The sequence below is a fragment of the Odocoileus virginianus genome, chromosome 15, assembly GCF_023699985.2.
Source record: "Odocoileus virginianus isolate 20LAN1187 ecotype Illinois chromosome 15, Ovbor_1.2, whole genome shotgun sequence".
Lineage (NCBI taxonomy): Eukaryota > Metazoa > Chordata > Mammalia > Artiodactyla > Cervidae > Odocoileus > Odocoileus virginianus.
In genome coordinates, this window is record NC_069688.1 from 20,829,290 (window position 1) to 20,973,468 (window position 144,179).

Here is a 144,179-nt window from a genome sequence, read left to right on the forward strand (position 1 = left end):
CAGCTGGTCATACTAGAATCATCCCAGGCACCTCTGACAATTCCAAAGTTAAACCCACACACATGTTCAAAAATCCCAATATTCATCAACAGCAAGATCTCATGTGGCAGTTAACACAATTCTGTTCTCAAATGCTGTCATGTGTAAACTAGCTTATTGGCGCCTGGAAAACAAAGGAAACAGGGTCAACCACCACAGGCTATCCATGGAATTCTGATTATTCTACTTAAAAAGTGGAATCAATTCCATAACACAACTCTATTCCTAAGACTTGTCAGTATTATGAATAAAAGTCAACAAGATTTAACAACTGATTATCCATTTATTAAAAAGATTGATTTAGGCATCGGCAATGGTGACTTCCACCTCGACTCCTGGCTCAATACTGATGGAAGTGATCTGCTTGACAATTTCAGAAGGGCTGTGCAGGTCAATGAGTCGCTTGTGGATCCTCATTTGGAATCGATCCCAAGTCTTAGAACCTTCACCACAAGGAGTTTTCCTTGTAGTTATTCTCAGAGTCTGCAACAAGAAAAAATGAAAACCAAGCATTTATGGTCTGTTGTGCTTCCCTAGGACACTTATACAATCATTACAGATTCCATTTGAAAACTTACCAGGGCCTCAGCCCACTTTATATAAATACTTTCCAGATACAATTTTTAATAGCAATTCTATTTTCCCTCGGTCACAAGAGGACCCTTGATACTGTGACAAAGGCACACCAAACACCAGCAGCAAAAACCTTCAACCGTTTTACTTCCAGAAAATACATATTTAACACGAACCAGATTTTATCAGCATTTGACCCTGGATGTTTATTGTTAGCATCGGTACATAAAAGTCTTTTAGCAGCTAAATCCCTCACCCTAAAAAGCAAAAATGCATTCTGATACCCAAATGCACATCAGAATTATCTTCGAATTTTTTGAAAAATACAAATGCCCAGGTATCGCTATTTTTCTCCAATCTCCAGATGTTTTTAACGAGCAGCCATGTTTAAAAGCAACTGGACTGTAACAGAACCGCTTACTTTTACTAAGTTTGTCTCAGTTTCCTATTTCATATTCAGTGCTCCCATTTCACTTAGTTAATGTTTTCTAATTTCTCCATCTTCTCTCCAACTACCATTTTCCACCTCCTGCCCCGGACACTCTCTCACCTTGGTAGGCATCCGAACTGGTCCTTTCACTTTGAGATTCTTTTCCTTCGCGCCTCTGATCAAGTCAGCACACACTGCAGGGAAGTAAAAGCATCCTTCAGTTGGTTCCCTTATGGCACAAGAGCCGGCTCAAAGTCGAACCGCCGCGGGCTCAGAATAGCGTATAAAACGATCACCGTAAGTCAACACAGCAATTCTCTCCTCACCGCCAACACGGCACACACCGAGTGTGGACCATTCTTAACTGTTTTGAAAGAGGACGGTGGCCCCCGAGAGCCGACTCTGCGCCCAGGAACAAGCCCCGAGACCCCCAAATTCGCCGCACTGACCCTTCTCCAGAGACTTCACGTTGCGGCTGGTGAGGGTGATCCTAATCCGGTGAATGGCCACCTCTGGCTCCACAGGAGTCTTGCCGGTGTCTTTAAAGGCCTGTTATCACACAGGTGGGAATAAAGAACCCTTAGGAAGCCTGTCAAGTCCGGGGACCAGCGCGCTCGGTGCCTTCAGTTCCTGGCGGCATCTACAAGCCCATTCCCTGGACCAGCGAGTCCCGTTCCCTCCCTCTAACCCAGCGTTGCTCCAGGACGCGACCCGGACGCCCCATACTCACCATGGCTGCGGCGCTGCTTCCTGACCGACTTGTTCCTCGGCGAGAGCGAACAGCGGTGAGTCAGGAACAGGAGCAGGCAGCACTAAGCTCCGCTGCAGCCGGGACCGCGTCTTCCTCAAAAAGGAAGGGGTGAGGCCTGCGGGGTGCATATATAGCCGCGCTCGCGTTTGCATCCGGGTCCCGCACGCCTCTCCGCGCTGCCCCGGAAGGGGAATCGTCCGGCGGGCTCTAAGGCGGCTGCGCGAGCCGGGGCTGGGGCTCCCCTGAAGGGGTAGGCTAGGCGTGGCTGCGCGCGCCCCCTGTCGGCCAGGCGGAGTCTAAGCTCCGGGAAGTGCAGTCCCGGCGGCGCGGTCCTCGAGGGCACCTGGCGGAGGTGATGGGGAGATTACGACCTGACCTAAAACCCCACAAACTCCCCCGCTTGGTGCGCCGACCGCCGGCCTCCGTGCTTGTGGCTTCTACCCTGCAAAGTCCACTGCCCGTGGAAGCCGAATCACTCGTGCTCTGTGAAGCGGTAGCTTTTCTGAGCACAGCTCACGTGGATATCAGGGGAAATGGCTGATCATGTTATTTTTTTTAATTAGCAGTTATTTTTCATAACATCCTTTCGTGGTATTTCATCCTCTGGCTTCCCAGGCCAGCAGAAGCATCTGCAGAATGTTTCTAGAAAGTATGTGAGCGAAGTTCTTCCCTCCGGACCTAAGGGCAAACGCTCCCCGCGCTGCCCGCTTATCTGGGGGCGTGTGGTGCATCCGAGGCCCCCGCCTGGACACCCAGGCCCTCCACCCGATTCAATTCAAAGGCGTGTTATCTCCTCTGTCGGGATAAAGTGAGGCTGGCCGAGATCCCTGAGGATCTCCCCGATACTGAGCGTCTGTCTGTTCATAGTCAGAATGGGACAGAGTAGAGTGGACACCCCGAGAGTAGTCGGCTGACCTGGTAGTCAGGACACACATGCTTACAGATGACGGAGTGGTTACGTAGGACGAAATGGGTGAGTTGGGTTTTGATACAGGGCAGAAGTGAGGGTCAATAACCTCCTATTATTTTGCAGGTGAACCTGAGTGCATAAGAGTGATTCGCTCTGACTCAAATCTGATCCTTTCAGTTAGGGGCCTTTCTTGAGCCTTTCTCTTCTGTTCCTTGGAGGGAAATTATACTTGAAACAGATCGAATAATATCATTGACTTTTTCCATCAGGCACAGCTAATACCTGGCTATCTTTGGCTCACAAAGAATATGTTCTAGATTTTGCTTCCATTTAACAAGCAATTTAAGTGTTAAAATTTGGACATTTTTCAGTTCAGTTATTTTAAAATGTCATCCGTTAGCTGTAAATACTTTATTAGTAGAATTTGCAGCAGAAAATCCAAAAACCTGCTTTCTTGTTTTACTAGTTGTGACCTAAATGAGACTTCGTAACTTTGGGCTTTCATGTCTTGGCATGGCTCGTGCTCAGTCACTCAGTTATGTCTGACTCTTTGTGACCTTGTGAACTGTAGCCCACCAAGTTCCTCTGTCCCTGGGATTCTCCAGGCAAGCATACTGGAATTCTCCAGGATTGCCATTTCCTTCTCCAGGGGATCTTCCCAACCCAGGGATTGAACCAAAGTCTCCTGTGTCTCCTGCATTGGCAGGTGGGTTCTTTATCATTAGCACCATCTGGGCATGGCTAACAGCCATAAATAGACAAAAATACAATTGCCTAAACTCCCCCGGTAGTGATCAACCACAACTGCATTAGTACTGAGTATGCATCTTCAAAGAAAGCTTACAGCAGCATTCAGGTTTTACTGGTGCTCAAAAGGGACATGAGTTTGCACAAACTCTGGGAGATGGTGAAGGACAGGGAGGCCTGGCGTGCTGAAGTCCATGGGGTTGCAAAGAGTTGGACATGACAAGAGAGATTGAACAAACACATGCTCAAAAGACGGCTAGAAATTCAATGGTGGAGTGCTTGAGAAGTACATTTGTGATTGTGGTACATCTATTCTTAGACTTCCTGACTATAGAAAAAGAATTTAAGTATAGGAAAAGGCAAAATATGGCCCAGCATTTATGGGGAAAATTATTTGATGTGACTGGTACTAAGGAAATAGCTGGTTGAGATATTAGATGAATGCAGTGAAAAATATCAGTGTTTTGAAGTATAAGGTTTAGTTTCAAACATTTTGTTGTATTTTTCTCTCAAAAGTTATCAACTGCTGCGGTACCCAAATTTGTATTAAAATTGTAATATTCTAATATTAGTTAGATGTTCATTGAAGAAAAAGTAAAGATTAATGATAAGCACAAAGAAGAATAAAATACAGAATGCTACGTTCAGAGACAGACCACCTATTTACACCCTCAGCTGTGTGTATAGCCCTTTAAAATGTGGGCTCGAAGTGACAACCCACTCCAGTACTCTTGCCTGAAATATTCCATGGACTGAGGAGCCTGGTAGACTATAGTCCATGGGGTCGCAAAGAGTTGGACACGACTGAGCTGAGCGAATTCACTTCACTTCACTGCATATACAGTTCAGTAAGCTTTATACACAGAATATTTTGTCACAATAATTATACTTCTGCAACATTCCTTTTAACAACTGTCTTGTATGGGTGAGTCATTCGTCATTTATATAGCTAGTCCTCTGTTTTGGACACTTAAGTTGTTTTCACTGCTTCACTCTTACAAAAACAGTACACGAGGCACATGCTTCTAGTCCAGGTGTCTCAATCCCAGCACAGTTGACATTTGGGGCCACCTGAATCTCTGTTGAGGGGGGCTGTCCTGTGTGTTGTAGGATGTCTAGGGTTATCCTAGCCTCTGCCCACTGGATGCCTGTCCCAGCCTCTCCCCTCCAATTGTGACAAACACGTCCCTAGATATCGTCAAATGTCCCCCATGGGACAAAACCACCCCAAAATGAGAACCACTGCTATAGACAGATTTGTTAGCTCAGGCTTAATATCTTAAATCAATGACTAGGTATATTTATTTTTTGATGGCTTCATCAAAGAAAAACATATTTTAAATACTTTGGCATTAAGTAAATGGCCCTCTGGGAAGGTTATATCCCAGTAGATACTTCTTCTGGCAGTGTGACAAAGATTTTTGTGTGAAGAATAGAATTAACTTTTTGTCTCAAGTGTAAAAATATTCTTTAAAAATTTTTATTGCAGTATAGTTGATTTAGAATGTGGTGTTAATTTCTGCTGTATAGCAAAGTGATTCAGTTGTATACATATATATTCTTTTTCATATTCTTTTCCATTATGGTTTATCACAGGATATTGATTGAAATTCCTTGTGCTATATAACGAGACCTCATTGTTTATTCATCTACATATCATAGTTTGCTAATCCCAAACTCCCAGTCCATCCCTCCCCACCCCCTTCTCCCTTGGCAACCAAGTCTGTTAAAAAGTATTCATAAGGCCGTTTCAAAGTCTGTGTTTTCAATGTGACATCCATAGCTTTCTTGCACTAATTTTTGCAGTTCTTTGGAAACTATCTTGTAAAGCCTTTTCCTGCAGGTATTTGTGTGTTTTTGTGGACAGCCATCTGCTGGTCTTTCGCTGCAATGACAGTGTCATCAAACTACCTCCAAAAGGAAGTTAACAACAGTTCAAAAGAACTCAGTTCATGGTGCCCATGTGTACGTGTGGAAAGAAAACAATAAAAATAGGTTGTCGAATGTGGATGACTCTGCTTAGACACTATTTTATTTAATTTTTGATCTAAATTGCAGTGAAAACTCCTCACTCTGAAATTTCAGAATAGAAACCAGAAAGAGAAAGAATAAAAACTTGGTCTCGTGTCCACCTATGTTGTGTGGAAAGGAGGCTCCTGCTTTACTAGGATTACAGGTGGGGATCAGAGCACCTAATGTGTGCTGTCACCTACATGATAGTAGCCAACCTGTTGGAAATGGACTACCTGTGTGAATATCTATTTGTTTGATCCTCATGTCAACCTTGGATTCATATTCTATATATATGAGAAAGCTGAGCTTAGGTGACCTGCCCAAGGTCACAGGAAAAGCCATTGCCTGAACCCACGCTGTCTAGTTTGAACTCAGAGGCTGCATCTTGGCCACTACCCTGTACTATTTCTCTTTGTGCGTGTGTGCCAAATAGCTTCAGTTGTGTTCAACTCTGTGCGACCGCATGGACTGTAGCCCACCAGGCTCCTCTGTCCATGGGATTTCCCAGGCAGGAATACTGGAGTGGGTTGCCTTGCTCTCCTCCAGCGGATCTTCCTGACCCAGGGATCAAACCTGCGTTGTTACGTGTAACCTGCATTGGCAGGCACCTGGGAAGCCCTGTTTCTCAGTGTACATTAGTCTAATCTTCATCACTAGTAGCATTAGAGTGTCTGAGAGGTTAAAATCCTCTTATGTTAAAGAAAATGACATAGAAGGGCTTTATAGATTTCACTCTAGTTGAGGTCAGAAATTTCACTGAGCTACTCATATGTGTCCATTTTAAGATCAGTTCAGTTCAGTCACTCAGTCGTGACCGACTCTTTGCGACCCCAAGGACTGCAGCACGCCAGGCTTCCCTGTCTATCACCAACTCCTGGAGCTTGCTCAAACTCATGTCCATCGAGTTGGTGATCCTTGGTGATGCCATCCAACCATCTCATCCTTTGTTGTCCCTTTCTTCTCCTGCCTTCAATCTTTCCCAGCATCAGGGTCTTTTCCAGTGAGTCAGTTCTTCACATCAGGTGGCCTGGTATTGCAGCTTCAGCTTCAGCATCAGTCCTTCCCATGAATATTCAGGACTGATTTCCTTGAGGATTGACTGGTTTGATCTTGTAGAGATCCATTTTATGGTAGACTCAACATTTAAAACATTTTTGTATTGGAGTAGAATTAATTTACAATGTTAGCTTCCACTGCATAGCAAAGTGAATAAATTATACATTTACGTATATCTACTCTCTCAGTTCCTTTCCCCATGTAGGTCGTTACAGACTATTGGGTGGAGTTCTCTGTCCTCTACACTAGGTCCTCATTAGTTCTGTAGTTTACACATAGTAGTGTGTCTGTGTCACAATCTACTCTCATAATCACAATCTCCCCCCTATTTTGTTTTCTACATCTGTGAGTCTATTGCTCTTTTGTAAATAGATTCATTTGTACCTTTTTTAAGATTACAATATAAGAAATATGATAAGTGTCTTTGTCTGACTGACTTCACTCAGTATGACACTCTCTAGGTCTGTCCACGTTGCTGCAAATGGCATTATTTCATTCCTTTTTATGGCCGAGTGATAATCCATTGTATGATGTACCACATCTTCTTTACCCAAGAATCTTCATTTTTTTTTTTTTAACTCTTTCAAGTTTTAGTTTTAAATTCCATAGAAGTCACAGTCAGTTAGCTCTACTTGCTCATTAACATGGTCCGCAGAGTGAGCAGTAGGAAAGAACCAAGGACCCAGGAAGGTCTTCTCACTGACAAAGATACATGTGCAGCCTGCTTCGGGGTTGGTAATTTTCAATCTTATTAAACTGCTGAGCTCAGGGAATTCTCTGTAGGGGTGGGGCTGAATGCCAGGCCCTCTGGGCCTCAGTACGCCCCTCCTTCCTTTAATCCTCCTGTTCGTAGGCCTGCAGGCCTAGAGATGCTACTGTCTCTTGTTTCAACCTGAAGAATTACTCAGCGCAGAGTCGTAACCACTGAACTGCCAGGGAAGTCCCAGTAGTACTTTCGTAAAGATTAGTTACTTGTTTTAACCTGAAGAATTTCTAGCTTCCACAGGTAGCCTGCAGAGGATTCCCATAGCCACACCTTGTGATTCCGATGTCCTGATCTAATCTGGGCCCCCCTCCATTGGGCCTGCAGAGTCTCTGCCACTGGAAGAGAAGGGAAGTCCCCACAATTTTTACAAAAGATTTCTACAGCTTGCCTTCCTTTGTGAGAAGATTGGAGCCCCCGGCTCTCACCATGGTTGAATTCTGCCCCATCGCTCCTGTATGGGGACGCCCTCTGATGAGACCCTCATGCTCGCCCTCCCACCTGCAATTCCTGTCCTTGTGATCATGCCCTCCACTTCAGGGAAAGTGCTGGGCTCTCACTTCCACGAATAGATTAACTAAGATGCTGATCCCTGGCCTGCTGGCCCCCAGTCGTTAGCTTTGGTGGCGCAGCTATCCCCACGGGAGACACTGGATGGAGAGGCACGTGTGCAGGAATGAAGGCATCTATGGCCAGCAAGGAACTGAGGCTCCCGGTGCAATAGCCCTGAAGCATTGAGATGCTGCCAGTCACTCTGGGTGTTGGGAGCCATCTTCCCCCTGCAGGAGCCTACAGCTTGAGTGCAGCCTTCACAAGGGACCCTGAGCGTGGTCTCCCCTGAGCCTGCCTGGATTCCCGATCCGCAGGAAGTGAGATTGTAACCGTGTGCTATTTTCATCTGCCCACTGTGTGGCAGCTTTTCTGTTCAGTGACAGATAACTGCAACATTGCGAATATACAGATTTATTCATTGCTATATTTTTAAATCTGTTACCATTTTTAAATAAGTAAATGTTTTTAAATTTCCCAATTTTTAGTCTCTATTATAACAAATACTGGCCTTCCCTGATAGCTCAGTTGGTGAAGAATCCACCTGCGATGCAGGAGTCCCCGGGTTGATTCCTGGGTCGGGAAGATCTGCTGGAGAAGGGATATGGTACCCATTCCAATATTCTTGGGCTTCCCTTGTGGCTCAGCTGGTAAAGAATCTGCCTGCAATGCAGGAGACCTGGGTTTGATCCCTGGGTTGGGAAGATTCCTGGAGAAGGGAAAGGCTACCCACTCCAGTATTCTGGCCTGGAGAATTCTATGGACTGTATAGTTCATGGGGTCGCAAAGAGTTTTACACGACTGAGCGACTTTCACTTTCACTTTTCATAGCCAATATCTGTAGATATAAGCCACATTAACAAAAGCTCTTGGGGATCCGCAATAATTTTTAAACATATAAAGAGTTCCTAAGACCAAAAAGTTTGAGAGTCACTGTTCTAGAACATTAAAATTGCCAAAACTGACTCCAGAAAAGAGAGACTGAGACAAATAAACTACCATAGAAAAAAAGTATATAGTTAAAAAGTTAAAGTTTATAGTTACCTCTCAAAAAAGCATGCATTCTACCAAATCTTTAGGGCACCCATTACCACACAACTCTGTAAATTTTTCTAGGGCATGCAAGAAAAACTTCAGAGTTGCTTCTTTGGCACCACATATTTTATGAAAAATAAGGATATTTTCCATAACAAAAAAAGTTTAGTGAGAAGAGTGGCACTGTTTTACATTTTTTGCAAATCTCTTTAATGTCTGGTGTAATGGAGGAAGAAATATCATATCTGTTTTCTGCATCCAGTCTGTCATAATACTCTGTTTTTGTAGAGGCACAGATACGTAGCTGGTAAAAGGAGGATAACTTTAATTATCTTTTCAGATATTCATGGATAGTCTTTGATATACCAAAGCTGGTTGAGTGGTAGTTTCTTCCTTTTTTTTAAGTTTTATTTTAGTCTTTTGATTCATTGATTTCTGCTTTTATCTCAATTTTTATTGCAGTCCCTCAGTTTGTTTTTTTTTAATTTTTATTTTTTCATCACACCTTGTGCATGTAGGACCTTCGTTCCCTGACCAGGGATTGATCCCGCACCCCCTGCATTGGAAGAGCAGAGTCCTAACCACTGGACTGCCAGGGAGGTCCCAGTAATATTTTTTTAAAGATTAGTTACAGTCGGAATCTGAAACCGTATCCCTGACCTTTTTGTACTCTCTTACATTAAAAAAACATCAGTCTCTAGTACTTTGCTGGAGAAGGAAATGGCAACCCACTCCAGTATTCTTGCCTGGAGAATTCCATGGACCGAGGAGCCTGGCGGGCTACGGTCCATGGGGTGGCCAAGAGCTGGACACAACTGAGCAACTAACACACACACACACTAGTACCTTGAATGGATCTTTTACGTTTACTCGTGCATAATTTTGCAACATTGTGCATTGGTCCTTTGGAAAATATTGATTCACTGGCTTATGCAGCTCTTCTAAACGTTTGATTATATAATATTAAAATGTCACATCTGTTAACATCACTACAGTAAAGTCGTTATGTATTGGATGCTGTGATTCAAGTTCATGGTTTTCCATAGTTCTACAAGTTTTCCATAGTTCGAATTTTTACCTGAAGCCCAGATTTTTATTATTGATAACTGACTACTGATTGTTTTCCTTGTTGATGGGCTCACTTCATTCATTCCCCAGGAAATGTCTGCCAAATACTCCAGTCTGAATAACCACAGTTTGTCTTTCAGTTCTTTTTATATATATTAGAAGTGGGACTGCTGGATCACATGGTAGTTCCTTTTTACATTTCTTTTAGGAACCTCAATACTGTTTCAATACTCAATAGAGGGGACTTCTCTGGTGGTCCAGTAGTTAAGAATCTGCCTTGCAGGGGATGCAAGTTTGATACCTGGTCGGGGAACTAAGATCCCACATGCTGTGGGGCAGTAAGCCCATGCATAACAGCTAAAGAGTCTGCACCTCAGTGAAGATCCTGAGTGTCCTGAGTGCTGCAACTAAGACCTGAAGCAGACAAAAAAATAAATAAATATTAAAAAGAATACTCAGTAGAGACTGCTGCACAGTTTTGCAGTGCATAAGCATTTCAATTTCTCCACATCCTCAACACTTGATATTTTGGGATATTTTGCCAGTAGTCATCCAAATGGATGTTAGGCGATACCTTGTTTTGGTTTTGATTTGCATTTCTGTGATGATTAGTGATAATGAGCATCTTTTCATATGCTTTGTATATCTCCTCTGGGGGTGTCTGAATTCCTTTGCCCATTTGAAATTCAAGTTATTTGATTTTAGTTGTTGAATTGTAGGAGTTTGTCATATATCCTGAATGTAACCCGTTATCAGATACACAACTTGCAAATACTTCCTTCCATTCCCTAGGTTGCCTTTTCACTTTGTTTCCTTTCATGTGCACGTTTTGAAGTTTGGTGTAGTCCCATTTGTTCATTTTTGCTTTTGTTGCCTATGCCTTTAGTGTCATATCCAAGAAATTATTGCCAAGTCCAATATCGTGAAGGTTTCCTCCTAGGTTTTCTTCTAGGAATTTTATAGTTTTAGGGTTTATGTTTAGATTTTAATCCACTTTGACTTAATTTTTGCATATAGTATAAGGGTCCCATGTCATTTTTTTGCATGAGGATATTCAGTTCCCAGAACCATTTGGTCAAGAGACAGTCCTTTCCCAACTAAGTGGTCTCAGCACCCTTATCAAAAATTATTTGACAGTGTAAGTGAGGGCTTATTTCTGGGCTATTTTGTTGTATTCCATTGGTCGATTTCTCTGTCTTTATGCTAGTACGATGCTCTTTCGCTTACTGGGTCTTTGTAATGTTTTGAAACAGAAAGTGTGAGGCTTTCAAATTTGTTCTTCTTCAAAATTGTTTTGGTTATCAGAGGTCCCTTGAAATGCCCTATGAATTTAAGGATGAATTTTTCTATTTCTGAAAATTTTCCATCGAGGTTTTGGTTTTGATGTAGATTGTGTTGAATATGTAGATACAGTAGTATAGGCATTTTAAACAATATTAAAGTCTTTCAATCCATGAACGTGAGATGTCTTTCTATTTATCTGTATCGTCTTTAATTTCTTTCAGCAACGTTTTGTAGTTATCAGGGTATAAGTCTTCTATGTCGTTGGTTAGATTTATTCCTAAGTATTTTATTCTTTTTGGTGTATTACAAAATGGAGTTATTCTCTTGATTTTCTTTTCATTGTTCATTGTTAATGTATAGAAATGCAAGTGATTTTTGTGACTTTTCATTTTTAAATGTTTATGTTATAAAGAATTTTTAGAAATTTGAAAAAAGAGAAGAGTTTTAAAAAAGGAAGAAAATAAACATTCATAGTTCCCCAGACAACCAGCCCCAAACAAACAAAACTTCTTTCAGTCTTTTTGTCTGTATATTTTATGAAAAATGTGTTGATTTTTAAAAGGTAATAAACTAATACAAAGTTTTAGACTCTTTCTCATTCCCTTAATGATGTAGTACAAGTATTTTCATATTATCACCACCATCATAACATTTTGAATCAATTGTGTATTGTAATTTATTTAATCACTTTGGATATTTACCTTGTTTTGAATTTTTCTCCAGAATAAATGGCCCTGAGTGAACATTCTGTTCATCAAGATGCTTATTTTATGTTTTAATTAACATTTGGTAAGATGGATTTCCAGAGACATAATTATTGAATCAGTGAATATAAATGTTTTGGAGAATCTTGATATACATTGCCAAACTGCAAGTACTTTCCAAATTATTGTATCCTATCCTGTCACCAGCAGTGCATGGAAGATCCTGGTTTGCCACAACATCATTAGCAGTAAGAATTTTGTGCAGGTATGTATTTTTAAGACACTGTATTTTTAATTTGCAGTTCTTCAGTACTTGTGAGATATTTTCCTTTTTCTAATATTTGTGTCCTAAATGTATTTTCTTTATTATGAGTTGACTTGTCAAGATTTTTTTCTGTTTCCCTATTAGGGCATGATAATTTTTTAGTTTTATTTTTATGTGTTCTTTATAGAAAAAAAAATTAACCTTTTTTCCCAGTCACATTTTGGCTAAATATTTTTCTTAGTCCCTTGTTCATATTTTATTTATTCACATTTTAATATACAGAAGTTATAATTTTTATATAATTAAACCTGACAATCTCCTTTATACATTTTTTCACTGTTTTTATAAAAACTTGGAAATCTCCTCCTGCAAATTCGTATTAACTATTCTATTCTATTTTCCTCCAGTTTTACAGATGCTCTCTAATCCATCTGGAAATGATTTTGGTATGTGGTATGTAAAGTATTTATTAAAAAAAATACATATATAGTTTTAGTAAAACTGTTGGTGGTAGGCTAAAAGCTCCTTGAAAACAAGAAGCATGACTGATTCCCTCTTTGGTTTCCTCGACTTTCCCAGACGGCACAATCACCAAACATGGCTACAGTCAGGAGAGACGGGTACCCCCTTCCCTCTGCTGGGGACACGGCCTGCCTGTCCTGTGAGTGTCCTGACACCTCCCCAGGCTGCTGCCCTCTATCCGTTGAGGACTTTCCTCTTTGCAGGCACGGGGAAGCGCACCCCAGCAGTGAGCCAGCAGCGCCCCCTGGCGCCTCCTTCCTTCCAATGTACTCCTTTCAACTCCACATAAAGCCTCCACTCGCTCCAGGGGCAAATTCCTGAAAGGAGCCTCAAAACAGCTTTCTCCTTCCTTCTCTGGGGCAACCCTGATATCCTCTTCAGGGTAAATTTATTTTCCATTTGAACAGTTCCTCCCAATTAAGGAGAAGTCATTTTGTTCCTGGTTGCGGTTGTGTCCTTTTGATGGGGAGAGGCAGAGGGATTGTGGGTGGGGGGTAACTGTTGATAACAGCCCCAGCTTCTTAGTGATCTCTTCCATGAGGTCTTTGAGCCTCTGTACTGGTCTCCCTGATGGCTCAGCTGGTAAAGAATCCGCCTGCAATGCAGGAGACTTGGATTCGATCCTGGGTTGGAAACAGCTACCCACTCCAGTATTCTGGCCTGGAGAATTCCGTGGACTGTATAGTCCGCGGGGTCGCAAAGAGTCTGACACAACTGAGTGACTTTCATTTTCAGTTTCACAAATAAAACACCTATCATGGGGTTCCCTCTACTCTCATCAGGTGCCTGCCAGGTTGTGAGTTCCAAGTAAAGATCTGACTCTGGGACCCTCTTCAGAGAATTAGGAAAAAAAAAACCAAACTTCTTTAAAATTAGATTTGTGTTGCCTAAGGAGAAATCTGTAAAATATGGACAGTGGGGAGAATGCTGATAAATGGAATCTAAAAGTTGTCCTCAAATCTAAATTAAATCTAAATCTAAATTAAAACCAATACTGGATAGTGGACCTGTTGTTGTTGTTTGGATGCTAAGCCATGTCCGACTGTCTGTGACCCCATGGACTATAGCCTGCCAGGCTCTTCTGTCCATGGGATCACCCAGGTAAAAATGCAGGAGTGGGTTGCCATTGCCTTCTCCAGGGGATCTTTCCGACCCAGGGATGGAACCGCATCTCCTGCATTGACAAGCAGATTCTTTACCACTGAGCCACCAGGGAAATTCACGATAGCAGGAAATTCAGAAATAATTGTGGAAAGACACATTCCAGGAGACAATGAGTGATGGTCACGTGATCTACCCAGAGTAGACCAGTGTGACCCTTGTCATGACATTCACTTGAGAAATAGGGGAGAAAACAGGTTATTTTTTCTGTCTTTAAAAAAGATCCTTACTCTTCATCTTGTGGCAGAATTGAAATTTCTTAAGGACATCACAATTACTGAGTGTTTGACAAATATTTGGTCAGACGGACAGTATAGTGTGTTCTAATATGATTTACCATTCCTAAAAGGGGCAAGGTCTACTTACAGTTCTGAAGCCAGGGAGATTCTGTAACTCGACTCCTCTGAAAGAGGACTGGCTTCTGGCATTGGCTGCCATTATTCTGTCAAGGTTTTTTTTTTCTCCTTTCCCTTTAAATTTCTTCTGGCTGCACTCTATTATTCCATAGACCTTTAGGTTTTCCCTTTTTGTAATCTGATGCCCTATCCAGCAGTGTTCAGGAAGCTGTCTTGCTTTAGTTCAGTCCTTCTCAGCTGCTTCTGCTTTCCTTAGCTGAATGGGTGGCTTGTGTTTTTCTTTTAGTCTTTTGGGGGAGACTGTAGTGTTTTATTACTCTATTATAAAGAAAGTATGGATTACTCATAGTGAGTTGATGCATGTGTATCAGCATAATCAAAAAATATTTAGTTCAGTCACTTTGATATTGTTTATTAAAATTCTTTTCATAGAAAAACCACATTAAAATATGTCACTATCATACTTACCTGGGAGGAGAGATACCATGATCAGGAAGGTGGTTTTCCCAGGGTGAGGCTCATCCATTGCACTCCTGATGTGCTGACCTCTGTGACTTCCCCAAATGTAGGAATCTCAACCACATAATTTGTGGTAGTAGGGGACTGTGTTCACACTATCCCTTAAAAAAAAATATATATCCCTATCATTCATCTTCTCCTAAGACCTAGCCACACATTCAATTTCTTTTTATTTTTGAATTTAGTCTTGATTTTCATCAGTTATAAAGAGTCAAATAGTTGCACTAGAATTATTTCCACCACCCACCGCCCCCCAAATCCCTCTAGAATGTCACACAAACTCTTAGAGTCTCCCAACCACTTTCAACTTTTTGCTATCAATTTTGTTGTCTAACTCTGCACCTCTAAATAGTGTGCTTACGTAGACTCTTCTTGATTTGTTTAGTTTCAGTTTTTGTTTAGTGACTTCTCTCTTTGGGAAATTAGGATCACTCCTATTCCTGTTCTCTATAGTCATAATTCCTCTCCATTCTTCCTTTCATCATTTTTATGTTATAGCTCCGATTAGATCAACATACTGTATTACATCATTAGAACTCTACAAGGCTATTTTGAACTGAATCATTTCTTATGAAAAATGGCTTTTCTTGTGTTGCCCAATATTTCATGCCCCACTAAAGGCTAATAAACTTTCTGTTTTATTTGCTTTGTTTTCTCTGTACTCATCATTAAGTTAAATCCAGACACTCTTCAAATTATGGAAGTATTATTTCAGTCCATTCAAACACAGATATTCACTTACTTTATTGTCTTTGAGTCTTCAGACCTGTTCCAGTCTGCTTGTGATCTTTACTCACCATCAGCTTTGCCCTTTGTCTCTGTATTATACTAATGTCCTGGATCCTATGTTTTCTTTTTCTTCTTCTTTGGTTTATATACTTGCTTTTTGTGGAGTAAACCCTGAAGTAGTTTCCTGAGAAAAGGTGCACAGAAGTAAAATTTTGACACCTTGCTTGTGTGGAGAGGTCTTTAGTCAGCTTGTCCATTCAGTTGATAGTTTGGCTGGGTATAGAATTCTAAGTTGGAAATGATTTTCCCTCAGAATTTTGTAAGTAGTAGCCTCTATTATCTTCCAGGATTGTTATCTTTGATATGTGGTTTGGATTTTTAATAAAATTCCTGGAGGTTTTCAGGACTTTCTCATTGCCCCTACTGTTCCAAAATCTTATGGTGATATGCCTTCTTGTAGTGTTTTCATTCATTGTCTGGGAAATCAATACTAAATCTTTTCAATCTGGAAAGTTTTGTTTCCTAAATTGTTGATACTTTTATCCTATTTTCCATGTTTTTCTCTTCCTAGACTTCCCAGACTGAGCCTCCCATTGCCTTGTCTTGTTATTTTCAATGTATTTTGCTTTTCTCCTGGTTTCTGGGAAATTCATTTATGTATCAATTTTCCTAATGAATTTTAATTTATATTATTACCATAGCTTTAACTTCAAAGCTCTCTATATTGTTTTCTAGGTTAAAAAAAATAGAACCAAAAAAAAAAAATAGAACCTTGTTTTTTTCAAGTAGCCAATAGTTCCTTTTATAGATCTCTAAGGGTAACATTTTCTTTTTATTTTCCTCTTTATATTAAAGGATTTTTTATAAAAGGAATAAACTGAGCTGTCTGCTCCCATTTAATGCATGCATGCTTAGTTGCTAAGTTGTGTTCAACTCTTTGCAACCCCATGAACTATAGCCCACCAGGCTCCTCTAACTGTGGAATTTTCCAGGCAAGAATACTGGAGTGGGTTGCCATTTCCTTCTGCAGGGTATCTTCCCAACTCAGGGAGTGAACCTGTATCTCCTGCACTGGGAGGTGGATTCTTCACCACTGAGCCACCAGGTAAGGCCCAAGTACACTCTGTATCTACCTCCTTCTGTCAGCATTGGGTACCATACTATTTTTGTCAGATACCTTTCTGTTTCCCTTTAAAAACCATCCCTAATGACACTATCCTAATGTTGTACCAAGTAATGCCTCCAACAGCAATTTTCTTGGTTGACTTTTGTGAATTAGATAAAATGCATTTAAACATTTGAATCATGAAGCTAAGTGTAGGGTATTCCCAGACATCACCACCATTCTAGGTGGTGAAGTAGAATGGTTAAGGGCTTGGGTTCTGGCCCAGTCACTTAGCTGTGTGACCCTAGGCAAGTTCTTCATTTCTCTGTGCTTATCAGGGAGCTTCTGTGCCTGTCCTGTGTTTCCTGACCCCTTACCCGGTGACCCTCTCATTTAACTGCTTTCCGAGCTCAGCAGTGGATAGACCCTCCTCAACACTCTCTGTTCTCTTTTGCTTTCTCATAACTCTTGTAAGCTTAGCTCTGTATGATCTCAGCCCTGTTCTCAGGAGTTTCATCCTCAACTTGTGCCCTGTGCGTGGCCACCTGCTCTTCAGAGCGTGTATTTTTGCAAGTCCTTCTGGTATCTACCATGACAAGGTCCTCCCCTGGGCCACCCGCCATGGCTCCCTGCTTTCTCTCCCGGCAAGCTCTTCCAGTCGTTAGGCATCACTGCTGACATGTGGAGTCTGTACATTTTCTCTGTCTGTTAGTGTCTCTGACCACAGGGTTTACAAGGTCCCTATCCCCTTTTCTCTGTGTCACTCTCTGTGGTCCCCAGGAGCAGGGAAGATGTTTGGATATGAGCTGTGACCATGTTCATTTGGGGAATTGAATTCCAGAATTTATTTAAGAATGCTTTTAATAGGTATCTGTCCATGGCTTGTCTGTCTGAAATAAGGCATTTCAGCATAGTTCAAATCTTGTTTTAACACCTCTGGTATAACAAACTGATCCTCTGTAATTTCTTCAATCTATTGTATTTTAAACATGCCTACCATGAACTCCTGTTGCTACCATGCACAGAGGGAAGCTTTTGTTGGTATGGGTCTGTGGCTGGTTTGTCCCCAGCTTTGTAGACAGAGCCCACAGCACTGGACCAATACCATGCAGTCGTAGACAGCTCCCTTTTGCTTCCCTGGAGAATGGTTCTAACCTCTCACCTCACTCTGTAGACCCCCTACTCTCAATCTCTCTTAATAGAAGAAAGTGGAAGTCCACAGATGTGAACCTCCCCAGTCCCTCTTCCTCCTACTTAAAGTCTCATCTGTGGTGGCAGTTATCCTACACTCTGCCCACATCCAGAAAGAGATGTTCTTCCTCTCCAAGGCCACAGTCTCTTTCCTTGGCATTCCTTTTCATTTCTTTCACAAGTTCTTAAAACTTCACCAGTCATCATTGTCCCCTCTTGCTTCTTTCACAGATAAATTCACTTCTTTTATCCTAAAATAAACTCAACCAAACGAGCAATCTCAAAACACTTCTGTGCATCTCCCCTCCTCTGAAGGTTTCTGCTTCTCCCTTCTGCCTTAACAATCCAAGCACAGCTTCTATATCAAGCTGTTGCTGAAAGTGCTATTGCTAAAGGCATGTCCACTTTGACCTAATGACCTGGTCCAGTGACTTCATTCTTTAAAGTCCAAGCACAGCTCCTACATCATAGAGACATCACTTTGCCAACAAAGGTCCAGATAGTCAAAGCTGTGGTTTTCCCAGTAGCCATGTATGGATGTAAGTGTTGGACCATAAAGAAGACTGAGTGCCAATGAATTGATGCTTTTGAACTGTGGTGTTGGAGAAGACTCTTGAGAGTCCCTTGGACTGCAGGGAGATCAAACCAGGCAATCCTAAAGGAAATCAATTCTGAATATTCATTAGAAGGACTGATGTTGAAGCTCTAATATGTTGGCCATCTGATGCAAAGAGCTGACTCATTGGGAAAGAGCCTGATGCTGGGAAAGACTGAGGGCAAAAGAAGGGGTGGCAGAGGATGAGGTGGTTGGATAGCATCACTGACTCAATGGACATGAGTTTGAGTGAACTCCCAGAGATAGTGAAGGACAGGGAAGCCTGGCGTGCTGCAGTCCATGGAATCGCAAAGTGTTGGACCCAACTTAGCTACTGAACAGCAACAGCTCCTATGTCAAGCCCTTGCTGAAAGTGCTGTTGCTGAACAGAAGTCAACTTTGTCCTAAAAACCAGGTTCAGTCACCTCGTTCTTCTAAATCCACCTACCAGCAACCATGGCTTTGATTTCTAGGATGGGAATCTGGTTCTCCTTGTCTGCTTTCCTCCATCCCAATGTTAAATTTTAATATTCCTCAAGGTTATTATTTCTTCTCACATCATGTAATCTTTCCTTGTTGTCTTATGCAGATAACTGGAAAAGGAACCCAGTTCAGAAGTATTTTAGCAAAATTATACAAGTTCAAAATATCACAAGAAATCATTTAATATATTATTCCTACAAAACTAAATTTATCTCAATTCGAGAGTTGTATGTGTGAAGGTCATTACAAACAAGTAGGTTTTTGGAAGAGGAAGGAAAAATTAATCTTTTTTAAAAAAAGTTTTTACTTATTTAGTATGGGAACAAAAATTAACTGTTAGTACTTTAAATTTACGTGGTGGGTATGGAGCATGTTATTTTGAGTTTATCAAAAAATTTGGCATTTTCTAATTCAGTTCTGTTTTGGAAAACCTGGTTTTACAAATAGCAAATTTGAAAAAGTGCAGTACCATGGAGCTGTTAAAGTAAGCACAGTAGCTGTGAAAGCAAAACATAACCCTGTAAGGAGATAAGGTAGGTCCTAAAACCACTACGGGCCTTCTCTGGTGGCTCAGCGGTAAAGAATATGACTGCCAGGGAAGGAGACCCTGATTCCATCCCTGGGTCAGGAAGATCAGGAAGATCCCCTGGAGGAGGAAATGACTACCCACTCCAGTATTCTTGCCTGGGAAATCCCAGGGATGGGGAGCGTGGTGGCCTACAGTCCATGGGGTCAGCAAAGAGTCAGATACCAGTTAGCGACTCAACAACAATCACAAAGAATAGCCATTTTAATGAAAACAAGAGATATGAGCTGATGTCCTCTTTGTTTGGGTTGCAGACAACCATTTGTTACAATTTATTCAGGGATACCTGTTACTGCCTGGAGGAGGGCATGGCAACCCACTCCAGTATTCTTGCCTGGAGAAGCCCATGGACAGAGGAGCCTGGCCCGCTGTAGTCCATGAGGTGGCAAAAGAGTCGGACACGACTTAGCGACTAAAGAACGACAAAGAGCACCACGACTGCTCTGCGGTTTGTCTTAGAAAAAGCGTTTGAGATGGAAGGAGTTTTTTAGGAACTTTATTTTCTAAGAATCCATCCTACCTATATGATTTTTTCCCCCACTAAATCTTCACTTCGTTAAAAATGATCAGAAACAAAGATGCTTATCTGGATCCAGTCTCAAGTCCTCCCAGCTCCTCTTTCAAAGCGTGGAGGTCCCCCAAGAGAAGCTCTGCGCTCGGCCTCTCGGGAGCAAGGGCCGCCCAGCAGCGCTGGATGACGCCCGCCAACGTCTTCCCCGGGACCGAGTCGGTGAAGATGGGCGCCCGGAGGGCAGGCCGGAGGTGGTAGGCCACCATGGCGTAGAGCACATGCTGTCGCTCCCCAGAGAAGGGCGCCTCCCGCGTGCTCATCTGCCAGAGGGTGATGGCGAAGGAGTAGATGTCGGCCTTGGGAGTAACAGGCTCTCCTTTGAGGAGCTCTGGGGCTCGGTGAGTGTAGGTGCCGCCCAGGTGGTGAGGTGTCCGCGGGCTCCGCAGGTCTTCCAGCCTCGCGGAGCAGCCGAAGTCCCCGATCTTGCAGACGTCCTGCTCACTGATGAGGATGTTGGCCGGCTTGAGGTCCAAGTGAACGATGCTTTGCGCGTGGAGGAACAGCAGGCCGTTGACCACATCTAGGGAGTACTTTAGACACCTCTCCAAGCCCAGGTGCGCGCCAGCGTCCCCAGGGCAGCTGGTGGGGCCGTAGATGACCTGGTGCAAGGTGATGTTGCCCCCGAACTCCATGATGACGGTCCCCAGGCTGTTGAAACCCGGGGGCGGGCGCGTGCTGGCAGCCAGCACGCGCACGATGTTGGCATGGCGCAGCCGGGCCGCGTTGAGCTCGGCCCAGAAGCTGCGCCTCGACGCCCGCGGGTTCTTGGCGCACCGGCTCACCTGCTTGACGGCCACGCGCACGCCGTAGTAGGTCGCCTCGTACACTGAGCCGAAGCCCCCCGCGCCCAGCCTCCGTAGCAGACACACCTGCTCCCAGTCGATGGAGCACCAGGCCAGCCGGCGCCGGAGGCGCGGGGCCCGTGGCGGGATGCCCCCCAAGAGCTCGCAGGGGCTGCTGCAGGGCCGCGAGTCCCCCGACGACGGCGAGAGGTCGCCGGGCAGGTGAGGGCGCCGCGGGAGGGGCGAGGGCATCTCTCCTGCAGCGCGGACCCCGCGGGGGCGCAGGTGAGCCGGCCTGGAAGAGGGGACCCCGCCGGCCTGCAGGCATCACTGGCTGCTACCCCTCCGCTCCTCCCCGTCGTTTGTCTCCTCTGCCTTCATCTTCCCCAAAGGAGCCACATCTGTGCGGCTCCTCAGCGAGGACTTTCATCAGCTGGGGAAACCATCTGAGCGCAGGCAGCACCACAGCCCCATTCAGATGAAGGCATTTCCCTTGGGCACTTACAGTGAATTCTTATAAAACAAGCCCCGGAAGAGGGTTCACCGGCCAAACAGTTGAACTTGCCCCAGGACTCACCCCTCTTCTACAAGTTCTTTAATTATTATGAAGCAGGCTTCCCGCCCCCACCCCCCAATCCCCACACCCTCCAAGTCTCATCCACTGGGCGTCATCGGTCCTCAGATCACAACAGTGCAATGAAATTTTTTTCACACTTTGCAGGCTATAATGATAGTCAGTTTATTCTCCAGCTGCATTAAATCACTTCCAGCAGTTATTGGCAGAAAGAGTTGAAACATGAACAGCTGACACTTGTTGAACCGATTACAGGGAAAATTAGGTGCAACGTTCACAGAGGGATGAAAAATGGTAAGCTGAAAGTGATCGATCCAAACAGAATCGCTGATACAGGTCACAGCACAAACACTCTGAGTTTATAAGGGAAAGAAAAATTCTCTACACCCCATTCAGCTGATAGAGCAAATTAGCAAGACTTCTTAGCAACATATGGAGTCCTTAGCAGTCCTTGGGGGTCCTTGGCTGTCAGGCGCACCCAGTAATCTCACTTGCAGAAGAGATTCTAGACTTCACAGCAAATAAGTTACAGAAGTTTTGAAGCAGAGTTAGAGGAGGGAAAAGAATGAAAATTATTCAGAGCCACAGCCAGATCATCAAATAATAATGAATATGAGAGAATCCTAGGAGAGGAAAAAATCTGAAGAAATAAAAAGAGTCACAGTCATATACTGTTCCTCCATATACTGTGGAAAATCAAATGTTGAAATTAAATCCAGGGTCTTGCTATTCAGCCATGAGTTCTTCTGTTCTAATTTTTATTAAAAAAAAAAAAAAGACAGTTTTCATTTCATACCTTTGGGGGAAAAACTGACAATAACACCCTGTTCATGAAAAAACACAGGAAGAAAAAAAAACAAAAAAAACAAAAAAAAAGAAAAAACACAGGAAGATGTTAGGATGTACCTTTTGAAAAGTCAAATGGTAAAGTTCTATCTTGACTTTATTTCTGCATTTAGAACACATAGGTGACGTGTAAACATATTTCTCTGATGATGGGTCTATGCTTCTGAAGTATATTTGTTCCAAGAAGATATGTTAATAAACAGTCCATTTACATAACCCATTGGAAGTCTTCTGAACCCTAGAATAAGATTTCTATTCTATATTACCCCTGTGACTTACCATGTGATATCATGTATAATATTTAACCTGTTTGAGCCTCAGTCTGTTTATTTAAGAAATCAGGATAATCATTAAAACAAACTTCTAAATTTTGGAACAAAATTTGGGGAGCCCTGTCTGGAGTAATGGAGCTTCCGTGGTGGCTCAGACAATAAAGAATCTACCTACAAAGCCAGAGACCTGGATTTGATCCTTGGGTAGGGAAGATCCCTGGAGAAGGCAATGGCACCCCACTCCAGTACTCTTGTCTGGAAAATACCATGGACGAACGAGCCTGGTCGGCTGCAGTCCATGGAGTCGCTCAGAGTCGGATACGACTGAGCGACTTCACTTTCACTGTTCACTTTCATGCATTGGAGAAGGAAATGGCAACCCACTCCAGTGTTCTTGCCTGGAGAATCCCAGGGACAGCGGAGCCTGGTGGGCTGCTGTCTATGTGGTCGCACAGAGTTGGACATGACTGGAGCGACTTAGCAGCAGCATCAGCAGCAGGGAAGATCCCCTGGAGAAGGCATTGGTAATCCACTCTAGTATTCTTGCCTGGAGAATTTATGGACAGAGGAGCCTGGTGGGCTATAGTCTATGGGGTCACAAAGAGTCAGAAACGACTGAGCAACTAACACTATCTGTAGTAATAACAACAAACATCTAAAAAATGTAAACTATTAAATATTATAGTAAAAATACATATATGTCAAACCTGAAATGTGAAAAAGATAACAGTGAATAGAGTAAGAAAATACAATTATATTCTATAATAAGTCTATATTGCAGAATCTATTTCATGGCTGTCACATAGTTGGAATTACACTCTAGGGCTCTGAAAATGTTATATGATATCAGAAATGCTGTGAAGATTGGCCAAATGAGAGCAGTAGAGTGCCTTAACTTGAGCGTTACACATAATGCAAAATGATGTGACTTTCTATAGTGTAATTTTTATTATTTTAAAGATAATAAATAGCATAAAATACTTATTCTTCACAATTTGACTTTATTATTTACATAAAATATAAGGGAATAATGAAAATGTGGTACTCTACCCATTCACAAACCCTAAGTTCATTAGATCCATCATCTGCCGATCTGCCCAAGAGTATTTAACTGGATATTCAGTCTCTCAGGCCAGATTTCTTGGGTTTCTTGCCCCTACGTTTCCTCATCTGCAAAGTGAAGAACATATGCCTATCTCAGGATCATATACCTATCTCTTATGTGAAGATTAAGGGAGTTCCAATTACTTAGATCAGGGCCGGCTAATTATTATTTATGCCGCTGCTGCTGCTGCTAAGTCGCTTCAGTCGTGTCTGACTCTGTGTGACCCCATAGCCGGCAGCCCACCAGGCTCCCCCGTCCCTGGGATTCTCCAGGCAAGAACACTGGAGTGGGTTGCCATTTCCTTCTCCAATGCAGGAAAGTGAAAAGTGAAAGGGAAGTCACTCAGTCATGTCCGACTCTTAGTGACCCCATGGACTGCAGCCCACCAGGCTCCTCCATCCATGGGGTTTTCCAGGCAAGAGTACCGGAGTGGGGTGCCATTATGAAACTCATAAAAATGTATTATGGGATTATACCAATAAGATCTATTAGACAGTATTGGTTTGGGGGGTTTTGTGTTTGTTTTTTAAAAAATGATACCATAGTGTGGATTTTATTTGATTGTTTTTTCTTTATTTTTTTTTTTTTTAGTATTTATTTACTTGGGCTCTCATGATCTTTTGCTGTGGCACACAGACTCTCTACTTGCCCCACGTGGGCTTAGTTGCCACACAGCATGTGGGATCTTAGTTCCCAAACTAGGGATCGAACTCATGCCCCCTGCCCCCCGCCCCAATCCTCCAATCTGGAGGAGGAGCCCAATTATTAGACGGTCTTTAGGGCTTGTTGAGATGGGGAAGCTGGGGTACAGTCTCAATGGGCCATGTTTAGGCAGGAAATGGAGAAAGAACCTTCTGGAGGGTTTCCTCTCAATATTTCCCTCCCTGTGTTTACTGAGGGTTGGGCCACTTTCTCAGTACCTTATATCAGAGCTTTCTCTCCCCTTTCCCAGCATCAGGATCTTTTCCAGTGAGTTGGCTCTTCCCATCAGGTAGCCAAAGTATTGGATCTTCAGCTTCAGTATCAGTCCTTCCAATGAGTATTCAGGGTTGATTTCCCTTAGAATCAACTGGTTTGATCTCCTTGCAGTCCAAAGGACTCTCAAGAGTCTTCTCCAGCACCACGATTTGAAAGTATCAATGGATATGTAGACTTTATTCAGTATATATCTTTCACAATACTACACAAGTCACAGTTGGTTGCATCTGAGGATGTGAAACCTCAGTTATGGAGGGACAACTATAAAGTTATATGCGGATTTTGAACTGCTTGGGGGTCAGTGTCCCTGACCCCTAGTCGTCCAAGGGTTAAATGTCTATGTTGTGTTAGTCACAGAAACATTTGATTTCAGGCTTTTGTATGTATCAGATCACCACTGTATACTTTTAAAAAATTATTTATGTGTCTGTTTTTATTTTTGGCTGCACTGGGTCTTAGTTGCTCTGAGCTGGCTTTCTCTACTTGCTGTGCATGGGCTCATTGTGGTGACTTCTCTTGTTTCAGTGCATAGGCTCCAGAGCAGACAGGCTTCAGTAGTTGCAGCACCAGGCTAGTGGAGTAGTTGCTCCACAGTGGAACCTTCCCAAACCAGGGACTGAAACCATGTCCCCTCCACTGGCAGGTGGGTTCTTACTATTGTACCACCAGGGAAGTGCAATATTGTATTATATAAACTGTGTCAGTGGACAAATCGACTGGAGGCTGATTTGGGATTTATATGCCCAATTAATATCACCACATTTCAAAGACCCTTAATTTACAGATTACCAGAAAAAGAATAGCACGGTCTCTTCCACTATTGAGTGTAATCCCATATGACTTAGCTCTCACCTGCAGATGATAATGCCCAATTATATGACTAGATGTTATTAATAACTGGCCTTGGTATTGGTCCCCACATTCAGCCCAACCCAAGGAAGGAGGTGGCCCCCCGGTAATTTGCCCCAGATGACCCCACAGGAGATAAAAGGCATTCTGTAACTTGTGTCATTTTCCACGAAAACGAATGGATTTGAGTTGGCACATTAGCAAGCTTGTTCATCCAGATGAAGTGGAATTGTGGCTCCAGCTTTGAACAACAGCAGCTAAAGTCAGAAGAAGCAGGGTCCAGGAAGCAAGGTAGAAGATATGAAATTACTAAAAATCTTCATTTTGAATGGCTTCGGGTTTTAGGTAGTCCTCTGTTCAATTCTATGTTTCCAGTACTTTTAACTTATACTTCCCTATTATTTGGTTAGTTTCTTGCATAATTAACCTAAACTCTGCTTTCCATGTATGTACAACCCCATGGTGGCGCTAGTGGTAAAGAATCCGCCTGCCAATGCAGGAGATGTGGATTCAATCCCTGAGTTGGGGACTATCCCCTGGAGAAGGAAATGGCAACCCACTCTAGTATTCTTGCCTGGGAAATCCCATGGACAGAGGAGCCTAGTGGGCTCTAGTCCATGGGGTCGCAAAAGAGTTGGATGGACCTGAGCATAGATGAGCACGTCAATTTATCAATGTGATGGGTCATTATAATACTTGAATCTACTGTAGGACATAAGCTTAAATTGCATGGCACCACGTTATGACATAAACTAGGGAGTGTATACATCAGATTATCATTGCTTTCAGTGGTGTTCAGGGAGAGAAGTCTGCATTAGCTGGATTCATAAAAGCTTATAAAAATTAGGGGGATTTAGGATAATCTTTCAATACAGAAACAAAATGAGGCATAGCATTGACACAGCAGGAACAGCCTCATTCAATTTACTATAATCCATGGTTAACCGCTGTATTAGTTAGGCTTCTTAGGTTCCCCAAAGTAGTGGAAACCAACTTAAGCAAGAAGTTTATTGGAGAGATTTTGCAGGATCACAGACTTGAGAACCTGAAGAAATACACTCAGAAGTGGGCAAGACCTGAGCATGCATGCATGCTAAGTCACTTCAGTCGTGTCTGACTCTTTGCAACCCCATGGACTGCTGCCCACCAGGCTCTTCTGTCCAGGGAATTTCCCAGGCAAGAATACTGGAGTGGGATGCCATTTCTTCCTCCAGGGGATCTTCCTGACCCAGGGATCGAACCCATGTCACTTATGCTTCTTGCATTGGCAGGTGGATTCTTTACCACTAGCGCCACCTGAGAAGAACTGAGACATTTCTACAAACCAGGAAACAGGAACCACTGAACCAATCTGGACAGAAAGGTATGGCCAGGATGCCTGTTGCTGGACTGAGTGTCCCACGGTCATTATTTTCATCTCAGGATGGAGTGACCCGCAGGTCTATTTCGTCCACTGCTCTCCCTTCCTGGTGGCACAGTGTGGGGAAAGACAGTACGTGACGCTTTGGTTCCCCTTGTGGAAAGTGGGCACCTGGATATACTATCTCAATCAGACCACGAAACATTGTAGGGAGAAGTAATTTCTGAAAAGAAAACCAAGGCGTTGTTAGGAAGCGCTAGATATTATGCAGCCAGAGAGAGATTGTGTCCTCTACACTCCAGGGGACCTGCGTCTGGCAAAGCCATGGCGGTAAGGGGGACTTGGAGTATAAACTTCCCTAGTGCGTCTACATCCTGAGTTCAGCTGTGATGATGTCCTGTCCCCTGGCGCCCTCATGCTGTTTCACGTTCATCGTTTGGGCTGTGGGCTTGTGCTTCTGTATGTGTGCTCAGCCATGCCCAGCTCTTTATGGCCCCATGAACTGTAGCCCGCCAGGCTCTTCTGTCCATGGGATTTCCCAGGCAAGAGTACCGGAGTGGGTTGCCATTTCCTCCTCCAGAGGATCTTCCTGAGCCAGAGGTCGAACCCACATCTCCTGCATTTTCAGGTGGATTCTTTACCACCGAGCCGCCAAGGAAGACTTTGGGTTGTGGGAGAGGATTCTGAAGACCCTGCTCTGCATGTCCTGAAAACAGTCCTTCCCAACTGTGCTCTGCATTTATTCAGATGTTTCCAGGGTACTTTCCTTCTTCTTCAGGACTGTGATGACTTGATTGTTGTGTCCCTCTTGGGAAGGGGAAAACCGTCACAGGGTAATCACCAGGCATGTCTGAGCCACTTGGGGTGTTAGCACAGTTTAATTATTTTGGACCCTAATTTCTCCATAAGTTCCAGTGGTTAAGGGGCTATTTTTATTGATTAGGGTCTCCAGGTCTATCTAATCATCATATTTTCCTTCTCTTGGCCATAATGATTGATTCAATAAGTCTCACTTTAGGGAATTTTCTAGATCAGTGAAGAACCAGCACCTTTAGGAGACTGCTTTCCCAAGAGAGAAGTGAATGCAGAATAAAGCAGAGCAAAGATCTGGTAAAAGAGAGATGGGGACTTCCCTGCTGGTCCAGTGGCTAAGACTCCCAAGTTCTCACTGCAGGGGGCCCAGTTCAATCCCTTGTCAGGGAACTAGATCCCACATGCTCCAACTAAAGATCCCATCCAAGTGTAGCCAAATAAATAAAATAAACTTTTCTTTTTTTTTTTTAAAGACCCCGGTGTTTGGACTCTTAGGACTAATTCTGCATGAAGCAAGAACTTCTCATGAACTTCTATTTCCCTGGTGGCTCAGATGACAAAGACTCTGCCCACAGTGCAGGAGACCCAGGATCAAGCCCTGGGTCAGGAAGATCCCCTGAAGAAGGAAATGGCAACCCACTCCAGTATTCTTGCCTGGGAAATTTCACGGACAGAGGAGCTTGGTGGGCTACAGTCCATGGGGTTGCAAAGGATTCAGACATGACTGAGCATGCATGCCTGCATTCACAGTGGCTGCTGGTGACTCATTGGAGGTAGTGGGGAAAACAGAGGAAATTTGAAACTTGGCAGTTACAGAGGGTGTTCTTAGAGCCCAGCATTCATTTTATAAGAAGCATCCCAGCATCTCTCATGATGGAGATTGGAAGTGTTGAGTCTCAGTGGCTTAAGTGCTAGATTATGTACTTAGATTGGAATTTCCCAAAGGGATCATGCAGACCACTGAGGAGCTGATGCCACAATTGCTCACCCAGCAGAAGAGGCATCCCAGCAGTGCTGGCACCCAGTGGAACAATTCTCAACCCTTGAAGACTGGTGACCTGGTAATGGGGCCAGTGGACAGTGCTGGAGGTCTGGCTGTCCAGCCTCTTCCTGTTCTGGAAGCAAATGCCCATGGGGCCTTAAAAGCTGAGCAGGAGGCCAGAGCCAGGACTCTGACTTCAGAAAATCTCTAGTTCTGAGGAATGGAAGGAGACTGTAAAGGAAACCCTTCTATTTATTTACTGTCTGCACTAGGTCTCCCTTGCTGCATGTGGGCTTTCTCCAGTTGTGGTGAGCAGGTGCTATACTCTAGTTGTGGTGTGTGAGCTTCTCATTGTGGTGGCTTCTCTTGTTGCTGAGCACAGGCTCTAGAGCATGCAGTCTTCAGTAGCTGCAGCACGTGGGCTCAGTAGCTGTGGCTCCCGGCCTCTAGAGCACAGGCTCAGTTGTTGTAGCATGAGCTTAGTTGCTTCACAGCATGTGGGATCTTCCCAGAGCCTGAATTTGGCAATAAGGAATTCATGATCTGAGCCACAGTCAGCTCCTGGTCTTGTTTTTGCTGACTGTATAGAGTTTCTCCATCTTTGGCTGCAAAGAATATAATCAATCTGATTTTGACCATCTGGTGATGTCCATGTGTAGAGTCGTCTCTTGTATTGTTGGAAAAGTGTGTTTGCTATGACCGGTACATTCTCTTGGCAAAACTCTGTTAGCCTTTGCCCTGCTTCATTCTGTACTCCAAGGCCAAATTTGCCTGTTATTTCAGGTATCTCTTGACTTCCTACTTTTGCATTCCAGTTCCCTATGATGAAAAGGACATCTTTTTTTTTGGTTTTAGTTCTAGAAGGTCTTGTAGGTCTTCATAGAACTGTTCAACTTCAGCTTCTTCAGTATTAGTGGTTGGGGCATAGACTTGGATTACTGTGATATTGAATGATTTGCCTTGGAAATGAACAGAGATCATTCTGTTTTTGAGACTGCACCCAAGTACTGCATTTCAGACTCTTTTGTTGACTATGAGGGCTACTCCATTTCTTCTAAGAGATTCTTGCCCACAGTAGTAGATATAATGGTCATCTGAATTAAAATCGTCCATTCCAGTCCATTTTATTTCACTGATTCCTAAAATGTTGATGTTCACTCTTGCCATCTCCTGTTTGGCCACTTCCAATTTACCTTGATTCATGGACCTAACATTCCAGGTTCCTGTGCAATATTGTTCTTTACAGCATTGGACTTTACTTCCATCACCAGTCATATCCATATTCTTTCTGGAGTTATTTCTCCACTCTTCTCCAGTAGCATATTGCGCACTTACCAACCTGGGGAGTTCATCTTTCAGTGTCCTATCTTTTTGCCATTTCATACTGTTCATGGGGTTCTCAAGGCAAGAATACTGAAGTGGTTTGCCATTCCCTTCTCCAGTGGACCATGTTTTGTCGAACTCTCCACCATGACCCATCTGTCTTGGGTGGCCCTGCACAGCATGGCTCATAGTTTCTTTGAGTTAGACAAGGCTGTGGTCCATGTGGTCAGTTTGGTTAGTTATCTGTGATTGTGGTTTTCATTCTGTCTGCCATCTGGCGGATAAGGGTAAGAGGCTTATGGAAGCTTCCTGGTGGGAGAGACTGACTGTGTGGGAAACTGGGTCTGTTCTCAGCTGACTAGTTCAGCTGACTCTTTACAATAGCCCTTTATCCCTGGATCCAAAAACAATGCAGTCAACTTCAAAATTTGGTCTTTTAGGTTATAATTTTAAAAAATAACATATTTTCTAAAACATTAAGTGAATGCAAATGAACCTTTAAATATCAATATATAAATACATTTATCGAGTCTCCAGCACACAGAGAAAGGTACTCAGTGATCAAAAGTTCCTCTATGATCAATGCAAAGAAATATAGGAAAACAATAAAATGGGAAAGACTAGAGATCTCTTCAAGAAAATTAGAGATACCAAGAGAAAAATTTATGCAAAGATGGGCACAATAAAGGACAGAAATGGTATGGACCTAACAGAAGCAGAAGATATTAAGAAGAGGTGGCAAGAATACACAGAAAAACTATACAAAAAAGATCTTCATGACCCAGATAACCACGATAGTGTGATCACTCACCTAGAGCCAGACATCGTGGAATGTGAAGTCAAGTGGGCCTTAGGAAACATCACTACAAACAAAGCTAGTGGAGGTGATAGAATTCTAGCTGAGCTATTTCAAATCCTAACAGATGATGCTGTGAAAGTGCTGCACTCAATATGCCAGCAAATTTGGAAAACTCAGCAGTGGCAACAGGATTGGAAAAAGTCAGTTTTCATTCCAATCCCAAAGAAGGGTAATGCCAAAGAATGTTCAAACTACCACATAATTGCACTCATCTTACACCCTAGCAAAGTAATTCTCAAAATTCTCCAAGCCAGGCTTCAACAGTACATGAACTTCCAGATGTTCAAGCTGGATTTAGAAAAGGTAGAGGTGCCAGAGATCAAATTGCCAACATCTGTTGGATCATGGAAAAAGCAAGAGAGTTCCAGAAAAACATCTACTTCTGCTTTACTGACTACGCCAAAGTCTTTGACTGTGTCAATCACAACAAACTGTGAAAAATTCTGAAAGAGATGTGAATACTAGACCACTTTACATGCCTCCTGAGAAATCTGTATGCAGGTCAAGAAGCAAGAGTTAGAACTAGACATGGAACAACAGACTGGTTCCAAATTGGGAATGGAGTACGTCAAGGTTGTATATTGTCACCCCGCTTATTTAACTTATATGCAGAGGACATCATGTGAAATGCCAGGCTGGATGAAGCACAAACTGGAATCAAGATTGCCGGGAGAAATATCCATAACCTCAGATACACAGATGACTCCATGCTTATGGCAGAAAGTGAAGAAGAACAAAAGAGCCTCTTGATGAAAGTGAAAGAGGAGCGTGGAAAATTTTGCTTAAAGCTCAACATTCAGAAAACTAAGATCAATGCATCTGGTCCCATTACTGCTTGGCAAATAGATGGGGAAACAATGGAAACAGTGACAGACTTTATTTTCTCGGGCTCCAAAATCACTGTAGATGGTGACTGTAGCCATTAAATTAAAAGATTCTTGCTCCTTGGAAGAAAAGCTTTGACCAATCTAGACAGCATATTAAAAAGCAGAGACATTACTTTGCCAACAAAGACATTACTTTCAGTTCAGTTCAGTCACTCAGTCGTGTCTGACTCTTTGCAACCCCATGAACTGCAGCATGCCAGGCCTCCCTGTCCATCACCAACTCCCAGAGTTTACCCAAACTCATGTCCACTGAGTCAGTGATACCATCGAACCATCTCATCCTCTGTCATCCCCTTCTCCTCCTGCCTTCAATCTTTCCCAACATCAGGGTCTTTTCAAATGAGCCAGTTCTTTGCATCAGGTGGCCAAAATATTGGAGTTTCAGCTTCAACATCAGTCCTTCCAATGAACACCCAGGACTGATTTCCTTTAGAATGGATTGGTTGGACCTCCTTTCAGTCCAAGGGACTCTCAAGAGTTTTCTCCAACATGACAGTTCAAAAGCATCAATTCTTTTGCACTCAACTTTCTTCACAGTCCAACTCTCACATCCATACATGACTACTGGAAAAACCATAGCCTTGACTAGATGGACCTTTGTTGACAAAGTAATGTCTCTGCTTTTTAATATCCTATCTAGGTTGGTCATAACTTTCCTGCCAAGGAGTAAGCATCTTTTAATTTCATGGCTGCAATCACCATCTGCAGTGATTTGGGAGCCCAGAAAAATAAAGTCTGCCACTGTTTCCCCATCTATTTGCCATGAAGTGATGGGACCAGATGCCATGATCTTAGTTTTCTGAATGTTGAGCTTTAAGCCAAATTTTCCACACTCCTCTTTCACTTTCATCAAGAGGCTCTTTTGTTCTTCTTCACTTTCTGCCATAAAGGTGGTATCATCTGCATATCTGAGGTTATTGATATTTCTCCCGGCAATCTTGATTCCAGCTTGTGCTTCATCCAGCCCAGTGTTTCTCATTACTTTGCCTACTAGTCAAAGCTATGGCTTTTCCAGTAGTCATGTATGGATGTGAGAATTGGACCATAAACAAAACTGAGTGTGGAAGAATTGATGCTTTTGAACTGTGGTGTTGGAGAAGACTCTTGAGAGTCCCTTGCACTGCAAGGAGATCCAACCAGTCAATCCTAAAGGAAATCAGTCCTGAATATTCAATGGAAGAACTGATGCTGAAGCTGAAGCTCCAATACTTTGGCCACCTGATGTGAAGAACTGACTCATTGGAAAAGACTCTGATGCTGGGGAAGATTGAAGGCAGGAGGAGAAGAGGATGACACAGGATGAGATGGTTGGATGGCATCACCGACTTAATGGACATGAGTTTGAGCAAGCTCCAGGAGTTGGTGATGGACAGGAAAGCCTGGTGTGCTGCAGTCCATGGGGTCACAAAGAGTCGGACACGACTGAGCAACTGAACTGACTAAGGGAAGATGATTAAGTCTAGAACTCATGAGATCTCATTAGAGAGTGATCAGTTGATGCTAGGATGTGTTAAACTTACAGACTTTATCCATCCCCCTTGGCTTGCATGGTGGTGATGAGGAAGGATCAGAAATTGATAAGTGAATAGGAGCCTACAATAGGTGAATCCATCGTACCTCATTGTTAGTCCTCAGTATTGGACTTGATGACTAAGTAGTAACTAACACATAAGGCTGAGGAGGGCAAAACCAGAACGGCCTTCAGGGTCCTCTGTGGTTTAAAAATTTTTTTTTAAGAAAAAAAGTTCATTTCTCATTTAGGGAAAGTCCAGGAGGCTCTCAAAGGTAGCTTCCCTCCTTCCAGGATGTTTCAATATTATGGCATTAAAACAATTGAAGTATAGTTGATGTATAATATTATAATCATTTCAAGCATACAGCAGTGTGATGCAGTATTTTTATTGCTCATACTCCATCAAAAGTTATAAGGGACAATGACTATAATTTCCTGTGCTGCACAGTACATCCTTGTTTCTTATCTATTTTATATATAATAGTTTATATGTCTTAATCCTGTGCCCTTAATGTGCCCCTCTCTGCTCCCCTCTCTGCTTTGGTAACCACTGGTTTGTTTTCTGTATCTGTGAGTCTGTTTCTATTTTGCATATATATTTATTTTCATTTTTAGCTTCCATAGATAAGCGGTATCATAGAGTGTTTGTCTTTCTCTGTCTGCTGTATCTCTAAGCATAATATTCTCTGGGTCCATCCATGTTTTTACCAGTGCAGAACTTCATTGTCCTTTTTTTTATGGCTAAGTAATATATAATATATTTATTACATAGCTGAGTAATACTAGATACATACATATATATAGTTTATATTAGTAATACTCGATATGTACATGTTTATATTAGTATATATTATGAGTAATACTAATATAAATATGTATGTATGTAGTATAAACTATACATATATGTATCTAATATTACTCATACTAGGTGTGTATGTATATGTATATATATAGTTTTAAATTTTGAATGAAGTCCCAAGGTATTTCTGGGGTATCTGCCAACATTTAGAAGTTAATGGAAAAGTAATTGGGGCTATCCATTATCTAGAGCTGCTGTTCTAGCACAAGAAGCACAAAGATTGAGGAGCTAGGTCCCGGAGGGTGGGTGCAGCAGGTATGAGGCTGTCCCTGGACAAACACCGACTCTGTCAAACATCCATGTGATGCATGAGGTGTGAGTGCTGCTCCACTGACTAACCCTGAGAAAACACCACCACCATCAACTGGTCCTTAGTCCTATTAATTACAGGAAATTTATGACTTAATAGCAATTATACGTGGTGTACAAAGGATTATTCCCCAAGCTTTAAACCACTCAGAACTCACTGGGAGTCACCAGAGGAAGGAGGCGACATCACACACACAGCTGTGCACCCCTCACCTCTGCTCCTGGACCTGGGGCCGGGGGGACAGGGGGAGGAGAATGCTGCAGGACACTCAGGGCCCTGTCCTGTTGCATGCAAATCCTGAATTTAGCTTTTCTGACTCTGTAAGTCCTTATCACCCCCATGGCCATCACTTTGAGGGGTCTTAAGATGATGAAGAAGGAAGAGAAAGTGAGTTCACCCAGTCAGAACTGGGCGACTCCGACATTAGAACTCCTGTCCCTTCCAGAGAGAGGAATAACACGTGACAAAATAACTGGGAATCTCCATAAAGGTTATATGGATCTTCACTGTACTTGGAAACTTTCTGTAGGTCTGTAATTTTTCAAAATAAAAGCTAAGAGAAATAAATTTAGATCTACCAAAAAAAACCCAAAAGAATTCCCGTCCTTTGGAGGCTTGTGACCTCCCTGTTCCCAGATGTGTGAGGTCATGTATCAGTGTGGAATGGTTTCTATCACAGATCACAGAATAGCTAATTAAGATTGGTATAAGTGATGAAGGGTTATTCCATGTAACATGAAATATAGAAGGAGATGGTCGGAGCTGTCAGAGGGCTTAAGGTTGAGTTGGTGGGCCAGCCTCAGCATCACAGCTACATCCCAGGCAAGATGCTGGAAGAGCCAGCCGTGTCTGTCCACTTTACTAGGGACGGAGGAGTTTTCCTAGAGGGAGCTCGGCCATTATCCTTGCATTCCTCTCAATGTGCCCCAACAGCAGTGCCTGACTACTGTTACCTGCAAGAAGACATCCACCCCTCAAAAAAGAAAAAATAGAAAAGAAAAGAAACAACCCCACCCCCATGGATCTATAGTTGTTGTTTTTGCCTCTACTCCAGGAATAGAGCTTTTATTTAATAAAAAACCAACTCTTTTGCAAAGCGAAACAGTTTAGTGAGAAGAGTGACATTGTTTAACATTTTTGCAAGTACTTTTAACTATAGGTTGGGGCTTAATTGAAAGCAACCAGCTCCTCACACCTGTTTGAACATTCAGTCTTTTGTGATATGTTGTTGTGGATGAAATATCTGAAGGAAACTAGTGTCTCAGAGATAGGCACAGCTGCATTTTTTTATTAGTGTTTTCAAATAATTGTGCCTATTCTACTTTGAAACTATATCCAAACTTGGCAAGTAGCAGTTTCTTAAATGTTAGTTGCCATGTAGAATTTGAAACTGTAACAATGTACTTTTTGTACTCCATAACATTAAAATCCAATGGTCTCTCTTGAACACTGAATGGGTCTTTTACAGAGGTATGAATTTGTAACATTGGTCATTTGAAAAAAAAAAATAATTCCCTGAGTTATGCAAACCTTCCAGATGTTGACACATTTCATTACACAATACCAAAAAATTACATTCGTTGATATCACCACTCATCTCGTCAGAAAGTAATGAGAAGCCACCACATCAAGGTGTGGATAAAAGTTTCCAAAATTTCACTTTTCCCTTGAAAGCAGATTTTTATCAGAAGCAAGAATGCTGTCAGTGGTTTCTTTCTGGACGTGACAGGCTTGCTTCATTCAGCTTTTGAGGCCAATGTCTGCCAGACACCCAGGATCCCACACAGGGCAGACACATTGCATGTTGTCACACGCTCTCAGGCTCCTCTTGCCTAGGGCAGATCTTCAGACTGTCCTTATTTTTGATGACCTGGACAGTTCTGAGGAGTCTAGGTTAAGTATTTTATAAAGTGTCTCCCATTTGGGGCTTGTCTGGTGTTTTTCTCATACTTAGCCGGGGACGATGGTTTTCTGGAAGGAAGATGGCCCGAGTCGACTGCCGTTCTCATCACATCATGTGGCGGTTGTGAAACATCAACACAGCTTACCCTCCTTCATGCTGCACTTGCGCATCCGGCTAAGGTTGTGTTTGTCAGGTTTCCCTAAAATCTCTATTTTTACCCCATTTCCATACTATGCTCATTAGAAAGAGGTCCTTACGTGCCGTCCTTACTGAAGGGGCAGAGAATTATGTGGTTGTGTGGATACACAGATTATTTGGATTTTTCTGCCCAGGAGATATGTCTATTCCTCCTCCATTTATTTACATCAATATGTAGTCATGGATAGTAAACTTCGGGTTATAATCCAATACTACGTTATCTTCTTGCTAAAATTATATCCAGCTTTGGCCATGGAAACTCATTCAATTAGCTACTGTTTCCCTTTGACACACCCTCATCGTTACGGGGCTTTTACTTCCATTTTAAACACTTCTGTACTTTCTGAAACAAAAAGATGCTCTAGGCTCCTTTTATATATTTCCTGTTCCAGTCCTAGAATCAGCCATTTAGCCAGGGCAAATTTTTTTTTAATCTTTTTAACTTTAAAATATTCAAAAAATAAACGTACAGTGGAATGAATTATTATAAGGAACACACCCTTCCAGTGTTGCGCTGGCGCCGGCTCACACAGCCCCTAAGAGCTGTTTGTGTAATCTCTTCCCAGCTCCACAATGACATCATGTTGGTAGCCTGAAATTGGCCACGGTGGTAGTATTTACATGATGGAGATCAGGAACCTCTACAAGTCAGGGCTTTCTTTCCCTCTTGGAGAGTCAGCTGTTACACACCAGCCTACTGCTGCTTGTAACTGCCACCCAAGGAAAGAAAGAAAACCACAAGCTAATAAATAAAACCTTGCCAGCCACCTCGGTAACCCCTCCATATTTTCCATCCCGGTCCTCTCTCTCCAGAAGTCACTGCTACCCTGACTTGACAGTAATCGCTTCCTTGTGTGTGTTTTAGTGTTTTTTTTTATCACCCATGTGTCCATCCCTGGACACTATGGTTAATATCCTACATTATTTATGCTGGTGTATATTTTAAGCCTTTAATCTACAGGCTGACTTTCCATCCCTTCTTTTGTCTTTACAATTTATCTGTTGATGCATGTGGACCATTTTATCTGTAGATGTTCCCCCATCTGGATTTTTACTGATTGTATACTTACAGGAATCCTAAAGGAAATCAATCCTGAATATTCATTGGAAGGACTGATACTAAAACTGAAGCTCCAATACTTTGACCACCTGATGCAAAGAGACTCATTTGGATGCGAAGACTCATTGGAAAAGACCCTGATGCTGGGAAAGATTGAGAGCAAGAGGAGAAGAGGGTGACAGAGGATGAGATGGTTGGATGGCATCACTGACTCAATGGACATGAGTTTGAGCAAACTCCAGGAGATAGTGAAGGACAGGGAAGCCTGGCGTGCATCAGTCCATGGGGTTGCAAAGAGTCAGACACGACTGAGCAACTGAACAACAACAAATACATACGGGTGTATTTCACATGTTTCCTTGTTCTCCATTATTCACTATATCAAATTGACATCGACAATATCCCACCTAACACATTCTCTTCAATTGTCCATGAAACGTGTCAAGATAACCTGCATAAATTTTGACCCCATGAACTGTACCCCACCAGGCTCCTCTGTCCATGGAATTCTCCAGGCAAGAATATTGGAGTGAGTAGATCCCTCTCCAGGGATCTTCCCAACTCATGGATTGAAACTGGGTTTCCTTCATTGTAGGCAGATTCTTTACCGTCTAAGCCATCAGGGAAGCCCCTCCATAAAAACAAAAACAAAAAACCCCAGCAAATGTAAAAGAATTGAAACCAAACAGAGTGTGTTCTCTGATCACAATGGGATTAAACTAGAAAGGAATAACAGAAAGATAACAGGAAAAACCTCCAAATACTTGGAAGCTAAATTATACTTCTCAAAACATTCCATGTGTCAAATAGGAAATCTCAAAGGAAATTAAAACCAACAACAACATAGAACTGATATGCAAATAGCATATGAAAATTTGTGAGACACAGCTAGCACAGTGCTAAGAAGGCAAATTTTACCCCCAAATTTCATGTTAGGAAAAAAGAGAAATCTCAGATCAGTAGTCTATACCTGCACCTCAAGAACTTAGAAAAAGAAGGGCAGTTAAATTCAAAAGAAGCTTAAAGAAGGAAATAATAGAGATCAAAAAACAATGTGATTGTAAGCAAGGGAGAACATCAATGAACAAAATCTAGGTCTTTGAAAAAGATCAAAAGCATTGACAAACCTCTAGCAACATTGTCATTTATCAAAAGACAAATTCCCAATATTGAGACTGAAATGAGGAGTGTTACTACAGACTCTGCAAACATAAAACATATTACAAACAACTCTATTAATATATGTATAAATTTGGGAAATTAGATGAAATAGAACAATTCCTCAAAAAATATGAATGACCATAATTCACTCAATAAAAAGTACATAATTTGAATTGCTCTTTAAGTATTAAGAAAATTGAATGAAATTTAAAAACTCTCCCAAAAGAAATCTTGAGGCCCAGATGGTTTCACTGGAGAATTCTCCCAAAGACTTAAAGAAAAATTAGCATACACACACAAAAAGCACAGATTCTACAAAATCTATTACAGAAAATAGAAGAGGAGAGAACATGTTCCAACTCATTTTATGAAGTTAGTATTACTTTGATATGGAAACCAAAGACACTACAAGAAAAGCAAACTAAAAGACCAATATTCCTCCTAAGAGTTAATGCAAAAAATCCTTCACAAAATATTAATAAATAGAATTCAGCTACATATCAAAAAACTGTACATCAAGACCAAAGTGATGTTGATTCAAGGCATGCAAATATAGTTCAGTATTTGAAAATCTAACCATGTAATCCACCATATTGGTCTGAATAGGAAGTCACATCAGCATATCTAAGGACATTTAAGTTCTTTGTTGTTGTTTTAGTCCTTAAGTCCTGTCCAACTCTTTGCGACCCTATGGACTGTAGCCCACCAGGCTCCTCTGTCCAGGGGATTTCCCAGGCAGGAATACTGGAGTGGGTTGCCATTTCCTCCTCTAGGGGATCTTCCCCACCCAGGGATCGAACCTGTGGCTCCTGCACTGGCAGGCGGATTCTTTACCACTGAGCCACCTGGGAAGCCATGTAAGTCCTTATGTGAGGGATAGCTCTGCCTGCTGCCTGCTTCTGGTAATAAAGCTTAACTGCAGCACAACAATGCTGATTGGTTTACATTTTCTCTATGACTGTGTTTGAGTGACAGTAGCCACAATGAGTAGTTATGACAGCAATCAGTTGACCCACAAAACCTAAATTATTTCCTCTCTGACCTTTTTCAGAAAGTGTGTTGACAGAGCTCTAAAGCAATGTCCTGTGTGCTTCTTTAAAACTGGGTCACTTCCCTGCCCTCATTCCAGCTGGTGGGGAGGGGATAGGAAATGTGACGTCGGTCCCCTGCAGCGTGTAACAGTCACTTATGATTTATTGGTGACAATGTAGCTCCACAGCCAACTGAGCTGCAAGGGGGTCTTAGGGGTGCAGTGTAATTGGCCCCAGCTAGACATGCCATGAGCCCGGCTACTGTTCTTTCACAGTGGTAAGGGAGTGGATTTGGAGGCTAGCTACCAGTCTCCCCATAGCTAAAGAGAGCTTTCTTTTATCTTCTGTCTTTCTCTTTCGATAATGAAGAATTTTCAAGTCCTAATATTTTCCCAGCATAACTTAAACATTGACTTCGGAGGTTTAATATGACACATTCTTCTTTTCATGGCTTTTTTCCCCATGTAATTTCAGTTTGGACTTTTTTGTTTATCCACGGAATAGTTAGGATGATGTTTCTTAACTTTTCCAGTCGTTACCTATTTTTTAAAGTCATAGCTTTTTAAAAATATATATATATATTTATTTTTTTGTCTGTGCCAGGTCTGAGTTGCAGGATCTTAGTTGAGGCGCATGGGATCTAGTTCCCTGACCAGGGATTGAACCCATGCCTCTTGCAGTAGAAGCACAGTCTTAACCACTGGACCACCAGGTAAGTCCCTGGAGTTGGTGCTTTTGTAATATATACGTATGTATTTTATCTGCTTACTTATTTGGCTGCACTAGGTTTTAGTTTCAGCATTCAGGACCTTTAGTTGTGGCATGTAAGCTCTTAGTTGCAGCATGTGGGATCTACTTCCCTGACCAGGGATTGAACCCAGGTCCCCTGCACTGGGAGAGCAGAGTCTTAGCCACTGGACCACCAGGGAAGTTCCTGAAGTCATATTCTTATTTATTTCTAATTTTATTAGTAGGACGTGGCCTTAACACTTATCCTTTTCAAAATGTGTTTACCTTGTTTATGATCACACACATAAAAGATTTTGTAATACCTGGACATACATATGAGTGTTGATGTGTTCCTTCAAATGACAAAGTTTTATTTACTGTAAGCATCAAGTTTGATTGTACTATTTAATTTTATGTCCTTTCTTATTCTTTTCCATCTCGATCTAAAAGGATTACCAATTTCTCTCATTTCCAGGTGGCCCAGGGGTAAAGAATCTGCCCGCCATTGCAAGAAACACAAGAGACACAGGTTTGATTTCTGAGTCAGGAAGATCCCCTGGAGGAGGAAATGGCAACCCACTCCAGTATGCTTGCCTGGAGAATCCCATGGACAGAGGAGCCTGGTGGGCTACAGTCCATGGGGGTCACAAACAGTCGGACACAACTGAGCACAAATTGACTCTCATTGTGTGTAGAACAAGCAAACAAAAAGGTGCTCCTTCAGTGGCTTTTTACTCACTGGCGTAACTGCTGAGGGTAAATGCAAACTAAAATTTGAATAAGATCTAAGAAGATTTCCAAATAATTTCTGTTATGAGAACTTATCATAGTACTTGGTGAAATAACATCTTAAGAACCCTACCTACTTATCTTTAGATAGTCACTCAACTTCCAGAAAGTTTAAACAGAGCTAACAATTCCACAGAGCTTTTGAAGTACAAAGTTACAAGAATTGGAATCATCAAAGGTTCTTCTCTAATTTTGGTCCATTGCAGTGAACGTGTTTAGAGTGGTTTATTTCTGAAGAAAGGGTACACTATTATAGAATTTGCTTATTTCAATGCAGCAGGGCAGAACAAAATGTGAGGTTTAAGTATGATCACACAGTCTTCAGTGTATCAAATAAGCCTTTCTATACAACAAAGATAACCCAAGCATAACGACTGTCATATAAAATTTTTTCTAGGATCAAGAGTACTTCTGTTAAGCTATGTGTCCTAATTATTAAGATGGCTGAGAAAGGTCAAAGCCATCACTGCCCTTGAGGTAACAAATATATGTTCATTATCTGCTGCATACAGACTACATGGACAGAGCTTTGAATTCAGGGGCTTAAAAGAATTAAAAAAAAACAGACACATCCCTAAGATCAAATAAAAGTTCATAGGGAAAATAAGATACTTTTCAGTGGGTGAAAGCTGAGAAGGTATTGTGAATGGAAGATCAAGAAACAGCTAGAGGGAGGGCTTCCCTGGTGGTCCAGTGGTTAAGACTCTGTGCTTCCAGTGCAGGAGACGTGGGTTCCATCTCTGGTCAAGGAACTAAGATCCCATATACTGCATGGTGCGGTCAAAAAAAAAAAGATTAAGAAGAAAGGGCTCAGTTCAGTTCAGTTGAGATGCTCAGTCATGTCTGGCTCTGTGATCCCATAGATTGCAACACACCAGGCTTCCCTGTCCATCACCAACTCCCGGAGCTGGCTCAAACTCATGTCCATTGAGTCAGTGATGCCATGCAACCATTTCATCCTCTGTCATCTCTTTCTCCTCCTTCCTTCAATCTTTCCGAGCATTAGAGTCTTTTCTAAGGAGTCAGTTGGCCAAAGTATTGGAGCTTCAGCTTCAGCATCAGTCCTTCCAATGAATGTTCAGGACTGATTTCCTTTAGGATGGACTGGTTGCATCTCCTTGCAGTTCAAGGGACTCTCAAGAGTCTTCTCCAACACTACAGTTCAAAAGCATCAGTTCTTCGGTGCTCAGTTTTCTTTATGGTTCAACTCTCACATCCACACATGACCACTGGAAAAACCACAGCTATGACTTTGTTGGCAAAGTAATGTCTCTGCTTTTCAATATGCTGTCTAGGTTTGTCATAGTTTTTCTTTGTCACAGCCAAGTCCTTTTCTTCCAAGGAGCAGGCATCTTTTAGTTTCATGGCTGCAGTCATCATCTGCAGAGGATGCTAAGACTTTGGCATGTGGATTTCACAGGTATGCTCATGCTTGGTCGTGTCCCACTCTTTGTGACCCCACGGATTGTAGTCCGCCAGGCTCCTCTGTCCCTGGGATTCCCCAGGCAAGAATACTGGAGTGGGTTGCCATTTCCTCCTCCAGCGGATCTTCCTGACCCAGGGAAGGAACCTGGGTCTCCCGCATGGCAGGCAGATTCTTTATCAACTGGGCCACCTGGGAAGCCCTGGAATTCAGAGGCAGGAGCAGAGAAAGCAGGCATTCCAGGGAGGGATAAGCATAAGGAACAGTGAGTGGCTTCACATGAAAATGACAGAAACACTAAGAGGAGGAAATGGGCAGACCGCTGTCTAGAGTGGGAAAGAATTTTCAGGGTCCCTTAAAGCACTGACTGGTGCTAACCTGAAGCTCTTTTAGTAAATGTCGAGGTTAGGAATAACTACAGAAATAGCATATGAAAGGATTCAGGACGGAAAATACAATAGTAGGTGCACTTTACTCCTGTGAAAGTTAATGTAACTTAGGAAACTGGGAATAGTTGAACTGGTCTGCCTGCATTCTGTAAACAAAATGGTCTTCAAGATGTTTCTAAAGGTGTATATTTATTACAGCCACTGATCACCACTACGTAATTCTGGGCTGGGAAAAGCTGACATAGCTTAAAATCTGAAATAGGGCATGGTTTAGATTGTTAACCTACTTACATAGTGCACATTCCTAGGACGTGAAAATCTGGTTACAGGAGTGATCTTAGAAATGTCACCAGGTGTGTGTAGATAAACAGCAGGTCAATTATGTGTTTTTAGAAACAGCATGAACACCACATTGAAAGGGGCTCCAAGAAAAAGATGAGAGTTCTCTAATTACAGACTAAACTAAAACCTTCGCAAAAATGCTGCCACCTTAAAACAGGAATCTTCCACAGCTTATGTGAGGCACCATTACATTTCCAACTCTCATCTCTCCCAGAATCTCAAGACCCTGACTGAGGTATTACTACAAATGGAACATGTTTTCCAAAGGATTCAATTTATGAACGTTTCCATGTGTGTGTTAGGATAAACATTGGTTTACATGTCAAGTATGCCTCTACAGGGTAAAGCAAGATTAGCCTGCTGACGTTTTTTAAAAGAAAACTGGTTCATTAGGAGAAAACCATTTTCATCTGCAATAACTGCAGTTATTAATAACACAATCCTACTGTAGGGCACAGGGAACTATACTCCGTATCCTGTGATAAGCCATAATGGAAAAGAATATGAAGAATGTGTATGTATGTGTATCTGAGTCACTTTGCTGGACAGCATAAATTAGCACATTGTCAAATCAACTGTACTTCAATAAATAAAGTTTTAAAAAATCATGGCAGTCAAAATACTAGTATGTAAAAGGAGAGCCCGAGGACTCCTTTATAGGTACAATCTCCGTTAGGCACTGTGCTGTTTCTCTCTTTTCTAAAGCAGTCAGAACTTGGGAACTTTTAACCAGTTTTTCTTTCTTAGCATAATTCTTTACAATATTGTGTGTTTCTGGTGTGGAGCAAAGGGCATCAGCTGTAAGTCTACATCTACCCCTACCCCTCCCTCTTGGACCTCCTTCCATCCCCGCCCAGCCCCATCCCCTCATGCCTTCTAGGTCATCAAAGAGCAGAGAGCTGAGCTTCCTGTGGTTTACAGCAGCTTCCCACTAACTGTTGCACACATGTATACATGTCAATCCAATCTCTCAGTTCGTCCCACCCTCCCCTTCCCGCTGCGTCCATGTCGTTCTTTGTCTGCGTCTCTGTTCCCACCTTGCCAATAGGTTCACCTGTACCATTTTTCTAGATTCCACGTGTATGTGTTAATATACGATACTTTTCTGAGAATCTGGAAATTTGCATTCTCTGCTATTACAGTGTATCAGAGAGAAGGATGTTCTCATTTCTTTTGAGGTAAAACCAGAACCTCTGAAGAAGAGCAGTTGAACTAGCTGTGTTAGTGTTTTCCAGAGAAACTGAAGCCATAGGATACTGCATAGAGATAAGAGATTTACTATAAGAAACTGGCTCACACGACTGTGGAGGCTGACAAGTCTGAAATCTGCAGGGCAGGCCAGCAGGTTGGAGACTCAGGGAGGCTGGGGACCCAAGGAGAGCTGATGCTGCAGGTCGAATTGGAAGCCATCTGAAGGCAGACCTCCCTTTTCCTGGGAGAATGTTTTTTTTTTTTTTTTTTTTCCTTATGGCCTCCAACTGATGAGATGAGGCCCACCCACATTATGGAGGGCAGTCTGTTTTATTTAAAGTCAGCTGACTATAAATGTTAATCACATCTAACAAAGAACCTCCACAGCAACAGCTAGACCGGTGCTTGACTAGACCAGGCATCCAGTCCGGGTACCACAGCCAAGCTGAGTGGACACATAAAATTAAGCATCACGCTAGTCAGGAGTCAAACATCTTCAGTAGACAGATTTATTATTGACCTCTGTGTTGAATAGAAAGCAGGTGAAGTCGAGACATTCTGGGCTTGGTTGTTTTTAGTTTTAGCCTGAAACCGCCAATATTAGATCATTTTTGATCTACAAAAAAGGGTAACTGGGTACAACTCAATACAGCGTTTACACTTTCCCACTATTGTAATGATGGTGTCATCTTCACTCCAACGCCTCATCAGGAAACCAGCCTCTTTCTATAAAGCTGACTCTTTGGAAACAGCCCAGGACTTTGCACGAAGAGGTGCCTTCTGCTTAAGAAATGCTCATTTAAGGAAAAGTGGCAGCAAAAACTCAAGCTGTCTATAGTCAGATTGAAGTTTTCCTCTCCTTAATGATATGAACTTTTCATCTAACAAAAACCGGAATGAAGTCTTTTAGCCCCACTGGATCTATGGTGCAATGCTTATGCTTAATGCTTTACTTAAACTGCACTTCTAATTGCTTTTCCATAAGGGAGAATACACCTTAAATGAATTAACCCCAAACATCCTTTTTCAGAGTATTCTGACTATAAAAAGCAGTAGCATTTTCCCTTCTATAAATAGTCCTTGAAACATTTCATATGTGTGAATTTAAATAAAAATGTATGTAGTGTTAATGCTAAGAATTAACAAAGAAATGCTTTTAGATTTGCTGGAATTAAGTATGTGAAAGGAGGAACTGCCAAATGGGGAGTCGCCGTGTATTTTCTTTACCTCACTGAAGGCAGAGGACCTTAGGACAGGAAAGTCAAAGGTGAAGAAGCAATTTTTCCTATCATACTGAAAGAGGTGCTATGAGAAATCAAAAAAATATTTTTTTTTTCCTGGAACTGGTTCCTGGCCAGATTATTAATTGGATTTTCAGAATTAATCTCTTTCTTTCAAAGATGCATCACTGTTTAACTGATGAATTTGAGATGAAATAACATCTGTGAGCTCATCACTCTGGTCCAGGTGTATGGTCAAAGGAGCGTTTTCAGCAAAGTTTTAGACAAGTAGCCCAAAGAGAACGTCTGAAAAAATAATTTACAGGACTGATGGACAGTAAGTGCCAAAGGAATGCTTAATGCCAATTTTATGAATAAGAAACATGACTGATCTATACATTCTAACAGCCTTTGGGAGATTGTTTGTTTGAATTCTCGCCTGGATTAAAGTTTTGATGCACAACATTTTGACTTTTTTATTTACAATTTCTATCCTTCCTTTCAAGGTACAAAAGTTTTAAAACAAAACAAAAGAAACCCTAGAACTTTACATTTCAACAACCAAGTATTGTCCTAGAGGAAGCTATTAGAATCTTATATTTATCAAATAAGAAAATATTTAAAATTCAAAGGGAAAAAATGTTATACCAAATAGAAATTTATCATCTGTTAAAATTTCAGGAAGATCTACATTATCTAAAGCCATTCTATAATTTTTATTCATATATTTTTGTGGAGTTCACATATCTTTTTCTTACAGCAAACATAACACTGTAGGCCATGAGAAGCTGCAGTACTATTGTTTAATTAGCAGCAAATGAATATTTTATAACTGGGTAACTGGACAATAAATAGCCTGCTTCTTTGGATGTGGATGTTTAAAATGTAGTCTCGCTGCAGCTTCATAATGTGATTGCTATTTTACAGAGCTTATACACACACAGAAAATATGATCTTTGTCTATATTTTATACAAACACAACAGTAGTTTGTGAATACATTTTAAGTACATGATATACAGGATAAGCCACTTGATTTCCCGGTATCACAGAAGAGCGAATTTTAAATGCAATAAAAATATACATAATGCAGCCTGGAATGCAGTTTCTCTTTTCTATTTTGACTCAAAACTTTATCATCAGAACATTTTTAGAGTACTAGTCCAAACACTTTTTCGTCAGCTAAAAATACAATTTCAGCAGTCCAGCTTATGTTCAGGCATGATGCAATCCATTTCCGAATGGATGCCCAGTTTTTGTTAAATTCAAAGGGCTGTTAGTAACATACAGCACGTTCTTCACTCCACACCGTATTATAAAGCCCATGTTTCTTTCCGAGTCCCGGTCACCTCTGTGGACAAAGCTGGGTTTGTTCTGGTGTGATGTTTGCACGTCCAAGGTTTCCTTTTGCAAGTGCACATGAATACACTGTGGTGGGTGGTGTAAAAGTCTTGTTAAAGACAAACGAAGTCACAGTATAAAAATATATTGTACACCTTTACACCTAATGTAGTCCTTTTTTTTTTCCTATGGATAAAAAAAAATACGACTGAACGAGACAGAGAAGTCTGTAGCACCATGAAGAGTTGTATCCCAAGTTACATTAGCAGCATGATCCAACAGAATATTGAAGGAGTGTTTCTGAGAAGATACACATTCATTCTGGGTCATCTGTACCACTGAAGCTTATACAATGAAGTGTTTTATACATTAGCAATAGTTCTGTCCTTTCTAAGTTAGGTAACTTATCAAAAGACACTGCCTTCCGTCCTCAGAGGGTTGACAATATTGCAGAAGGGCCAGGGGTGATAGGAACGTGCCTTGCCCATTGTGGGTCATATTATCTGGATGTATATAGGGTCAGAAAGGAGCTCTGCGTGGGTTCTCAGCACAGAGCTACACAACACAGCTTAACATGGATCTATGGGATCACCACAGACTATCTGTGTGATTGACATGGCTGCTGACAGTGTGAGAAAAATAAGACAAGGTCTCAACGTAGGCACTCATTTCTCAGAGGTAACAGTCTGCCATTGCTAATGAAGCATACGTGACGTCTAAAAGATCTCCTCCAATGTCACCTGGATCTCAGTAGGCTGGAAGCAACTTGGGTGAATTTTTTTTTTTTTTTTTTGTATTTTAACTTACATACTGGGAAGACAGTGTGTTTTGAGACACGTAAACCTTGTAAAAAAATAAACCATTGTAAAACCTTATGAAAAGACACACACTGATTCTGTGCAATATAGCAAATTGATAAGAAAACACTGTAAAACTGTACCTGTTTAAAATACCGTCTACCATTCTTGAACACAAAGCATTATATATCAAAGGCCTATATATCTATCCTCTAATGGCACTTGAAACAAATTATAATAAGTCTTAAAATAAAAGGCATAACCTATAAGAAAGTTTTTCTGTAAAGGTTTAGATTCGTTTTGAAAGTGCTATATCTTGTAATATGTGTAGTATAGAGGCTGACCAAGCTCTATTTTTTAAAAAAATATTGGCCTATATATGTGTATTGCTTACTAGATGAATAATCCTGAAAATATGTACTCTTTAACATTCATTATTAGCTTAATAAAGCAGTCAGCTCTGGCTCATGTTTTCAGTCAGTATATGGTTTTTAAAAACCGCTACTGTCCAAATTAACACAATATATCACTATGTTGCACAAGTGACCAAGAAGAATAAAACACAAGCAACACATCCGCAAAAATACATAGTTTGGAAGAAACACCTACATGAAATTAACAAGTTGCACAAAGAGTAGGGCGTGATCAGTCAGGACACGAACAACGAAACTTGGTAACAGGGTTTTAAGATGCACGTTGTAGCAGTGACCAGTAGCTATCAAGGTGATGTTTGGGTCCATCCGTGGAGAATATTGCTTATAGTGTCAGTATCCTTCCATGCTCGTAAACTTCAGTATCTGGTGATCTTAATTTGTACAAACACGTGGAAGGTCAAACTGAATGAGGTTTAATATCTTGTCTGAGGTCCAAATTCTAAACTGAAATATTTTTACTTAATAACAATCCCTTTAAAAAATAAACAAACCAACCAACCCAAGCAAAGGCACTACTAGAAATTTCGAGGATGACGATTCTGGCCACTGGAGAATGAAAACAGAATTGGCAATCATTATTTTTAATCACATCCAGTTGACATCAAAAGTGTCAATTTTCTTTTTAAGGAAAAAAAAAAAAAAAAAGAGCCAGTTCGGTGTTACAGCCTTGTCAGACCATTGTGCAATTAAAATAAAATGAGTCTACCTCATGTTTAATAGAGATTCTCTCAAAGGGGGTTTAGTGACCACTACAGTCAGTTCAAAAAATGAATGAGCTGAATTCCCTCTTACTTGGAAGTGTGATTTCAAGTCTGTGGGAAAGCAACAGGCAAAGGGGTGTGTACACGTGAAAATAGAGTCCACAATTTCAGCCCTGGTGCCCTGGAAGGCATGCCGGGCGAGAATTAGGCTAAAAATATATATATACACCTACATGGCGCCATTCCCCATTTCCAAAATGCTTTATTTAATAAATCCTGGTACTCCCTTTTTACTTTTTTATTAGCAGTGAAATACAGCCCACTAAAAGGCCAACATCTCAGTTCGTTCATCTGACTTCTCTTTAAGCAAATTTTAGACAAAAATAAAGTAGTGCTTCCACACTTGTGATCCGTGATTTCTATTTTAAAACAGGTTTTCTATTTATTTGTGCTCTGTCACCAAAATTTTTTTTCTTTTCTTTTTTCTTTTCCTCTCGACGGTGGTTAAAGCAATATTGAACACTAATCATTCAACTAATGATTTAAGTAAGCAATCTGTTTCATAGAAACTAAAGCGGGCCGCAACACAGCAGAGCTAAAAGCCTACTTTGAGAGCAAACAGTCTCCTAGGCAAATGCTCAGGAGCAGTTTGAAAAATTTTTAAATGTATTTCCTTATTAACATATATAATTTTAATGCCTTTGGAACACACTTTTTTTTAATAAAATGTAACTTTTAATAATAAAATTTAAATACATACGTATAAAAACTACTGCTCCTGGGATTTTAAAAAAACAAAACAAATAGGAGCATGATAAAAATACTGGAGCCAAAGCTCCGTACGAGAGCAACTCTGATTCTATGAAGTGCGATACACATGTGTGTACATATATATCATATATAGTGAAACCCCCATTTACATTATTACAATTTACATCTCTCCACAAATTATACTACTCCCCAATAGTTTAAATAACACATTATATTCAGTAATCTGCACTCATCTTTAGAACTTCTTGGTAAACATGGAGATCCGCAGTGATAGCTGGCCCTGTCAAAGGGAAGAGAAGCTTCCACACAGGGCTCATGAGTGCTCAGAAATATTTTTTTTTTTTAAAGAGATATATACTCTTCTATAAACCCTCCCTCCTCAAACCCACCCCGACAGACAGGGTCCCCAAATAAGGTGTTAACAAGTGCTTAATAAGATATGTTTCTTAGGTTGATGCCTCCAACCGATTATTGGAAAAACAGCATAATAGTTTGACCTTTGAGAAAATGTGCTGGCTGTCTAAAGTGAGGAAAGCCTGTAATAACTACTGTATTCACGGAACACCATGCTCCTGTCATTTTTCACATCACCGAAGACAGGGCTTGTTTCACTGTGCTCTCCTCCCTCCCTCTGCGAATTCAGCTTCTTTGTGACGTTCCTCCCACTTTCCCAGGGACTTGTGAAAGTGGGGTTTACGGTATTTTCTTTTAGTCACTTAAATTTTGTGATCCTCCCTCAAATAGTTTTTGAATGCATTTAACTTTAAAGTCTCTGCCCAAAAACAGCAGGGAAAATGAATTAACACTGATGAGAAAGATACCACAGTGCGGGGTGGCGGTGGCTGGAGAGCAGGGTTGTTCTGTTTTCTGCTTTTGGTGCTCAGGGAGAGAAAACTGAATCAAAGGGAGCAAGAAGTGATGTAAGTGATATGCTATGACTTGACCCCTCATTTCCACCCTGGCAACAGGGGACATGGTCCCCAGACAAGTCCCTAGCAGAGTGGCAGGCCTGCCTGGGGTCTCTCACCCTAGAAGATGGGACTGCCCCACCCCCGGGATAAGCACACCTGTGTTCCCCAACAGCTCTGGACTCTGGACCAATTGTGTAGTGAGATGCCAAGGGAAATGGCTGGCTGTCCTCGACCTACCCTCTGACCATGAAAGATGGAGAAGATGAAAGAGACGCACCTAAAGACTGACGCTGAAGACTCTTGACGCCATAGACTATTAGCACGAATGCAACAGCAAGACAGCAACAAGGATAAAACGTGGCAAACATCCTGTGTACTAATTTAAGGCCAACTCTTAAGTAACATGGACTACTGGGTCACCTTCCTAGGGGGTCTCTGTTTGCTACAAACACTGGTGCGCTTTGTGTCTAGGATCTGTTTTTCTTACACGTGCATAAAAAAGACAGCAAACATTTGAGCCAGACAATAGCAAGTCTTCAAAATATACTGACCTGAAATTATGGTAATATCTAAGAAACATATGCTATGTCCCCAGACTGGATTCTAAATTCATTTGAGGCATTTGCTTATTAATCCATTTAGAGGCTAGTAAAATTTTTTTAAACTCTCAGGTCATTCATGTACGTTTTAGAAAACTTACATTCTGTAGCAAAATATTTTTAAGGAGCCAAATGTCAAAAGGTAGAGCCATTGATCTCGGACAAAAATGCAAAGTTTAAGATCCAACAGTAAGTCAGAACATGGGATTTGTAAGACTTGACTGCTAATAATGGCTTTCCTATATGAGAAATTGTCTTAAAATATGACAGTTGGCAGTGAATCAGGACAAAATACCCAGGTAAACATAGCTGAACACAAATGGTTCTGAAGCTCATTTAAAAAGCTAGTTTCTATTTTATACTGGCTTAATGAAAATTGGTACTATACAGAAGCAGAAACTGTGATACTGTCTTAAAGTAGGCACTACAACCAGAATGGTCAGCTAAGGCAGGGCTGCGCGTACGTTTCGGCCATCGATGCGCACGCTGGGGCTCTACTGGAAAGCCTGGTGGAAACGGGGCAGGGTTGTGCTCGTGCTCAGACTACTGGTGAAGGCTGCGGACAGCGAGTGCAGAGAGCCCAGCCCTATGGTGCTGGCAGGATCCGGCAGGTCCTGGCTCTGCGGGGGGAGCTGAGACACGGAAGAGTGTGCCTCCTCCTGGGAGTAGCTCATCCCCAGGCTCCCCACCGAGATCGGGTTATAGGGAGGGCCGTTTAATGGTATGAAATTGAACAGCTGAGAGAAATCCAATGCTGGTGTGTTCAGGGGGTCACTGATGGAGATGGAGCTTTTGGACAGGGAGAGGTCCCCCGCGCTGTCGTCCAGGGACCCGAGCTGTGGCTCCAACCCCAGTTTGGACGAGGATGCTGGAGAGTCCTGGGAGGAGGAGGGCATGCCGCCCTGCAGCTCCATCAGGTAGCTCTCAATCTCCCCCTTCAAGGGCTGTTCTTTTTCGGGAATAGAGATGGCGTATGAGGTAGAACTGAACGGGTACTTGAAGGAAAGGTGGTGGGAGGGGTGGACAGCATCCATGTCTATGGGGCACGTCATGCCCAAAGGCAGGGTGGTGATCATCTGGTGGGCAGAGCCTGAGCTCTGCACGGACTGGAACGGAGTGTTGTAGAGGTTCAGCTGCAGCGTGCTGGGGAACGGCTTGGACAGCAGCTCGCTGGAGGGCAGCGACATCACCGGGAGGAGCTCGTCCTTGATGGGCACCGACACGTTGCAGGTGAAGGGATCTAGGAAGTCCACGGGCTCCGTCTTGACCTTCAGGAGCTCCTGGTTGTGGCTCTTCTTCATGTGCCGTGTCAGGTGATCCTTGCGCCCGAACCTCTGAGCGCAGTACTGGCAGAGGAAGTCCTTCCTTCCCGTGTGCACCACCATGTGTCGGCGCACGTCCTTGCGTGTGTAGAAGCGGCGGTCGCAGTGCTCGCACGGGTGCTTCTTCTCCTTCACGCCGCCCGCCGACTTGCCCGCGTGCGACTTCAGGTGCTCCAGCAGCACGCCGGTGCTCTCGAACGTCTGCAGGCACACCTTGCAGGTGAGGTCGCCGCTCGTGGCCGCGTGCAGGGCCAGGTGCCGCTTGAAGCCCAGCTTGGTGTTGTAGCTCTTGCCGCACTCTTCGCACTTGAACGTCTCTTTGTTGGGGTCGTGCGTGTGCAGGTGGTTCTTCAGGTGGTCCTTCCGGTGAAACATTTTCTCGCAATAGTTACACTTGTGGGTTTTCTCGGGAGAGTGCGTAGCCATGTGCCTTGAACACAGACATATTCTGTCAGCGTTATGGTAAGAACGGCCTGGCCTCCCTGTTCAAACGGAAGCTAAGCTGCTAGGCTAACACAGACCTGCCCTACTCACGGACACTCGCTAACTCACTACGCGTCTGCTACAAAGGGTAGTTAACACACCTAAACACTGCAGACCTGGAACCATCTAAGTCGCCACTTTAGTTCTCACTGGTTTTTAGTGATTGCAAATGCAACTGAGCAAGACAGAATATACTCACGTTAACGTCCATACCCTTCTCTTGCAATTTCTTTGTACAAACGGACATTCTACTCTCGTTCAAGCATTGCATTAAAAAAGATCCAAAAGCACTAACACACAAAAGTCTGTGACTTAGAATGCTAAAACTAATCTACTTAAACATTTCTCTCTGCAAGTCAGCGGAAAGAGGTGGATACAAATATATACGTTAACAATGGCTTCAAATAGCCAACATAATAGAAAATAGAATCTGAAAGACAAATAGAGTTTAATACCTTTGTAATTTGTACTTAGAAACAAAGGCTTTCGTGCAGTCTTGTTGTATGCACTTGTAGGGCCTCTCTCCTGTGTGAGAGTAGGAGTGCACCTTTAATTTCTCAACACTGTTAAAGGCCTTGTCACACAGTTGGCAAGGAAAGTTTTTTCTTGGTTTGGTTTCACCACGCTTACGTTTCCCTGAAGGGACTTTCTGGGTATCTCTTACTTCTGACAAATCACCAGGAATGACAGTGGCCATCGCAGCCTAAAGCAGGCCTTCTTGTTGGACACTTGGGAACTGCCCAACTCCACTAAATGATTTAGCTTTAGGTGGCTTCTCAAGTTTCATGTGGTCGTAAAAGAAAGCAAAAAGGGACTGGAAAAAAAAATAAGAAACAACTAGTTTGTAACTAGATTTAATTTTTAAAAGTTTTACTTGCTATGTGATGCTTTTGAATTAAAAAAGAAAGAAGAAACCATAAAATGGATTCAGCTGGTCTAATGTAATATCTGTAGGCTTCTTTTATATTTGTCAAAATACATATTAAGGCATTGCTCAGAATGAACAGTTCACAGATCCCCTGAGATCCAACCTGACAAATGTCGTACTCAGGGAGAGTGGCAGGGAACCCTCGGGAATCATCAGGACGTGACACTGAAAGTAGCATCATTAAAGCTTCACTTTTTACAAGGACCCAGAGAACATAAATCTCGCTGAGAACATAAAAATGTTTCCACGTATGTTTTAATGTCTGAAAATCCTCTTAATTTGTGCGAGGCGGCTCTAGTCACAATTTGTGTTGTAGAAAAATAAAGCTAATCAGCCAAAAACTCTTTTAGGCACCTTGTGAACCATTCAGTCCAGGGAAGGAGTTCTCAAGACAGAGACACCAGAGGCCTGAAAGAGTTGAACTCATTGCCTAAGGTGAAAATCAATTCTTTACATCAGTGTCATCACATGCAGAGGGGTTTCTGACTCAAGAGTAGACATGACTTGTCTTCAGGACAAATATGCATTCTTGAGGTGGTGAAATGTTTTGGTGTTATGTTAGGTGAGGGTCATGGCTCCCTGTCTCTTGGGTAGAAGCAATGATTTGGCTGAAGTAACTTTCCCCACCGTCTTTCACATCACAGATGATGACGCTGTTCATCGGGCACCCAAGGAGAGCAGATGAGCCAGATATAGGGGGCTAGTCTCTGACATACCTGTGACCTGTGACAGGGGTACATCAGTGTGGAGGTGTCAGTTTGAAAAAGGTGGGTCAGAGTTTCAATTCACTATCAGTGCTTTGAGAAAGAAAGAATGAAATGTATATCGTGTATGGCAAAGCGTATGTCTACTTAAAAACTTACATTGACTGAAACCCTTGAAAACTTGTGGACAAGAGATAGTAAATACTATCAACTGTATTTTTCAGAGGAAGAAACCAGTTCCCAAAAGATCCATTTGATATTAAAAAGTTAAACAATTCCTCAAGGTTCGTGAATGCTAGTTTTTAGCAGGGTACTATATTTCTAAGAGACACAGAACTAATAATACTGGCAACCTCTTTCAAAAAAATCTGATTTTAAACTGAAAATTGGCAGGTGGCTAAATGTTATCAACTACTGATCAACTGGATTTCTCATCCTATTATATATTCAAAAACAATGAAAACCAGTTTTTTTCTGTCACTTGTGTTTTGGCATCAGACTGACACTTGCCCTCACTAAAAGTGGATGGATTTAACCTACATTTTTGTAAAATTAAGTGTACATTGCAATTGATCCTATTGTATTTTAATATAGAGGATGTCCCTAAACAGGCAAAATACAGCAATCATGTGCTCATGTGACTAAAGTGTAAAGCATGTGCATGAGTTAATCGGTGTCTGATTCACATAGCCTTTCTTCTTCAGTAGGTATACACAACAAGACTTTCCTTCACGCCTGTTTCCTCTGCAGTTTAAACGTGACATTAACACTTTTTTCACACAACAGAAGGGTACAAACGCAAGTTTCCACATACTGTGTAATTATGTGAGAAATAAATATTAAAAGATATTGGAAAATAACCCACATATTTTCAAGTACAATGTGACCGTTAACAAGAAAGACCTTAGACTTGGTCATCAAAAGCCACAAGAAGGTGAAGAGACTGAAAAAACACAGAGGGTTATTGCAGAGAAGACAGCATTTGTACCCAGCGATTGTGTGAAAGCTGGATAAATCTTAATTACATTGAATTAGTGCACAGTGCTTTTTGGGTAGACTATATCCTTCTACTTTTCTATCTATTCATTCTATTAATTTTTAAGAGTTTGCTATTTTGAGAAACTCCAACTAAAAATCTTAATTTATCTACTTAAAAGTTGTAATATGTTTTAGAACTATATGTAACTCTTTCTGTATTTTCCAAGTCTCCTGTATATGTGCTATCATACTTTTCATAATTTAAAAAATAAAAAAAAAATTTTTTAAAGTGACATTAACACAATTAATGCAACTGACATCACTACTGCTAACACAATGTGTTCCCTCTGGTTTTAGATTTTTTTGAATCTCAAGGGTTTGTTCTTTTCCTGTTATATTTTCATTCAAGACACAGCTTCTCTGCCTCTCTCAGAAATATCTAAACAGCTATTCTGCTGTAACCAGTAAAGACAAATAAAGCATTCTGCCAAAGCAGGAAAAAAGAGTGATGTTGACTATCTGATTTCCTAACATGATGCCTTTGTGCATCTATTTAGAATGGTGTGGGAAACAAGCTGTTAAATTTTGCAACTCTTAAGTCAACAGGGAATACAAAGTATCTAAACCCCCATGTATAACTAATATCTGAAAATATTTCAAAGACTGGTCGAATTTTGCCATTATCATGTTAGAAGAACCTAACCATAATTGGGCAGAGAATTCCAGTTGAGGAAAACAGTTTTTAAGTTACTGAAAAAAATGTACTAAAACTGCATCGTGATGCAGCAAACAATTGATCCTATGAAAATTGGTGACACTCAATATGGAGTAACACAAGAATTCTGTTATCTTTGGATGTACAGACTGAGCAATGAAGAATTGCGTATTTCAAATATTACACTTTTCTAAGACCAGCTGAAATTTTTTCATGGCTAACAATATCATTTAACTCAATATATTGCAAAACTTAAATTACTTACAGTGCATTTAAGAACTTTAGGATAAAGTTGTGACTCAACATTGTATAAAAATCCAAATTCATAATATGCATATCAACCATATATGTCAAAGATACATGCATAGAACTGCAGTGATTTTTGTTCAATGCATACCTGATGATGGATGGACGAAGCCTCAGACCTTGATCTTAGCCAGTCCCATTGACTCTTCGTGGAAGAGAGCGGAATCCAGTCCTTCCCATTTTGGCCAACCTATGAAACAAAAAATAAGCATGGACTACACTCTAAACGGAACCAGTCCGTAAGTGATGGGAAATACGGGATCAGAGAATGGCAATTTCATGACACATGCTTTCATTCAGTACTCGGCTGAAGAGTCATGCATTAATTTTTACCAGTTGCAAATCTTTATTAGTTCTGAGCACATTTACATGACCAAATTAAGGCAGAGATGAAAAGTAAGACAGTATTACCTAGATAAATGGCATCTCATGATGCTGAATGACCCCACACTTCTTCCCCAAATTCAATTTTTTAATCCTAACTCGCCTACTCAGAGAAACGCCTATTAGGGTGACTGTAAACCAAATGGATCAAATTTTCATGGAGCTAGACACTGCTCAAGAACAGACGGGCTCGGTCGTCTCCTGGGGACAGTGCACCAGCAGCCCGAGCTCGGAGCAGCAGCGGGCTCCCTGAGGAGAGCACCCCCCAAGCTCACACTGCCCGTGCTGGGCAGCACGGCTTCTCTAAGCTACACGTGTGCCACCTGCAAGAGCCCACGCTGTATCTCCCAGGATGCTGCAAGCACTGCATGTGACAACTGCTGACATGTGGCAATAACCCTGCACTCCTTAGATTTCAAAAGCATGCAAGGGAAGTTAAATATAGGTCTGCTACAGGAGAAGGGGTGTTTTAAGAGATCGATGTTGGAAAATCTTAAAATATCTTAAAAATGCCTATTAGTAGCAAGATCCTTAGGAGACTAAGAACACGCATTAAAAAAAAAAATCTGCTAATAATTCCTGATTGTACAAGTAAATGTGAAGCAGAAATGGCCAAAGAGAAGAGGAAAAAAAGTAGAATTCTCTATTATAGCGAGTACAGGGCACAGAGAAATAAGTAAACCCTAAATGGTTTAAAGATAACAATTCAGAAATCATGATTATGAGAATCTGAGGAGAATATAAATCAAATACTTGAAACCAAATAAGCTTCCCCGATGACAGGTTAAATGACAATAATTTTACTTAACATTCTAAGTGAAGTGAAGTGAAAGTCACTCAGTTGTGTCCAAATCTTGCAACCCCATTGACTGTAACCCACCAGGTCCCTCTATCCATGGCACTCTCCAGGCAAAAATACTGGAGTGGGTTACCATTTCCTTCTCCAGGGGATCTTCCCGACCCAGGAATTGAACCTGAGTCTCCTGCATTGCAGGCAGATTCTTTACCAACTGAGCTATGAGGGAAGCCCTAAGATTCTAAACACACATCTAATTAATTCCCCCTGAAATCAAATTTTCAAATACTTTAAGAATTTGATGATCTGCAGATACAATATTTAATAGAGGGCATTCAAGCATCAATACAAAAATACTACAGGTACATGTGAAAGCAGTTATTATTCTCATAGTTTAAAAGACAAGAGAAAACAAAAATTTAGGCTAATAAAGGATGCTCAACAAAGTTAAAGCAAAGGCTCCATTTTCTGGAAAAGCACAGAACATGCATAAATGGAAGAACTGAATTCTGCACCTCAAAATTGCAAAATGATAAAATAAACTTGGTGAATACTTACTTGCCCAGGGCACATACTGGGTTTTTGGTAGGGTAATTAAGAATATGAAAGCCTGTGTTGCACGTTATGCTAATTCAATAATATAAATGCCTTACATAGTGGGAGGGTGTTTTCATCTCTATTACCTCCCTGGAACTCAATGGGTCTGAGAGGCAGATGCTTTTATCACTATGCCCATTTTAAAGTGAGAGGCCCAGAGAAGTTGAACATCTTGACAGCATATATGTGGTCAAGAAGGGGCCAGTGTCCTATGTTGGTCTTATTTTACTGCTCTGTAAAAGGGCAGGCTGGCAAACCAATGTGCAAGTGGATATATCCTGTCATTACACTTAAAAGGCATGAAGGAATAGGGGATGGTCCTCTTTTCTCTATCAGAGCTGCCAATATGACTCCCAAACAGACACACCTTTAAGATTTAAAAAGCTTGTTTTAAATGATGACAGTTTGTAAAGTAAATTTAAGATAATTTAAATAGCAGTTAAAGTAACAAGTAGCATATCTGTCTCAGTGGATAGTGATTTATAGGTAGAAACAAAATTCTAAAACCAAAGTAGACTAGTGAACAATAAATTTATTTTTTTTCCTTTTTTCCCCAACCAATATAAATTTTACTGCATCTCAAATATATCCATAAAATTTTTATTTATGCTTACTGTTCAATGGCATTTGTAATAATGAAAAAACCCTTTCGAGTCAAAATAATTCAGTACAGTTTAAAATTATATCTATTTTGATTTGAAATGTTACAACAGTCTACAAATTACCCCACTTACATATTTTACAGCCTGAAATAAAATAACAGACATCATTTTCATTCATTTTATCACAAAAACATAATTCCAAAGTCATGGTTAATTTCCCTGAATTCAGCCTAATTATTTTGAGTTCTTATGAGTGGCTAATTATTTCCTCAAACAAAGGAAACCAGAAGCTGTTTAGAGTTTATAACTATTTGGCTTGGCATAATAAACATAAATATACAGTTTCCATTCATGGATTCCTAACTAAAATGTCAACTAAAATTACCTGTGTATTCTCTTTTATACTGTTAAGAAAGTCTTAAAAAAACCATTATGACTCCTCTGAAAAGTCTGCAATGAAATTTGCACTCCAGTTTGTTTTTTTACATATCAAAGATGGGTTACCATGCTTTTCCAAATAATTAAAGTTCTTTGTCTTGATCTAAAGAATCATGGAGCAAGGTAGAAAACGTACATATACCTATTTTAAATTACCCTACAATGAAGTAACACTCTTCAGAATACCTGCCCAGTTTTTGCTGGTACCAGAACAGATGTTATTTTCCCTAGGGCGACTTTGCATACACAGAAACAGTAATTAAAGGGAATAGAGTGTGCGCGCACACACACGGGTTTATTGTCTGCCTGTGTTTTACATTCTGAAACGGTGACTCATGCAGAAAAATAACAGGCGAGATGAATCCTACATCAGAGGGTCTACTAAAATGAATTCCTATGAGGATGCTGACAAAAGAAAAAGCTTGAATTAAAACTATTTCTGTACTTTGTACTTTAAGTTTCCCAGTTCTGATAGTCGTTTCTCTGAGACCTGTGAGTTTTGACACTTACCTGCATCGATAACTCTTTCATATTTAAGCTAGAAGTCAAGCATATACTTTGCTAATTAAGGGCAAAAGCCATCATAATCAAAGTTTCAGTCTCCTTTATGATAATCATAAAACACCATTAGTAAACAATTAAGAAAATGTCAACATTTGCTTAAAACATGTTTTTCATGTATAGTAAACAAGTGGGTTGGAAAAGGAAATTTACTAGTAATTAATACTTCATATGTATAAAACACGATAAAGCTTTGAATAATGTGAAAGAAATTACTAACACGACAACATAATTGAAGTCAATTCTGAGGGACAACAGCATACCTAGAACACTTCTTTGATATGGTATGGTAATGTGCAAATTTTTACAGCATTCGGTTTTTGCAGGTCTGTAAAATCCCTTATTAAGAATAATAGCTTATCTTTTAAGTATAAAAACCTAAAACAGAAGTAAAAGTAGACTGTAGGCAGCATTGGGGCAGGAGATGTGTTAGTTCTATCTACTGCTGTTTCCTATAAAAGGAAGTAAAATTTTTGTTGAGTGAATGAAAATAATTAAAGCAAGACAAGTGCTTTCCAGCAAGGAAGTGAACTTACAGGCTCAATCCCTATAGCAGACGCAGGACAGAATGCAGGTATCTAAGTTCAAGTAAAAAATAATACAGTGTGGATATAACTTGGTCCAATAAACCAAACTTAAGCCACTAGAAAGGGACTTTCTAAACAGCTGTTTGTAAGGCCTTAGAGTAAAACAACAGTCAAGTGAAGATAAGTGAAAGTTGCTCAGTTGTGTCTGACTCTTTGTGACCCCACGGACTATACAGTCCATGGGATTCTCCAGGCCAGAATACTGGAGTGGGTAGCCTTTCCCTTTCCAGGGGATCTTCCCAACCCAGGGATTGAACCCAGTAATTGCAGTTAAAACCTGTCTGAAATACTCATTTTGTTTCATAGAACAAGCATTCTCTGACTGACTTTACTGCTAAGGAATCAATCAGTATGAGTGTATAATATCAGTTTGGCCCCCATTCATTCCTAAAGCAAATTTTTAAAGTGAAGACATGCCTGGAGCCTGCGTCCGTGCCTGGCATGGAGCAGAAGGATGGCTAGATGGTTAGGCGGTTAAAGAGTCTGCGATGCCACACGACAGGATGGAGCAAGCACGTGCCCAGAAGCAGGAGACACGGTAGTGAGCAGGGCTGCGCTTGACCTGGCCCGCCAAATTGTTGGCACCCAAATGTGTCATTTTACCCCCGGAAAACTGATAATCACAGACTTAATCTTCCTATCTTTGATGTCATTAATGAAAATCGGTCAACTATGAGGACGCCTTTTTGAAATTGCTGTATGTGGTATTTTCAACGTTTGAGCAATTCATTAAAAAGCAGTTCTAGGACAACCCTTCTGAAATTTATCACGTGATATAGCCCTACAGTATTTTGAAAGACTCTTACATTTAATATACAAATACTGAAAGCCGACAGAGAAGTGAAAGGAATTGCAGATCTATTTGCGCTTAAGAACCAAGAGGAAAAAGTCAATGAATTCCAAAGTTTCATCAACAAACCCTGATGTCAGTTATCTCATCTGCACAATGAGGGTGTTCCTTTTGGGGCCACCTTGAACTTGGGTGTGGGCTGTTTATTTTATTTTCTAGAGTCCCCAGAAGAAAGAACAGATAGCTGGATGAATAAAACAAACTTATCCAAATAAATTTTATCTTTCAATTCAGAAACATCTTCCTTGGTTAATTTATTTGGTTGTATGTGTGCTTAGTCGCTCAGTCGTGTCGACTCCTTGTGACCCCATGGACTGTAGCCCACCAGGCTCCTCTGTCCATGGGATTTCCCAGGCAAGAATACTGGGGTGGGTGGCCATTCCCTCCTCCAGGGGATCTTCCCCACTCAGGGACTGAACTTGGGCCTCCTACACTGAAGGCAGATTCTTTACCATTTGGCCACCAGGGAAGCCCCCCTTTTTAAATGGTTGTATATTCATATCAAAATTTAAAAAAAAAAACAACTAAAAACTATAGATGGGTGCTATATATTAGAGCATTTACACTTTCTTCATCTAGATAATCAGTACTGGCAAACAGGAAATGAGCACAGAAAGATGCAAAAGAGAAGCAAAGATGCCACAGAGAGCGAGAGAGAGCCAAAAAATCTCAAGTACACCTGCGTACAGAGTTAAGATTGCTTAATCACAGTTTTATTTCTAGAGGTTTTCTTTTCTTTTTTTTTTTTGCATAAAGCATTCCCCAAATACTAATGCTCAGGCTAGGATTATAAAGCAGGCGCCACAGATCAGCTCAATCTGAAAACTGCACGTGTCTCAAATTGGGATGACTTGTTTCTCTGATTTTCTTACCACTGACCCCTTAAGTTCCTTGGGCAACAAGAAAAATGCTGAACACCAACTATAAAAATGTTCACACTGAAGGACCCCGAACATTTGGAGGGCTGCCTCTGTGCACAGACAGTTAACAGCCTACTGCTATTAAAACGACAAATACAGCATCACCCAGGCTTTGAGTCTGACCTCCCCAAGCATGCACACTCAATCTGTCTATACGTTCAGAAAGAGTACACATTAAAACAAAAGGAGTAGGAAAGAGAGCTTCACTAAGTTACAAAAGCTCGTGCAGAGAATTAACTGTAAGCCATCTCAAAGTCGGGTGCGCTGTGGATGTCGGCCTGTGCTGCGGTACACGGCAAGGCACCGATGCTGGCAAGTGTGACCAGACAGCGAACCCACTGAGGAACCCACACCCAGGAAGTTTCCACCTGTGCCCTCACCTTGTCCTCCCAGGTTGTGTCTATGTGACTGTCTGGGGGCAAAATCACTTCGACTGATTCCTACCAAGTTCAAGGTGAATGGGATTCGTTCCAGGCAAGCCTGTTAAACCAGGGGCGGCTGCTGCCCCTGCCGCCAGAGGACCCCTGCCCTCCCAGAGCTGTCACAATTAGAAGAGACCTGACAATTCTATTCCTTGACCAGTTTTACTTGAGATGGGGTGATCTTTTTTCAGAATGAAATTTTTCAGAACTCTATGTCTCTGAGATTCTGTCTAACACGGAGGGTAAAGTCCTTGTTGAAATGACCTGTCTCTCCCCCAGGACTGTAAATTCATCTGCAGGGAGAGATCACAGGTCACCCCCTCCACATCCCTGGCACAATGCCAGATGCTGGAAGAATGTGCATGGACCACACTTGAGTCCCTTTAAGGAGTTTCAGGAATCAAAGCAAGCACGTGAACATGTTTTGGGGTTCCTGAAATTTCAAGTGAGTTTCAAAGCAAGCTGAGAAGACAAGCCCCACAAGAGGAAGATGTTAGTTCTGACGTCGGGGTGGAGACCTAGTGAGCATTGCAGCCGCTGGGAAGCCGTGGGTATGGAAAGCTGTGGTGATGTGGGCACATCCCCTCGAAGCCTGCGGGTGACCCAACGGGCAGGGAGGTGCCCCTGGTCAGCACTAGGTTGGCCTGGACTTTCAGAACATTTCTGCCATTGAATGTTCAGCTCCACAGCTCCGTGAGTATATGCAACCTGTCTCCACTGTGATTTACTGTTGGGAAATGAATGGTTTTACGGGAAAGAAAAAGGAACCAAGTGAAATTCAAAACCCTTAACAGAGGATGTTCTTCCTGTCATCTTCAATGGGGGGATGACACTGAAAATGTCAGGTAATTTTTGACTAGTTACAGATTAAGAGAAATGAGAAGGGAGAGAATCTGTGTGAAGCGCGTTGGTGAAAGAAGACAAAGTGAGAAGAAAGTGAAAGAAGTGAAAAAAATTTTCTTTTTCTAATTGCTCCAAAATAGCTTCATTCAAAGCAAGTGTAAAAGTTACAATGAAATAGAGGGAAAAAAAAAAAAATCCATAACCCGTAACATTAGAAAACCATTAACATCTTTATATATAACTAAAAATATTTACAACACAGGAACGACTATAAGTTTATTCTGACTTTATTTCTGTGCTGAGATTGGGGCATTTCAGCCAGATCAGTTTGTGGGCCTTTCATCTGATCAGAGCTCCTTCCCCATGAACTGTGAGACCCCGCCTGGCCCTCGGCCTCTGGCTGTGTCCCCCTTTTCCCAGGCGTGGCCCGCCTGCTGTTGGTGGAGTTCGGTGATTCGACCCCATCCTCTGGCGCTCGGCATGGCCATCTGTATCCTTCCCATCCAAGGGCTGAGGGCCCGGGCCCCTAAACCTCCATCCTGTATTCAAGGTCTTGCTGACAGACTTACCTGGTACCAAATCCACATGTGCTTGGATTTCCAAGTATGGCTACACCGTGATCTGAGCCACTGAGCTGCCCCTACAGGCTGCAGACTCTAGCAGCCTGACTGTGTCCTCTTCCCAAGGTCAGCAAACTGCTGCTGTTCCACTAGGGTCCTTATTCTAGCATCTGCCGCATCCCACCTGGCAGGGCCAGCCCTCTCCCCACCTGCTCGGAGGTACTCAGACCATTCCCAGTGGACAGAGAGAGATACAGTGGAAACTCTGGGCAAGACTTGGAGGAGGAAGAGTTTATCTATGGGCTATTTGGGGAACGTGGACAAATAAGCTTTTACAGCAGCTCTGCGTTTCGTGCACGAGACAGGGGAAAAATTGCTCGTTGCCAGGATTCCGATCCTTCTGTGAGACCGTAACTATTAACGAGGTCCTGTTGAGCACGATACATTTTGATGGATCTTAGAACAGTAAGTGGCATGCTTATTATGTGGCAGGCTTTCCAAAGCTTTTAATGTCGTATCTTCTATTATGAAGAAACTGGAATAAGTGATCACTTGGAAAGCCGTGCCATATAATGATAAAAGCCACCTACTGGGGGCTCTGCTCCCAAGTCTAGCAAGGCAACCTTATTAATAGACCGTCACAGAGAGAGGCATTCTGGGTGCCAGTTACGGCCAACACACCACCAAGAGGCGACCTAAAAAGAAAAGAAGAGTTAGTCTCAAGTTCCAAAAGTCACACCAGCTTGGCTAACGGCACATGAACCACAGTGCTGTTCTTATTCATTACCACTTATTCGTATCTTGACACTTTAGTGGGAAATCTACCTCAGAATCTGTTAGGAACAAATGTGAATCAAAGAAAAATATTTATAGTACATGGAAAATGAAAAGTAAACCAATCAATATGCCTTGACTCATGCACTTTCCCCTCGAACCACCATGAAATTATCTAGGTTGTTCATGTTTTTAATTCAGTAAAATAGCCCAAGTTTACTGCCGTTTCTCAGAATTGCTGCTTATTTTCTTCACTTAACATTCTAAATACATGCACTATTTTTGCTGCAACACATTTTTGAGAAAAACCTTTAGGGGTGTGTATTTTGTTCCGAACAACAGGTGAGGGAGAAATCCTGATGGATGAGTGTTTCCTCGTGGGCTGTGTGTTCTCGGGTGGGGGGGGGGTGTTGAGGACAGTGTGCAAACCTAGAGCACCCCAGAAGTGGAGGCGGAACAAGGAGGACAAGTGGCATCCAGCTGCTGAGCTGGTCTTCAAGATCAGATGAGGCTGTCACTGGTTTTAAGGTGAATTTGCAGGGGGCGAGTTCATCATCAACAAAAAGAAAACCCCGAATGAACTCTGAAGCCTCGACTGTGTATCTCGTCCTCAGCTTCATTATACTGTGCCAGTGATGGAGAGCTACGTCTGTGGTGCTCACCACCAGGGAGAGAGGCACCACGAGCTTCATGCACAAACCATCGGCTTCACTCCCCTGGACCAGGGGTCAGAGTGCAACCACACATAAGGCAGTATTAGAATGACAGATCGACAGCAGAGACAATATTACATGGTGTAAGCTAGGAACACAGAGGGTCAGAAAAGGAGAAGAATACTACAGACCTGTGCTTGGAGAATGTACAATAAAGAAGAAGAAAGGGGGTGTGGGGAGCACACTGGTAAGCCAGGACTCGGGTCACCAGTGCAGGCTACGTTGCAGGCCATGGTGATCCCTGGCTGGAGTGGGGTGCAGTCATGGACATCATAAGGGTTCAGATGAGAAAAGTGCAGTGATGTCCGAGGCCAGGGGATCTTACACCCATGTACTGTGACGAGAAGCAAGTGTGAGACAGGTAAGGGGTCCACGGCTCTGAGAACAAGTACCGGGGAGATGGGGTGGATGTGGGGAGCAAAGGCAGTGGGGGGAGGAGAAGGGGCAGGGAGTGCTTGCCCCATGGGCTGCGGGGGACTGTGCTGGACAGAGCTGAAAATCAGCAAGCAGCAGCCTCTCCAGAGAGAGGCCACCTGTGTGCCCGACAGTATCAGCACAGCAGATGAATGGGAGGTGGGCAGACAACCTCCTGACACAATGATAGGATGAAACCAGGCCATCTGTCGGGGCAGGGGGGCGGTCAGGCAGAGCTTTGAGAAGGGCAAGGTGGCAAAACCCAGAAAAAGACAGGACTGCTAAGAGTTCCAGAACCACTCTGTACTCCTGTGCAGAGTTCACCACTTAGGAATGACGGCATCAAGTTTCAGCAAGAAAGAGGGTGGACCAGGGAGTGAGGAGACTGGGGCCAGGAGTGGGCTCCCCTCAATCTGGGTGCCAGCGGAGAGACAGGAAGTGACCTCCATGGAAGAGAGACTTCCTTTCAGAGCTTTGTACTGGAAGAGGAGAAAAATGGGAGGGCGGTGGCTGGTGGCGGTCAGGTGCCTGGCAGGAGAGAGCTGCGGTGCTGAGGATATAGAGGTGGGAAGGGAGGGACAGAAGACAAGGCAAAACCATGCATGAGAAAGCAGAGAGGTTTTCATCCAAGGTGATTACAGATGTGGGAGAGACATGCACTCGTCCTGGCAAGTTGTTAGGTTAAAGGGGTAAGGGGCCTGAGGAGCTGGCTTAACTTGGTCAGCGTCAGCAGAGCCAAGCAAGCGGGTGCTGTGCGTGGTTAGGATAGGGGAGAAGCAGGGTGCCCGGCCTGGGGACAGTGGCCAAGGTCGGAGGGACGCTGCGGCAGACAAGAAGGGGGTGTCCAGAGCATCCTTGAGTCTTTTATATAAACAAAACCTGCCATAAAAAATTAAATTTCTTAAATAAGATACAAGGATGTGATGGACAGCACATGGATTATAATCTATAAAAATACTGAATTGCAAATTGTATTCCTTAACAAAACATTGTAAATCAACTGCACTTCAAAAAAGAATTTAATGGCTGAGTAATATTACATGGTGTATATGTACCACAGTATGACAAAAACCACTGCAATGTTGTAAAGTAATTAGCCTCCAACTAATAAAAATAAATGGAAAAAAAAAATAAAAAAAAAAATAAAAAAAAAGAATTTAAAGATCAATTTATAAAATTAAGTTTCTTAGCTGTTGCTGTCAGGAGTGTAAATTGTTGAAACTTTTCTGGAATATGTTGTAGAAATAGGTACTCAAAGCCTTTTTAAGGAGAAAAACCGAGAAACAAAGATTTAAGTATAAGCATGTTTGAAGCATATTTTAAGAATAAAATTTTAAAAAAGAATAAATTGATAATGTCTAATAAAAGGGGTGAAGTAGGATATGTCTATGTGATAAAATAGTCAGCCATTAAAAACCTGGCATTTAAAAACAATGAATCACATGATTAAGTACCAATATAATGCTAAGAATTTTTAAAAGCAAGACACAGAATACACTATGATTCCAATTTTGTAAAGTACACACTTAGAACTACTCCTCCCCACTCACCTCACAATACCCTTATATGTCACCTGCTAAGTTATTTATTTTTTTTTTGCTAAGTTATTTTTAAAACTTAGCAAGATTTAGACTTTATATTCTTCTCTATTTTACAAATGTCTTACTTTTACAATTAGAAAAAAATAATTTTACCTTCCCACCAAAAAAAGCTTTTTCAAATAATGATGCTGGGGAAAAAAAAAGAACTTGTATCCATACCTCATTCCATATACAAGTACCTCATGGACAGAAACGTAAAACCTAAACCTATAAAAATTCTGTGAGGAAACGGAATAAAGATTTTGTGACATTCAGTAAGTCAAAAATTCATTGGCTACAACACTAAAAGCACAACCCATAAAGCAACAAACTGATCAATTAAGACTCCATCAAACTTTGAAACCGCTCTTCCAAGAGACAATGCGAAGAGAATGAAAAGACAAGACTCGAGAAGACTGGAAGAACTCTGCAAAGAAGGTTTGTGATAAAGAGCCTGTATTCAGGATATATAGAGAACTTCTCAAACTCAACAATAACAAAACCCAATTAAAAAAATGGGCAATGTTTGAACAGACATTTCAGCAATGAAGAAATAAGGATGACAAATAAGCACATTAAAAAATGCACACCATCGCTGGATCATGAGGGAAATGCAAATCACGCCACAAGGACACACTGCTGTCTACACACTAGAATGACTACAATTAAAAAACAACAACTGACCATCTGACTTTATCAAGTGCCGGTGAGGATGCAAGACAAATGGGACTCACACCACTGGCCGGAAGATAAAGTCACTTTTAACAAGTTTGGCAGTTTCTTAAGAAGTTAAATATGTGCCCAGCATGTGACACAGCCATTTCACACCTCTGTGTGTACCCAAGAGACATGAAAACACATGTCTGTCTGAAGATCTGAAAATGGATATTCAGAGCAGTCCTATTTGTCAAAGCGAAAAACTAGATACAACCCAAATGCCCATCAGCGTGTGAACAGATAAACAAGCTGTAGTAGGTTCAAATAATGAACTAATCACCAGCAATGAGAAGGAATATAGTACTGATACACACAGTAACAGGATGAACTACAACATAATCAGGCTGAGTCAAAAGAAGTCAGGCAGAAAAATGGGGCATGTTACATGATTCCATTTATACACCATTCTAGGAAATGCCAAGCCCATCTACAGTGACAGGAAACAGCTCGGAGGTTACTGGGGATGGGATGGGATGGGTCAGCAGCATTCACAGAAGGACATGAGCAAATCTTTGGGAATGACAGTCACGCTCCCTGTGTTGTCTGTGCTGCTGGTTTCATGGGTATATCCCTGAGGTCACCACCTGGCGAACTGTGCACTTAAATGCATGCCGTTTACCAGATACCAATTATACTTCAGTGCTGCTGAAGTCGTGTTCAAATTTGTGACCCTATGGACTGTAGCCCGCCAGGCTCCTCTGTCCATGGCGGGGATCTTGCCTGGGATTCTCCAGGCAAGAATACTGGAACGGGTTGCCATTTCCTCCTCCAAGGGATCTTCCCGACCCAGGGATAGAACCTGTGTCTCTTGCATCTCCTGCATTAGCAGGTGGATTCTTTATCACTACTGCCACCTAAAGCTAATAAAAGAAGGCAAGTTTTCATACTGAGAAACTTAAAATTGATGAGTCTCACAAACAAATCATCATATGAATTTGCTGGAGTCTGCAAAAACAAACAAACAAAAAACCTCCACTTTTCTGTGAAATGATAAACTCATCAACTAAATTCTTCATAAAGGTTATGACTCAAAATGACTATAATCCTTCCTTCCCATTCAGAGGGGGGAAAAGAAAAAAAAAAAGATGAGCGGGATCCTGGGTCAACTGTTAAGAGTCACATTCAGTCCTTACTAGAAAGGATAAGATGTCCAGGCGGTTTTCAGAGCTGCATTCTCAGCTGTCGCCCTTGGAGGAAGCCAGCGAGGTTCACCTGTTTCTTGCACGCTGGCTGGCACATCACACTCGGTGATTTAGGGCCTCCGGGAATACACTCTGCCTGGAACTGAGACCTACACACAATAAATAGTTTGGGGCAGGTTCCATTTATCAAATACCAAAGGAAGCACTCGGTGGAGAGTCGTGATTCAGCCTGGGGACAGATCTTCTAAATATATTAATTAGTGGTAACCTTAAAAAGAAAGAAGTGTCATGCTGACTGGGAGGCCTGCCTTTGATTAATTAAAAAAAAAAACAGTAAAGGAACAGTTGAGCCAAGACAATCAAAGAATGAGTAGGTTATCAGTCAAGCACGGGCAGGTAGGGGGTCAGGAACTGCATGGTGCGTCTGGGTGACTTCAGGCAATTTGCTGTTTTTGGTAGCCAAGAGAGAAAGACAGGAGGAAGCTGGAGATGGTGGAGGAGTCCTGTACAGGGCTGGACAGTTTAAATTATTCTAATTTAAAATTATCCTCAATGTGGGTGCCTGTATAACATGCTCCCTCCCATCCCACTCTCAGCCCCAGACAGTTTTAAATCATTCAACAAACAGCCAACCTCTGTGTGCTTGTGTGGCTTTCTGAAACAGAATTAAGTGGTGGTTTTCCTATCAGTTGCTTTAGGTTAGCATGTTTTCTTTTAAAGAAATGTGATCTTCCTTACTTAGAAACTCAGGCGGTTGCAGTGTTTGCTGATAGGTATCAATAATTAACAAAAAGGAGTTGACACCCATCAGTGTGAAGACTGAGGGTCCTCTCTCCTGAAGCCCCAGCCAGGACCTGGGGGGCTCCTTCTGCACAGGTGGGGGAGTGCCACCCGGCCCCCCACACTCTGATAAGGACTGCGTGACCAGGGCTGTGTGTTTCTGTCAGCATGACCAGTGTAGTCTGATGATCCATCGTCTTCATGATGCTCCTTCAGAACTCTGACTTGGAGAGGCCCTCAAAACACAGACTCTAACCTGGGTTCAGGGCCAAGAGTGTGGGGACCAGAGGCACAGGCCCAAATTTTTGAGGGTCAGAACCAGGTTTGATCCTGCTGGACCCTTTCCTAAGGGCAGGACGGGACCATGTGGGCCTGTGAGCATTACTGTGGGGACGCAGTTAGATCCCTAGTGGGGTTCTCAGGGCTCAAGGTCCCAAAGTCCCCTATTCGGTGGGTGACTCAGGAATCAGTGCTGACCCCAAACAGCTGGATGTGCGCTTAAAAATAAGGGTTCATTTTTTTTTTTCTCCCTCTTTACTGGCATAGGCTCCTATATAGAATCAGAGCTAACAGAATCTCTGAAGGACAGGCAGGGCAGGACTATGTGTGAAGAACTGTTCCGTCATGTGGTGTGAGATGCATATGAAAACTGATACCTGTTGAAACAGCTTACTTTTGATCGTCTCTTCTAACTGTGGTAAAAGATTATAACACACCTGTGAAAACAGTAAGATTACTACCAACCAGAGAAAACACCTACTTTATCCAGGTACACACTAAACCCAAATTCCTCACTGTGAACGCTGTGACATGGGAAAGCCTTGGTCACATGGCATCTCGAATTCGTCCCCTCCCCACATCCTCCTGAAACTGAAGGGCTTGGCAAGGGTTTGTGAACTGAATGCCACCTTGCAGAGCCAGGCTGGTGGAGGGATTAGGGACGGAGGGAAGGAGACGGCATTCCCATATGTCCTCAGCTAAGTCTGACACAGTGAAGATGGCTGCAGTCTTGGACAGTAACTTCCCATGGTCTCAAACAAACAACATGTGTTTTCTGAGGTTTCTAAATGATCATATTTGCATTATTCTCACACTCGTGCTCACCCTTTGCAGAGGAAATGTTTCTAAACATCTTTGTGACTCCATGGACCATGACCCACCAGGCTCCTCTGTTTATGGGATTCTCTGGGCTAGAATATTGGAGTGGGTTGCCATTCCCTTCTCCAGGGGATATTCCCCACCCGGGGATTGAACCCAGGTGTCCTGCATTGCAGGCAGATTCCTTACTGTCTGCGTCACCAGGGAAGCTCTGGTGTTTAGACGCAATTTTAACTAAATGCATTTACACTGGGCTGACCTTGTCAAACAGCTCTCTCCAGCAAATGCAGTGTTTGCCAAATTTATCTACAGGCACCTGCCACAATCCTGGACTTGCTTGTTTTGTTTTTTTTTTTTCAAAAACTTTACTGGTATTGATGAATTGGGAGTTTGGGATTAGCAGATGCAAACTATTATATATAGGATGGACAAACGACAAGGTCCTACTGCGGAGCACTGGGACCTTTTCAACATTCTATGATAAGACATAATGGAGAAGAATGTGAAAAAGAATATATATACACATATATAACGGAATCACTTTGCCGTACAGCAGAAACTCACACTACACTGTCAATCAATTATACTTCAATAAATTTTAAAAATAAGTTATAAAAAACTTTACTGGCACTGATTCTATCATCATTAATGGCCTGATGACCCAGAGACCTAAGCATGGATTTCTCCATGTATTGACCTACGCCATATTAACATGGCTCATGGCCTTTCTGGACCTAAATATCCTTAACTGTAAAAAGAGCACAGTCAGTTCCAGATTAAGTAGGCTAACAGGACGTTAAGGTCAAAGTGGCCACAGAAACTCATGGTGAAGACAAAACGTGTCACAGCAGTGCCCTGATGGGTGACTCTTCTGCTTTCTAAACTGAAGCCCACTTAGCTAACAAAAAAGTCAATCCATGCTGGGGGCGAGGGGGGAAGGAGCCTTCGGGAGTGAGAAAAGACAGCAGAGAGACTCTTGGGTCTGACTCTAGTGGGGTCCCTGGCGAGGCCGCAGAGAAAGTTCCCTCAGAGCCGAGATCCCGCCTCTTCTCATCTGTTTCCACATCCCTGCTACCTAGAATGAGGGGCGCACCAAGGAGGTGCTCACGTATGTGCTGAAGGCATAGGAGGAGGCAGAGAAGGGAGGCGGGGAAAGCTGTCCTGCTGGCCACGTGGACCTGTGGAGGGGTACGGCTGCCCACCCTACTTGATCTCCCTCTGTGAGCAATGAGGAACTGGCTGAGCATGTAAATGAAACTCCCTTGGGTTCCCTTGGGGACCAGTAACCAGGAGCACCTTGCCGGGGTTCTTGGCTGGGCCCACCCTCACCAGACACCGGGACGCTGCAGTCACTGTGCCACCTGGTGGCCATGCCGAGAACGTCCATTCTCCTCAACAGAGGACAGCGGCCCCCACCTGCACAGGACCTGGAAGGTGCTGTCCAAACACACTTCCGGATAAACACACCCGACTACAGCTACAACAGGTCACCAGTAAGGACCCCCTGGATGGCACGGGGGACTCCACTCAGTACTCTGTAGTGACCTTTATGGGGAAAGAATCTAAAAAAGAGTGGATACATGTATATACATGTGTAACTGAGGCACTTCGCTGTATGGCAGAAACTAACATGGGGCTTCCTAGGTGCTGGTGGTGAAGAACCCGTCTGCCAACGCAGGAGACATTAAGAGATGTGGGCTTGATCCCTGGGTCAGGAAGATCCCCTGGAGGAGAAAATGGCAACCCACTCTAGTATTCTTGCCTGGATAAGTTCACGGACAGAGGAGCCTGGAGGGCTACCGTCCACTGGGTTGCGAGTCAGAGACGACGGAGTCCGCGTGCACACATGTAGCTTATTTTATCCATGACAGTTTGTACCTCTTAACCCCTACCCCCGTATGGCCCCTCCTGCTTCCCTTTCCCTGTGGGTACCCCAGAGCAGTGAGCCCGGCACAGGCTGAGAGGAAGGGCGGACACTGGTCACATGGCCAGAGGAGGGGAGAATATCCCCGAGGAGGACGTGGCATCTCACATCACTCCAGCGCAGGTTTTGTTAAATGTTGTGGTTATGCCTGGCCCTCAGTCTTCCCTGTGCAGTTCTGCCTCAGGGTGGAAGGACCTCTCTCCACTCATCAAGTCTTCTGCCAGGGAAGCTGCTGTTGTTCAGTTGCTAAGTTGTGTCCGACTCTTAGTGAGCCCATGGACTGCAGCACGCCAGGCTCCCCTGTCCTTCACGATCTCCCAGAGTTTGCTCAGATTCTTGCCGAGAAGAACTCCACATAACTCGCATCAGCCTCAACCTGACCGATTCCTTTAGGGCACTGAGTAAAACCTGCCAACGTGAGAATGGGCACAGGAGACCAGACTGCTGTCCTTGGGGAATTTCAGCAGTCTGGGGCTGTGGGGGGACCCAGAAGGGAGGAACATGACCGAGGCAGGACCAGGAGTGGCCACACCATGTCACCAAGTCTCGGTGGGGGCAGGCCTGGGGCTCAGCTGTTACTTCAACACTACACATGCAGCCGCGGAGTCACCTGGTCGCAGAGGCGAGCAGTTCAAGGAATGATGACACGTGGCAAAGCATTATGCAAATGGGAGGTATTTTCAGGATGTATTGTGATTTCAGAGTATCCTGATTATGATGTTTGAATATTTATAATACTTGAGATTTCTAACTGACATCCCCTCCACAGTTAGTAATGCAAGACACCAAAACAGGTGCCCATCTGAATCCTTATTTTTTCAAAAAAGGAATTTGAGGTGATGCGAATAATTACTCCCTTAAATTATGTGCTTTGCAAATTCTAATTCAGAATTTGGCAGGTGAGTTTCTCCCATCTCATCCTACCATGAACTTGAAGTATCTTTCATTTAAACCAAAACACCAATGATCTGAAACAAAGGGAGAGGACAGAAGGGATGAATACAAGTCCTGAGCAGCCCAAGAAGGTGCCCCCATCCTCGCATGTCACACACTGCGCTGTGGAGGCAGGTGCTGGGCCTTCCCACACTAAAGGAGGAATACAAGTCCTGAGCAGCCCAAGAAGGTGCCCCCATCCTCGCATGTCACACACTGCACTGTGGAGGCGGGTGCTGGGCCTTCCCACACTAAAGGAGGAATACAAGTCCCGAGCAGCCCAAGAAGGTGTCCCCATCCTCGCATGTCACACACTGCGCTGTGGAGGCGGGTGCTGGGCCTTCCCACACTAAAGGAGGAATACAAGTCCCGAGCAGCCCAAGAAGGTGCCCCCATCCTCGCATGTCACACACTGCAGTGTGGAGGCGGGTGCTGGGCCTTCCCACACTAAAGGAGGAATACAAGTCCTGAGCAGCCCAAGAAGGTGCCCCCATCCTCGCATGTCACACACTGCGCTGTGGAGGCGGGTGCTGGGCCTTCCCACACTAAAGGAGGAATACAAGTCCTGAGCAGCCCAAGAAGGTGCCCCCATCCTCGCATGTCACACACTGCAGTGTGGAGGCGGGTGCTGGGCCTTCCCACACTAAAGGAGGAATACAAGTCCCGAGCAGCCCAAGAAGGTGTCCCCATCCTCGCATGTCACACACTGCAGTGTGGAGGCGGGTGCTGGGCCTTCCCACACTAAAGGAGGAATACAAGTCCTGAGCAGCCCAAGAAGGTGCCCCCATCCTCGCATGTCACACACTGCAGTGTGGAGGCGGGTGCTGGGCCTTCCCACACTAAAGGAGGAATACAAGTCCTGAGCAGCCCAAGAAGGTGCCCCCATCCTCGCATGTCACACACTGCAGTGTGGAGGCGGGTGCTGGGCCTTCCCACACTAAAGGAGGAATACAAGTCCCGAGCAGCCCAAGAAGGTGCCCCCATCCTCGCATGTCACACACTGCGCTGTGGAGGCGGGTGCTGGGCCTTCCCACACTAAAGGAGGAATACAAGTCCTGAGCAGCCCAAGAAGGTGCCCCCATCCTCGCATGTCACACACTGCAGCTGTGGAGGCGGGTGCTGGGCCTTCCCACACTAAAGGAGGAATACAAGTCCTGAGCAGCCCAAGAAGGTGCCCCCATCCTCGCATGTCACACACTGCAGCTGTGGAGGCGGGTGCTGGGCCTTCCCACACTAAAGGAGGAATACAAGTCCCGAGCAGCCCAAGAAGGTGCCCCCATCCTCGCATGTCACACACTGCGCCGTGGAGGCGGGTGCTGGGCCTTCCCACACTAAAGGAGGAATACAAGTCCTGAGCAGCCCAAGAAGGTGCCCCCATCCTCGCATGTCACACACTGCGCCGTGGAGGCGGGTGCTGGGCCTTCCCACACTAAAGGAGGAATACAAGTCCTGAGCAGCCCAAGAAGGTGCCCCCATCCTCGCATGTCACACACTGCGCCGTGGAGGCGGGTGCTGGGCCTTCCCACACTAAAGGAGGAATACAAGTCCCGAGCAGCCCAAGAAGGTGCCCCCATCCTCGCATGTCACACACTGCGCCGTGGAGGCGGGTGCTGGGCCTTCCCACACTAAAGGAGGAATACGAGTCCTGAGCAGCCCAAGAAGGTGCCCCCATCCTCACATGTCACACACTGCGCTGTGGAGGCGGGTGCTGGGCCTTCCCACACTAAAGGAGGAATACAAGTCCCGAGCAGCCCAAGAAGGTGTCCCCATCCTCGCATGTCACACACTGCGCTGTGGAGGCGGGTGCTGGGCCTTCCCACACTAAAGGAGGAATACAAGTCCTGAGCAGCCCAAGAAGGTGCCCCCATCCTCGCATGTCACACACTGCGCCGTGGAGGCGGGTGCTGGGCCTTCCCACACTAAAGGAGGAATACAAGTCCTGAGCAGCCCAAGAAGGTGCCCCCATCCTCGCATGTCACACACTGCAGTGTGGAGGCGGGTGCTGGGCCTTCCCACACTAAAGGAGGAATACAAGTCCCGAGCAGCCCAAGAAGGTGCCCCCATCCTCGCATGTCACACACTGCGCTGTGGAGGCGGGTGCTGGGCCTTCCCACACTAAAGGAGGAATACAAGTCCCGAGCAGCCCAAGAAGGTGCCCCCATCCTCGCATGTCACACACTGCGCTGTGGAGGCGGGTGCTGGGCCTTCCCACACTAAAGGAGGAATATAAGTCCTGAGCAGCCCAAGAAGGTGCCCCCATCCTCGCATGTCACACACTGCGCTGTGGAGGCGGGTGCTGGGCCTTCCCACACTCAAGGCCAACCTCTCAGGCAAAGCCCCAAGAGGTTGGGCTGCTGAGATTTTTGGTGCAGAGAAGATTAGAAACCTCGGGTGTCAAAGACAAATTAATAATGGTTGCAGTGGGGGGACTGCTAAGCTTGGTCAAGATATGAAACGTAAATATACACAATAGAAATAAAAAAGCATAGACTGTAGTCATGGCCACGCTGGGCAGAGCTAAGGAAATGACCACTCCCAGGTACTACGGGCAACTTCCAGAAGTCAAACTGGCCACACAATGGCCAAGTAAAAGAAGGCATTTACCATTTTATCCACTCTTTTCACACCTGAGAGTTTACCTGAAGAAAACATGAGACACACATAATGATTTATGCACAAGACCATCCCTCACTGCATCAAGTGAAGACTAGACATAAGCTACCTGGCCGACCACAGGGAAGGCTAAGTACACGTGGTGCTCATTCAAAGGATGCTCTGAATTCAAAGACGCTCCTTCAAAGGAGCCTAGCTTCTGAGGTGTATGCAGAAGTTAACACAAAAGTATGCAGGCAATAACCTTTATACAGTGTTAGCACAGACAATGAAGAAGGCCCCAATTTACAAAAGTATTTCACAGGTTAAAAGAAAAATTATATTAGAAGGAAATACCTGTTAGTGCTGATCATCACTGTTGATGATGTGAATATCAACATTCCACCAGAAATAAGACAGCACATATCTAATTTACTATACATGTATCAATGTCATTCTTATTGCTTATAGCACTTCATTCAAAATTTACTTCTTCAACATTCCACCTTCCCCACGTTTTTTTCTGGGAGACTTTTAACGTGTTTGGATGCAGAAAGCAGAACCTGTTTCTCACATAAAATGAGGCATGTCAACCAACAGGGATGCAATTAACAAAATACAGACTTGTGGGAAACTCTACAGGACAAAATCAAACAAAACCCCCAAAAATCAGTTCTTCAAGAAAATTTTAAGGGGAAAAAAAAGGAAGAGGTAACCTATAGATCAAAATAGGCTTGAGAGACATGTCAACTGACTATATAAACAGGTCTTACTGGATTTGAATCATGCAGATTGTTTTTAAAAAAACTATGAGAACTGGGAAGAACAGAACACTGTATTTGATGACATCAAGGCATCACTGTCCTTTTGGAGCATGACGGTTGTATTGTGACTATATCTTTAAAGAGTGTACGTTTCGGAATTACTTACCAAAACCATACGAGTGATGGGAAATAATTCTGTATTAAATTAGTGGGCAGGGAGGGGGGACTGGGATGGGGAATACATGTAAATCCATGGCTAATTCATATCAATGTATAACAAAAACTACTGTAATGATGTAAAGTAATTAGCCTCCAACTAATAAAAATTAAAAAAAAAAAAAAAAAAAAAAAAAAATAAAAATCATTTAAATGTTTAATTTAAAAAAAAAAAAAAAAAAAAAATAAATTAGTGGGCAGGAGAAAAAGGTGGGCATGGGTAGGAGGACCACCCTGTCCCCCACAGAGGTGGTAACTGCTGAAACTGGTCATGGATAGATAAGGATGCATTCTACTGTTCTCCCCACTTTAGATTTTTCAGTATTTTTGACATACTCTATAACAAGTTTTACAAAACATCTCTAAATGCAGCGCTAAACTTAACCTCCACAATAAATCTGTATGGAATGTACTACAAATTCCACGTGCTGTGTGTGTGCTCAGTCATTTCAGTTGTGCCCGACTCTTTGCAACCCCATGGACTATAGCCCACCAGGCTCCTCTGTCCATGGGATTCTCCAGGCAAGAACACTGGAGTGGGTTGCCATGTCCTTCTTCAGGGGATCTTCGTGACCCAGGGATCAAACCAGCGTCTCTTGTGTATAAACTCTCATGGGTGCTCAATAAAATCCAGCTGACGATGATGAAGTCAGAAAAGATAATATACACGTGCAGTTTCTGACTCACAGCTTCTGTGAAGGAATTGTATCTGAAACCCTGACACATGGTCACAGGCCAACCAGCCGCTCTACATGTGCTGCTGAAGCCAGGCAATTACCACTTGAAGCTTGAGAGGATGTAAAACTAATAGAAACAAATACCTTTATTAGTCATGGCCCTTCAACTGTGTACATTATTTTCCACAAATAAATATTCTGAGAGAGGGTTTTCATGATTCAGGCTTTCAAACAATCATTTAGCATACAACGGCTGGGTCATTTTTAACTGTAGTAAGAGTGAAGGCTAAATCAGTCTAGCAAGATCAGAGAACTGTGTCTGGCTGGGAAGGGGCTGAACACGGAGGGACGGAGGGTGGGCCCCAAGTCATGGAGCGAGTCAATGGACCGGCACCCAGGGGAGCATCACACAGGGGAGGGGGATGATGAGCACCTGCCAGGCTTGGCAATGGGGTGGGCCTGTGTGCAGGGCGTATGCACGCACTTGCTCACACACACGGGAGCCCGGAGTGGTGAGGTTTGAGAAAGGAGGTGAGGCCAAGAAGGTCTGAAGGAAAAGAGGACAGTTGGATGGAGGGAGGTGGCAGAGTCCAGCTTCCAACAGCCTGGCCTGCAGAATCCTGAACATCTCCACTGGCAGGGAATGAGAACCAGTGGGGTAAACATCTATCCATCTTCAGTGGGACAAGAGATGGTGAGCCTTAGGCAGGAGAGCAGAGCTGCCCAGCAGCCAAGAGAAGAAGGGATTTGGGAACAGATAATGTTAGGGGATTCTTTATCACTAGCGCCATCTGGGAAGCCCATACCATAAGGCTGGTGGTAGGGGAACAGGAGGTTGACAAGCAATCCTGATAGACCAGTCTTCTCGGTGATCTTAGGGTAAAGTTCCCTAATGTCTACTATAAATTCTAATAGGAATCTCTATTAGAGTTTGAGCTACTAATAGATTAGTATTAATTAGAACATAAAGTATATATTCCTACTCTATCAAATACTGAGTACTAATAAAAGGAAAATACTAATCACTTAATAAATTAATATCAGTTTATTAATAGACTACCAGACTCTTAGAAATAGGTGGCACTAGTTGTAAAGAACCTGCCTGCCAATTTAGGAGACATAAGAGACACAGGTTCGATCCCTGGGTTGGGAAGATCCTCAAGCCACTCCAGTAGTCTTGCCTGGAGAATCACTTGGACAGAGGAGCCCGGCGGGCTACAGTCCATAGGGTTGCAAAGAGTCAGACAAAACTGAAGCAACTTAGCAGCAGCAGACTCTCAGAGGTCCTGGTTCTATGGCAGAACTATTAACACTGTCACCACTGCTAGGGAGAATTCCACAGACCAGAGTCCACAGGGCCGCCAGACAATGAGAGTCACTGGAGCATGGGTGCGAACCAGGGGCCACGCGGAGGCTTCTTCAGGCACTATCTCATTTAGTCTTTGGTTACTTAACTTCTCCCAGCCTCGCCCTCCTCTCCCACTCGGAACTCAGATGAGCTCAGAAACCATCTACAGGGCTGTGATGAGGCTTAAAGGAGTTGCCAGGTGGGAGCGTGCCAGGGAGAGCGCAGTGAGCACTCGGTAAAGGTAACAGCAGGTGATGCGCTCCCCACGGAACCTTCCCACCCCCGGACCACGCGGTGAGGAGGCAGCAGTGCAGGCAGGTGCTCGGGGTGTAGGCGGCCACTCGACCTGACATCAGGAAGAGAGGGGGTCTGGCTGGGGGCAGGCATCCAGCCGGGAGGGGAGACCCTGGAGGAGTACTGGATGGGTGCGAAGCTGGATCGAGACCTAGCTTTGATGGTTTCAGCTCAGGAATGGACATCTTCCAAGAGCTCAAGGGTGAGGGTAGATTTCATGACAAATAAGACCTAGGTCCACAAATGGACAACATGGACACCCCCACTCAAGTCCAAGCCCGCTGTGTGCTGGGGCCAGGAGGAGAGGCCAGGACTCATGGGTTAGAGTCTGGGCACACCCAAGATTCTGAATCCTACTCTCAAAACTCGGGAGATGGGTGTGATGACATAGACATTATGCTCAGAGAAAAACAACTTAGATGGGGCTATACTGCGGTTTGGTCCTTTAATGAGAGTTAAAGGACTGAGGTCTGGCCTTTTGCGTGGAGCTGTGACCTGAGGGTGGCCTAGAGGGTCAGGTCCCCTGAGTGGTCAAGCGATGTCTGTTCAGATTCTCTCTGGACAAACCCACAGGGCATCAGGACACATCACCCCAACCCTGGAGGTGGGCACAGAGAAGGTGCAGAGGAGGCCTGTGTGTGCCCCTGCTCATGTCTGCCTCTCCCCTCGTGGTGTGCGCACGCCTCTCCCCACCCCACCTCCGCGTGTGCACACAGTGTACGGACACGTGTGTCCTGTGCCACCTCCCTTCTCTATTGCTCGTCTTCCTCTCCCAATCAGGGCTGCACCCACCCGTCTCCACTCCTGGTGTGTGTCCCTCTCTCCCCTCTGGGTGTCCATCTCCTGCAGTGCACGTGTCTCTCCCTGGTTCTGGATGCCTGGGTGGACAGAGGGGCCTCTCCATCCCCATGCCCCAGGGCGGGTGTCTCCCTCCACATCCTGCTGCGGGTGTGACTCCCCCACCTCCTGTGTGGGTCTCCTTCTGTCCCCACAAGTGAGTGCCCCAGGCCATTGTGGTCGTACCCCACCATTTCTGAGTGTCTGTCTCTCCCCCCGACATCTGTCTTCTGGACATGTGTCACTATGTCACTCACCCCGACCCCGTGGGAGCGTGTATCCCTCCCCGCCGTGTGTCTGTCCCCTCCCTGGCCTGAGCCGGGTGCGCTCTCATCCCTCCCCCTCTCCCCTGCTCTCTCTCTCTGCAGAACTACAGACGACAGTCATAGACATGGAGACACACACCCAGGGTACGTGTCTCCCCTGGACTGCTGTGGGTGTGTGTCTCCCGGGGACTATGGGTCCCCCTGGCTCCGGGTGTGTGTACATCCTCCCCAAGCCTGTAGCCTGTGCCTGTCCTTCTCTGGGGTGTGTGCGTTTCTCTGCAGCCTGGCTACAAGGCTGGCCTGCTGGTGGCGGGCAGCGGTCTGTCTGCACACAATAGGAGGGCCCAGGCACGGGGCTGGGGGGCCCACAGGTGAGATGGCTGCTTACCATCTGCCTCCCACCTGGCGGAGTCTGGCAGGATCCCTGGCCTTGGCAGGCCTTCTGTCAATCTACAAACTGGACAGGAGACAGAACAAATTGTCCTGTACGAGGACGTGGACGTGGAGATGGCCTAGGCCTGGAGTCCTGGTGGGATGCGGGGGCAGGAGACTTGAGGCCGTCCCCACCAGACTGTGGGGCAGGCCCGGGGCAGGGAGCTTCTCTGTGACTTAGGGAGGGGACGGAGGAAGGGGGCTTAGAGCAGGCCAGATGCTGGGGGTTCACGATGAGAGGACGGAGCAGAGGGGTGAGGAGACCCGGGGAAGAGGGGGCATCATGCCACTGCAGTCCCAGCTCTGAACCATGGGGTTGCTCCATAACAGTGAGGACTGGTCCATCCTGACCCCAGTCTTCCCTCCCAGCCTCACTGACCAGTGGTCCGCTCATTCACCATGCCCTAGGCCCCAGTTCCAGGACAGCACCCAGGCGCTGCAGGCTGAGGCCCTCATCATTCCCTTGTTCTTGGCTGGATGTGCCCCCCGGCCCAAATTCCCTACTCCAGGACCACTTGAATCCTCCTACTCTTCCCTTACGTTTCCACTTGGTTTGGTATCTCTACAACAGAAGTAGTAAACCTACAACAGAAGTTCCAACTCAACGCAGAAAAGACAGTTTCCTGAGCAGGGGCCTGAAAGAACAGTGGGGCCGTAAATAAGACGACTGAGGTCTCAGTTGCTAGTTGTACAGATGCTGAGTCTGAGATGCCTGCTGGCTACGTCCCAGCAGCCCTGAGAATGAAGGTCTGGAACTGGCTAGTGAGAATGGGCGTGGCGATGGAGATCTGAGCCATTCTCACAGCAGTGGATCCACCACTCCAAATCTGGGTCATATTAACATTTTTGTGACTCTAGTGTCACACCTGTAGGCTCAGTTCATTCTGGATTCTGAGTCAACTTCGTCTTCCAAATACCCTCCATTGCTCAAGAACCTGCAGTGCCATCTACAGCGCAGAGTGCAGGTTCCTCAGGCTGCGGGCGAGGTGGTTCACGGCAGGCCCCAGCACACCTTTCCAGTTCCACCTGGCCCTGCTCCCCACCATGGCACCCCCTCGAGGTGGACTAGTCCTCTTGGAGAATGCTGACAAGCACATTTCTGCCCCCTAAACCCTCCTGAAACCATTTGCTGCACCAGAATGTCATCCCTCCTTCTGTCTATTCCCAAATCACACCTTGTGCAAAGCCCACCTCCAGGGTCACCTCTCCCCTCCCTTGAAGATCTAGTGTTTAATGTCCATCATTCACTTGGCATTTTAAAATATACTGCTTGGTAGCATCTCTTTCATATATCAACCTATTATCTGAAAGGCAATTAAAAAAAAAAAAAAGGACAAGGAAAAAGGAAAGGCCAACATCAGTACCCTAAGAGGAGCAGGAGCTACTCTCCCCACTTCTGGCTCTCATTTGGAGAAAGCATAAAGAAACTTCAAAAAAAAAAAAAAAAAAAAAGATGGTTTGAGATGGGACTTAACATTAGGATAGCTAAGAGGTGGACAGGTGTATGAGAAAAGCGTTGCATGCAGACTGGACAAAGTCAAGAAATGGCCACCATCAAAGGTGGTGTGTGTCTCTAATTCCCGAAACTCACAGAAATAAGCACATGCTAACAAGATCTGGAATTCGGAATTAACAGACACAGACGAGCGTATGTAAGACGGGTGAACAAGGACTGCGGGGGCAGCACAGGGAACTACGATCAATATCCTGGGATAACCTACATGGACAAGAATCGGAAAAAGATATATATATATATATATATAAAAAACTGAATCACTTTGCTGCACACCTGAATCACTGTTCATCAACTAAATTTCAACTGTTTTTCTGACTCCATAGACTGCAGCATGCCAGGCTTCCCTGTCCTTCACTATCTCCCGGAGTTTGCTCAAATTCATGTCCACGGAGTCAGTGATGCCATCCAACCAACTCGTCCTCCGTCACCCCCTTCTCTCTTTGCCCTCAATCTTTCCCAGCAAAAATTAAAAAAAGAGATTTTGAACTTGACTTGGAATTTTGCAGTAGTTGGAATGACACCACATATTGCATAACGTTCTTTCAATTCTCCTGAGTGGTAAAATCGTCAGTGACGGTTCTAATCTGGGAAGCTTAACATCTGAAATTAACCAAACTAAACAGTATGTTTAATTATGATATATGATTACATTATTTACTGAACTAAAACTAGCCAAACATTAAAAAAAAGATGTTCATTATTCTGATATCAGAAGGCTTTGCTATAAATATGTTTGAAAGCAAAGATCAGTAAAACTGTATCAATTTAAGATCATTAAAAAAGTTTTGGTGTACATCTTTAAAAATCTCCTTTAACTTAGTAAATTCATAAAAAATTTCCCCCTCATTTATGACTTTTAAAAGAATCCAGACAAGCAGTACTTTCTGACTGGAGTTACTCAGTATCAACTTCACGACTGAAAATTTTAGCTTTGAGACAAATTGATTTTTAAAATAAATCCTCAATATGGAGATAATTCAGGTTTACTCTCTAGCAAATTAATATATTGAGCTTCTGTGACCTGTACAGTCTAGAGACTTGCTCATAAAAAGTAACAATTTCAATGTCTGAAGTCATTACTGTTCCTTGCATACACATTACGCTTGCACTTCCTATCTCACAAGATTGCAGTAAAAATTAAATGAGATAATAGAGGTGAAAACAGAGATTGCTACCCAGGTGAACTACTTTATCGCTGATGTGCAGTATTAATATCAAAATATTTGGGGTGATATAATTTAAAAGTCATGTTGTCTAATGATTCAGGGAATAATTTAACCAATCAAATTTAGTTTCTTTTTCTTTTAAACAGAAACAGTCTCTTTTGTGCTCATTTTTGGTTTTGCTTTTGCTAGGAAGAACTTTTAACTAAAACTTGGCTAAAACAAAACATCTTATAATAATTCTCAACTTTAAAGGATCAAACCCTCTGCTTTCATATTTCACTGATTTCAAGCTATTTTGAAATTACTAGTACAATCCACCTTGTTTTAGTGAAGTGACAGATGAAACAGATAAAGGTATTTGTCTTTTAAAAATCCCCCAAATTTCATTTTTGGCAACTGAATACCATATTTCTGAATTGTGTAACCTTTAAAAGTCTAGATTTAGTACAGCACTAAACACAGGGCAGAGTATACTAAAATATCTGTAAAATTTATTGTAATATGCATGTTCATTCTCCCGAAGTAGTTTTGGACACTATTGCTTCATAAAACACACACACACACACACACACACACACACACACACACACACACACACACAGAGAAAATGAGTGCAGACAGGACAGAGGCACTGTCATACGCAGGGTGGCAGCACTGAGAGCAAATACGTGCAAACAGCAGAACACTTGGAAGGGCCAGTGCAGGCACACAAGTGTGCCTGAAATCTGATTATGAAAACACTTCTTAGACACACGGGTATTATGGTTTTAATTAAGAAATTCCTTTTAATTCTGGCAGAGGTATCATGCCTTTTAGAAAGGCTCCTATGAGTCAGCCCCTGAATATGATCAACTGCCCTTCTCTCAAAACAAATTGCTTTCTCTTCCTCTTCCTGCACTGGCTGATAATAGGTGAAATGCCTATGATGAAACTGAAGCACCACATCAGATCCAATGCTTAAGCACACCAATTGGATCTCCAGTGTGTGTGTGTATATATATATATATATTTTACTGTTTTTGCTTCCCATTTATTTAAACTCAAAACCAAAACCGAAAGCAGTTCATCCATTTCTCCCATCTCCCACTCCTTGCCTCTGGTGACCACCAATCTGCTCTATGTATGTGTGAGCGTGGGTTTTTTTAAAAACTAATTTATTTATTAGATCCCACATAGGAGAGATCACATGGTGTGCTATCTCTGCCTTATCTCACACAGACCTCTGAGGTCCATCCATTCTGTCATCAATGGCAAGATTTCATTCTCTTTAATGGATGAATTAATATATATCTCATACATGCACATGCATGCCACATCTTCCTTATCCCTTCATTCACTGATGGACACTTAAATTGTTTCCATATCCTGCCGATTGTAAATAATGCTGTAATGAACATAGGGGTGCATATACCTTTTCAAGTCACTATTTCTGTTTTGTTTGGATAAATACCCAGAAGTAGAATTGTTGGATCATACAATATTTCTATTTTTAATCTTCTGAGGAAACTCTATACTGTTTTTTCTATAGTGGCTGCACCAGTTTACACCACCAACAGTTCACAAGGGTTCCCTTTTCTCCATATCCTCGCCAGCACTTGTTATTTCTAGCTTTTTTTAACAGCCATCCTAACAGCTGTGAGGTATTATCTCACTGTGGTTTTGATTTGCATTTCCCTAACTATTAATTATGTTGAGCGTCTTTTCATGAACCTGTTGGCCATCGGCATGCTTTCTTGGGAAAAATGTTTACTCAGATCTGCCAATTTTTAATTGGATTTTTTTTTTTTGCTTTTGAGTTATATGACTTCCTTATATATTTTGAATATTAGTCCCTAATCAGATATATGATGTGCAAATATTTTCTCCCATTCAGTAGGCTGACTGTTAATTCTGTTGATGATTTCCTTTGCTGTGGATAAAGTTTTAGTTTGATGTAATGTCACTTTTCGATTTTTGCCTTTATTGCTTTTGCTTTTGATGTCAGATTAAAAATAATCATTGCCAAGACCTGTGTCAAGGACCTTACTGCCTATGTTTGCTTCTAGGAGTTTTATGTTTACAGGTCTTATGTTCAAGTCTTTAATCCATTTTGAGTTAACTTTTGTGCGTAGTTTAAGATTGTGGTCCAGTTCCATTCTCTTGCATATGGCTTCCAGTTTTCTCAACATGATTTATTGAAGAGACTGTCCTTTCCCCACTGGATATGGCTCCTTTGTCATGTATTAATTGACCGAAAATGCATGGGTTTATTTCTGAGTTCTCTATTCTGGTCCACCAATCTATGTGTTTTTATTCTGATACCATACTATTCTCTTACTATAGCTTTGTATAGTTTGAAACTAAGTAAGTGTGAAGCCTCCAGCTTGGTTTTCTTTCACAAGATTCCTTTGGGTACTCCAAGTCTTTTATGGTTTCATATAAATTTCAAGATTGTTTGTTCTATTTCTCTGAGAAATGCCTTTGGAATTTTGATAGTGATTGAATGAATCTGTAGATTGCTTGGGAAATATGAACATTTAAACAATGTTAACTCTTCTTATCCATGAGCACAGGATATCTTTCAATTTATTTGTGACTTCTTCAATTTCTTTCTTCAATGTCTTAACAGTTTTCAGCATACAGTCTTTCACAATTTTAAGTAGGAGAGTTTCCTTAATTTCTCTTTTGGATAGTTCATTATTAACATATAGAAAGCAACATATAGACTTTTTTTATACTGATTTTTATCTTGCAACTTTACTGAATTCATTTACTAGTTCTAACAGTTTTTTTTTTTTTGGTCGGGGGAGAGTCTTTAGGGTTTTCTATATAAAGTATCATGCCATCTGCAAATAGTGACAATTTTATTTCTTCCTTTCCTGTTTGGATGCCTTCTATTTTCTTTTCTTGCCTAACTGGACTGGCCAGGACTTCCAATATGTGTTGAATAAAAGTGGTCAAAGTAGGTATCCTTCTTTCCTCCTGATTATCAAGGAAAAGGTTCTCACCATTGAGTATGATGTTAGCTCTGAGCTTCCCATATACGGTCATAACTATGTTCGGGTACATACACTTGATTTGTTTAAAGTTTTTTTTTATCATAAATAAATATCAAATTTTGTTAAATGCCTATTCTCTATCTATTGAAATGATCGTGTAATTTTTATCCTTCAATCTGTTAACGTGACATATCACACTGATTTGTGGATGTTGAACCATCCTTGCATCCCTGGAATAAATACCATTTAATCATGGTGTACGGTCCTTTTAACATATTGAATTTGGTTGGCTAATGCTTTTTTGAGCATTTTTGCATCTACGTTCATCAAAGATGCATGCCTGCTTATTCAGTTGCTCAGCTGTGTCTGACTCTTTTGTGACCCCATGGACTGTAGCCCACCAGACTCCTCTGTCCATGTAATTTTCCAGGCAAGAATACTGGAGTGGGTTGCTCTTTCCTACTCCAGGGGGTCTTCCCAACCCAGGGATCAAACACATGTCTCTGGAGTCTCCCACATTGGCAGGTGGATTCTTTACTGCTGAGCCACCTGGGAAGCCCATTCATCAAAGATACTGACCTATGAGGTTCTTTACTTGCAGCATCCTGTCTGGTTTTGGTATCAGGGCAATGCTGGCCTTGTAAAATAAGTTTGGAAGAGTTCCCTTCTCTTCTATTTTTTGGAAGAGTTTGAGAAGGATTGAAATTGCAAGCATACCTCAAAGATATTGCAGGATTGGTTCCAGACCACTGCAATATAGCAAATATTGCAAAAATCAAGTCACATGATTTTTTTTTTTTTCCCAGTACATACAAAATTTATGTTCACACTATCCTGTAGTCTATTAAGTGTGCAACAGAATGTCTTAAAACACAATGTAGTTAAAAAATACTTCATTGCTAAACAATACTAATCATTATCTAAGCCTTCAATGAGTTGTAATTTTTTTTTGCAATAGTAACATCAAAGGTCATTGATGACAGATCACCGTAACAAATATAGTAATGATGAAAAAAGTTTGAATATTGTGAGAACTACCAAAATGTGACAGAGAAGTGAACACATGCTGTTGGAAAAATGGCAACAACAGACTTGCTTGATTCAGGACTGTCACAAACCTTTAATCTGTGAGAAACACAATACCTGCAGGGCTCAATAAGATGAGGCATGCCTGTAAGTCTTCTTTAATGCTTGGTAGCATTCACCAGTGAAGGCATCTGGTTGATCCCAGACTTCTGATTGTTGGAAAGTCTTGATTACTGATTCAATCTCCTTACCAGTAACTCATTTGTTTTGATCTTCTATTTTGTCATGATTCAGTCTTGGTAGCTTGTTATGTTTCTCAAAATTTGTCCATTTTGAGGTTGTCCAATTTGTTGCTGTATAGCTGCTCATAGCACTCTCTTAGAATGCTTTGTATTTTTGTGGTATTAGTTGTACTTATCTCTTTCATTTCTTATTTTATTTTAGTCCTCATTTTTGGAGGGATGAGTCTAGCTAAAGGTTGTCAATTTATTTACCTTTTCAAAGAACCAGCTCTTAGCTTCATTGATTTTTTCTATTATCTTTTTTACTCTCTATTTCATTTTTTCCTCTAATCTTTCACGTTTCCTTCTTTTCTTTTTCGAGTTCCTTGACTCTTTTTATAGTTCCTAAAATATCTCTAAAAGTTAGGTTGTTTATTTGAACATGAAGATATAACATCTGTGAATATTCATGTACCCAACACAGGAGCACCTAAATATACAAAGTAAACATAGGGAGAAATAGACAGTAATACTATAATAGAACAGAACTTTAGAACCCAACTTACACTAATGGTTAGATCATCCAGAAAGAAAATAAGGAAATATCAGCCTTAAATGACATGTTAGATCAGGTAGACTTAATGCATATTGGCAGAACATTCTATAAGAGCAACAGAACACACATTCTTCTCAAGTGCACATGAAGCATTTTTCCAAGACAGACCATATGTTAGGTCACAAAACAAGTCCCAATAAATTTAAGAGAACTGAAATCACATCAAATATCCTTTCTGAATCACAATGGTATGAAACTAGAGGACAATTACATGAAGAAAACCAGAAAATTTCCAAATATGTGGAGATAAAACAAAATGCTACTGAACAACCAAAGGGTCAAAGAAGACATCAAAAGAGAAATTAAAAAACAAAAACCCTTGAGATAAATGAAAATGAAAATGGAACATACCAAAATTGATGGGATGCAGCAAAAGCAGTTTTGAGAAATAAGTTCATAGTGATAAATGCCTAACACCAGAAAGAAGAAAGCTTCTAGCATATATTTACAAAGATAACCTTAGCTATGACTAAGAGTATTTCAAGACAGGAATTCTTTTAAGAATAACATGATCTAGGGAACAGAAATTCTCTTATTAAATAAAAGCAGTTAAAGTTTTGAAATAACTATCTTAAATAGATTATAATGTCCAAAAAGAAAGGGTTTTAAGGAAAACACTGTTATACTACTAGAAGAAAAGAAAAAAAGCCTAAAATATCCCTAAAGTATCAAATGCTTTAATGATTAAAATTTCAAATGCAATGAATATGCAACTGATAGAGATATAAGCAACACTAAACCATTCCTCTCCATTTTTCTTTGAAAAATAAGTATAATAATTGAATGTTATAATTATTGAAATAATTTTGCCCATATATTTAAAAAATACATTTTCATTAACTGTCAAAGGATAGATGCTTAGGAACATTTGTAAGCTACCAGACTTTCACATGTGTTCACTTTTGTTTACAAACTTTTGAGGCATACAAAAATAGATTCGGGTACAATAACAACTTTCAATTAAAATTCCTTATATTTCAGCAGTACATCAAGTTATCTAGTTAAATATTTAAAACCATCATTCTATGTCTAATTAAAACAATTACTTGATAGTTTACTTTCATTTTGATTTGGGTAAGTGATTATGATAATATATCTTACCTGTAATATCTTTTAAGATGTGATGTCCACCAAATTATAACTAAGGGACACCTGTGTTATTCAGTTTTCTTATAGCTAAAGCAACCTGTATTAAAAGCTAAACCTGATATGTGTACTTTACACAGGGCATAGTTAAATCAGTTATTTATTGCATGACAGTAGCTCTGAGAATGCTCAAACTTTATGAAGCAGAAAAAGAAAACTATAAAATATCACTAACTGCTGTTAGAGGTATGCCTTATACTCATGGGCAGTTTGTTTGAGCCATTCTAAACTATTCCAAATAAGAACTACTAAGACTGCTTCTACCACTCATAGTATAATTAACTATTTTATTATATATCTAGTTTTATTTTACTGCTGAGACACTGTGTATTTGAATAGTAATTTTAGGTAAAATTATATTAATATTACAAGAAGAATATAATTGAAATTGAAAACTTACCCAATTAAATTACTTGAAACAATAACAAATGAGAAAAACACAAGAAAAATATTTTCTCAGTTTTATTCAGAAAACAATTTTAGAAGAAGGGGAGCAAATTCATGTTTGAGATATAGTTTATAATCAGATATGATAATCATATTAATATTTATGTTTAAGGTTATAATAGATCTTATCTAAACATATAAAGTGACAACTCTCCCATAAACTGCAAATTTACAGCAAATTTAGTTTTAGAGTAAAGGAGCTAGTTTCTCTTCTTTGGAATGGAATAGTTAAAGAAATTAAATTTAGGAAATGCACAAAATAGTTTTAAAAAGGTAATGTACCCTTATATAAAACAGTATTTTCATTTCATTGTCTAAAGTTGATAAAAATAAAACCTATTAGTGTAACTGTTTTAGAATATGATGAAAAGTGATGTGGGCTCTACGTAATTCCAACATTAAGGCAATACAAGGAAATAAAATCAAGTTATTGAGAAAATCTACTAGTCTAAAATTCAACTGGGGCTATTTTGAACCTGCACATTTGAACCACCTCAAACTTTCAGGTTCAATTTCTTAAAATTCTTCTGATTAAGAACAATTCAGTCAACTTTTTACTAAAATATCTTCAAGTGGAAAAAAATTGATTAAAACATTTTTCTAATTCTGCCTATTAGTCAAAGGAACTAAATTCCTCCTTCTCTGACTTCTAGTTGAACAGTCTCCGAAAATGTATCTCAAAACTCAAGGCTCTAATGTCAAACTATTGATTTAAAAGATAAAATTTTTCAAAAAATCGGATGGCAGCCTTGCAGTTGTAGCATTTCATCTGACAATTAACATTTTCACATTCAGAAACTAAAAGATAGGATATCATAAATAATCAATAAACAATATGCAATTCAAACACTGGTTTGAGACAATAGTTCAAATATCTAACATCTGAAAGCCTAAAACGAGTCTCTGACCTCAAAAAAGGTCGAGTTCAAGGGTCTGCAATGGCAGATACCACAGTCTGCTGAGACCCTTGAAGAAAAGATGCCTCTTTCACCCTCAAAATATTTTCTAATATTAAAAGAAAATTCCACTCTCGAAAACAATACTGTAATAGGTCTAGATTCTCCTTCAGAAAATCAATTGCTAATTAATAAATGGGGAAGAAAATTTCTTTAACTGTCAGCCTACCCCTAAAAACACTTCAGAAATCAAAAAGTTTGTTGAGTGTTCTTATCTTTACCTTATGAAAAGCTTTTAAAATGTTACTGAGTCTGGAAGAAATGACTTAAATTGCCCTGAAAAAAGTTCAGAAAGTACACTGTTCTTAAACTAAGGTTTTAAAATTTATTTCATTAACTTAATGGGAAGTTTTAAAGTTTCTGAAGAAGAATTAAGAAAATAATTTTCAACAGTTTCTAAGATTTTTCAGAACACTTCACTTAGGTACACATTTGAAATAATCTTTACTCTTTTAAAAAAATAACAAAAAATCATTTTTTCTTATTTAAAAATAAAGTATTCTGAATAACTGCTACATATTATTCTTAGAGTTTAATTTAGTTTACTACAAGTCTAAAGATATGGAGGAAAAATTGAGGAGGAATCTGTTTTTAAAAGGTTACCATAAACCAGCAATTTGTATTAAAAATACTCTCTTACAGATTCCCCCAATTACCACTCTCATTTTGGGGGAGTAAATTTACTATTATTTGCTTTATAGTTAGTTATTCTTTATTCACAGAAGTCAAATTTTAAAGTTACCATGACTAAACCTGATATTCTCATATAACTAGTTCTTTCCCCATTAATTTTGGACATTTTAGTCCACACTTAGGTTCTTATAATACACTTTTCCTTACAATTTTTTTTAAGAAAACAAACAAACAAACATCAAAAAGAACATTTTTGCTTTCTAACACATTCATATTTCTAGGTTTTCTATGTATTTAAATTAGGAAAAAGTTTTCACTTAAAAAAAAACACAGGGAAACACTTCAAGCAAATTGCTCCTTCTATTAACCTAGGATACAACTGCCTAAATTCATTCATTCTACATAGGCATACCCCTTTCTTGGGTTGCCATCTAAATTCCCCCCACATACTGTGGTTAGTTTTAAAGCCATGTCCCTGCAGTAACTCTGTTTACAAGACATTCAGGGACTTTTCAATACTAACAATTTTAATGCAGTATCACAACCACTTCACTTTTTAAAAATGAGATACTGTTTTCTAAAATTGGGATTTTGTTCTCTGATAAGCATTAAAAAAAAAAAGAACAAAAACCTTAACACTTGAACAACACACACCAGTGCATACACAAAATCAGAAAACAAAAATACCAAAGCACCCCTGGTAGTTCCTCATCACCATATCCTTGTCAATACCACCCTGGAGGGAGGAGGCAGAGACAGGTGGACACCCAGGGTAGAATGTAAACTACTGGGCACTAGGCCAAGCGATTTAAAACTAAAAATCAAATTATGCCCCTGGTAATAATGTCTACCAGGCTTTCATACCTGTGTATTTCTCACAACTTCAAATGTTAATAACTACACATCAATACTTTCAGAAAATGTTATGATGTAAAATTTTGCATTTAATTTCTCAAATTAAATTTGCTAATGAGATATAAAAGTTGCCCTGTTATAAAAGAAATATAGTAACACAGTAGATGTCAGGTTCAGGCTTTTTCAAAAAAAGAAAAAATTAGGTACTGAAATACACACAAAAGTAAAAATTAGTTACCTCCAAAGTGGTCTTATTGTAAAATGGGAAAGAATTCCCCTGCATGAATTCTAAAATCATAGTTAACTTTCAGTTCATCAATTCACTGTACCCTGCCCTCACATTTAACTTATTTGTAAATACTTTTCCAAGGCTACCTAAACACTTACTAATTGGTTAAATATGCTGCCTACATTAATTCCTGTTACAATTAAAGAAATTAAGGGTCCATTTTTGCTCCTCTGCAGTGTTCGATATATTTTCAAAGTATTTGATGTTTCAGATAAGGTGTTTATCAGGTTCTTAAAACAGCTAAAAAATGGCTCAAGGGACAACTTTTAGCCTTTTTACCTTGAACATATTCACTATCCTGGATTTTGCTGAACACATTCAGTTGTTCTTGCCTTCTTCTGAAACTCTTCCCTTACTCAAATAACTTAACTAAAGAAGCTAAGATGTTATCAATATAAAGAGGAAAATTTTTATTTATTTCCTATACATTTGGAAACACATCAAAAAGAACAAGTATTCCAGATTGTGTAAGTAAAGTTACTCAGTAAAACTTTTTTCTTGGGTGTGTGTCTGTGTGTATATATGTGTGTGTAACAGGTAACTTTTCAGACATATTAATTTTCCAAAGAACAAGATTCTAAATAAAGAACATTAAAACATTCCTGGAAGGAACCAATATTTTGATTACACAGCTCAAGGAGCAAATGATTATCAAAACAAAACTTCAAAGACAGCTATAGATACATGTTTTAGTTCTCAAGCTTTTCAAATCTCAAAGACAGCAGCATTATATTTCATTCAGCAAATAACAATTTAATTCTTAGAAAGGAAAATTTCCAGAATACCAAACCAAAATGTATGTAGTGACAACCAGGATTATGTTAAAAACAAAGGAAAAAAAAGGACACCTTTGTATGATTTTAAAACACCAAGAGTACACTTACAACTTCGAAAATATACTGATAAAAACATATTCACTAATTTATTTAGCTATGTCTGTTTATTAAAATATTTAGATATGTAATAAATATGCAGATGTTGAATTTTATCAGAATTAGCCCATATTTATAAATCATCTTCCACAGCAGCTAAATTCCTTATAGAATGTCCAATAGCAAAATTAGGCATATAAATTTCAAATTAGCATCTCCAGCTATGAGGCTTCTCTAATTCTACCTGAAATAAAGATTATGAGTATATAACAGCCTTAACTTATTTCTGTTAATTGGTACAATTTAATAGTAGCTTCAGAAAAAGGATGTTCAACAGGTAGTATTTCTTAGTCATTACAAAAACTCAGTACAATCAATTCAAATGAGTAATTATGGTATGTCCTAGCTAAACGAGACTCTCCAAGGAATTACAGGTTTTATACTTGTGTGCTCTGAATATATTTTCTGATTCAGACAAGTAGCCAGGTGTGTAAAACCCAAACATGAAGAAGGTTTCATACCACCTTTTGTGATATAGAAAAAAAAAAAAATCACAATACCAGCACTTTTATTTAGGATGACAATAAACTAATCATAATGTGAAGTGTCCAAGCAAACTGAATAACTCCATGGTCTCATGTAACTGGAAGAAATACTTTTTCTTCACATTTACAGAAACTAAATTTATTGATACTAGTAACTGGTTTGTCAAAGTGGCAACTATTCAAGATCTAAAAGTCTCACTTATTTTAAATCCATACTGAATTTGACTACTTATACTCAATGTAACTGTCTCCAGCCAAACTACAATGAACATGTAAGATAAATTTCAAAGGTTTTGTAAGTATTAATGGCACCATGAAACCTCTGCAAAGATTATTTGGGGGGGGGGGGAGTTTCCCTTCTCCACTGACAGTTTAATCACTTTCCAATCAATTTGATTTAACAGTGGTTCATGGGATTAATTTTTTTAATGAGTTCTTAGAAAGTTGCAATTGCTTCCAAAATCAGAAACCACACTATACGGATGTAACTACTACTATCGAGGTATTTACGGAAAGGTGCAGGTAAGAGTTCAGATGTAAACACAGGTTAACGTACACCAGACTTCAAAATAATAATTTGTTTGTACAGTATGGCCAGAAAAAAATATTCTATATAAGAAGTCTAAAAATCCAGTCCTTATTTTAATCCATTTATATAAATCATAAAAACAAAGGAAAATAGGTATCTATTCTAGAAACTTCATATACCTGTGGAAAATGGAACACAAGTAAATTCTATTCAAGGTGAACCTTAATGTCCAATAGAGTACAGCATACAACTTACATATTTTCAATTTTGAAAATATTGTGAAAATCTAAGCCATCAGAGTCAATAGTAGTTTATGATCAGTAAACATTTCCTGTTAAATAACACAAATAAATTCAACTTAAAAGATGCAAACCGGTAGGTCACAGGACTTTAAAACCTTTTCATTTCAAAGGCACAGAGTTACTGCACATGTATAGGATGGGGCTTTAAAATGGGTATGCGTAAACTTTTCCATGGTGTTGGTGTATGTGCTTTTTTTTTCCCTTAAAGAAATGCCTACTGCTTACAGAGTAAAAGAATCTCCACCACTCTGTCTGCAGTTTTCAACCAGAAGTCCTCAGTGTACCTTAAGCCAAATTGAATATTAGGTATTTTACAGCTTTTACAAAATGGCTGTAAAATCATATTATGGGCATACACAGCTCTTTGATCTCACTGCACAGAATTCATAACTGTTCAATAATGCTATACCATTACACCACACACCTTAAACTATTTCCATTTTTCCACAATTCCTTCCAAAATCAGCTTCCAGAGCACAGCAATGTAACATGCAAAGTTCCTGGGAGGGCTTGTTACACAAAAGAACAGCTTGGAAACAAACTGATCTACACAATATCCATCTTCTGTTGAGCCTGCTTTAGCCCTCCTTTCCCTCCATCACTGCTAAAGGTGGGTGCGTTTGAGTCATGGAAAGAGGAGGCTCTTCCATCACCACACCCTCCCAGCACCTCTGCTGCTGGTCCTCACGCAGGGCTTCTGTGTAGGTGATGAAAAATCTTAAGAAAAGAGAAGCTGTCCCTTTAAAATGCCCTGCTCTGTCCCACATCCCACGTGGAAACCAACATCAGCAGCACTTTCCCATTAACTTCACTGTGATGCAAGAGGCACCATCCTTTTCTATACATAAAACCAGAAAACCTCGGCTGGACATTCTTTCCTGAGGATGAGCAGGTGAAGCAAACGTGTCAGGAGGCGAGGAGCTCAGTAACTCCCCACCCCACCCCAAAAGGTGCTCCAGTCTTGCACACCAGCCTCTGTGTGCACCACCACCTCCCTACCCCTCCTCTGTAGAGCCTAGTTTAAAGAAAGGAGGGAGCCACCAACAAAACCTGAAGCATAAATGCGACGAAAATGCAATTCAAAGCCGAAAGGGTTTATTCTTCCAATCACACATATTAACTCTATTAAGAAAATGGCATCACTTTTTTTTTTCCACCGGGGGGAGAGAAAAAAAAACCCGCAACGATCATTAAAACAGAGTTATAAAATAGCAAATATAGTGTTTATCTTATGTCAGATCAGCCCACATTACCATTAAGTTTAGCAGTTTCTGCACTACCACCTCCCCCCCCCTCCCCCTCCTTCTCGAGCATCGGATTTTCACGTTTTCTCATTGTCGGTTGAGTTATAAAAGGCTTTTGCCCTTCGAAAGTTTTGAAAAAATAAATAAATATTAACTCCTTGGTCCCTGCAAAGTCAAAATGGACTTCAGGGGAAAGGCGGTTCATCCTTTTACCTTGAGCGAGAAAAGGGGGAGCATCCCGGATTTTTTGGGATTTTTTTGCGATTTTTAAAAAATTTTTATTTGGTTATATGCCTGAGTTCTCCCTCCATTTTGGTTGTTTATGATACTGACAACAAGCTGTCCCTGGTCTGTGCAGATCTCCTGCTTTCATTTAGCACCCCCCTCCCCCCCCGCAGCCACACACCCGGGGCTCACACCTCCTCGCAGACCCCGCACCCCGACCCCGACTCGCCCACCTGAGGAAAGGGCGAAAACAAATGCATTTCTCCAAAAAAGAAAAACCTCTTTTGAAAAAAGGGGCAAAGTTCCCCCCAAGTCACTCCAAGTGCCCCCCAAATATTGCCGACTGCGGGTTTCCGCCAGGCCCTTTGGGGACCCACCTTCCCCCGGGATGTTTTGGTAGAAAATGCGGAGAGTTTACTCTCAAAACCGAATTTATATTAATTTTTCCCTTATTTTTCGGGTCTCTAATGTCTTCCGCTCTCGCTGCTGCCGCTGCCGCTGTCACAATATTCGCAGCACCAGAGAGGAGGCGGAGGAGGAGGAAAACTTTTCAAACTTTCCAGACCCTGAATAAAGGGGTTTTTTTTTTTCCCACCGACCTCACCTTCGGGTCTCCAGCCGCATCGCCCCCTGCCCTGTCAGAAGCGACTTCGGGAGTCCCCGCACCCCCGCCCGATTATTTTTATTTTATTTTTTATTATTATTTTTCTCTCTGGGGTCCTGAGCAGGGGCTGAGAGCAGCACAAACTTTTTCCTCCTCCTTTCGCCGCCGCGGCTCCTCTGCCCCCTCAGCGAGTCCCATAATTTAAATAACCCTGATATTTCTCCCGCTAAACGCCTCTCCGCCGCCCCGGACCCCGGGAGAACTCACCGCGGGGCTTTAACATCCTCCCTCCGGCCCGTCCGCCGCCTTTACACCGCCCGCGGAATTTCTAATAATTTTTTTCTCATATTTCGGGCTGGACGCGGCGGGCCTGGAAATTGTTTCCTTACGCCTCTTTCCAGCAGCCATTGTAGTGTATGCGCTGCCCCTGCAGCCCAACTTGCAGCTGCCGCCGCCGCCGCCGCCGCCGCCGCCGACGTCGCGCCCACCGCCGCCTCCCCCGGCCCGCTCGGCCGCCGCCCCCGCCTCCCGCCGGCCCGCCCCCTGCCCCCGCCCGCCGCTGCGCCCGCCCCCCCCGCCCTTCCCCGCGCGCTCCGCCCCGGGGCCGGCCACTGGGTGCCGCCGCCGCCGCAGCTGCGCCCTCCGATTGGCCTGCCGCACCGCCAGTCAAGCCGAAGTGTTAAGAGGAGGGCCGCGGCGAGGGGGGCGCGGCGGGGCGGGGGCGGAGGCGGGGTCGCGAGCACCGCCCCGCCCACTCCTCCCGCCTCGGCCCTCCTCCCGCCAACTGGGGGCGGGGCGAGGCCCGCCCGCCCCCGCCGAGCCGGGACCCTCTCGGCTGTCAGTCAGGCGGCGGGGCGCGCTGATTGGGTCGGCGGCCGCCGAGGAGCGGGGGCAGCACGTTGGGATGCGCGCTACTTAAGGCCCAGCTGCGTGAGCCATTGACGTGTTTGGAGCTGGAGACGGCCTGGGCGCTGGCGGAGCGGCCGCCCGAGGTGAGTGGTTTCCCCGCCCCCCCACTCCCCCCCATCTCCCCCCGCTTTCTCTCCGCCGCGGCTGCAGGGCTGCGGGAAGAGACTGGCGCGCCCGGGCCGCCGCGGGACCCGCAGTCGCGTCTCTGGCGTGAAGCCGCCTCCACCAGGCCTCGCCTAGGCGCGGGCCTCTTGCCGTTGCGCTTCCTCGTGGCGACGCGGGTCTCCTCGGGCCGGGGCCGAGGAGATGCCCCCTGCCCGGGAACCCCCAGCCCTTCCTTCACCTTTCCTTCCCAGCCTTTGGGGCGTAATCGGCCCCCCGCCTCCCCGCCCGTGCCCCCAGTTCCCTGCGTTTTCTTCGCCCCCTGCCCTCCTGGGTGCCGTCGAAAGTGAGAGCAAGGTGTGTTCACCTGCGCCCACCGCTCACAAGATTGGACGGGCAGCTTTCTGGAGGCCGCGGGCCTGGGGTCGCCTCGCTCCGGGGTCTCCTCTGGCCTTCCCCGGCCCCTCCGCAAGGCCACCCCGACTTCCTGATCCGCCGCCTGCTCCCAGACGTACGTTGGAGGGTCGAATGCCTCGAGGGACGCGTTGCGGGTTCCCGACGGCTGCTCCTGCGGTGGGGAGGCCCGCAGCCCTACCTGGGCTCGGACAGCCTGGGGGCGCGGGCGGTGGTGGTGGCAGGGGGCCTTGGACCGGTCAGCAGCGTTCCCTTCCCTTGCAAAGCTGCTCCGAGTGGGGACGTGGAACCAGTGGATGGAAAGTCAAGAAATACTGTTTAAAGTAGTTTGCCCTTTGCAGAAAGCGTTGAGAGCTCTTCCTCAAATGTGCTGTGTTTTTTTTTGCGCCTCCTCCTTCAAATCGTTGGTTTCTCTCTGACTGTCCTCTGCGGACAGAGCTTAGGCATGTTTGTTTGTTACCTTCAGAGAGTAAGTAGATGAGGCCTCCCTAGCGGAACAGCCACTTTCAGCCCCGCTCCTCACTGTAAACTGACATTTCCTCTTCATTTCCAGTTATTACATGTGGGTTCGTGCAGAGCAGGTGACAGTCGGAAATCCAGACTTAGATTGACTGGGATTTAGAACCCGGAAGGGAAAGGAAAGGAACGGTGAATAAATTCCTACAGCAAACCTGATTCGGTATATATGATGTTACCTAGGTGGTCCGACGATGGTGATAGAAAGTAGAACACTTTCACGGAAGGGGGGCAACCTGAGTTCAGTCTGCGTCCCATCATTGTTGAGATTACATCCAAGGAGTGTGAACAGCGGAGCAGAGCTCTGTGTTCAGAGCCCGGGACACATGTAGACAAGAAAGCCGTGAGTTCATTTTGTGCCCTCACCTGTCTTAGGAAGAAGTCAAGCCCGCAAAGAAATTGTGTTCTGGAGAGGAAGAAGCCTCTAGGTACAGTTGAACAGCATCTTGAATTTTCTTCTTGCCAAGAGATTTCTGTTAGCTAAGTGTACTCACGTATTGGTCAATGAAGATCATAAAATAGATTACTTACTGAAAGGACCTGGAAGGGTTAGACTCTTTTCCATCCTTCTTTGCAAAGGTTATCCCCTTTAGCTTGGACATCCTGATCTTTCTTGTAAAAGAGAAAGGGAACTAGTTGACTCATGATCCTAGAATACCTCCACTTCTCAGGAGCTTATGGGGGTTTGATTGTTTTTCCTGAACGTACTTATGGCTCATATTTTTTGATGGCCCCATCTTGGGGAAGGGAAGTAGAAACCATTTTGTACAGAAGTTCAGAGCTCTGTCTAGTTATACTGACGCAGTTTTTTATTCATTGGTGTTTTGGGTAGGTCATCCTACATTATTTGCTGTCGTCTTTGATCTTGAGGTAAAAGTTAAGCTAGAGTGGGATTCAGGGGTAGGTTCCATAAAGTTAGTGCTGAGCATTTAAAAATATTTGTGGGTGGCTCATTGATAATATGCCAATATGTTGAAATAAAGAATTGTGTTTAACAAGTAGTTGAGTTTTTTTTAAAAAAAAAATTGTCTTTTAGTTCATGTCTATGATGTGTCTTTGAAGATAACAGGCATACCAATTTCAGTTAGATTCATTAGAGAGGGCAGTTGTCCTGGGATAATATAGGTGACCTACTTGTTATAAGAGTATATGATTTGACTTGGAATCCCTAATTGGCTCTTAGAGAACTGTGTTCATCTTTAATTGATAAAGGCTCCTTCAGGCTGTATGCCTATAGGGCTTTAACCAGAAGATGAATGTGCCGCAGTGGTGTTCCCTTACCTCCTTTATCCCTGGAAGTATCAGTTAAGTAGAAGATGCCTTTGGGAAGTTAAGTTTCAGATTTCCTTTTTTTTAACTTTTCAAAATGTCCACTGAGCAATAACTTTGGTGGTTTATTTATTTATTTATTGGTATATTGGCCAGGACAGGCCACAGAGTAGACATTCAGGTACTTTAGTTGACAAATTTTTCCTAAGTTGAGTTGTACTAAATTATTCCACCCTTACTTTGTGTGCTAATCAGTGTATAATAAGGAAGTAATCAGTAGAATGAATGCTGTATTTTTGTTAACGTATTTGTTTAGTTTATAGATATTATTGTCTTTTAGTCACTTAAAGTCAGTCTGACTCTGCAACTTCATAGACTGTAGCCTGCCAGGCTCCTCTGTCCATGGAATTCTCCAGGCAAGAATACTGGAGTGGGTTGTCAGTACTACCTCCAGGGGGTCTTCTCAACCCAGGGGTAGAACTCTTGTCTCCTGCATTGGCAGGCAGATTCTTTACCACTGAGCCACCTTTAGAAATAGGAGTAAACTAAAACTGAATTTTAGCGTAACTTTCTCTCTGAACATTGTAGTCAGATTTCAGTAGAGGCACTTAAACAGTTTAAACAAGGCCTTAGTGCTGAGGCATGAGTCAGTGTAGAGAATCACATCCAAGTCTTCATTCTGAAAATACAGAGAGCGCGTGAGTTCCTCACTAGAAAGTCTTTATGCCAGAGTTAGCTCTTCAGGTACTGTACTTGCGGAGTTGATGAGGCTTAACCGACTCGTGTGCCATCCACTGTGTTACCCTTCCCAACCTCTGCCTGCAGGGAGAAGACACTTAGGATGCCCATGGTGACGCGGAGGCTGAGGGACCCTGACATAAACCCTTGCTTGTCGGTAAGCTGGTTGGCTTTGAATTGTCACAAGTATTAAGTTGGAAAAATAAGCGTCTTCTGATTTTGTGGGCATCAGTTTTCTGCAATTCTTGAATAAAGTTATTCCTGTACAAGAAACATTCATGGCCTGTGTATCCTTATTTCACAAGAGCATTTTTAGATATTCATCATTTAGCTGACAAAGACTCATCTCTTTTTTGAGTTTCCCTAATTTGTAGAGCATACAAGCTTTTAGTTGTCACTCTTAACACTAGACAAGCATGTGCAACACTGAGGAAATTCTTGAGTCCAAACATTCAAAGTTGGAAAGTAGGTATTTTTAGATGGTTACTGAAATTTATGTTTTGATAGCAGTGATTTCATCATGTCCCTGAGACCACCTCGCTGAGAGTGAAGGGCTGATAACTGAATTAGAGTATTTAAAGCGTGAAGGTTTTCACAAGGGTATCAATGTAAACAAAACATTTTGTTGTTAAAATCATTTATTGGCATTTATTGCCAATTCTTAGCAGTTCTTAACTTGTGGCATTGTCATCCTTGAATAAGGCAGCCATCGAACTGGTGCTATGAAAATTATATTTCCCAATTCATATGCATTTTCCAAATATACACATTTGTTAAATATTTGGCATGGAGTATTGGCTTTGTTCTACTTGAAATCTGTTTTCAGCAGTTTTCCTAAGTTGCTTTAGATAAACCATGTTTCTCAGATCTGTGAAGCAAATTACTTGCCCTTAATTTAAAGTTTTCCTTTAGATGACTTCTCAGAATCATGCCTTTCACTTTGAAGTTTGTTATCCAATCTACTTCCAGTTCAGACAGCTAAACTTTAATTACCAAATGGCAGCTACCCTCCTTTGAACTTGTAGCCCCGTGTGGCTCACTTCAGTTTTGAAGTGATATTAATGATACCTATTAAAATTACTGACATAATAGTGTATTTTCTTGCATAATGGAGTGAATGATAGCCAAACTTACATTGAGATGAATGTCGTTACTTTAATTTACCTTGTTGTAGACCAGTCATTAGCTGTTTACTTAGGGTCTTGAAACCACCTTAACATCAAGTTCAACTCCAGGTGAGAACTTGGAGGAGTGGAGAGCTGCCCTCTGAGTCAGGAGATGAGGTTTGGCTTCTGCTATGCAGCAGTGAATTTTTTTTTTCTTTTGGCCCTGCTTTACAGTCTTAGTTCCCCAACAGGGATTAAACCCAGGCCCCTGGGAGTGAAAGTGTTTGAAACTATCTCCAGTTATCTGCTCTGGGGGACGCAGCTTCAGAGGTGTGTGTATCTGTTTTTTAGATGCCACTCTGCCTCCTAAATGCTGCCTGTCTTGCATATTTAAGGAATCGGACGCGTCTACCAGATGCATGGCCGAAAATAACTATGACAAGGAGAGCTGTTCCTCTCACTTCTTGAAGTACAAGAACTGCCGGAAGTTCTGGGTAAGCTTGGCTCGGTCACCTCTGTTAGAACTCATCTGTTAAGCATGAGTCTGAAGCCTGAGGTTTGTCAGAACCCACCACCCTTCCTTAGATGGCTGTGGGAAGCCCACCTTTCCGACCACATCCCCCGTGTGCCCTCAGGACCCTCGGGCACTCTCGTTGGCTGCCTCACCCTCTCCCATGTGTGAGGATGTAGCTCCAACCGAGGTGGGTCTGCCTACGTGGATCAGTATCTTGTCATCATGTTAGTTTTCTAAAGGTGGATGGACTGGCAGGCTTGCCCTGTCACCATATGTATCCGGCTTCTTTTCCTGCCTCCTACTCCCCCACCGCTGCCCATGGTCCCCGTTTTCTATATATATTGTAATTTCTGCTTCTCTGAGCACTGGCTCCAATGGCTTCCTTTCCCTGTGTTCACTCACCTGTTGTGGTCACCTGTTGGCTCCTTTGGGCAGTTGTTCTGAGCTCTTGGTGAGCTGTGCTCCTGGGCTGGTAGTTCAACACTGTATCCCCATCCTAGTAACAGGTGACATATTCTTGTGGGAATATTGGGGCTTCCCTGGAGGCACGATAGTAGAGAACTTACCTGCAATGCAGGAGATGCGGGTTTGATCCCTGGGTCAGGAACATCCCCTGGATAAGGAAATGACAACCCACTCCAGTATTCTTGCCTAGGAAATCCCAGAGACAGAGGAGCCGGGCGGGCTACAGTCCATGGGGTCACAAAGCAGTCGGACAAGACTTGGCAATTAAACTACCACCACCACCAAGAGAATAATCACTTCTGTTTAATGCATAATCTCAAAACGTTATCTAGAGTCCTAGAATTTATTTTTTTTTAACCTGCCCTTTTGTGTTTCCTTTTAGAAGACGCAATAGCCGATTACTGGCAGTTGATTGGCATTTAGTATGTGACTGATTCTGGTTTCTTCTCTTTTGTACATACTTGTAGAACTCTGTCATGATCCAGAGAAGACAGAACGGAGTGAAGCCGCCCATGCCCACAGCAGCAGAGAGAGACGAGATCTTAGGAGCAATGGGGAAGATGCCCTATTGAGTGTTTGCATTAAAATTGTTTATTTAACTTAGGCACAGATAAATATTTTAATAAGTGGTTACTGCGACTTCATAAGACCTTTCGGGCCTTACCCAGACAGAACTCGGATTCCTCAGGGGAAGTCCCATGTCCTCCGCTTCTGCTGTCAGTGCCACGATGAGAGTGGGCCACCCCGGCTCTGCCACGTCCCCGACTTCACAAGACTTGCTGAAGGCAATGGGGCCTTAGGAACAGCTCGGTGGAGAGTTGAGCTTTTCCGCTGGGTCTTGAGAGAAAGAAGTAAGATGCGAACAAGGGAGGGATTAACGGGGGTGAAAGGGAGGCAGTGTCTCCAAGGAAGGGAAGTGATGTGCGTGACAGCACCACAGAGGGCGGGCTGGAGCCGCGTGTGGAGAGCAGTGTGTGGACTGTCCCCCTGGAGGGGTGGTGGGGAGCAGACTGGACGGCAGGTCCAGGGTGAGTACCCGTTGGGCCTGTCCCAGGCATATCACTAAGGTCTCTTCCCTGACATCACTCATGTACCTTGATTTAAAAAGCCTTGGGGAGGCACGGGTGTCTTTAAGTGACATACAGAGAACTGGTTTTCTTTATGTTTCCTTAAGGATGGGCTTAGTCAAAGGATTCTGTGACTGCAGTCTGTGATTACTGGACAGCCTTCTAAAGAAAAGGTGATGCTTTCAGAGGTGGGGTTTCTACCTGCAGGATGAGATGGACAAGGAGGGGCTGGGGTTTGTCAGGTGATTGCAACACAGGATGAGGCTGGAGCTGAGCTTCATTTTATGATATAAAAGCGAGAATATTCAGTATCATGACTGGGGTGGTGTTGTAAAGCAGGTTTCAAACTCACCGCCTTTTAAAATCCAGGGTCTTTCATTTACAGGATTGCTTTGTAAAAGACACATTATTTGATCAAATTTCATGTGTACAGAAAGTGAAAACAGATAGTATGTGTCCCTTCTCTTTGTCTGGTCCTGGTGCAGGAATATTAACGACAGCCGCTGACACAAACTGTCCAGCTCGTTGGTTCTAGTCCAAAACCCAGGTCAGAGGTTTTTAAACTATGGAACTTTTATTTTCAAGTATGATTCTATTCAAATAAAAGGTAGAATTGTTTCAGAAATTCCTTGATTTGTATTGATTGCCAAAATGATGGATTTAGATAGGAGCTGACAAGAAATGAATACTTACTGTGTAAGAAACATTTCAGTACTTCTAGGTGTATTTAAGAGTGGAATTTCAACATCACCTTTTTAAATGTACATACCAATATCCACATTTATTTGTCCTGGCCTAGCTCTTTTTATTTTTAAGTAGCAGGTTTATCAACGTGCAATTTGTATACCATGTAAATCATTTGTTTAAAGTGTACAGTGCAATGGTTTTTTATTAGTAGTATATTGACAAAATTGTCATCCATCCCCACAATTGATTTTAGGAGGCATCACCCCAGAAAGAAAGCCTGTACCTGTTAGCACTCTTGATCTGCTCCTAACACACACCACCCTTCATCCCCACTTTACATCCCCAACACTCAGGCACCTACTCACCTACTTTTTGTCTCTAGAATTGCCTGCTCTGGACATTTCCATAAATGGCATCGTGCACCTTGTGATCTTTGGTGACTGGTTTCTTTTCCTCAACCTCATGTTCTCAAGGTTCAGTCCCGATGCTGATATCAGTGCTTCATTTTGTTGCTGACAAAGCTTCCATTGTGTGAATATACCACATTTCATTTATACGTTCATCAGTTGACAGGTATTTGGGTTGTTTGCGTTATTGGCTTTTTTATGAGTTGTGTTGCTTCTTGAAACTTGTGTGTACAAGTTTTTGCATAGACAGCGTCTTTTTGGATATATGCCCAGCAGTTGAACCGGTGTGACCATACTGGGTCATGTGGTGAGTACATTTAGTCTTTTGAGGAGCCAGCATGTTTTCTAGAGTGGCAGCACCACTTGACAGCATATCAGAGTTCCAGTTTTTTCACATGCTCGTTAACATTTATTGTAACAACCGCGTTTGATGACAGCCATCCTAGAGGGCCTGAGCTGGTACCTCATTGGGGTTTTCATTTGCATTTCCCTGATGGCTGATGATGCTGAGCATCTTTTTACATACATACCGGCCACTTAGAGATCTTCTTTGGAGAAATGTTTGATCAGATCCTTTGCCCATTTTTATTTTTTTATTTTTTCATTTATTTTTATTAGTTGGAGGCTAATTACTTCACAACATTGCAGTGGATTTTGTCATACATTGACATGAATCAGCCATGGAGTTACATGTGTTCCCCATCCCAATCCCCCCTCTTACCTCCCTCTCCACCCAATTCCTCTGGGTCTTCCCAGTGCAGCAGGCCTGAGCACTTGTCTCATGCATCCCACCTGGGCTGGTGATCTGTTTCACTATAGATAATATACATGCTGTTCTCTCGAAACATCCCACCCTCGCTTTCTCCCACAGAGTCCAAAAGTCTGTTCTGTACATCTGTGTCTCTTTTTCTGTTTTGCATATAGGGTTATCATTACCATCTTGCTAAATTCCATATATATGTGTTAGTATGCTGTAATGTTCTTTATCTTTCTGGCTTACTTCACTCTGTATAATGGGCTCCAGTTTCATCCATCTCATTAGAACTGATTCAAATGAATTCTTTTTAACAGCTGAGTAATATTCCATGGTGTATATGTACCACAGCTTCCTTATCCATTCGTCTGCTGATGCCTTTGCCCATTTTTAAATTGGGTTGTGTATCTTTATCACTGCCAGAGTCCTTTACACACACTAGATACACGTCCCTGATAAAATACATGGTTTGTAAATTTTATCTCCCATTCTGAATATGTTGTGTTTGCACTTCATGGTGTCTTTTGAAACACAGAAGCTTTTCATTCTGATGTAGTCCAATTCATGGTGGTGGTTGTAGCTTTTGGTGTCATGTCTACAAAAAAGTCCAAAGGTTAACATATGTGTTTCTTCTAAGAGCTACATGGTTGTAGTTATCCAGATATTCTTGAAGGATGGAAGCAATGTCATCCACTATAATGGACGTAGCAATGTCAACTACTCCAAGAAGCAGTTCTGTCCATAACACCTTCCTAGGAAGCTTCTAGTATATAGTAAATGATCAACAGCTCTGTATGTGTTTGGGGAAGGCAGACTTTTAAAACTGAACATGTTGGAAAACACGGCAGATTCAAACAATATGAATGGGTATACAATGTAAATAAATTTGCCCAGAAGCAGCCAATGTCAGGGGTTTTCAAGGTCTTGCATGCAAGTACAGGCACATCCCAGTGCTTCCCAGGTGACCCAGTGGCACAGTTCAATCCCTGGGTCAGGAAGATTCCCCTGGAGAAGGAAGTGGCAACCCACTCCAGTATTCTTGCCTGGGAAGTGCCATGGACAGAGGAGCCTGGCAGGCCTACAGTCTGTGGGGTCACAAAAGAGTTGGACACAACTTAGCAAGTAAACAGCAGTTATAGCTGTATATTTGGTTTGCAAAAGAACATGGTAGTGCGTGAGTGGAGACGCGTGGCCTTTTCCACTGAGCAGTGTAGTTTGGAATAGTTCTGCATGGCTGGTTACAGGTCCACTGTAGGTCTTTCCTTGTGAGATACTAGGTCATGGACCCATTTCCCAGAGATGGATTCCTTTCCTCTTAGAAGTAATGTCAGCTATGAGTGCTTTGCCTGTTCTTTTATCTATATGCTGCATTTCTAAGAGTGAAGTTTCTAGGCTGAAGATTTCATTAGTTTGAATTTTGTAGTTACTCCTTCCCCCAGGAAGCATGCCTTCACAGTCCTGGATGAAAAGCCTGTGAGTCCTTCCTTGTTCCTCAGGCCCTCATTCCCGCTGGGCACTTTAAAACTTCCATCCTTATCGTTGATGAGTGAAAAATGGAATGGGCATATTTATTTCCTTTGCGCTTTTTTTTTCTTCTTCTTAGATTGTTGCTAATGCTTGGCTTGGTAAGAAAATTTATTAATACCTGTTTGTCATATGTATTCTATCTATTTTTCCCAGTTTGTCTTTTAACTTTGCATTTTCATTTCAGAGCAGTATTTTACATTTTAAGGTAATTAAATGGATCAGTCTTTTTGCTTATGGTTTCTGCTGCTCAATAAGTATTAAATGAATCCAGCTGCAAGCACTGCAGTTTGATTCTACTCCACAAGCCTTAGCAAAGTGCCCACAGTGTGCAGAGCGCTGGGGTAACCATCGGGAGGAGCAAGGCACCACCGGCCTCAGGAGACTTTGAGATGGTCCCTGGAGGATGGGCCCCTGGGAGGGGCAGAAGCAAGCTTGCCAGAGGGTGAGTGACCTTGACAGACACATCCTCTTATTGGCTGGAAGAGTAGATGAAGGCAGTGGCAGGGGCTGTGGACAGGTGGCTTAGGATCACATTGTGTGTGGCCTCGAAGGCTGTTCCAAGGACTTAAACTTGACTCTATAGAAGGGAAAGCTCTGCAGGGTTCTGAGATAAAGAAGGTCAAGTCAACACACTTGACTTGTGTGTTGAGAAGGGTAATTGTGGAGAGGCTGGTTCAGAGGTTATGGTGATGGTCCGGGATCCCTTCTACCATCTACACTGTCTCCCGCAGAAATCCTGGTCCACTTCAGGCCCTCCTTGGTATGGCAGCCCAGTGACCCCCCTACTTGCCTCCTTGAACTTCCCGAGACCTGCCATCACCTTAGGGTAAACATCCACATTCCCTCCTCTTGTTTACATGGTCCTGGCCATCCAGCAACATGTGTAAAGGGTGCAGGCTTGAGCAGGGTGGGGAGGGTGTGTTTTTGGACACACTGGACCCAGGCTCTGTCCTCAAGGGCCCTAGTCTTCAGGGAGGGAGACCGATAACACAGCTGCCTCCTCCCAGACACAGGGTCTCCTGCACCCACGCAGCTCCCTGAGCGACCTGGTCCTCCCAGCCAAGCGCCCCAGCCTCCTGGGCTGCAGTCGGGTCTCCCCGGACCTTCAGCCCCTGGCTGTGTCTGCAGCCTCTGTACCACCTCATCACAGCCCGTCTCACTTCCCAGCTCCCAGCTCCATGGTGCCTCTCACTTCGTGAGTTCATGTAGTCAGATGTCATAGAACCTGGAAAATAACGTCACCTGTGCATGCTCAGTCGTGTCTGAGCCTTTGCAGCCCCGTGGGCTAAAGCCCACCAGGCTCGTCTGCCCATGGAAATTTTCAGGCAAGAATACTGGAGTGGGTTGCCATTTCCTTTTCCAGGGGATCTTCCTGACGTAGGGAATCAAACCCAAGTCCCTTGCGTCTCTTGCATTGGCAGGAAGATTCTTTACCACCAGTGCCCCTGAGCTGACTTTTTAACTTCACTTTTTTGGTTTTGTATTTTGTAGAAGAAGAAGTGTGAAATGCTGTATTCTGAAAAGGAAATTGAATGAGGTGGACTGGGTCTGGTCTGCAGTTACAACCCCAGAAACAGCTTTCATGGACGGACGCCTGCATCAGGACCAAGTGTGCCTAATGCCTGAAACGGCAGGGTGGCCACTGTGGGCCCCCGGACCCAGTCAGGTGACTTTCTCAGGGCCACCAGGCTCTGCCTCTGCCCTGGATGGAGCTGTTGCACAACCAAATATCAAGTCCACGTCTGAACACCTGCTCGCTTCTAGGAGACCTCCTGGCTTACATTCTGCAAACCTGCTGGCTTATAGGACCAGCGCCATTCACAAACATTCCCTTGGGCTGTGCGTTCAGATTCACTGTGTTTCATCACTGTTTATTTTTTCTCTTCTCAAAATTTTATTTATTTTGGTCGCACCATGCGGCATGTGGGATCTGAAGTTGTGCATGTGAAATCTAGTTCCCCAATGAGGGATCGAACCTGGGGCCCCTACAGGGGGCAGATTCTTAACCACTGGGCCACCAGGGAAGTCCCTTCATTACTGTGTAGAGACCACAGATTAGCTTGATACCAACTCAGACTGCTCCACCAGTCCTGATCGTCATCCTGGAGAAAGAAGAGAATCAGGGTGGGCTCTACCTGTCTTCAGGGTGGGTGGGGTGAAGGAGGGGCAAGTATAGGGTGTTGAGATGGGAGTGGGGGGGGGTGGGGTTGTGGGGGAGGAGAGAATGACCTGCCCAGCATGGTGAACACTGAGGAGAAAGGTTGTTCACAGTGAAAATAAAGCTTCCAACAGCAGAAATCCACGTAATACCCAGAAGCCACACCCAAACTTGGTGTGAAAACGGCACTGCATTTGGAGTCAGTTCCCAGGACTGAGTTCAGGCTCTGCCACTTGCTGCCATTACAACCTGAGCAAACGACTGACTCTTTCAAAGCCTTTTGTCCTGGGAATACGTCTTTGAAAAATGCCATAACTTCCTGTAGGTTGTTCCACAGCAGGTTTCATGTGTGGCATGCAAGTAGGTATTATTAGTATTTCAAATGCATTGATAAAAAGATAGTGGATTTATAGGTAATAAGTGAAAGCCTGGCTAATTCTTGGTCTGCTCTGAAAACTGATACCAACTACAACAATCTTCTTACTTGACCCCCTAAACCCATCTCTGCTGGAGAAGATTGCAAGAAGTCAAACTCTTTGTTTCATTTACTGCTTTATTTTTATAGTTTTATTACATAATTTGGCCCAGAATGTTGTCCTTACAGATATCTTCTCACACTGTTGTTCAATCCCACAATCGTGTCCAACTCTGTGACACCATGGACTGCAGCATGCCAGGCTTCCCTGTCCTTCAGCATTTCCTGGCATTTGCTCAGATTCATGTCCATTGAGTCGGTGATGCCATCCAACCATCTCATTCTCTGTTGTCCCCTTCTCCTGCCCTCCATCTTTCCCAGCATCAGGGACTTCTCCAGTGAGTCAGTTCTTCAGATCACGTCGTCAGAGTGCTAGAGCTTCAACTTTGCACTCTATGCCCCCATCCTAGTTGCTTCATGTATACTCGAAGCCTCTGATAAGAACAAGTAAAAAGCTTCATTTTGGGGTGGTGGGGGGTTGGCAGATGATAAGAACAAGTCATTTGCCACATCAGTCAGACGTTTACTCTGCCTTGGTGCTTGGGGCCTGAGCTGCATAAACAGAGCTGATTGGACCTGCCCACGGCTGGGAGCATTCTGCTGCTGCTTTTGCAAAGCCATCCTCTGGTCCGTTTAGGAGCAGACTTGTGGTGGGTCAGCTCTACTTCACACCAGTCCTTACCCTATTCCAGAAGTAACTGTCTGCCGTCTGTACCCTCCCAGTGCCTGAGCACCCCATGCAGCACCAGTCCACTCTGTAACTAGATGCATGTTCTGTCATGTGCCCAGTTGTAGACCTAGGTTGTCCCCATTACATCTCCTGCTAAACTGCAGAAGCAGTCTGTCCTGACACTTCTGTTTGTGTGGCACCTTGCAGTTTTTAAGGCAGTATCAGAAATGTCCTATTAATTGCACAGCCCACCCCGTGGGAAGCCAGGCATCTTCCTGGGTACAGGATACAGGAGCAAAACTTGTACCCTGTAGGCTGTGATCCATGCAAATGCCATGCATCTCTGACCTTCACATTCCTCATCCCGCATAGACATGGCCTCACAGCATTTTACATTTTCTTTGCAGCTCCTGACTCTGCCTAGTGTTCCAGTTACTATTCATTTCATCATTTAATACTGAGTCTACACAAATAAAAGGCTTCTACATGTGATGTAAAAATAAGGATTCATACAAATAAATTTACAAGTTAGTTTGTGTGACCATGTGACTGACTCTTCACCAAACCTCTAAGAAATCTCCCCAAATGTTTGGTCCTGGCTGCCCTGTCACCATGCCTGTGTCTTCTGCTCCAGAGATGTCAGAGGAACATGACATCGATGTGATGACCACGCTGTTTGTTGTGAAGAGCAAGGAAAAGGAAGGCCAAGGTCTGGGTTGTCTGCAGAGAGAGGAGACTCCTGGATAAAAAGGTGGACTTTGTCAATCTGGTGTGCTGAAGTGCTTCCTGACACACACCCGGGCTTCTTAGAGACTTGGGGACTCATGGCCGGGGTGGGGGTGTTTCCACTTTGCGGTTCATGGGCTTGGTAGCTGGAGCTGTCATCTCGTCTCTCTTGAAACATGGATGATATCCTGTAGAACCGCATTCCAGACCCTTGACAGCTTCTGTGTGTAATTCCCACTTTTGAAGGATGTCTTTCACAAGCTCTGTGGACTACATTTCTTGAGAAAACAAGACCCAACAACAATTCAAACAGCAGCACACCCCACCTTGTTGCAGCTCCTGAGTTTTGTTCCTGGTGGGGGCATGGCTCCAGCCCCTCAAGACACAAAAGGGCTCAGAACAGTGTCTGGGTCACTTACCTGTCTGTCTCTTCAGAAGCCCGTTTATTTATCCTTTCGGGATAGGCGTGGGGAGAAGATGTGGAAAGTGGAGGAAATAAGGGACAGGACGGGAGGGGTGCGGCTGGTGATTGAAGGTAGGGGCAACCCTACTTCTTTCTAGCTGTCCTAAGCAGTGGGCTCTGGATAATTGCTTCGACGTAGAAGTCTCAGTTCTGCAACTGTGAAATGCCAACATTTTAGAGTTAACCTGGGCCAGGAGTCAAGATGATGGCTGTCAAAAGCTTAGCACGGTAACTGGACCATAGGAAGCACTGATAAATCTCACTTATTTTTATTCTGTGTCCCTCCCTTTTGAGGAGAAGGAAAAGCAAAATACACCCATGAACTCTATATTCCAGGAGATTACATTTTGAAAATCAGAGATCTTAGACTTTGTTTTTTCTTCACTAGACTAGTCTTTAGATCAGTATCACTTCCTTCCATGTTGTTGAACTTGTCATCTCAGAAGCAGCATCCCGGTCGTGAGTAAGAGTTCTTTGGTGCTGAGTGATAGCAGAACTAATTACAGTGATTCTACTCTCTGGGTATCTCGAAGGGAGAGGGCCAGCTGCGCAAGATTGTATGATTTGCCAGTAGTAATCCTCAAGAAGACAGTAGCATGTTTGCAAAGATAGACAATTATATTAACTGGAAGAGGGTTTTTTTTCCCAGAAATGTTTATGGTTCTGAAAGTTTGAGTACTTCTCTGAACAATAAAACAAATAATGGGATGGATTTAATTAGAAGAGGGTGAGCAACTGAGAGTGAATTTCTTACTGAAGCATGGGGTTCTTTGGAGAATAGGGTCAGGCTGGATCAAGGAAATGGTTGTGTTTAGATGAAATAAAACTCCTGGTTTACAGTTGTGAGAGGAGGTAAAGAGAGTAGAAGAAAGAATGGCCAAGTTTTAAAATTTTGCTGAAGCTTTGTATGTAGAGATGAGGAAATTAAGCAAGGAAAAGATTTAGCACTCTGAAGGGTATGCTTTATGACCTGAGCATCAGACAGGTATCTGTCATTCGGCATTCATTCATCTGTACAGCAAATATTTCTTTTTTATTTTCCAACAACTATTTATTGAACACTTACTATGCCTTATACTGTCCTTGGAATTTAAGATTGATTACTGAACAAGATAGGCAAAAACCCGTGCCCTCATGGAACTTATATGATTGGAGAGAGAGAGAATGAGTAAGCAATAAACACAATGAATAAACTATTATTAGGTAGCTTATTAGAAAGTTGTAAGTGTTGTCAATAAAAGGACCGTAAAGGCAAGAGAAGAGGCGCGAGGAGCAGTGGATGTGGGATGGAAAGGGGGTATGGATGTACTGATGCAGGGGCAGCAAAGCTCATTTCTCTGACAGCAGTTGGGGCCACCACCCAGATGGGTGACTTTCCTTCTTGCTGTTCTGACCTCGTTTTTCTAATGATCATCTCCTGGTTTAGGACATGGGAGTAAAATAGGTCATATGAATGTCCCAGGGAAAGCAGGAATAAGCATTTAAGAACCTGATAATCATAGATAATGGAGGTGATGGAAACGCACAGCGAAAAGCACTGTCAAAGCTCCCCAGGGCCCAGGCAGCCAAAGCCCACAGGGTGCCATGAACGTGTAAACCACAGACAGCGAGGAGTGAGAGCCCTTGTGGATACACAGAGGCTCCGCAGGAGGGTTTGGGGTTCAGAATCGCTTCCGATCGGGGTCTATAGAGCGCTAAACACCTTTGAAGAAAGAGATCTCTCCCCACAGGAGATTCTAAGACCGAAGTGAGAAATGCAGTTAACTGCCCGCTGACGTGACCTCCAGCACCTGCATGACTGCCTCAGTTTCTCTCTTTCCTCCAGGACGCGGCCCGGTGCACCTGCGGTCAAGCTCGGAGGTGTGGCCAAGAGCTGGTGAAGGATGAGCAGGACACTCACTTGAGGTCGCAGGAATGTCACCTATAGACGGAAGGTAGAGGGAAGACAGGCTTCCTTCCTTCAGAGGAAACAGGCTGTCTTGGCCACTGATGTGCATACTCAGTCGCTCAGTCATGTCTGACTCTGTGACTTGATGAATTGCAGCCTGCCAGGCTCCTCTGTCCATGGGATTCTCCAGACAAGAATACTGGAGTGGGTTGCCATTTCTTCCTCCAGGGGATCTCCCCAGCCCAGGGATAGAACCCATGTCTCCTATGTCTCCTGCATTGCAGGTAGATTGTTTACCCGCTACTGGGGGCCGAGCTAACTATTTATTGGACCTTCACCTCTGACAGAGGCAGGCAAGCCTGATAAACCTGTCTCAATTGTGGAGGGCCCCTCTAGGCCAAAGGGAGAATCAACCACCTCTGACCTACTGCTCTACGTTTGTGTTGGAGGGTGGGGTCCTGCTCCCCAATTCCCACCCCTGGGATGCAGAACCAGGTCAGAAGTGGAGGAGTAAGGCCCCTGCGGCAAATTCCGAGACCTTCCCAGGGCCACCCCCTTACCTCTCCTGTCACTACGTGATGGCCGAGTGTCTGTATATCCAAGGATGTGACACAACCAAGAGTGCTCTGACCACCTGCCTGGTTCAACAGGGTTTTTCCCCTTACGCTTCAAGCTAGTGCTTGAAATCTCACCAAATGATGAAATAACCTATTGCTTCTTAGAATATGCCAGAGGCAGCAGTGTCTCCCTAAATGAGCCAAGTGAATGAGACAAACTCACCTCAGTGCGTCAGAACCCCTGGCTATCCCACCCACAGAAGATGTCACTCAAGACAAAATATTTCACAATATAACACCTGAATTGAAGCAATGGAGACAAGCTGGGAGGGTCACAGGAGCTGTGCCTCACCAGAGGAAGAGAGAGCAGTTTGTGCACCCTCAGAATGCTCGTGCGTGCTCAGTTGTGCCTGATTTTGTGACTCCATGACTGTAGCCTGCCAGGCTCCTCTGTCCATGGGATTCCCCAGGCAAGAATACTGGAGTGGGTTGTCATTTCCTCCTCTAGGGGATCTTCCCGACTCAGGGATGGAACCCTCATCTCCTGTGTTTCCTGCATTGGCAGGTGAGGTCTTTACCTCTGAGTCACCTGGGAAGCACACCCTCAGGCATATCAGGGCAAAAGAGGCAGCCGACATTTCTGCAGTTTTTTCCCAAATTTGGGAGATTCTTTTGCAGCAGATAGAGTTTCTGCCCATCAAAAGGAGGGCTACAGGAAGCGTAAGGGATGTGTGTGAAGTGTCAGAAAGAAGGACATGGAGCGGGGTACATGTTTTAGTCACTCAGTCATGTCTGACTCTTTGTGACCCAGTGGACTGTAGCCTGTCAGGCTCCTCTGTCCATGGGATTCTCCAGGCAAAAATACTGGAGTGGGTTGCCATTTCCTTCTCCAGGAAATCTTCTCGACCCAGGGATCGAACCTGGGTCTCCTGCATTGCAGGAAGATTCTTCGTCTGAGCCACTGTATATTCTGTGGTTTATTCTAAACAAATTTCCTTCGGCACCCAGGTATTGCTCAAGCAGCCAACTCAAGCACTTATTTTTAAAAGTGTATTTTTGACTTTAAAACACTTAAATCCATTGTGGTCTATCATGTCAATATATATTCTGGCTTGCACACAGCTCTGAGACAGCCTGGTTACATTCCTTCAAGCAGTCTGGGAAAGGCTCCTGCTGTCGTGGCTTCCCTGTCTGCAGCACAGATAGGTGAGCATCCAACACCTTCCAGCAAGTTCTGAGTCGGCCTGTCTCCGTTCCTGAGAGCCAGCTTCAGGCACCAATGGCGGGGCAGATGTACCAACCACGGAATTTGTTTTTCAGTTAGCACAAATAGAATCTGAGAACCAGTGTTTGTGTAGGGCAGTGAGCTCACATTTTGAAATATGAACAACTTTTAAATTTGTACCACTTCAATTGCAATTATTGGATCCAAGTTTTTCCTCATCTCATCTCCAATAACAACCTTGGAAGACCGGCAGGGCAGCCACTAAGGCTCCTATTTTCATGGATGAGGAGACGGATGAAGAAATGAAGAAATAATAAGGGATGACCCAGGGTTGTGATATTCTACCCAAGCCAGTAGATGGAGGAGTATTTTGCATATAACATGTTTGGTTTTATTTCAACTTGGGCTTCCGTGGTGGCTCAGACAATTAAGAATCTGCCTGCCAATGCAGGTGACCCAGGTTCGATTCCTGGGTCTGGAAGATCCCCTGGAGAATGAAATGGCAACCCACTCCAGGATTCTTGCCTGGAGAATTCCATGGACAGAGGGGACTGGCAAGTTACAGTCCATGGGGTTGCAGAGTCGGATACCACTGAGCAACTAAGCGCAAGCACATAAAATCCAGTGTACATACTGGATTAAAGAGAGAATAAATTGACTTCAGGTAAATGCTTAAGAAGCTCTGAATATGAGGCCAGTGAATATTTTTGTATTATAAATATTGGCAGGGATTTTTATTGTTTTTATTAGTATCCCAACGATTAAAGCAGCTGAAGAAAGGTTTTTTTTTAATAAGTCCAATGGAACAGTTCAGGAAGGAAAAAAATGTTTCTCTGTCTACACATTACTGGATGGTGTGCCCTCCCAATTCATCCAGGACATTCTTTCAAAGGTTCTTGCTCTGTTCAGAGAAGATGGTAATTTGTAATGAGCTCCAGTCAAAGATGGAAACATGAATTCGGCCAAGAACATTTTTCAGAGATATTCCACTGTTATTAATTACAAGTTGTCTCACAAATAAAGTGATATTGCTGTTGCTCCTGCCTGCCATGTTGCTGCTACTGCATTTCCACTAATAGCAATAACTAATATTTTTTAAATGCTTACTACGCACCAAGTGCTGTGCTGGGTACTTTTGTGAATATCTTTCATTTTCTCCTCATTTATTATTTTCTTTTCTACACTGTTGGTCAGATTTATTTATTTACTGACTTCCCTGGTGGCTCAGATGGTAAAGAATCTGCCTGCAATGCGGGAGACCCAGGTTCAATCCCTGGGTTGGGAAGGTCCCCTGGAGAAGGGAATGGCAAGCCACTCCAGTATTCTTGCCTGGAGAATCCCATGGACAGAGGAGCCTGGTGGGCTACAGTCCATAGGGTCACAAAGAGTTGGACATGACTGAGCAACTAATACATTTTTTCTTTAGCAACTGAACCATTGAGCAATTACAGTTTTAACTCTCAACCTTTACTAGTAGTATTATTCATTACATTTGAGTTTGGCTTTCTCATGGAGAAAAAAAAAAAACCCAAGTATAAGCTTTTATACTATCCACCTCCTAGTGCAACAGCACAATTTCAGTAAGAAAGTCTTACTGATAATTGAACAACTTGTATGATGATGGAAGAGAGATATCAAGAGTGATGGTAAAGTGGCATTCTTATTAAGTCAAGAACTAGGATCTTTGACTCACTGCTCAATCCATTTCAATATCTGATTGGTATTACCCTCTAGATCTTCTGGTTTATTGTTTGGCAGCTAATGCACTATTTCTTCCTTGTAGGATGCTAAGTCTTCTTTATAAAGAACTAGAAAACTTTCACACTGAATATTGTCTTTTAGCTTCTTCTCATTATAACCCCTAGTTTCAAGTCTCTTGTACAAAACACTTGTCTGTTTTCAGCAAAAATACTATATGAAACCAGCGTTCAGGGAAGAAATCACAACCATAGTAGTCAACAAGACCTTCACCTTCACTCATTTGGTTTTCTAACTTATCAACTGTTCTCTCATCTAAGATGGGACAGTCAGACTCTTCAATATGGTCATTGTATAACTGCCTAGTGAGCAGGAAGCAGCATGGTCCTCAGCGTGCTCTTTATTCATTTATTCTTCATAGCAGCCTTCATGAGAAGGCTTGACTTTTGAGAAGAAAAACCTTTGACTTGAGTAGTTAAATAATGTGCAAGCATGCTAAGTCATTTTAGCCGTGTCCGACTCTTTGCAATCCTATGGACCATAGCCCACCAGGCTCCTTGGTCTATGAGATTCTCCAGGCAAGAATATTAGATTGGGTTTCCATTCCATTCTCCAGGAAATCTTCCTGACCAAGGGATTGAACCTGGGTCTCCCATATTGCAGGCAAATTTTTTTTTTTTTTTGATGTGGACCTTTTTAAAAAAGTGTTTATTGACTTTGTTACAATATTGCTTCTGTTTTATATATATATATATATATATATATATATATATATATATATATTTTGGCCAGAAGGCGTGTGCGATCTTAGCTCCCTGACCCAGGATTGAACCTGCACCCCCTGTGATGGAAGGCAAAGTCTTAACCCCTGGACCACCAGGGAAGTCCCTTGCAGATGAATTCTTTACCGTCCGAGCTACCGGGGAAGCTCATGTACTGGGCTTTCAAGTTTTGCAGATTTCTAGACGGCACGCTGATGGAGATATATACCCTTGGAGCCAAGTGGAGCCCTTCACCTACTGCTGTTGCAAGAGTTGGAAACACCTGGATGGTCGCCAGAGGGACCCACAGCAGGGAGGTAGAAGGTGTGCATCTTGGACTCCATCCCAGAGGGCTGGAATGACTCCCAACACTACAAAAGGTCTCCTTGTACACAGCCTACCTAAGCTGACAGCCTCAGGGGTAAAGTGTGTACAGGGGTGAAGCGTGTGAATCAGTGTCAAAGGTGACGGTTTCACTAAGAGCCCAGAGACCAGCATGATACTAGCTGGTGAAAAGTGTTTGATGGACGAGGATGCTTAGCAGTGGGGTACCCCACCCAGCAGACGTTTTGGGAGTGAACCTCCATGCTGTGTGACCTTCGACAAGTCACTCAACCAGCCTGGTCTTTACTTTCCCTGTGCACTAACTTAACATTAGGCTTGTTGTCATCAATCCTTCCATTCTCGTTTAAAATGCTCTTATCTCTGGTCTAAACTTGTGGAACCATTGATTTAATAACCTAAAAAACTGACTCTACTTTTCTTCCCAAGCTACTGAAAGTATAAAGGAAGAAAAGCTTACTCATAGCTAGAATTTGGTTTCTGATATATTTAATTATAGCATTTGGAGATGTGTCATTCATCCATAGTGGTAAGTCATGGTCAACTGTTTTATTAAGTCAGTAACTGTCCCATTGTGAAACCCCCAGTCAAAACCCTCAGTCTCTAATTAGCTAATTCTATTCCACCAGTATGTGTGGGGAGAGTCTGATTCTTCTATCCTCTGCATCTAAGAATAAACCCACGTTGTTCATAATCATATTTTATTATGCTGTTTCAAAATTTTTCTGCTTCTGATTTTCTGATTATTTCTACATTTCCTGGCTATCAAATCATGGATCATAGTCTTTCAGAACTAAAAGTGATTTTTAGAAATTATTTAATCCTGCCTTTGGTTGACTTAATTGAAAATTGAAAACTGGAAAGATTATAGTTTGCCAAAGGCCTACAGCTGGCTAGTGGCAGATGCCTAACACTTGACCTGCTGATTTTGGTGAGACTGGGGATGCTCTAGCTCACTTGGAGGGCAGAGCCCAGTCTGATCTCAGTTGAGAGGTGTGAATATCACCGCCTGGCTTCAGCAGTGCCCTGGTGGAGAGTCATGCATGTATGTGTGTGTGTGCTCAGTCACTAAGCCATACATATCTCACTCCTTGCCATTCCTGCCCCACCCCCCCCCACCCCCCCACCTCTACCCCCCAGCCAGGCTCCTCTGTCCTTGGGATTTCCCAGGCAAGAATACTGGAGTGGGTTGTCATTCCTTCCCCAGGGGATCTTCCTGACCCAGGGATCAAACCCACATCTCCTGCATTGGCAGGCAGATTCTTTACCATCAAGCACCTGGAAAGCTCATGCATGCATGCATGTAGTGTGAGATAAAGACAGCTGGGAGGAAGAACAAAAGTGGAGTTGAGGTGTTTGGTCTCCTTTTCAACTGGGTAGAAGATGAACTCTGGGGATGAGTGAGAGAAGAAGGGATTTTACTAGGATTAAACAAACCTGGAATGTCTTCAAATGCAAAAATATTCAGCCACTCGCCTATTATGTGCCTAAATACATAATGTATTTTGGTTTTTGGTGAAAGTGCACAACTTTGTGGAAAGTGCCAAACACAAAAGGGCACACCTTAGCTGCTCTGGTAAGATTAAGTGGGGAAGGGGACAGGTAGAGGTGGGGGTCCAACCTTCAAGAGGAGGTTGTAAACAGGCGATGGGGACAGAGAAGGGACAAGAGATGTAGGGTAGTAAGGACAGGAAGAAATCTGTAGTCATGGGAACACCTGCAGGTTAGGGAGGTGGATTACGGTGATTTTACTTTCTTTGTAAATATTCTGTTTTTTTCCCCTGGGTATATGTTATTCATTAAGAAAAAAACAAAGTAAAAATTGTCTTGGGCTTCCCTGGTAGCTTAGTGGTAAAGTATCAACCTGCAACGCAAGAGACACAGGAGATGTGGGTTCCATCCCTGGGTTGGGAAGATCCCCTGGAGAAGGAAATAGCTACCCACTCCAGTATTCTTGCCTGGGAAATCCCATGGACAGAGGAGCCTGGTGGGCTATAGTCCATGGAGTCTGCAAAGAGTCAGACACAACGTAGCAACTAAACAGCAACAACAAAAATTGCCTTACTGGATCTTAGTCTGGAATGACTTTCTGGCTGTCATGTTTTCCTTAACGTGTTACTTTTAATTTTGAAAAATTTCAAACTAATAGAAAAATTTTAAGAATGGTCCAAAGGACTCTGACCTACTCTTCACTCACACCCACCAGTTGTTAACACTCTCTGTGTTTGCACACTCTTTTCCCTACCCATGAAAATTACATGTTCTCTCTGAGTCTCTTGAGAGTACATTGCCCTTTATCCCTAAACACATTTAGTACTTATTTCCTAAGAACAAGGACATCCACTTACACAAACGTGTACAATGATTAAAATCAGGAAACTTCACATCATTGCATTATTATCTATTCTATGTGCTATGCTGTGCTCAGTCTCACGGTCCTGTCTGACTCTTTTGCCACTTCATGGACTGTTGCCTGCCAGGTTCCTCTGTCCATGGGATTTTCCAGGCAAGAATACTGGAGTAGGTAACCACGTCCTTCTTCAGAGGATCTTCCCGACCCAGGGATTGAACCCTCATCTCTTTCATTGGTAGCAGATTCTTTACTGCTGAGTCATCTGAGAAGACCATCTAATCCATAGACCTTATGCAAATTTCACCAATTTCCCCAGTAATGTCCTAGCTAGCAATTTCCCCCTCCCTGGTTCAAGCTGGAATCCTGGATTACATGTTGCACTGGGTTTTCACGTCTCTTCCATTTTCTTTAATCAGGATCTGTTCCTCCTTTTGCCTTTCATGACTGACATTTTCAAAGAGTACAAGCTATTTGTTTGTAGAATGTTCCCCAGTTTGGCTGATCTTCGATCTTCTTGTGATCAGGTTCAGGTTGTGGGTTTTTTTGGACAGAGTCCTATCTAAGAGCTATTGTGGCTTTACCAGTGCCTGATACTAGGAGACACATGATGTGATTTGTTACTGTCACTGATAAGGTTAATTACTGGTAATATTAACTTTAGGTTAAAACTACATATTTCAAAGAGTCGATGTTTTGGTTGTCTTCAGCTCAATGTAGTGTCATTATTAATAGGTAGTTTTGGAAATATGCTAAAAATTAATGTAGACTTACAATTAATCCACATTAAGTTTAGGCTCAAAGCTTCCCTGGTGGCTCAGTGGTAAAGAATCTGCCTGCCAATGCAACAGACACAGGTTCGATCCCTGGGATGGGCAGATCCAGTGGAGAAGGAAATCGCAACCTACTCCAGTATTCTGATCTGGGAAATTCCATGGACTGAGGAGTCTGGTGGGCTACAGTCTGTGGGGTTGCAAAGAGTGGGACACGACTTACTGACCAAAGAACAACACAGAAACAAGGGATGAGAGCATAACTACAATACCAGGCCAGGTTCTATCACAACAGAAAGTCAAACTAGAGGAAACTTTCAAGTAAAAGTAAACATTGACATAAGCAAGAATAACGTGTCTTCAACTTCTGCATAATGTGTAGTTCCTAGAGAACCATTTGGATACATATTTATGTCACATCTGCTGACAAAATCCAAGCACCAAATGTAAATTATAGCATTTGGGGGACATCATGTATATGTGTGAAATTCTCCTTGAATGACTTGGCCTGAATTTAAAATTCAGGGTTGACTGACGGTCCTACAGTATTTTAATCTTGGCTAGATCACTGCAATGCCATTCCTATTGGTGGCTATAAAGGAAAATTATTTGTTTGCTTAGTTCAACAATGAAAATTCATAAAGACCTTGGGTTTGAGGATGCAATATACTTTATTTGTATGAATCCATTTAGAAGCAGAAGTAAGAGGCTCAGGTTCAATCCCTGGGTGGGAAAGATGCCCTGGAGTAGGAAATGGCAACCCATTCAGTATTCTTGCCTGGAAACTTTCATGGACAGAGGAGTCTGGTGGGCTGCAGTCCATGGGGTGGCAAAGAGTCGGACATGACTGAGCACATTTAGAAGTTATGAAGTATGTGGCTGGATGGCATCACCGACTCAATGGACATGAGTTTGAGTAAACTCCGGGAGTTGGTGATGGACAGGGAGGCCTGGTGTACTGTGATTCATGGGGTAGCAAAGAGTCGGACACGACTGAGCGACTGAACTGAGTTGAACTGAAGTATGTGGAAATTAATCTTAAAGGATGTTGATGGCAGAAAGCTTGACTTTTCTGAAGAAAAGCAATTGGATTTCTGTGGCGTCTTTATTTTTGAACTACTCTTGTTAAAACGTGGTTTGCCTCTTACTGGTGGTGCTGTTAAACACGGCAAATGGTGTTTTGTTTTAATAAAAGTTTTAGCCATAGCTGAACCACTATGGATTTAGAAAGAACAGCAAAAATGCTTTATGCAGAATGGACTCAGCAATTCTCTAATGTGGAAGTAGAATGATTCTTTTTTTTTGGAATAAATCAGATTTACTAGTTATTCTACACTCCCAGTGACAGCAAGAAGAAAAGGGGAAACGAGGGAAAGTGAACAGAGGTGGGATTCAGGAGCATCAGTGCTCAGGTCTTGGGAAGTGCAATAAAAGGAGTCTGGCTAGAATAATTCCTGTTTCCATAACTGTGAGTCCAGTCCTTCTTTGAAACATTGTGTATAGTTCACTGGGGCTTCCCTGGTGGCTTAGTGGTAAAGAATCCACCTGCAATGCAGGAGAGAGGTGAGAGGGTGTGTGGGGGGACGACACTCCAGTATTCCTGACTGGGAAATCGCATGGACAGAGGAGCTTGGAGGGCTACAGTTCATGGGATCTCAAAGAGTTGGACTCGACTGAACACCTAAAAAAACAAAAAATAAATTTCAATTTCATGAAGCGGCAATGCGGGCTAAGGGTGAAAATGGCAGTAGCTCTATGCTGCCATCTGGTGGTGAACTGCCGCAATGCCTCCCCAGTGAGTCACCCTCCTTCAGCGGGCTCACCAGATAACATGCAAAATCGGAGGTTTAGCCTGTTGGGCCACTCTGCGCCATAGGAACTCCTTAGTTCTTTTGCTTTTCTTTTCTTCTCTGTGGACAACGTCTCGCCTCTCCTCAGAAAACTTGGTGCCCTTCCTACTGTCTCCTCTTTTCCATCAGTATACTGGAAAAGACCCTGATGCTGGTTAAGATTGAAGGCAAAAGGAGGAGAGAGCGGCAGAGGATGAGATGGTTAGATAGCATCACCAACTCCATGAACATGAATTAGAGCAAACTCCAGGAGATGGTGAAGGACAGGGAAGCCTGGTGGGCTGCAGTTCATGGGGTCTCAAGCGAGTTGGTCACGACTTAGTGGCTAAACCAACATAATGTTGGTCATGTTCACACATGACCGAAGGGGTAAATACTCATTTTGTGATTCATTTGTATCAACTACAATTTTTTAACTTGGAGAATAAAAACTCTGACTGATTTTAATGAAGTATTTAATAAGTATTATATTTGGTATTATTTTTTTATCATAAACTTTAACCAAAAATAATAGCCAACCAAATAACTATTCATCTAACCATCCAAATACAGATTCTTGTTAAACTTAACGACCCTGATGCTGTACTAGTTACCACATTTTCAAGAATTTCTTTCTGGTCTGGTTTTTAAATAGACAGATGTTTAAAATTAAAATATAGACTTTAATATTTTATTGAATGTATTTAATATGTCATAATTAAAATATGGACTTAAAGTTTGTGGCAGGTGGTGGTGGTTTAGTCACTAAGTATGTCCGATTGTTGGGACACCGTGGACTGTAGCCTGCCAGCTCCTCTGTCCATGGGATTCCCCAGGCAAGAATACTGGAGTGGGTTGCCATTCCTTCTCCAGGAGGCCTTCCTGATCCAGGGATTGAACCTGGGTCTCCTGCATTGCAGGCAGATTCTTTACTGACTGAGCTGCAAGGGGAACCCTGTGGCAAGCGTTAGACATTCCATAAATCCTCAGTCCGTAGCACTGTGTTCCTGAAACCCTGTTTCCATCCACTCTGTCCAACTCTGCCCTTTTGATTTGTGAGGATCCCAGAGTGGGATCCTGAGCTGTACCCACCTGGAGGTTCAGGCATGTCTGGAGGTTTCTGGAAGGACCCCCAGAGAGCAACTATCCTGAGATGCTGGAGAGGACATTGGAAAGAGTTTCTTGAAGAAGCCTGCTTCTTTTCAAGCTTCAGAGTAAGAATGAAAGGGGCCATGGGAAAGTCAGTGGAGAGAGGTGGTGTCACTGGTTGTTCCACAGTGTATTGTCCCCAGGGTCATTGTGAGTGCAGGTTTGTGTGCCTGATGCACCGTGAATCCAAACACGCTGAAACATTGGAGTGTGGAGCAGAGACAGGTTTGTTGCAGGGCCCTTCAAGGCCACAGGTGATTCATGCCCTAAAAAGCTCCGAGGTCCCTGGAGGGTTTCAGCAAAGCATTTTAAAAAACCACGTGGGGTGAAGGTGTGGTTGCAGAGTTTGTGATCAGCTTGAGCACAACTCTCTGATTGGCTGATGGTGAGGTCACAGGGGTTCACTCTATCGGTCCTTAGGCTCCAGGAGGCCTGGGGTTGTGTGTTCATGGTCCTCAAATAGTTAACATCTTCCATTTGATGGAGGGCTTTCACATCTGCCCAGCAACTCAGGAAATGTGTGTCCAGTACTGTTATCTTGGTTCTTCAGAGAAGAGCTGCAAGAGAGGATATGGGGGAAGGCTTGTCCCGGGAAGAACCCACGGGGTCCTGCTCCGTTACATTTTGAGCAAGGAGGTTGTGACACATACACTGAGCAAGGCCAAAGGGGCCTGTGGAGACACGTCCAGGTGGGGCACCAGCAAGATGGCGGCATTGTTTTCACCCAGACAGACCGTGGAGACAGCATGTTGGGGGGTGAGCGGAGCACAGGCTCTGGGTCAGATACTGCAGTTTGGCTGCTCCCAATATCACTCCCAGGTGGCATTAGTGGTAAAGAACCTGCCTGCCGGTGCAGGAGACTTAAAAGATGTGGGTTCAGTTCCTGGGTCAGGAAGATCCCCTGGAGAGGGAAATGGCTACCCACTCCAGTACTCTTACCTGGAGAATCCAATGCACAGAGGAGCCTGGTGGGCTCTATAGTCCATGGGGTCGCAAAAAGTCGGACACGACAAAAATGACTTCACTTACTTAATGCCATTCCCAGGTTCTTTCCCTTCCCCTACACAGGCTGTGGCTCACCTGCTCTTCCTTCTAGGTTCTTTCACAGGAATGGTGGCCCCGCTATTCATTTCAACAGTAAATTGCATTTGTCTCCATAACAATTTTCTCAGGATTTTCCACACAGAAGTTAGCTGATGTTGAGCAGATTCTCCGGGCCAGTTCTTTTCTAATGCATGGAACTCCCATGGCAACATTTCTGAAAGCAAGTCCTGCTGACCACCAATTCTTTTGGAAATCTCCAAGGGGGAAAAAAAGAAAAGCAGCATTATGGGTAAATGCATTTAGAAAGCACTGAATTTCAAAAGTTAAGCCAGTTTCTCTGTCTCATATCCAGTTACCCAAACAACTAGAAATCTGCAGATTGATAATTTGTCGTTCAGTTGTCGTGTCTGACTCTTTGAGATCTGATGGACTGCAGCACACCAGCCCTCCCTGTCCTTCACCATCTCCCGAAGTTTGCCCAACTTCATGTCCATTGAATTGGTGATGCCATCCAATTACCTCGTCCTCTGTCACCCTCTTCTCCTGCCTTCAATCTTTCCCAGCATCAGGGTCTTTTCCAGTGAGTCAGCTCTTTGCATCAGGTGCGCAAAGGACTGGAGTTTCAGCTTCAGCATCAGCCCTTCCAAAGAATATTCAGAGTTGATTTCCTTTAGGATTGACTGGTTTGATCTCCTTGCTGTCTAAGGGACTCTCAGCACCCTTCTCCAGCACCACAGTTCGAAAACATCATGTAATAATTATTTAATATTAGAATAAATAATGTATTATTATTTATTTCCCTTTGGTATCCAATACATCTTCAAGTCCTATTCATTTTACTTCCTAAATATTTCTACATTTTTGTCTGTCTCTCTCTATCCTAATTCCCCTACCAAATATCTTATTTCAGGTTTTGGCTGCATTTCCTAATCAGTCTCTTTCAACCCCACTGCCAGATCCTATTTAAAAACATAAATGTCACACATCATGCCCTGCTTACAACCAGTCCACTCCTCACTGGTGATTTTTAATTGGTTTTCACTGGGATGTTCGAAGAGGTGCAAGAAAAATTCAGCAGGAAGCCTTGGATAAGCCAGTTTAAACAGAGTTCTTCACCTCTCAGAGCTCTTAAATATTGACTAGTGGGATTTTTGCTGAAACCAATGCCTGCAGGTGGTGATGTTTATTTTGGTTGGCCAAAATTTAATTCTGTTATTTCAGTAATACTTTGATGATTATTACAGTCAAGAGTTACACCTGACACACCTGTAAAGTCTTCAAATTTTCACGAAATATTGTCTTCCATACAGTCTTCTGTAGATGCAAAAGAGCCTTCTCCAGTACTGTGGGTTTCATTTTAACTTTTCAAGTCATAATCAGTCTCCAAGATTTTTTTGCCTTTTTGTTGGTCTAATATTCACATCATTTGAATCAACACTATATTCTGAAGCAGTGGCCACAGGACTGGAAAAGGTCAGTTTTCATTCCAGTCCCAAAGAAAGGCAATGCCAAAGAATGGTCAAACTACTGCACAATTGCACTCATCTCATATGCTAGTAAAGTAATGCTAAAAATTCTCCAAGCCAGGCTCCAGCAATACGTGAACCGTGAACTTCCAGATGTTCAAGCTGGTTTTAGAAAAGGCAGAGGAACCAGAGATCAAATTGCCAACATCTGCTGGATCATCAAAAAAGCAAGAGAGTTCCAGAAAAACATCTATTTCTGCTTTATTGACTATACCAAAGTCTTTGACTGTATGGATCACAATAAAGTGTGGAAAATTCTGAAAGAGATGGAAATACCAGACCACCTGAGCTGCCTCTTGAGAAATCTGTATGCAGGTCAGGAAGCAACAGTTAGAACTGGACATGGAACAACAAACTGGTTCCAAATAGGAAAAGGAGTACGTCAAGGCTGTATATTGTCACCCTGCTTATTTAACTTATATGCAGAGTACATCATGAGAAACGCTGGGCTGGAGGAAGCACAGGCTGAAATTAAGATTGCCGGAAGAAATATCAATAACCTCAGATATGCAGATGACACCACCCTTATGGCAGAAAGTGAAGAAGAACTAAAGAGCCTCTTGATGAAAGTGAAAGAGGAGAGTGAAAATGTTGGCTTAAAGCTCAACGTTCAGAAAACTAACATCATGGCATCCGGTCCCATCACTTTATGGCCAATAGATGGGGAAACAGTGGCTGACTTTATTTTTCTGGACTCCCAAATCACTGCAGATGGTGATTGCAGCCATGAAATTAAAAGACGCTTACTCTTTGGAAGAAAAGTGATGACCAACCTAGACAGCATATTAAAAAGCATATTACTTTTTCAACAAAGGTCTGTCTAGTCCATGCTATGGTTTTTTCAGTGGTCATGTATGGATGTGAGAGTTGGACTATAAAGAAAGCTAAGCGTCAAAAAATTGATGCTTTTGAACTGTGGTGTTGGAGAAGACTCTTGAGAGTCCCTTGGACTGCAAGGAGATCAGTCCTGAGTGTTCATTGATAGGGCTGATTTTGAAGCTGAAACTTCAATACTTTGGCCACCTGATGTGAAGAGCTGACTGATTTGAAAAGACCGTGATGTGGGAAAGATTGAGGGCAGGAGGAGAAGGGGACGACAGAGGATGAGATGGTTGGATGGCATCACCGACTCAGTGGACGTGGGTTTGGTTGTACTCCGGGAGTTGGTGAAGGACAGGGAGGCGTGGCCTGTTGCAGTCCATGTGATCGCAAGGAGTCTGACACGACTCAGTGACTGAACAACAATAAAGGTTGGAACAAAAGCCTAACCAAGCAAATGTGAATGATAACGACAATCGTAAGTTGGCTAATGAACACTTGATCAATTTTAAGCCCTAGCAAGTTTACCTGGTGATGTTAATTGTTGTTGTTGTTGTTTAGTCGCTATGTTGTTCAGTTGCTAAGTCTTGTCGGACTCTTTGCAAGCCCATGGACTGTGGCATGCCATAGTCATATTAATACATAAAGTTAATTGTATAACTCTCTGAAACATACTGATACGCATCTGGGCAACAATATTCTGGTATCTCCAGTCAGTAACGTGTTGCAGACTACTGACCTTTGTGACTCTTGTAAGAGAAGATGGGAGATGGCCTTTCCTAAATCTAGCTGGATGGACCCCACCCTTTCTCCAGGGAAGCACAATAGCGATTCGGATTACAAGGTAAGTCTTTTGAGAAACACTTCCGATAGCAATTGTGAAGAATTCAAACCAGTGGGGATTCACTCCACTCTGCCTCCCCCATGTAAGAATTGGTGTACCTTTTGATGTTGCCCCTAACCGTTTTTCTTGGCTATATTGTCTTCCTCACAGCCCTGGTGAGAGAAAACAAAATAGATTTGAGGGTCAAAGAGGTTGGCTTTGCCATTTCAACCAGTTACTAGACCTACCAGCTGGTATAAGCTTCCGTTTCTTTAGGCTCTCCTCCATCATTAAATTTTGTATAAAATCTTCCTCACAGGAATGTTTTGATTAAACAACAAAAGTGTTAGTCGTTCAGTTGTGTCTGACTCTTTGTGACTCCACAGACAGTAGCCCACCAGGTTTGTCTGGCTGTGGGGTTCTCCAGGCCAAGGACACTGGAGTAGGTAGCCTTTCCCTTCTCAGGGGATCGTCCCAACCCAGGGATCAAACCCACATTTCCTGTATTGGCGTGTGTGCTCGTTTCCGACTCTTTGTGACACCCTGGACTGTAACCCACCAAGTTCCTTTGCCTGTGGAATTTTCCAGGCAAGAATACTGGAGTGGGTTGCCATTTCCTACTCCAGGTATCAAAACCTCATATTGACCCAGGGATCAAACCCACAACTCCTGTATTGGCAGGTGGATTCTTTACTGTCTGAGCCACCAGGCGACCAACTGATTAACCAATACACCACCTATAAAGTAAAAAACTCAGTGACTGGCATATAGAAACTGCTCAATAAATGTTATTTCTACCTATGTTTGAAGGGCTTCACTGGTGGATCAGTGATAAAGAAGCCCCCTGCCAGTGCAGGAGATGTGGGTTTGAAGATCCCCTGGAGAAGGGAATGGCAACCCACTCCAATATCCTTGCCTTGGACATTCGAGGAGGAGCCTGGCAGGCTACCATGGGGTTGCAAAAGAGTCAAACATGACTGAGCAACTAAACAGCAGCAATAACCATGTACATTTGAACTTTCGGGGGATCTGAGCAGGAAGGTCGTGAAACAGACTCCCTATTTGGTCCTGCCTCCACTCCGAATAATAAGTATGTCTCTTGTGTATGAGGAAAGCTCTTGAGAAAATACCTTATGTGATGTACAGAATATTATCCATACAATGGATACAGTACCTAAACAGTGGGTTTCGGGCAACCGTCTCTCCACTGTTCGTGTGCACTCATCAGCTTCATGAAGCATGGTGCACGGATGCATCCTCCAGGATGTACGGTGAGGACTGCAGTGCCAGGGATACCTTCTTGCAGAGGCGCCAATGATGCATTTAACTGCACATTGTTTGCATTTGTATTAAATAAGGTGAACACATCTGGCCCTTGGCTTGTGTCAAAAATTCTACCCCCCCCCGTATTTATGAACAAAATCACTGGTATCTTTTGTTTGTTTAAGATAAATAACTGTCTAGACTTTGCAGCTGTGCTATCCACTAATTTCTATTTTAAAAATTTTGATTTAGGACATTAGGGAAAAAAAAACACACTAAAATTTTAAGGAAGATGTGAACAACATTTAAAAATAGTCATGGGGTATGTGTGGAGGTGGTGTAATGTTTTCCTAAATAGTAATGTGCTTAAAATAATCTAGAAAAAGGCTTGATTAAATACGCAGTGGACAGAGTATGAAATTAGGTAAGACAATTCCTAGGAGCAATGTGAAAATAAGAAATCACTGAAGCTGTCTTGTGTCTTGTTATTCTCCATTTAATCGTTAGGTGGCACCCTTCTCCTCCCTTCAAAGCTTTTATTTACACTAAGGTGTAAAGGACAGACAAGTCCATTACAGCAGTAACTAAGTCCTCTTTGGGTCACAGCTAAATACATACATAAAGTCCTATAACACTTAACAATACTTGCACATAGAATGAATTGCTTGGCTAAAGAAATATTTTAAGAAAAATAGAGAATTCTACTCCTGTGTTTTACTCGAATATATATGCAGATTCACTTTTCCCATTCATCTCTTGGTGATTCACAACCATAGTCCCAAATATCCTCCTCTTTCCAATACTCTAAGTTCACCCTGAGCCTGGTGGGCTATATACTCCATAGGGTCGCAAAGAGTCAGACACGACAGAGCAACTTCACCCTAAGCCTCTTAGTCTAGACAGATGACTCACCTACTATTTTATCAAAAAGATGAATCCCTTCATTTTTTCCATTCATTTATTTATTCAATCCACAATCATTCATTCAGTACCTACTAGATGATAGAAGGGGCTTTCCTGGTGGCTCAGCAGTAAAGAATCTGCCTGCCAATAAGGAGGATGAACAGGTGTGATCCCTGGGTCGGGAAGATCCCCTGGAGAAGGAAATAGCAACCCACTCCAGTATTCTTGCTAGGAAATTTCATTGATAGAGGAGCCCGGTGGGCTACAGTCTATGGTATCGAAAAAGAGTCGGATATGTCTTAGTGATTAAACAAAACAACAACGATATGCCAGGTACTGCTAAGTTCAGAAGGATGCAAAGATGTATGGCTTATGGGCTTTGCCTTTAGCTCAAAACTTATTTGGACTTCCTAGGTAACACTAGTGGTAAAGAACCCACCTGCCAATGCAGGAGACATAAGAGACACAGGTTTGATCCCTGGGTCGGGAAGATCCTCTGAAGGAAGAAATGGCAACCCACTCCAGTATTCTTGCCTGGAGAATCCCATGGACAGAAGAACCTAGGAGGCTATAGTCCATGGGTTCGCAGAGTCAGACACGACTGAGCGACTGAGCACCAAAACTTATTTGGAGGAGACAGAGAGAATTATTATAATATTATGTGCTACATAACTTACTACAATAGTAGAGATAGTGTACTTGATGTCATAGGAGCCCAGAGAGAATGGACCAAATTCAGCCTGTGGGAGGGAATATGGGGACGCTGCCTGGGATTGTCAGCAGTACCTATGGCTAGTCCTGAGGGATTAAGAGGAATTGGTTCAGCAGACATCCAGGCGCAGGTCCATCTAGGTGAGGAGGGCTATGGGTAAAGGAATGGAGATGAGGCACAGCATAGATGTGAGGGTACTTTTCTGAACAGCTCAACCCTAAATGCTACCAGTGGTTCTTGGTCCTGGGTCCATATCAGATTACTTGGGGGCTTTCTAAAAAATACCAACCCTGGACTTCATTCCCAGACATTGTTCTTTAGTAGAAACTAAAGTCATGTCTGACTCTTTGTGACCCTGTGGACTGTAGCCTGCCAGGCTCTTCTTTCCATAGGATTTTCCAGGCAAGAATACTGGGGCGGGTTGCCATTTCCTTCTCCAAGGGATCTTCCCAACCCAGGGATAGAACCTCTGTCTCCTGCATTGGCAGGTGGATTCTTTACCACTGAGCCACCAGGGAAGCCCCTAATTCCAAGATAGTCTTCTTTAATTCATCTGGAGATGCCTAGGTGTTGGCATTTAACAAAATAACCCCCCTAGGGGATTTTAACAAGCATCTAGGGTTGGGAAACACTGTGTTTGCTGCAGAGAGTGATGGAAAATGACTCAAGAGGGTAGACAGGAGGCTTCCCATTTTATATCTGGGAAGCTTGTTAAATATGGAGATCCTGGATCCCCTCCCAGGAAACTTATCAGGTTTCAAATGAATGTGGTAAAAGTGGTCAGAGGTCGTATCTGAGAAATCCCAAAGTATATCAGGAAAGCCGTGAGTGTGTGGCTAAGGTGTGTGAACTTCCCCTGTTGCCATTGTGGTACCATTTGAGGGGTTTATTTTGTTGTGTTTGTCTTTTGAATTTGTTTTTGCAAGGGACTGAGATGGTTTTGAAATTGCTTTTTCAAGGAGCCAGCAAGGTTGGTCTTAAGGGAAGGATGGTATTTCAGGAGACCAGGGAGATAGTGCAAAAAGCTCTTATAAAACTCCAGTTGGGAGGATAAGAGCTGCCCAAGGGTAGTGGCCGTTAAGGATAAAGGTCTGGATGTAGGAAGGAGTAGATGTAGAGATACCTGGGGCACCAAATTGCCAGGACTTGGTGATGAGTAGCAGCAAGCTGGAATCAGGATTCCCCAGAGAAATAGCAACAACCTCAGATATGCAGATGATACCACCCTAATGGCATAAAGTGAAGAGGAACTAAAGAGCCGCTTGATGAAGATGAAAGAGAGTGGAAAAGATGGCTTAAAACGCAACATTCAAAAAACCAAGATCATGGGATCTGGTCCCATCACTTCATGGCAAATAGATGGGGAAAAAATGGAAACAGTGGCAGATTTTATTTTCCTGGGCTCCACCACCACTTAGCGACTAACACTAAATATTATCAGTATCTACATACTGCAGATGAAGATGTGAAAGATTAGTAGAATCCTCAGTGAAATAGCGCCAGGAGACCAGCAGGCGGAGCTCTCACGCCCTGTGACAATAGCGGAGCCAGTCAGGAAGGACTCGGCCAAAGACAAGCCATGTGCTTACTGAATCCCTCACCGCTTCTTTCCCGCTCTAAAAAATCCTCCCTTGCCTGCAGGGACTTGCTGTGGTTGCCAACCCCAAGTTGCAAGGCTCTGCGGGTCCCGAATAACACCCTCTTTGCTTAAGAAGCATCGGGCAGTCTGTCCGCTTCAAGTCTTCATCCTGGTGGCCCACGTGGGGTCCAGAGAAGACCCCCGAGGGTGCCGGGCTGGTGAGCAAGAAAGTCCGGGAGCCACGTGGAGCGCACCAAGCTCACGGCTTCTCTCAAGGACCCTGGAGCTTGAAGGTAAGTCTTTCTCTTCCATTGCTGCCTCCACGCTCTTTGCGTTTGGAACTCTCTGGGCTTAATTTGGGATCTTTAAAGTTCTGGTCCCCCCCACCCCCCCCCCCCTTTTTTTTTTTTCGGGTGAAATCCTTCTTCTGTATGAGTGTACTTGTTTGGTACTTTAGTCTGATTTTTTTCTTTTATTATTATTATTTTTTTAATTAAAAAATTTTTTTTCCTTTTATTATTTTTGGCTCTGCTGGGTCTTCATTGCTGCATGTGGGCTTTCTGTAGTTGTGGTCAGCAGGCTTCTCATTGCTGCGGCTTCTCTTGTTCTGGAGCGCTGGCTCTAGGCCACTCCAGCTTCAGTAGTCTTGGGGCAGGAGCTTAGTTGCTCCGAGTCATGTAGGATCATCCTGGACCAGGGGTCTAACCTGTGTCCCCTGCATTGGCAGGCGGATTCTTAACCATTGGACCACCAGAAGTCCCTGGTCTGATTTTTGCAGTATACGTTTCACTAAAACCATTCCCGTTCAGCGGTTCCTCTGTTCCTTTGGAAGAGGAGCTGACCTATAGGAACTGCCTGAAAAGCCTGACTCGGCTCCTTTGGGACCTAGCTGTTGCGTTAGAACTGGCTGTTCTTAGCCCTGAAGGTTGTTTGGGATGTTTGAACGGTTTGAATTGTCTGAGCTGTAAACTGAGCTGTTTAGATTGTTTCAAATTATTCTTTTACTCTAGGGGGGAAGAAATGAGAAATGGGATCCTAGTTATCTAAAGAGTTTGAGAGTGTACCCTCTGCAGGGATTCCAGCTGATTTTATGTTTAAAAACCAGAGTCCTGCCTTGTGGCCATTTCTAAGTAAGCAGACCCACCTGACCAAAGGAGGTTAGCACATCAGTGGCCATGATGCGGACTTTGGAAATCCCCAAAGCTAATTTTCTTAAAACCAGATTGGACCTCTAAAAGAAAATCAACCCTGAATATTCAATTGGAAGGACTGATGCTGAAGCTCCAATACTTTGGCCACTGGATGCAAAGAGCCGACTCACTGGAAAAGACCTTGATGCTGGGAAAGATTGAGGTCAGGGGGAGAAGGGGGAGTCAGAGGATAAGATGGTTGGATGGCATCACTGATATAATGTATATAAGTTTGAGCAAACTCTGGGAGATGGTGAAGGACAAGGAAGCCTGACGTGTTGCAGTCAATGGGTCACAAGGAGTAGGACGTGACTGAGGGACTAAACAACAACAGTTCCCACCAGAAGTAAATTCCTTATTGTAACTGATTGATGCAGTTCATTCCTAGGTATCCAGCTGACAAACTACCTATTACCTTTTTGCCTTCACTTGGGAAGAAAAGCAATTCTTTTAGGCAGTAATGCCTCAGAGTTTTGCTGAGAATCTTCCAATATCTCACAAATCCTGGAGGGTGATCTAGATAATATAAAGTTCCCTGGAGATTCTACTTTGTGGCAATATGTATGTGATTTTGAGTTTTGCTTTCCTTCTGCAACCACCTTACAGGGATATAGCATCTACTCACGACCTTTAGCGTTAAAGGAACCTTCTGTCCCCAAAGAAAAATAGTAGTTTGCTCACACCCAGAGTGACTTTTTGATGATAGCCATTCTGACAGGTATAAGGTGGTATCTCACCATGGTCCTGATTTGCATTTCTCTGATAGTTCATGATGCTGAACACCTTTACATGTGTCTCTTGGACAACTGTGTATATTCTTTGGAAAGATGTCTACTTAGGTTTTCCAACCATTTCTTAAAATCAGATTTTTAAAAAAAATATTGAGTTGTATAAGTGGCTTATGCATTTTGGGTATTAATCCCTTGGGCTTCACCAGTGACTCAGCAGTAAAAAAAAAAATCCTCCTGCAATGCAAGAGATGGAAGCGACTTGTTTATGATCCCTGGTTGGGGAAGATTCCCTGGAGGAGGGCATGGCAACCCCTTCCGGTATTCTTGCCTGGAGAATCCCATGGACAGAGGAGCATGGCAGGCTACAGTCCATGGGGTCACAAAGAGTTGGACATGACTGAGTGACTGAGCATATTAATCCCTTATCGATCATATCATTTGCAAATATTTTCTCCTATTCAGTAGGTTGACTTTTCATTTTGTCAGTGGTTTCCTTTGCTGTGCAATGTTTTTAGGTTAATTAAGTCCCATTTGTTTTTCTTTTGTTTCCTTTGCCCTTAGGAGACCAGCCAGGGAGTGTGTGTCATAGTGAGAAAGGAATTAAAGATGGGATGCTGAGAACAGCAACATGTAGCAAGATAGTGTTTTAGGGACTGAGTGTATCTCTCCTGGCTCCCAATTCATATGTTTAAATTCTGACTTCTCCCAAATGTGATGATGTTGAAAATGGGGCCTTTGGGAGGTGACTAGGTCATGAGGGTGGAGCTCCCATGAATGAAATTAGTGCCCTTATAAGAACAGACACAGGGAGCCTCCCTACCCCACCCTCTCTTTCTTTCTCCCTCTCCCACTCCAGTATTATTTTTTTTTAAAATAGTTGTAGAATGGTATCCCACTAGGTTTTTTTTAAAAATTGTAGAATAATTACTTTACAATATTGTGATGGTTCTTGCCATACATCAACATGAAACAGCCATAGGTGTGCATATGTCCCCTCCCTATTATACCCACTCCACCCCTCTAGGTTGTCACAGACACTGGGTTTGAGCTTCCTGTGTCGTACATGAGACTTCCACTGCCTATCTGTTTTGTATATGGTAATATGTATGTTCCAATGCTATTCTCTCAAATCATCCCACCCTCTCCTTCCCCTACTGCATCCAGAAGTTTGTGCTTTATCATTTGTGTCTCCTTTGCTGCCTTGCACATTGGATTATCATACCGTCTTTCTAGATTCCATATATATACATTAATATATGATATTTGTCTTTCTCTTTCTAACTTCAGTATGTATAATAGGCTCTAGGTTCATCCACCTCATTAGAACTGATTCAAACGTGTTCCTTTATATAGCCCACTCCAGCACTCTTGCCTGAAAAATCCCATGGACAGAGGAGCCTGGCAGGCTACAGTCCACGGGAGTCACAAACAGTTGGACATGACAGAGCGTGCGCACACACACCACTCTTTATACCCTGAATCAAACAAACCCAGTCCCTGAAGATGTGGACTGGCTCAGTCAGGCAGGAAGGAGCCTGGGGTGAAGATTCCAAGTATCAGCTGCTAGGAATCCCTTACAACAGCTAGGGTGGGTGTATTGGGGCAAAAGGGATCTGGGTGGACTCCACTAGCATGTATGATATCCTCATTACGATTTGAGAGACACAGGAAAGAGAAGTAAAAAAATATCACCCCGGTCACATTACCTGTGAAGGCTTACGGACATAAGCTTTTCTCCAAATGATTTTAAATTATTTTAAGTTTCCCTTTATGTAGTTATGATTCTGCACAGTTTGTTTTCCTCCTTTTTAAAGCCCTGGATCAATTGTGAGAAGCACTTCTCAATCATCATAAGAGTTTTTAGAAACATAATTTTTAATGTAATACAAACATAACACTTCTCATCATGATGAAAAATTTAAGAGTAAGTAGTACATCTCTGATTTCATGTGCTATTTAAAAAAATAAAAGTCTGGGTAGGGCTTGTATGAGTATCCAGGTTGACAGCTGTCACTGGTCAGGGGTGAGCAGAGAACAGTGGTGCTGGGTTGGTAGCTCCAGATCTGTGGGACATGGAGGGTTTGTGCAGAGAACGTTACATTCTCTGGTGATGCATCCATCAAGACAGCAAAGTGACCATATTAACAGGCAATATGGTGACTCAGATGGTAAAGAATTTGCCTGCAATGCAGGAAGCTGGGGTTCAATCCCTGGGTTGGGAAGATCCCCTGGAGGAGGGCATGGCAACCCACTCCAATATTCTTGCCTGGAAAATCCCATGGACAAAGAAGCCTTGTGGGCTACAGACCAAGGAGTCACAAAGAGTCAGATATGACTGAGTGACTGACATACACATATGCCATCAGAATCCAAATTTGTGTGTTTATGTGGGAAGGCAGGTAACGCAAACAGATAAATATCAGGTGAAGGGAAAGGGTCCATGCCCAAAAGGGGAATTGCCAAAGCATATTATTATGCAACACCTTCTGATTGCTTCAGCAAGAATCCAGAAGAGAGAGTCCGTGTGTGTTTGATCTTAGTGAAAGAAACTTTTGGAAAATTAGGAATAAGAAGCTCTTTCTTTACCTTCTGGTATTCCAGTTATGCACATGATACACATTTGAAATTGCCCCATAGTTCTTGAATGTTCTGTTCTGTTTTCTCTCCTCATCTTTTTCTCTTCGCATTTCAATTTGGGAACTTTCCATTGAACTATCTTATAAATATCAATTTACTTTTATTTATTTATTTTTTCAATTTACTTTTTTTTTTATTGGCTATTCTAAGTTCCTTGTATTTTCATGTAGATTTAAAAAAAATTTTTTTTATTTTTATTTTTTTATTAGTTGGAGGCTAGTTACTTTACAATATTGTAGTGGTTTTTGTCATACATTGACATGAATCAGCCATGGATTTACATGTGTTCCCCATCCCGATCCCCCCCCCACCTCCCTCTCCCACCTCTCCCTCTGGGTCTTCCCAGGGCACCAGGTCTGAGCACTTGTCTCATGCATCCCACCCTTTTAATTGGAGGATAATTGCTTCACATATTGTGTTGGTTTCTGCCATACATCAACATGAATCAGCCATAGGTGTACATATGTCCCCTCCCTCTCACCTCCCACCCCATCTTACTCCTCTAGGTTGTATCAATCCATCTTTAATTTCATTGATTCTTTCCTTGGTTATATCTAGTCTACTAATGAGCCCACCAAAGACATTCATTTCTGTTATGGTGCTTTGAATTTCTGTCAGTTTTTAAAAAATTTTTTGAGTTTCCATCTTTCTGTTTGCATCATTCCGATGTATGTTTTCCAATACCAACTGCATTGGGAAGACTTCCACATTCATAACACTTCCAACATCAGATGTGTGTGTGTGTGTGTGTGTATGTGTTTTAATCCCCATATAAAGCAATTTTCCAGTTCTCAGTGGACACTGACCGAGTGTCTTATAAATGGACACAGTTCTGACACTATCTACCTGGAGCTGGCATCTGCTTCTACAGGTTAGGGCTCAGTCCCATAAGACTGACCCCACTTCAGATGCCAGTTGTAAGCACAGGTTGTCATCAGTGTTTCTGACCTACTGGCTTGAAATAGAAAGTTCCCATGCCTCCTTTTTTCAGCCTGACTAATTTGCTGGAACGGCTCACAGAATTCAGAGAAACATTTACTTACATTTATGAGTTTATTATAAAGTGAAAGTGAAGTGAAAGTGTTAGTTGTGTCTGACTCTTTTGCAATCCCATGGACTGTAGCCCGCCAGACTCCTCTGTCCATGGGATTCTCCAGGCAAGAATACTGGAGTGGGTTGCCATTTTCTTCTCCAGAGGATCTTCCCAACCCAGGGATTGAACCTGGGTCTACTACATTGCAGGCAGATTCTTTACCATCTGAGCCACCAGGGAAGTCCTACAGAAGTCAGAGAAACACTTACACATTTAAGTTTATTATAAAGGATGTTATAAAGGATACAGATGAAGAGCCAGAGGAAGAGATGAATTAGGTACAGGTGGGAAAGGTTCTGAGTGCAGGAGCTTCTGTCCCTATGGGACTAGGGGTGCCCATCCTCCAGCCGTGGGAAGCATTCACCAACAGGGACACTTTCTGAAGCCTGTCCTTCAGGTTTTACAGAAGCTTCATTACATAGGCATGATTGATCGCATCATTGGCCTTTGGTGACTGATTCAGCCTCCAGCTACTCTTCCCTTCCCAGAGGTTGAAAATTCCCACCCTGTAATCATGATTGGTTCCCCTGGCAACCAGCCTGGACCCTTTTCAAAAGTTCTACCATTAATCTAAACTCAGGTGTGAATGAAAGGGACTTGTCAGGTGAGTTCTAGGACATCCATTTTATCTTTATCGCTTATCACTTAAGAGTTGCCAGAGTTTTAGGAACTCTGCCAGCACTGGGGAAAAGGAATGTGTATGTCTTAATACAAATCACAGTATCACAATTACCTGTCTATTTGTGCATGTACCATTTCCATGAGAGCCCTTAATATATTAATCTATTTATTGTAAATTTCTTTCCCAGTAATGTGAATATCTGTGTCATATGTGAGTCTGGTTTCAATGATTACTATGTCTCTTCAGACTGTGTTTTTTCAAAAAGCATGCTTTGCAATTTTTGGTTGAAATCTAAACATGTTTTATTGGGTTCTGGGAATGGGAGTAAATAGGCTTTTGGTGTCAGGGTCTTTCCCAGTGATCCCTCTTCCCAGAGCCAGGAAGGGATCTTTCTCAGATCTTTACTGTGAGAACCTACTGGGATTCCTGTTGAAAAAGCCCATTGAAGTGTGGGGGTCCTTAAGATTTTAGTTTTCAAAATTTTCTTGTTGTCATGCTAGTTCATCATCATTGTTGTTTAGCTGCTTGGTCATGTCTGACTCTTTGCAACCCCATGGACTGTATCCTGCCAGGGTCCTCTGTCCATGGGATTCCCAGGCAAGAATACTGGAGTGGATTGCCATTTTCTTCTCCAGGAAATCTTCCTGACCCAGGCATTGAACCCACATCTCCTGCATTGCAGGCAGATTCTTTACCATCTGAGCCATCAGGGAGGCGTATCTATAACTACCTATATTGTTTTTTTAGATTCTTTTCCTTTATAGGTTGTTACAAAATATTGAGTATAGTTCCCTGTGCTATACAGTAGGTCCTTGTTGGCTATTTATTTTCTATATAGTTGTGTGTATATGTTAAACTTCTAGGTTGTAGCAATGTGTCTGGTACCACTTGAAATTCTTTATAACACATTTGCAATGACATTTTAAAACCTATATGTTAAGGGTATTTTAGTATTTCACTGCAGAAAGTGGAATTATTTACAGTTATGGATTTCTACAGAATATTCTTTTTCAGACTTTTAACCTTTTACTTTGTATTGCAGTATAGCTGATTAACAATGTTGTGATAGTTTTAGGTGAACAGCAAGGGGACTCAGCCATACATACACCTTTATCCACTCTCCCCCCAGCCCCATCTCATCTAGGTTGCCACATAATATCAAGTAGAGTTCCCTGTGCTATATAGTAGGTCCTTGTTGGTTATCTATTTTTTAATATAGCAGCAGGTACCCAACCTTCCCCAAACTCCCTAACTCTCCCTTCCTCCCAGCAACCATTAGCTTGTTTTCTAAATCAATGAGACTCTTTCTGTTTTGTAAGTTCGTTTGTATCATTTCTTTGTAGATTTCACATATAAAGGATATAGTGTGATATTTCTCCTTCTCTGTCTGACTTACCTCCCTCAGTATAAAACTCTCTAGGTCCATCCATGATACTGCAAATGGCATTATTTCATTCATTTCTATGGCTTAGTAATATTCCATTGTATATATGTACCACATTTTTTCATCCATTCCTCTTGTCAGTGGACGTTTAGGTATAGAATATTCTTTTAATTCTTTGTAATTAAAAGAATTTGCTATCTTTTGGAGTACACACACACACACACAAAGAAAATATAATGTTCTACTTCAATGTTTTTACTCATGTTACTATTCACTATTCTCTATGTAGGCCACTTATATTGATATAATTTTAGATAAACTTAGGATCTTGACTGTCTTGTTATGATTCCTATTTGTTCTTTCTTTCCTCCTGACTTTCTCCTTTGTAACGTCTATCTCTTCCTGACTTCCTTTCAAAAATATGTCCTGAATGTCCATTTTGTTTCACTTTGCAAAGTACTATGTGTACAAAATGTATTAGGTGTGCAAATGTATGCTATAGGCTCTTTTTAAAATTTTTATTTATTTATTTATTTTTGGCTATGCTGAGTCTTCATTGCTGCACAGACCTTTCTTCAGTAGTGGCAAGCAGGGCTCCTCTCTAATTGTGGTGTGTGGGCTTTTCATTGCAGTGGCTTCTCTTGTTGTGGAGCACAGGCTCCAGGGCCCATGGACTTCAGTAGTTATGGCGCGTGGGCTCAGTAACAGGCTCGACAGCTTGGGCACATGGGCTTAGTTGCCCCACAACATGTGGGATCTTCCTAGATCAGGGATCAAACCAGTGTTTCCTGCATTGGTACGTAGATTCTTTACCAATGAACTGCCAGAGAAGCCCCTGTTACAGGCTCTTAACTGGAACATTTTCTTGATACCTTGAACTTCTGGCAGAAGCCACAAAAGCTGAGGATGATAAGGATCTTTATATTCTGAAAAACCATGTTAAACATAACCATGCGAAACTAGCTGATAGATGCCAACTTCTGGTTTCAGATTTCATCTTCTAAACATCAGGTTTCATCTCTGACATGAAGTCATCATTCCAATCTTAAACAACAAAATCTGGATAAAACGAAAACAAATGACTTTTCTTTGACCCATCAGAAAACTGAAGGCAATAAATTGGGTGTTTGGGATTAACATAGGAGACACAGTAAAAATCTGGTGTGTATTGAGCATTGTGTGTGTGTATGTTCATGACTCAGTTGTGTCCGACTCTTTGGGATCCTGTGGACTATAGCCTGCCAGGCTCCTCTGTCCATGGGATTCTGGAGTATTGAGCATTAGTAGGCACCAAACCATATGTTGGCATTTTATAACTGTCAGTTCATTTACTCCTTCTGAGGAATTCAGTTCAGTTCAGTCACTCAGTCATGTCCAACTCTTTGTGACCCCATGGACCGTGGCACACAAGTCTTCCCTGTTCTCCACTATCTCCCAGAGTTTACTCAAACTCATGTCTATTGAGTTGGTGATGCCATCCAACCATCTCATCCTCTGTTGTCCCCTTCTCCTCCCACCTTCAATCTTTCCCAGCATCAAGGTCTTTCCAGTGAGTCAGCTCTTTGCATCAGGAGGCCAAAGTATTGAAGTTTCAGCTTCAACATCAGTCCTTCCAATGAATATTCAGGACTGATTTCCTTTAGGATTCACTGGTTGGATCTCCTTGCAGTTCAAGGGACTCTCAAGAGTCTTCCCCAACATGACAGTTCAAAAGCGTAAATTCTTCAGTGCTCAGCTTTCTTTATAGTCCAATTCTCACATCCATACATCACTACTGGAAAAACCATGGCTTTGATTAGATGGACCTTTGTTGGTAAAGTAATGTCTCTGCTTCTTAATAGGCTGTCTAGGTTGGTCATAGCTTTTCTTCCAAGGAGCAAGCGTCTTTTAATTTCATGGCTGCAGTCACCATCTACAGTGATTTTGGAGCTCCCCAAAATAAAGTATCTCACTGTTTCCACTGTTTCCCCATCTATTTGCCATGAAGTGATGGGACCAGATGCCATGACCTTAGTTTTCTGAATGTTGAGTTTTAAGCCAACTTTCTCACTCTCCTCTTTCACTTTTATCAAGAGGCTCTTTATGAGAAATTACACATGAGGAATTACAGTCATCTGCAGCATTGCAAAAGGGTTTCAGAAAGCTCACATCACTTGACATAAGTTGCATAACTCAACTGATCTGAATTCCCATATATGATCTGGGGGAGCCTGTGGCCAAGATCACTGAGACCCAGTTTCCCATGTTTAGAAATCTCTGCAGTTATTAAATGGAATCATGGCTGCTATAATAAAAGCAACAATCCTCAGTCTCACTTGCATCTGACTAATAATGTTTGAAGA

At 42.8% G+C, this 144,179-nt stretch overlaps 4 protein-coding genes and 2 non-coding genes across 13 annotated transcripts; 2 read left to right on the forward strand and 4 right to left on the reverse strand.

Moving 5' to 3' along the window:
- Positions 1–302: 302 nt before the first annotated feature.
- RPS20 (ribosomal protein S20) lies at positions 303–1,910 on the reverse strand. The gene is made up of 4 exons (XM_070477132.1): positions 1,773–1,910; positions 1,492–1,591; positions 1,163–1,236; positions 303–522 (listed from the first exon to the last, which is right to left on the reverse strand). The coding sequence occupies exons 1-4, from the start codon at positions 1,773–1,775 to the stop codon at positions 340–342; spliced, it is 360 nt and encodes a 119-aa protein (XP_070333233.1). The 5' UTR covers positions 1,776–1,910; the 3' UTR covers positions 303–339.
- On the reverse strand, positions 1,307–1,373 carry LOC139038529 (small nucleolar RNA U54). The gene has a single exon (XR_011491574.1). It is a non-coding gene; the product is annotated as a small nucleolar RNA U54 (small nucleolar RNA).
- A 12,776-nt stretch (positions 1,911–14,686) lies between the features above and the next one.
- LOC139038530 (U1 spliceosomal RNA) lies at positions 14,687–14,850 on the forward strand. Its single transcript, XR_011491575.1, has one exon. It is a non-coding gene; the product is annotated as a U1 spliceosomal RNA (small nuclear RNA).
- Positions 14,851–20,016: 5,166 nt separating this feature from the next.
- On the reverse strand, positions 20,017–21,039 carry MOS (MOS proto-oncogene, serine/threonine kinase). The gene has a single exon (XM_020900810.2). The coding sequence runs from the start codon at positions 21,037–21,039 to the stop codon at positions 20,017–20,019; it is 1,023 nt and encodes a 340-aa protein (XP_020756469.2).
- Positions 21,040–46,542: 25,503 nt separating this feature from the next.
- On the reverse strand, positions 46,543–98,452 carry PLAG1 (PLAG1 zinc finger). Of its 2 annotated transcripts, XM_020900827.2 has the most exons (4): positions 98,240–98,452; positions 56,833–56,931; positions 53,566–53,924; positions 46,543–53,057 (listed from the first exon to the last, which is right to left on the reverse strand). In XM_020900827.2, exons 3-4 carry the CDS (start codon positions 53,805–53,807, stop codon positions 51,800–51,802), a joined length of 1,500 nt encoding a protein of 499 aa, XP_020756486.1. In that variant the 5' UTR covers positions 53,808–53,924; positions 56,833–56,931; positions 98,240–98,452; the 3' UTR covers positions 46,543–51,799. The 2 variants fall into 2 exon arrangements, with proteins under 2 accessions (XP_020756486.1, XP_020756488.1); XM_020900829.2 differs by lacking the exon at positions 53,566–53,924.
- A 405-nt stretch (positions 98,453–98,857) lies between these two features.
- Positions 98,858–112,294, forward strand: CHCHD7 (coiled-coil-helix-coiled-coil-helix domain containing 7). 7 transcript variants are annotated; one of them, XM_070477133.1, is made up of 5 exons: positions 98,872–98,964; positions 100,097–100,341; positions 102,008–102,077; positions 103,422–103,520; positions 104,473–104,608. In XM_070477133.1, the coding sequence occupies exons 3-5, from the start codon at positions 102,024–102,026 to the stop codon at positions 104,575–104,577; spliced, it is 258 nt and encodes an 85-aa protein (XP_070333234.1). In that variant the 5' UTR covers positions 98,872–98,964; positions 100,097–100,341; positions 102,008–102,023; the 3' UTR covers positions 104,578–104,608. The 7 variants fall into 7 exon arrangements, with proteins under 7 accessions (XP_070333237.1, XP_020756489.1, XP_070333234.1 ...); XM_020900831.2 differs by having other exon boundaries at positions 100,097–100,256; XM_020900834.2 differs by having other exon boundaries at positions 98,874–98,964; positions 100,289–100,341.
- Positions 112,295–144,179: the final 31,885 nt, after the last annotated feature.

Coding starts and splice junctions, on each gene's coding strand:
- MOS (XM_020900810.2), bottom strand. CDS start 21,039: ATGCCCTCGCCCCTCCCGCGGCGCCCTCACCTGCCCGGCGACCTCTCG.
- CHCHD7 (XM_020900830.2), top strand. CDS start 102,024: ATGCCCATGGTGACGCGGAGGCTGAGGGACCCTGACATAAACCCTTGC. Junction 102,078..103,421: donor ACATAAACCCTTGCTTGTCG/GTAAGCTGGTTG, acceptor TGCATATTTAAG/GAATCGGACGCGTCTACCAG. Junction 103,521..104,472: donor AGAACTGCCGGAAGTTCTGG/GTAAGCTTGGCT, acceptor ACATACTTGTAG/AACTCTGTCATGATCCAGAG.
- PLAG1 (XM_020900827.2), bottom strand. CDS start 53,807: ATGGCCACTGTCATTCCTGGTGATTTGTCAGAAGTAAGAGATACCCAG. Junction 53,058..53,565: donor TCTAAGTACAAATTACAAAG/GTATTAAACTCT, acceptor TCTGTGTTCAAG/GCACATGGCTACGCACTCTC.
- RPS20 (XM_070477132.1), bottom strand. Junction 1,237..1,491: donor CGTGAAGTCTCTGGAGAAGG/GTCAGTGCGGCG, acceptor ACTTCCCTGCAG/TGTGTGCTGACTTGATCAGA. Junction 523..1,162: donor CAGTTCGGATGCCTACCAAG/GTGAGAGAGTGT, acceptor TTCTTGTTGCAG/ACTCTGAGAATAACTACAAG.